This window comes from Lepisma saccharinum, chromosome 10, assembly GCF_977018435.1.
Source record: "Lepisma saccharinum chromosome 10, izLepSacc3.1, whole genome shotgun sequence".
Taxonomy (NCBI): Eukaryota; Metazoa; Arthropoda; class Insecta; order Zygentoma; family Lepismatidae; genus Lepisma; species Lepisma saccharinum.
The window spans coordinates 3,119,896-3,264,074 of NC_139238.1; the positions used below are offsets into that span (position 1 = coordinate 3,119,896).

The following is a 144,179-nucleotide window of genomic DNA, read 5'->3' on the forward strand; positions in this document are numbered from 1 at the left end:
TATAGAATTATTTTCCTGTAGTTTACGGTTATTACAAGCATAAGAAAACAGGTTTTCTTTGTGACGTTTCAGGAGAACACACGCTCCTTTCATCAGACATTTATTTTCATTTCGTTTTCTTATGCTTGTAAACTACAGGAAAATAATAGAACCTTTAATGTTACTTGTATCTTAGTTACAAGTTACTCGAAAATACAAATACTGTTTAACTTGTAAGATAGTCCTAGATTACACATTTTCCCCGTCATAATGCCTTTGCACTTGTTTTTTCAATCTTTGAAACAGAATAGTGTCCACTTCATCAAGAAATAACAAGTAATTCCTTTGATATATTCCTATACGTGCACGCGATTAGAAAAATGAATAACATACACATTGTTCAATATGGGGTGCAACCCTCCACACAATTGGTGTCCATTTACACCACACACTCAGATTGATATCTTAAGCGAGTTTGCCATCCGGAGTTGTTCGAGGAACACCAGCGGTAACGTGATCCGTCACATAAGCTGGGAATTTGCGGTCAAAATCCCTAACAACAGGAACGAAAAACGGGAGATGGAATATGGTAAATGCGGAGACAGATATCAGAGTTGCCAGCCATTAGTTCCTTTTATTCCCTAAATATGCAGATACTTTGTACAAGCCTGAAATCATCTGCACGAAAATACTCGAACGATGCTTGCAGTAGACATTTAAATCATTCACTTTAGACTACTTACAATTTTAAACTAAATCATTTGATTTGCTTGATTGATTTGCTTTATTTTACTTCGTTTTTGTAAACGATAGGGATGAGTGATGATATGATGAATTTGATGAATGGACACTCACAAACACCCATGCCCAAGCCGGTATTCGAACCCGAGACCCCTGGCGTCGTAGCGCGGAGTAAATGAGTTACAGTTAGTTACTGGTACACTTGAAATATAACTAACTTTCAGCTGGGAATATTCTTGTAAACAAGTTATACACAATTTGCAATAAACTAAACATACAAAAACTTTTAATTGTACATAATATGTAGCTTATAAAGTCTTTACATTAGTAAAACAAGAAAACCATGGAACAAGGTTCATGATCATTCATTTATTTCATTACATTTAACCCTCTCCCTAAATAGGCAATGCATATGCCATGACACTTTCTTTTATTAAACAATGGCTTTTCTCTAGTTCCACTACCATGTAGCGATCCATCCAGCTATTAGAAATTACGAAATTTAACCAAACATGAATGTTATAAATTTAGAATGCTATAAGGCCTAACGTCCTTGTCTCGGGTTATTCCAAGACAATCCATTAACCTTAGCATCCAGAGGAGACACATAATTGGAAACAGTTACAAAATTTAGCTCTCCCCTTATTTACATTTAACAATTTAAGTGTCGTAAATTAACGCTTCATAACACTACTTCTATTGAAAAAATAGGTTGCTACTCATAGTTAGATTTCCTAAATAAGTAACTTTTATTGTAACCGAGTTCGTGGTACTGTTTTCACCACTGAGATGGACATTCAGTACTCAATGATGTTAACGCCTTGTAATCATGGATGGAGGCACATTGTACAGTGGTTCTCATTGAAACTGTTGGCACAATCCTCATTAGCCTATGTGTGCATAAAGCAAAACTAACTTTAATGTGTTGTCATAGCACTAAAAAGCACCAGGGCCAACTTTACGTAGGTAAATTTCTCGTATCGGACAAACGCCTGAAATTTGCTAGTTCATTTAATTTGAACATTCGTACTTACATATTCTGCATTGAGAAACATTGCTGAAGGTGGCATTTCGCTTATTTCACAGAAATAAGCTCTATTTGCGACATATCGAGTAAGTTTTCTTCGTTTCTTTTTGCCTTCGGTAACACGCAAAATGGCGGTCACAGTTTCACTACCGTACTCGGCATGCAGTGTTTCCACCCAACTGCACCCAAAAATACTTACGTAGCCCCACAAACCATTGACTCAGAGCCCCACGAACCATTTCCGATAAGGTTAGGTTAGGAAGGGTCACGTATAGGTTACAATAGTTAAAAATTGGTTTCGAAAAAAATATGCGTAGCCGCACACACCATTCTCGCATAGCCCCACAAACCATTGACACATAGCCCCACAAACCATTGACACATAGCCCCACGAACCATTGACACATAGCCCCACAAACCATTTGCGAAAACGTACCTTCTTCAGTTACAAAAACACATGTTTGGAAACACTGACCGGGCTTACGTCATCACACACAGGCTACATCCACCTGGAAGTAAATGGATGCAAGAATCTTTCGTGCATCGGTCACACATTTTTATCGAAAAATAGATGATATACCGGCAAAATTCAATGAACGATGCGAGAAAACACTTTCCCGAACTTCCACAAGTATAAAGAAACTGCATTCGGTAAGTAATTTCTCCTGTAAATTTGAAGAAATCCGTTTGTCCGATACGAGAAATTTACCTTTTACGTGATTTGATTTTTATTTTATGTTGCTTTTCTGCCTCTTTTGGCTAATCGCGACTATGATAATGAGTGATGATTTGATGATAGGAAATTCGCAAAGAATACCCAGGCTGGGACTCGAATCCGGTATCCCTGCCGTCGTGGCCCTCTGTGCTAACCAGTCCGTCACGGAGAACGGCGCCAACTTTGCTTTCACGAATAACTTTTCATCGCAGTCTGCACCACTAACCGGACACCAAGGTTGACAGTTAGTGGTCCGGGTTGAATACACCTAACACCTATCGATCGGTAAATGGCCACGAAAAGGCTGTCAGGCCATTGCCGGGCGAATAAAGGATATTTCGACGTCTCATCAAAGTCACCCTTCCCCTCTTCCCCACCTTGGCTTCAAAGAGGAGCGATGATATCAAAACCCCGGTAGACTTTTTTTCTTCTTCTCGGCTTGGCATCCATTGTCCCTTCCAGCTTCCTGAGCCTGTCACTCAAAGGGAATCACAGGCATCAAACCCGATCCCACAAGGAAGACGCCTTTGCAATGCCGCTCGCTTCCTGAGATAAGAGATTCAATTAGCGATAATGAGATTGTACTTTTTCTTTCAAATAAAGGGCCTTATTTTTTGTCCGTCTTTTCAGTTGTGATTGACAACGTCTCTGGAAGAATATCTTCCAGAACAGTCTTTGGATGTAATGGTGTACGTTTTTCGAGTAGCGGTGACTGCAACTAGTTACTTTTTAAACTATACTCTGTCCCTGGGATCTGTGGAGCAAGGCGGAGCATTGTTAATGTCGTAAAGGCTTGCGGCAATTTATATTATCCTCAGTTATCACTGCTCTACTTCGCAGCAAATTATAAAAATAACGGTAATCCATATAGTTCTCAATCACAACACCGTTCTGTAGTAGATATTATTATTATTTGCACTAAATCAATACATTATCGTGTATCACACATTATCACATACATTGTATGTGATTCGAATTACACACAAAACGTCCTTGTTGTCTCCTTCAATGATTTTTAACAACTGGTTGCTAAGCAACAAAACATCATACTATTTATTACATTTCTTTTTCTTTCACACATAAGAAGTGATTATACATTTTACAATTTGAAATTAGTCACAGCATGACGGAAGAAAGGAGGAGAAAGAGAGTTGGCGCTGCTTCTTGTTGTTGAGTTGGTGTTTTAAGTCCACTTTATGCATAGTATGGCTAATCGGGACTGGACCTACAGTTTAAAGTGGGATCCGAACCACTTGTGCCTCCACCGGGTATCGAACCCGGGACCCCTTGATTACAAGGCAACGACGCTACCACTGCGCCATCGGTAGGCCCTAGTTGGCGCTGCTTCAAAAGGCCGTTAAATGCACTCACTTCTCTCACGTGTTCATTGATCTAGCTCTCTTGGGTCACTGCTTGCGCAGGAACTTGTTTTCGTTCGCTAGAGTATAGCTACTTTTTGAAGTAAGTAACTGCAACTAGTTATTTTTTAAAATAAATTATTGCAACTTGTTACTTTTTGAAATCGTAACTGCTGTAGTTACTTTTTGAATTAAGTGCAACTAGTTAGTTACTTTTTGAAGTGTGTAACTGCAACTATAGTTAGATTTTGAAATGAGTACTTTTTGAAATGATTAGCTGCAACTATGGTTACTTTTTGTCCAATGATGTATTTAGGGATGTCCAGGGGTCCGGGCTCCCCAAAAAAATTAGCAAGTACGAAGCACTAAAAATTAAATAATAAAAATGTACTTATTAGCATTTTTTGTATAATCGAGAGTTATTTATATCTTCCTAACTTACTGGAAGGAAAGGATTAGATTGGAATCATACGACTTTGAAGGACAGTACCAAGGAAGATTTATGCATACTACTACTTACAATAATATGTATAAAATATTAATCAGGAATATTAATCGGATAAAGTACCCACTTTAGCAACTAAAATTTGGCGTATTTATACCAGTTTTCTGTAATCTCGAACCCCTGCCAACCATGTTATGAAGACATAATCTTTCTTAGATTACAATAAAATTTGTAGTTCATACCTAAGTAAGCTTTGGCAAATCATTAAAAAAGTTCTGACATATCTTTCAGAGTTAACAAACATTTGTGCATTCAAAGGTCAACTCAACTCAACTAAGATTTATTGAACTTACAGCTTACAGGTGGCTGTTTATGCCCAGCATACATTATAAGTACATAAGATACATTTTTAATATAAATTTTACACACAAAGTTCATAAACGCTCTTAAATACAATTTTATATAACTACATTAACTCATTCAGTAACAAAAATATATTATAATTTTATATCAGCTTTTCTCAAAAAAGCAAGTATAACATATCCAATTCTAATATCTGGAGCATACAACATTGAAGTCATATTAATAGGGAATGGAACATTAATTTTTGACAATGTTTTGTATAAAGTCTTTCTTCTCTCTGAGTGAATTGGACATTCCAAAATAATATGATGAGCATCACCCCTTAAATCACCACAGTCACAATTCGGAGATTTTAAAATGTGTATTTTAAATAAATGATGATATGTTCTCGCGTGACCACTTCTTAGTCTATTTATTAAAACAATTGCATTTCTTGAACCTTTACAATTATAAAACCAAGGTTTTTTCCTAGTGTAATCAACATAAGGACGATAACTTTCACCAACGCTTTCTAATGTATTATTACACCATAAATTCCATTCTTCAAAAATTTTCTTCTTAACTCTCGGCAGAAGATCTGTGTAATGCAATGGTAACTGGATTGTTTCATTCATCTGAGCAGCTTGTTTTGCATATCTGTCTGCTTGTTCATTTCCGTAAATATTAATGTGTGATTTTACCCACACATAATGAACTACCTTTCCATTGCTAATTAAGCTATTAGTTGCACGAATACAATTGATGACATATGGTGAAATTTTAAATACATTTTTATAATTAGATTGTATTGCTTGTAAAACACTTTGCGAATCAACCAGTATTAGAAATTTCTGTTCAGGAACTGTACCAATATAAATCAAAGCTTGATATACCGCATATATTTCTGCTGTAAATATGGATGCCTCCACTGGTAACCTAAACATTTTTGATATATTTCTTTCAGTATCATAAAGAGCTGCTCCTACTCCACTTTCAGTTTTAGACCCATCTGTATATATATGATAAAAGTCTTCCCAAGATTCTCTAAACTCAGCTGAATGATTATATTTCGGGAAATATATATTTTGAATTGGTTGTGTGGGAAATTCTAACGAGTATACTGGCAATGTTCTTGCTATGAGTACTTGACTACATTCATGATGATATTTACTAAATAGTTGTACCCAAAGCGTAGCTGATTTATCATTGGTTATTCCTGAATCATGCAGCTCTAAAAGATTTAATAAAATATCATTGAAAGGATGCCATGGTGAATGTTGAATTTTAAATAACATTTTTATTGCAATTAACTTTATCCTCACAGAAACCGAACATTCTACTGACTCCATATATACCACTACATTAGGAGTACTGTTCATTAATCCCAAACATCTTTTTAGAATTTTTCGTTGCTGGACTTCTAGTGGAGAAAGTTTTGTTACTGGAAGATTACACTAGACCATTAATCCATAATCTAATACTGCTCGATAATAATTCTTATAAAACATAAGCATGCTGGTAGGATGTGCTCCCCATTTGGTATTCGCCATAGCTTTAAATAAATGAAATATTTTATCGGATCTATTTTTCATCATATTTATTTGATACTGCCATGATAATGAAGCATCAAAGTATACACCTAGATATTTTACTTGTGAAACAATTGGAATTTGTAATCTCCTAGGAATAATGTTGAAAATATTTTGAAGACCCTTATGCTTAAATACTACTATTTTGGACTTTTCTAAAGATATTGATAATTTTTTCTGCTTTAACCATTCGTTAAATTCTATTAATTTATATTCAAACATTAAAAAATCTTTTAAGTGATTGTTTGAGTCTAAATATATACATACATCATCAGCATATTGTAGAAACTGAAATGGGGAATCTATTATTGTTTTAATATCTGATAAATAAACATTAAATAATAATGGGCTAAGAGGACTTCCCTGTGGTAGTCCTTGTCCAATATATATTGGACCTACCATTTCTGAACCAAAATGAAAATAAAGTTGTCTTTTAGATAACAATTTCCATGTCATTATGAGTATACAATGTGGCACTTTTAGTAATTGTAGTTGTCTCAATAGAACAGTAATATCTACGTTGTCATATGCACTTTGAATATCAATAAAGGCTGAAAGTACTGATTGGTTTCTTTTAATAACGCTATAAATATGGGAAGATAATGTTACTAATGCATCCTGGGTTCCATAACCTTTACGAAATCCCATTTGTCTGGGAGAAAATACCTTTTGACCTTCCATAAACCACTCTAATCTTTTTAATAAAAGCTTCTCGAAAATTTTTGCCAGTACGGAACTTAGAGCTATTGGGCGATATGACTGACCCAACGAAGGGTTTTTCCCTGGTTTTAGAATTGGCATAATAATTTGAGAGGTCCATGCAACGGGAATTTTGCCCGATAGGAATATTTGATTGAAAATTTTACATAACATGCTTAGTGCATTCTGTGGAAGATTTCGTACCATAGAATACGTAATTCCATCAATGCCAGGAGCAGAATCTTTAGACCCTTGAAGAATTTCATGAATTTCATTTACAGTGATAGAGGATGTGAACCCCTTTGAGTATTTTGATGTAGATGAGAACGTGTAGAATATATTAGGAGGTTCACAGGCTGATGTAAAGGGTGTAGGAATGACTTTATTAATAAAATCGGTATTCCATTCAGTGGACAAAGGTAAAGTCCGACTTACATGTGCTTTTCTAAGTGATCTGAACTTGCGCCATATGACGTTTAATTTTGTGTTAGGGTTTATTTCTTCGCAATATTTTTGCCATGAAAATCTCTTAGCCTTTATATATACTTTTCTAGATTTTGCAGTAGCTCGTTTCAAATTTATCAAAGTTGCAGGTGAAGGAGCACTTGCAAATTGTTTCAATGCTTGTATTCGCTTCCTTTTTGCTTGGAAACATTCTTCATTCCACCAATCTATTTTAGGAAAATTTCGATCGTATTGCGGTTTTAGTCGGGGACAGACATAATCCATAACTTGAGTTATTATATCCACAAATTTTTCATATTGTACAGTATATTGGTTTTGATATTCTTTAGCTGAAAATTTTAAGTCTAAAACTGAATTATATTTCATCCAATCTGCCCTCTTTACGCTCCACTTACGAATTGTTTTTTGTTTTATTAATTTTGGAAATTTTTGAGATAATGTTAGCGTGATGAAACATGGAAAATGATCACTAGTTCGTAAATCAAAGTCTATTTCCCACACAAAATCAAAACACTGATTATCAGATATTAAAGTTAGATCAATAGAGGACATATTATTTCCATTTGGTGGAACATGTGTTGGAGATCCATCATTTATAACTGTCAAGTTATTATAATCCATCCAATCTTCAACTGTCTTTCCCAAAGTATCAATTCTATGATCACCCCACAATGTATTATGACAATTAAAATCTCCTGTTATGATAAAGGGATGTTGAAAGCCAGATATAAGAGAATTTAGATGAGAGCTCTGTATTTGTTGCGAAGTATAATGAGATGGAATATACAAGCTAATAATATTATAAAGTAAGTTGTTTAACTGAATTTGTATACCGACCACTTCTACATTATATTTGGAAAATAAATCATGTGTTGAATTAAACTGAATTTGTTGAAATGGTACACTTTCATGAACAAAGATTCCCACACCCTTATTTCGCACATTATAATCATTTAATATACTATGATAGTGAGCAATATGAATATTTTCTGATTTTAAACCCCATACCTCACTAACGCAAATAATTAACTGGTGACACTCATCTATTAATTTAATTAATTGAAGTTTCCTTGCAGAGAAGGATCTTAAATTCCATTGTATTATTAATGGCAAGAATTTTCTTTGCTGGTAACACATTGTTGTTTTAAATTAAGGGGTGTCCCCGAAATCTTGTAAGTCTTGAATTAGTTTTAAAATTTGTACAGAAATTTCATTACATTTTAAGATTATTTTCCTAATATATAATAAATCATCACTCACTGAAATTGTTGTGGTAAGTTCAGCTATTAGATGTAGCAGATTTACTAGAGATTCTTTCTGGGAAGGGCTCTCCGCTGTTGTCCGGCGTCCAATCGAATCAGATTTTCTATCCTGTTCCTTAGAGGAACACGTCGTGCTCACAGGTTCACTTGTATTAGCCACTGCTGATGATGTTGACGCAATTTGTGGATCCTTGTGTTTATTTTTGTCCTTTATCAAAACAGGTTTAATTGTTTTCCTCAATTGTGAAGCAGAATGCAGTCTAAAATTTTCCCCGTGTTGTTTTTTAAAACTTTCATAAGACCGGTCAGATTCTGGTGGCACTTTCTTCCAACAGAGGTTACTCAGACATGTGTCATTTCTTCTATTTTCCCAATCTGTAACAGAATTTAATCTGATCGTAGTAGGACTTTCTGATGTGCAAGGGCTTTCCTTGTTTATTGATTCCTTTCTTATCTCTAGCAATTTAGGAAAGTCTTTAGCAGAGGTCGCATATGTCCGCTGTTCATTTCGTGGATCAATTCCAAAAAGTACTTGTTTCCTTGCATCTTGATAGGAGATGTTGTTATAAGCAATCAGCCTTTGTATTTCTCTCTCTTGCTCCCATCTTACACATGACTTATCGGTAGATAAGTGGTTTCCTTTGCAATTAATACATTTAGGACTGGCATTGCAGATTCCATGTTCCGCTTGACCGCATCTATAACACACGGGAGAGGATTTACACTGTGTTTGTGTGTGTGAGAAACGGAAACATTTCTTGCATAAAATCACAGATCTTACTTTTGGCTTCACTTCAAATATTTGTCTCCACAACTTCACTTCTTTTGGTAACTGTTGAGATTGAAATGTTACACTAATCAGTTTAGTAGGTTCTTGCCTTACTTCCCCCTCTTCATTGAAAAAGGTTTTCTTCATCCTTATTACATCTATTATTGGAACTTCAGCTCTAATGTCTTCGATTATCTCGTCTACTGGGATGTCGGTAGGTACACCATATATTAATCCTTCTCTCACTAATAGACCTTTAGGAATTCTGGCTTCTAAATGGTATTTTTCCTTGATGAATTCATTTTTAGCAAATTTATTTGCATCATATGCTGTGCGAAATGTCAATTTTGCCTGCTTCAAACCACTTTGTTTAACGAATTCAACATCAACCTTCTCCTTACACAAATTATAACCTAATTTTACCGTATTCAGGCTCTGTGATCCAGGTAATGTACTGTCCACCAACACGATATATGGGCCTTGATGTCCCTCATAATATAAAGACATATCATATGCCTCATTTCTATATTTAGCAACAACAACCTTTGTACTTGCACTTACTTTCGGATTTTTTGGGTTTTTCTCCACTTCAGGTTCCGTGCATTCTTCATTAGATCGACCTCTTTTGAAAGAAGTCTTATCACTAACTTCCATTTCCGCTAACTGTTCAGGTACAATCACATTCATATCACTCTGGATTGCTTGCATTAAATTTTCCTCATTAATCTTCACATCCTGAGCCATCTTGGGAAATCACAAGCGTTTTTATTTCGCTTTTCTCTTTCACATATCAAATGTAAAATGTATAGAGAGATTTAATCTTGTAACTCTAGAACTATTATTCTCAAATCAAACTTCAATTAATTAGATCTCAAACTAAAAAAACAAACAATTCAACACGCTATTCACACAGAATCCAAACGATACCACCATGAAAAACCGTGAAACCTCATGATCCCATATTTTATTCTAGTAAGTTTCATCGCATTCAAAGGTATAAATTTTAAACATTCCGCCATCAATTTCATACATAAAGGTTAGTATATCAACATCTTTCTAATTTTTAATTGACGTTCATTCAATTACGTCATAATATTTAGTACATCGGAACAATTTTGGTCATGACAAATCTTTTAGTTTTCAAGCTTTAAACTTTGCACCTTATACATTTTTTTCTTTTCCTTATCTTGGTTGTTATATTAAATGTATCAAACATTGACAGGGTGTAACATCTTCCTCTGGTTTGTAGCATATCTTGAATAAAATAACGATAACTGTAAATCACTTAAGTTTAAAAGTAACTCTCCGAAGGCTGCCAGTGGCGTGTCCAAAAGGAGGGGGGAGGGGATTGTTTGTAACCTTGGACCATTGGAACACATTGTCACTGAAACATGGTGCTGTCCCCAACATCCATGGATGGATAATTGTACCCAAGCAAGAAAAAAACTCTGAAGGTAGGGGACAAGAAAATCGATGACCACTGCTCACACAATTGTTTGTGAAAGTGGCAACGGAAAAGTCGAGATGCGGGGAAAGTATATTTTCTGCTTTCTCTTCGTTTCCTCCCCTCACTCTCTCCCCCTTGGAGAGTCGTTGTGCTGCTGGGAACGGTCTAATGGCCACTTAAATGGAGTGCCATCCTCCCGTCCTGCCACGACCCTTCACAGCCGCCATTTTGTTGAGAGCTTTGGGGCACATGGCTGCCGGAAGCGCTTTGGGTGTTAAGAGGGGGTTGCTGGCTCATTGTTTAAAAGAGGAAATGACTAAAAGCTGGTCTTAGTAGGATTGGCTCGCGACTGCTATAGACATTGTCCTCAGGGTCGCTGTAGAAGGATGTCTGCAAAATGTCCACTGCCAGATTCTGCCTTTGCTCTACCTACAATCACGCCCGCAGTTGCAATCGTCCTCTAGGGGATCTACGGGTTAACACTGGATCAAATGTCTCTTTGAAATACGTTTCATTCAGTGGCATTCCCAGGGGAGGGGAAGTATTGGTTGTTGGGGGTTAACATACCAGTAGGCCATCGGAGAGGCACATGTGTCTAGAGTAGTATTATTTTTCTACAATATAATAATTTCAAATATCATGAACACACATACAAGGATTCATAAACATTTGAGTGCCCAGGATTTGCATCGGGGGAGGGGGGCGGGGTGGGGATGGGGTTTCAGGGCCGTTAAGAAGCATCTTTTCATGCGATTGGTGTTCTTCTTGTAGTAACGCTCCGCCAAATTAGGGGAAAGGGTTTTCCCCACCTATATACAGTGGGAAGAGCCACATAGCAAGTAATTATTTAATTTGAATAATACACACAGAGGGATAATTCTTATTTCAATACAAGTGAACAGGAAAACTTAACACTTCATTGTCTATTTGAAAATAAAAATAGCAATGGAAGAAGTTTTGAAATATGTAAAAGAAAATACAAGTAAGGCTAAGGAGAGCTCAACAACCTCGTGTGCCCCCTACTTAGTTACAATTACATAAATTCCTAATTTAACAGTTAACCATCGTCATCGCCTTGTAATCAAGGGGTCCCGGGTTCGATACCTGGTGGAGGTGGAGTGGTTCGGATACCACTTAAAACTGTAGGTCCAGTCCCGCTTAGCCTTACTGTGTATAAAGTGGACTTAAAACAACAGTTCAATCAATCAATCAATCAATTCAATAAAAACTTAACCCTGATTACAATAGCAAGGGGAAGACGTTGTAATGTCATTCGAATACAGCCTACCTTGCAAGCAACCAAATCAGGTTCTGCGCAATCATGGTTGCATACTTAACGGCGCATTCAACGCGAAGAACTCATGGGTGCATTGAATAGAACATCTATTCGTGATAGTGGCTATGAATTACAATTGCATCTCAGTAAGTGCTAGCAAAAATCGCTACACTTATAGACGCGGAGGTCACGGAAAAACGTCGTTGTGAGACTCCACAAATCTCTCTTGGTCCTCCTCAAAGCCATTTTTCCCCAAAGGAAGCCCCTGTATAAATAATGAGCAGGGGCTGTAGTCCTCCAAACCCGCCTCTAAATTCGGGAAGAATGTGCTCGATGAGATTCTTCGACGCTATACGGTAGTTCCCTTTCCAACAAATCAAGGTACCTTCAGTTCGATTCTCGCGAATGAACATTTCAGTGGTTCGAATCATAATCCACATTGTAGGTCTAGTCTACATATCAGTCCATATGAACACACTTTTACCAAATTTTACTTTGACTGGACCGCAGTTCGCTTCGGTGGCACGTTCGTGTCTACGTTTCTTCATTGTTTCAACGATCGGTTATTGATAACGAAATGAACTTTGAAAGCATGGTTTTCGTGCTCGATGGAATGATCAAATGAATCAGGCTTCGTTCACAGAAATTATTGAACACACGTCGCAAGCATAGTTTTATTAAGGAGAAACAATTCCGCAGGGCACCGTCACGTTCAATTATCGGGCATACAATTTGTGTCGCACCAATATCGCATCGAGTTATTGGGCATACAGTTTCTGTTGTACTTCCGCAGTTTGTTTTTTTACACAGTGTATTTGTAAAAGATACAATTCATCGTTGCGATTAACCTCAAGATTTGAAGTAGCGAAATTCAATAACCAAAATAGAACAACAAATATAATATGTAGCCTCTGACTTTAGTTTCGTGAACCCACCCAAAACAAATGCTGGATAAAACACAGCTTGGAAAGCAATATTTATACAAACTATACTTATAAATAGAAATTACAAATGGTAACTATCAAAACAGTTTGCTAAAGTTTTAAGTCCACTTTACGTAAAAATTGGCTGATCGGGAACGGATTCTCATCGTTACGATTAGCCAGACATTGCACAAAAGCGACGCAAAATATCAAAAATGAAACTAAAATCTTGTTCCATTTTTCTTCCTTGAAATTGTATGCTTATTTTCTTAGAGATAGAAATCCTGTCATTTAAGAATATATTTTAAGAATTGTTCTAATGGTCATTGTTCTAGGGTATGATATAATAACGTCCTGACCTGACCTACCCTAACCGAAATGAAACATTACACCGAACGTTCTCTTGTCAATATATGAGATGGCAACGCTGTTCACGCAAGATTCCACCTCTCCCCCCCCATTATGCCGTACGCACTCACCTGCGCCCTGGGGGGACGCACGACCATCTCCGCAACATTCAAAAGAGACTTCGAATTTCAAAAGAAACAACGGGGGGAGGAAAATACAAGAGGGGGAAAAACAAATATCGAGCGAAAAACGAGGGGACGCTAATAATGGTCCTCGCGGACAGGGAAGGGGGCGCTTTATGCCTAAACTGGGGGGAAAACAGAAAGGCCCTACTGTCTGCCTTCTGTTGCCAGCTAGTTTTGTGGTCGCTTTATCAAGATATATGGGGCGAGGAGGAAATGAAACGAAGGACGAAACTAGTTGCATGTCAGGGGCAATCATGTCCGTTTCTCGTCTGATAAGCTTGGTCTTCTCTCACAATTTTTTCGTTGAGTTTTGTTTGCTTGTTTTTTTCAGTAGACATGTTAGACTCAACAAACAGGTTGTTGCCGGGCAAACTTCATGATTTCATGTCTAAAAACTCCAGCACTGCGCTTGATATGGTAGCGGCTATCGTTCGTGTGTATCGTGTAAACAAGATAGAGCTTCATGTTGACGCGCTGTGTACATAAACTTTGTTTCAATGATCGGTTATTGATAACGAAATGGACTTTGAAAGCATGGGTTTCGTGCTCGATGCAATGATCAAATGAATCAGGCTTTGTTCACAGAAATTATTCAACACACGTCGCAAGCATAGATTTATTAAGAAGAAACAATTCTGTAGTGCACCGTCACTTCGAATTATCGGGCATACAATTTGTGTCGCATCGAATTATTGGACATACAGTTTGTGTTGTACACTCGCCTCACTTGGTACTTCCGCTTCCGCAGCTTGTTTCCTTATACAGTGTATTTGCAAGAGATACAATTCCACCTACATGATTGGATTGCGATAAAAACCATAATTTCTTTCTCTACCTTCTGTAATATAATTTGCACTCTTATTAATGAAGATTTGTGTACAAAGAGTGAAAAATAACTATATCAATATACACTGTATAAAACACATCATACTTCTGTATTACTAAATTCGTTTATTCTGAATCAATATCGCTCTCAGTTATTTGGCATACAGTTTGCGTCGCACCAACCCAACATTCGCTTTGAATTATCGGGCAGACAGTTTGTGTATCACAAACGTAGGTTTGGTTAGTAGTACATCATTGTTAAGTGGAAGATTATATGTACATTATGCACGCTTAAAACTACACAAGTATCACCAATAATAAACTAGGTTATCCAATCTTGTCCTCAAAACACAACTCTCCAATTCTTTACTCTGTTGCACACAAAAATAAGAGCCAAATATAATCCTAGATGAAATAATTTTGAACCGACTGAAATTACTAAGTCATGGTTAACCACAGTTCTTCGAGGAAACAAAGTTTACAGTAAACGAACATTATTACAGTGGCGAAAAAAACCATTGAAGACTATTTTTGCATTACTCTTCTTAAAGAGCCCAAAACAACCTTGAGGGAACAAGATACAGTTTAAGAAACATCAAAAAGATTAAAAAATCTCATAAAAGAACCTCCAAAGCCCTAAAACCTTTACCAACAGCCCCAAAAAGGTCAAAAATGCAATATTTTCTGCTGACTCTATCCCAATAGAAACGGACTACTATTATGTGGAACGCCAGGGTACCACATTTACCGACCTTCCTTGGCGGAGTGGTTAGCACAGCGCGCTACGACGCCAGGGGCCTCAGGTTCGAATCCCGATCTGGGCATGGGTGTTCATTGTGCGTGTCCTTTCATCAATATCATCACTCATCCTCATATTTGCGATTAGCCAAAAGTGGAAGAAAAGCGAAGTAAAATTAACCAAATCAATCAATGAGACCACATTTAATACTATAAGATGTACGGATTGTGCGAAATATCTCTATATCGAATATCTATTACGAGTACTTGTTATGCTAGTTTAATATGCGAAACAAACTTTCACATTTCAGCGAACAACATTCCCAAAATTAATAAAAGAGTATCGTCTTTTCAGTAATGTTTGAGTAAAAATTAATAAAGAAAAGCGCTATTCAGTGCAGAAACTTACTCTCCAATATTGGGGAGAGATTTCATCTAAGATGACTCGCGTTTCTGGAGACTGAAGAGTCGCTCGGTATATTGAACCGTATTAGATTGCCTTGTGATTCTTTGAGGAAGAAGAAGAAGAAATTCTGAATTGGAATTTGCAGCTTAGCGCCGAGATCGTTCCGTTCCCTGTTGTACCTCGCTGCCAGGGATTTTCAGAGGATTATTTTTCCCTGAAGAGAGCGAGATTCTCCAAAGCAACAGGTTGAGAGACATTCAGAGGTTCATTCAGAGATTCATGCAGTGATAGTGGGGTTAGACGAGTGTTCGGTTGTTATTTAGTGTTGTAAGCGACAGTAGCTATAGAATGTTTCCTGTTTTACTGTTTACTAAGGTAGAGTGAATTACAGGAAATGTATTCCTGGCTTTCATGAAACTCACTTTGGACTGTGCCTCGGTTGCTCTGGAGACAAATGGGAAGTTGCTTCCCTTCGATTTCTCACCGAGTCAAGTAGTTTTACATCAGTCGCTCTTTGAGTCAAGTAGTCTTGCATCAGTCTTTCTATGAGTCAAGTAGTCTTACAACAGTCGCTCTTTGAGTCAAGTGCCCTCACCTCAGTCGCTCAATAAGTCAAGTGGCTTCACCTCAGTCGCTCTATGAGTAAAGTGGTTTCACTTAGGTCGCTCTATGAGTCAAGTGGCATCACTTAGGTCGCTCTATGAGTTAAGTAGTTTCACTTCGGTCGCCCTACGAGTCAAGTGGCCTCACCTCCGTCGCTCTATGAGTAAGTGGCTTCACCTCAGTCGCTCTATGAGTCAAGTGGCTTCACCTCAGTCGCTCTAAGAGTCAAGTCGCCTCACTTAGTCGCTCTATGATTCAAGTGGCCTCACCTCAGTCGCTCTATGAGTCAAGTGGCTTCACTTAGGTCGCTCTATGAGTTAAGTAGTTTCACTTCGGTCGCCCTACGAGTCAAGTGGCCTCACCTCAGTCGCTCTATGAGTCAAGGGGCTTCACCTCAGTCGCTCTATGAGTCAAGTGGCTTCACTTAGGTCGCTCTATGAGTTAAGTAGTTTCACTTCGGTCGCCCTACGAGTCAAGTGGCCTCACCTCAGTCGCTCTATGAGTCAAGTGGCTTCACCTCAGTCGCTCTATGAGTCAAGTGGCCTCACCTCAGTCGCTTTATGAGTCAAGTGGCTTCACCTCAGTCGCTCTAAGAGTCAAGTCGCCTCACTCAGTCGCTCTATGATTCAAGTGGCCTCACATCAGTCGCTCTATGAGTCAAGTGGCTTCACTTAGGTCGCTCTATAAGTTAAGTATTTTCACTTCCGTCGCCCTACGAGTCAAGTGGCCTCACCTCAGTCGCTCTATGAGTCAAGTGGCTTCACCTCAGTCGCTCTATGAGTCAAGTGGCTTCACTTAGGTCGCTCTATGAGTTAAGTAGTTTCACTTCGGTCGCCCTACGAGTCAAGTGGCCTCACCTCAGTCGCTCTATGAGTCAAGTGGCTTCACCTCAGTTGCTCTATGAGTCAAGTGGCCTCACCTCAGTCGCTTTATGAGTCAAGTGGCCTCACCTGAATCGCTCTATGAGTCAAGTGGCTTCACCTCAGTCGCTCTATGAGTCAAGTGGCCTCACTTCAGTCGCTCTATGAGTCAAGTGGCTTAACCTCAGTCGCTCTATGAGTCAAGTGGCTTCACCTCAGTCGCTCTATGAGTCAAGTCGCCTCACTTAGTCGCTCTATGATTCAAGTGCCTGGCCTCACCTTAGTCGCTCTATGAGTCAAGTGGCCTCACCTCAGTCTCTCTGAGTCAAGTGGCTTCACCTCAGTCGCTCTATGAGTCAAGTGGCTTTACCTCAGTCGCTCTATGAGTCAAGTGGCTTTACCTCAGTTGCTCTATGAGTCAAGTGGCTTCACTCAGGTCGCTCTATGAGTCAAGTGGCTTCACCTCAGTCGCTCTATGAGTCAAGTGGCTTCACCTCAGTCGCTCTATGAGTCAAGTCGCCTCACTTAGTCGCTCTATGAGTCAAGTGGCTTCACCTCAGTCGCTCTATGAATAAAGTGGTTTCACTTAGGGCGCTCTTTAAGTCAAGTGGCTTCACCTCAGATGCTCTATGATCCAAGGAGTTTCACTTAGGTCGCTCTATGAGTCAAGTAGTTTCACTTCGGTCGCCCTACGAGTCAAGTGCCTTACCTCAGTCTATCTATGAGTCAAGTGGCTTCACCTCAGTCGCTCTATAAGTCAAGTCGCCTCACTTAGTCGCTGTATGATTCAAGTGGCCTCACCTCAGTCGCTCTATGAGTAAAGTGGCCTCACCTCAGTCGCTCTATGAGTCAAGTGGCTTCACTTAGGACGCTCTATGAGTCAAGTCGCCTCACTTAGTCGCTCTACGATTCAAGTGGCCTCACCTCAGTCGCTCTATGAGTCAATTGGCTTCACTTAGGTCGCTCTATGAGTTAAGCAGTTTCACTTCGGTCGCCCTACGAGTCAAGTGGCCTCACCTCACTCGCTCTATGAGTCAAGTGGCTTCACTTAGGTCGCTCTATGAGTTAAGTAGTTTCACTTCGGTCGCCCTACGAGTGAAGTGGCCTCACCTCAGTCGCTCTATGAGTCAAGTGGCTTCACCTCAGTCGCTCTCAGTCAAGTGGCTTCACTTAGGTCGCTCTATGAGTTAAGTAGTTTCACTTCGGTCGCCCTACGAGTCAAGTGGCCTCACCTCAAACGCTCTATGAGTCAAGTGGCCTCACCTCAGTCGCTCTATGAGTCAAGTGGCTTCACCTCAGTCGCTCTATGAGTCAAGTCGCCTCACTTAGTCGCTCTATGATTCAAGTGGCCTCACCTCAGTCGCTCTATGAGTCAAGTGGCTTCACCTCAGTCGCTCTATGAGTCAAGTGGCTTCACTTAGGTCGCTCTATGAGTTAAGTAGTTTCACTTCGGTCGCCCTACGAGTTACGTGGCCTCACCTCAGTCGCTCTATGAGTCAAGTGGCTTCACCTCAGTCGCTCTATGAGTCAAGTGGCTTCACTTAGGTCGCTCTATAAGTTAAGTAGTTTCACTTCGGTCGCCCTACGAGTCAAGTGGCCTCACCTCAGTCGCTCTATGAGTCAAGTGGCCTCACCTCAGTCGCTCAATGAGTCAAGTGGCTTCACTTAGGTCGCTCTATGAGTTAAGTAGTTTCACTTCGGTCGCCCTACGAGTCAAGTGGCCTCACCTCAGTCGCTCTATGAGTCAAGTGGCTTCACCTCAGTCGCTCTATGAGTCAAGTCGCCTCACTAAGTCGCTCTATAATTCAAGTAGCCTGGCCTCACTTCAGTCGCTCTATGAGTCAAGTGGCCTCACCTCAGTCACTCTATGAGTCAAGTGGCTTCACCTCAGTCGCTCTATGAGTCAAGTGGCCTCACTTAGTCACTCTATGAGTCAAGTGGCTTCACCTCAGTCGCTCTATGAGTAAAGTGGTTTCACTTAGGTCGCTCTTTAAGTCAGGTGGCTTCACCTCAGATGCTCTATGAGCCAAGTAGTTTCACTTAGGTCGCTCTATGAGTCAAGTAGTTTCATTTCGGTCGCCCTACGAGTCAAGTGCCTTACCTCAGTCGCTCTATGAGTCAAGTGGCTTCACCTCTGTCGCTCTATGAGTCAAGTGGCTTCACCTCAGTCGCTCTATGAGTCAAGTGGCTTCACTTCGGTCGCTCTACGAGTCAATGAGTGTACTTCAGTTGATTTATGACATATCTAGCTGAAATCCAATTGCTCTTTGAGACAGGCGACTGAACCTTAGTCGTTCTTTGAGGCATGTGACATTTCCAAGATCATTCTTTAAAAGATATAGCTACAACTCAGCTCCAATTATAATTATATAGTCAGATAACAACAAAAAGATTCCCTCTTGTGTGTTGTCGTAGTTTAAAAACTAGCTTTTGAGCTTTGTAGTAGATTCTGGAACTTCAAGTAGATAGAAGGGGGGTTCTCTCATACTGGGGGCTTCTCTGACAATGATGCTCCTTCGGGCGGCTTATTCTCCCAATCTTCCCGTCGGTAGCTAATTAGAAATAGCAGACAAAAAAAAAAAACAGAAGGAAAACGAGACTTATTCTAAAAATGAAATGTTTTGCATTTGAGACATATAGGAAACGGAAACAAATCAATATCGTGGTCCCATTTTTACATTAGCGAGTTTTACCGACGAGTTGCTGTAAATGAAAAATGCACGATTATCAATTTCGCTAATGGAGTTGATACCTGAGGAACAAACAAAAACATGTCAATTCTCCCCCTCCAGTTCCTCTGGGGCTAATTTGCGAGGTAATTAGTGCTATGTAAACAAAGTTAATGGCGTAAGAAACTCACTATCGAAGCTTTGGGTTGGCTCGTTATCTGTTTCGTCTGTATGTCGTCTCATAAATGAACTGTTCTTTGGAGTTGATGAGAACGAAATGGGACCCTGAGAACAAAATATGGGAATATTGGCAGGAAAAGCATTTTCGCACAGAGATAAATTACCTTTGCAGAAAATAAGGGTGATATGACTGAGCGTCTACGTAAAGTTTTTGAACGGGCGGGTCAGACATGAAAAATAAATAGTAGAAATATTAAAAATGTATATTAATTAATAATAACAACAAATCATGATTTATTTGCCTATTATTATTATCAATAATCTACAGTCACCATTTCGTAAGAGCCATAGCTTACAAGGTTTCCAGCATTAGACAAAATTACTTTATTTCCGTAAATACTAAGAATCGTAGTGAATTAATTAAAACACTGGTAGATAATTTGAATGATAATATGTCATAAATTGTAAATATTGGACGTAATATTGCATCTGGCCATTGATGTGCTCAACATTATTTAATTATTAGAGGTATAGTAGAATAACTTGTTTAAATAAGAATATTGAAATTTGCCGGACCCTGTGGCCGAGTGGTGTCGGCCACCGTGGCGGAGCGGTTAGCAGAGCACACTACAACGCCAGGGGTTTCGGCTTCGAGTCCCGGGTAAGGGTGATTGTGATTGTCTGTCCTGAAAAGTTCTGAAATAGAAATGTGAATAAAATTATATGAGTGAAGATGAGACAAGCTTCCACTTAGGGGCTTTCCTTTTATTAAAGAAAAAAGTGGTTAGCACATCGCGCTGCGACGCCAAGGGTCACGGGTTCGAATCCCGCTCGAGCTTGTTTGTTTGTGAATGTCCATTCATCAATTTCATCATTTCATCACTCATCCCCATCCTTGCAAATTAGCCAAGAGGCACAAAACGCGAAGTAAAATAAAATAAATCAATCAATCTTGAAATGTAATGTTACTATCAACGTATACTACATATTTTATCCCTGTAGTAATAACCTAATACAACACTGAGTCTAGTAAAAAATAAATTTACTGTATGCTTGCGAGACTTGGAAAACCACACAAGCTAACAAAAAGGATGCAAATCTTTATTAATCGCTGTCTCAGGCGTGTCCTCAATATAAAATGGCCAGAAATAATATCAAATGAAGAACTATGGAGAGAAACTAAACAACAACCAATTGCAACCCAAATAAAAAGAAGAAAATGGAGTTGGTTAGGACACACCTTACGAAAACAAAATGGAGGAATTGAGGAAGCAGCCTTAGACTGGAATCCCCAAGGAGCCCGGAAAAATAGGACGTCCGAAGAAGACATGGAAGAGAACAGCAGACGAAGCAGCAGCCGAGAAAGGAGAAATACGAAGAGAGGTCAAGGAGTGTACGTCACAGAGGCAAATGAAGGCGTTTCACTGAAGCCCTATGCTCTTGATGAAGCAAAAGGACTTAAGTCAAGTAAGTTATGTACAGATAAGGTAATAATAATAATTCCCTCTATTACATTATTACATTACATTACATATTGAATTTGCATTATCATATAATTTAGACAATTATCAACTATAAGCAACAAATATACACGTATTACAGCTATTCAATACATGTAATAAGGGGGGAACCCCCGAAGTAAGCTCGCCTCCTCCCGCCTACATTCGAGGGTATGGTCTTATTGTCCTGGTTCCTAAAAATATACCAGGACGTCAGTTGCTCCGAATTTGACGGTTCCCCCGACTTTATTTTCTCTTTTTATTACTATTTGATTTAATTTTAAAATAGGTATAATAATAAGTTGTAATGCTATACAAAGGAATACACATGATATAATTGATGTATACAATACTTTATGTGATATTATTTCCGTTCTGGGATCCACAACAGAGGACATGAACCTCCTGAGTGACATTACATTACATGTACATTTTTTTTTCTAAACCAATTGTGAATAGTGTGAATATAACATTTTCCATTATTGTACTGTTTCTAATTTCGACTCTTATGTTTACATGGTAGGACAGTATTAACAATATTAATAATATTATTTTTAACAACATCACGAAGAACATCTTCAATAACATTCTCGATAACGTTTCCCGGGCAGTGAGACAGGCATGCATAATCTCGGAGTCGCAGTGGATTCCGTTCCGGCATTCCAGAGCGGTTTGATATACAAGATTATTTTCTTCATCAAACTCACAGAACCCAACTCACAAGTAGGGTAATCAGGACTGGATCGGAACCACTATGTACCTCCACCGGGTATCGAACCACGGACCCCTTGATTACAAGACGACGACGTTAACAGTACGCCATCCGGAGGCAGGGCGGACAATGAACGTCTACTGGATATTCATTAGATGTCTTCGGGACATTTTGGGTGGTGGATACGCATCTCTTCACACTTTGTCAAGGCTGTGAAGCAGGTGAGGTCCAAGTATCTTTAACTACGTCCGGAACTACACTTGTTGATTGATCGATTTGTTGTTTAAAGTCCACTTTATGCACAGAAAGACTAATCGGGACTGGACCTACAGTTTAAAGTGGGATCCAAACCACTATGTGCCTCCACCGGGTATCGAAACCGGGACCCCTTGATTACATAACTATACTTGTTAAAAGCTCAGGAAGCTAGAATTCGTGACGGAAGAGGGATATTTTTCTTTTATTTACGCGAGCTCTTGGAAGTACAGAGTAAAGGGGAGTGAGGATAGCACTCACACATGCAAACACCGGGAACCATTAATAACACATTCGACACAATCACGTTCAACTTTTCTCTTGTTATTAAAAGGCACGAATCCAGATTCAGACTTGTAGAGATTGACGTTCGTGCACTTACTGAATGTGACGATCCGAAGAGATAAAAATGACACGCAAGATGAGTCACAACACACACAGAGTGGAAGGAGAAGCAGTTTCTAAAAACAGAACATGTAGACTACAGGCGATCCCAACGTATGAGTTCAGTATGGAGCCTTACGGGCTTTTACTTTTGACATCATCCCCCCCTCCCCAATATAGTGAATGTAATGTTATCAGTAGGGCTAGGATTTTGATGACCTTAAAATTGCCAAAAAATGACCTTTAAAAAATGCATTTATGACGTAATACATGAAAGAAAATGCCCTATAAATTTAGAAAAATTACCTAAAAATTCTGAAAGATTTGTAAAACAAATTTATAAGCTACGAAGAGAAATTCAAATTACAAATTAACGTTACAGTATCTATCACATGTTCATTGCGTATGGTAGTACAAGTAAGAAAGTTCACTTTTTGTCATCTTTTACGCTTTAAGTACTGAGTTGCAGTACACAACGAAAATTATATGCAAATTTTCAAAAGTGAATGATTGTCGGTTTTCGGACAAGATAACCTTGTACATGGAAAAACTTCTCTCGCGTTCCACCGACACAAGAGGATCGTACTTGAAATGAACAGTAGCACTTGCTGTTAAGTCACTTTCAATTCCATGGAGTGCAAATTGCTTCCCTGACAAAATGTCCGATACAGAGCACAAAACTTTGTACCCCTTGTTTTTTTTAACAATAATCCGTCTGGCAACAATGTATTTACTGATAGCGGGGAAATCACATTGTTTGAGCTGAATTGTTACACAGCAGCTTGTATCAACAATACTGTACAGAATTTCTTCGTTTCTTCAAACACAGTTGTTCTGAACTGCGCTGAAGGCAATGAGACGAGAGTCGGGAACCTCTCTCCTTCAAAGGGTTACATTTGCATGTAAAATGTCCCTTCTTTCACCAAAATGTAGAAAATGCATAAGATGACTTTTAAAAGGCCGAGAAATGACAAACAAAAATGACCTTTACTCCAAAAAGGGTCGAAAAATGCAAATAAATGCCCTAACAAAGGCATCCCAATTAATTCACTTACATGTAAAACACGTTTCTATTTACTTATGCAATGCTTCTGCCTTACCAACAAAAAGATGCATTTGCATCAAAATCCTAGCACTAGTTATCATTTTCTATCATTTCTCTTGCAATCCAGATCAACTTACAAAAAAGTATTAATTTCTTGTGTTTCATAGATTAGGAGGACTGAATATAACAGCCTGCCGGCTGTAAGAACGTGTTGTGGAGAATTAGGACGACCAACTCTCCTATATTTCCCGGAAACTTCCGTGTTTTAGCTATTTTTTTTCTCACGTCTCCCGTACTGACATTTTATTTGTCCCATATATTTCATTAACAATTCAATTCAATAATTCTTTATTAGAGGGCGTGCTTCAGCATGCGGCTGTTCTGCCACTTAACAATGAAGATAGCGAAATTTAAATTAAATCCGATATAATGCGAGTTCGGCGAGATATACAAAACTTCAAGTCGACTGCAGAATATCTCACTTTTTGCCTTCGGCATGCGAAAGTGACGTCATACTTTGCAGTACCTGATTGATGCTTGGTTTTTTTGCACAACCCGTGTAAGAATATCTATTCCATGAATATTTGCTGAAGTGTTATTTTTTATCCGTGGCAGGAATGTTTTTATCCTCCTCAAAGAAGATGGAATTGAAGGCATGTAGTACACCATTTTTTAGCTATGCAACAAACACAATTGAAAAATCATTCCGTGTCCATTAATGGTTCAGTCACCAAACATTTCCCTGCCGAAAAGTATGCAGGCTTGTGGATTGAAGGGCACCATTCTGCAACTGACAAACTTCATCGAGCCGACACAACAGCAGACCTGTTTTCCACTTACGTTTTCGTGACACACTGCTGAAAGTTTACATGTATTAAAGTGTTTTCAAGAAACTTGTAGGTAGATTATGTAGACATTAAGTGTGAACTTGGCTATAGAAATTTGTGGCTATAGAAATTTGGTCAAGTTTTTGGTGCTAGTACAGAGCATTCCCTTACATTCGCTACGAGACTCGGCGGCAAGCTGCCCGGCACCAGCGCTTGTCTTTCCCGGTGAACGGGTCCGCGACAGTGGCTACAGTCGGCTATGAAAATTACAGTTTTCATATTGTGTACTAACCTTGACTGCAGAAGGTGTTGAAAATGATGTCCCTCTGCTGCAACACATTCCTGGCATCTCCGAAGGAAATTGGCATTTACACGTGCAAGTTCGTCCACTGTAATTCTCCCGATTTCTCGTACAATACTCTCTTTTAACTCACGGATGGTGTGCGGATTGTCTTTGTATACTTCATTTCCCCATTTTTCTTTCCACTTTTATTCGGAACTGATCCTGTTACTCTAGACTTTTTTACGAGGTTTAATATAAGCGACTGTCGCGGACCAGTTCAGCGGGAAAGACAAGCGCTGATGCCGGGCCGCTTGCCGCCGAGTCTCGTAGCGAATGTCAGGGAATGCTCTGTAGTTCGATAGCTCTTTTTTGTGTATGAGTTTGGGTTTACTTAGAATTTAAATACATGTACTAAGTATTACTGAATTACGTGTAAATGTTATCATAAGATTTTATGACCTAGGTTAGAACCATTGTTCTAGGGCACTTAGAACCGAAAGGCAATATTTTAGTTTTCTGACTGGTTAATATACAAATTTGCATTCCCAAAAAACATATCTCCCGAAATGAACTCGCAAATACGCCGCTGAGTGGACGTCCCTCCCCAAAACAAGAAGCTTAATTCGCACAGTGGCCTTAAGTGATGCTCAAAATGCAGAACATTTGCGATTTCTTCTTCAAATTCCTTCCGGACACAAGAGACAGAGCACGTTCGGAAAGAAAAGGACGCCTGGTAGCCGTACTATAGTCTCTTCTAAGATAAGACTTTTCCTGTCTATCTAAAAACAATTCCCTTTGTTTCTACGAAAACCCAAAGCTTCGAGAACTTGTTTTTGTCCCGTTTCCTTCCACCTCCTTAAATTTAGTCACCTCTCCTTTCCTCCGCTCCTGTTTGTTTTTATCCTCTCGCTAATTACACTCTTCATCAGCCAGACCCTAATCAACGCCGACGGAAGAACAAAAACAGACCGGGGACCCTCGTCGCTTACTGACGTCAATGTTGACCTAAGCTTCGCGTCCTTGATGACCTTCCTGGAGCCGTCTCCCTTCCAGCACATCCTCCAGGATTCCTCTCCAGCTACAACCGCTGGAATTTCCCCATGGAGTCTCCCGCATGGGCGTCGGGGGGAACCTATCACTGGACATCGACACTCACTGGAAATTCACACCTTTCATTTCAAGTTACAAAAAAAAGCTTGTTATTTTTATTGCTAATAACGGTAATAGAGTTATAATTCGAACAGAATAACCGAGCTCGATTCCCGACCTGGACACTCTTTGTGAGTGTCCTTCATCAATATCATCCCTCATCCTCATCTTCAGGATTAGCCAAAAGTGACAGAAAAACAAAGTAAAATAAACCAAATCAATCAATCAATCAAACAAACAGGAAACTAAGTAAAAATGCGTTCAATCGAAAATGAATTGAGTGTAAACCAGTTTACGTTTTCATATTACACCATGATTGATGATTGACTTGCTTTATTTTATTCGCCTCCTGTGCCACTTTTGGCAATTTACGAAGATGGGGATGAGTGATGATGTAATGAAATTGATGAATCGACACGGGCCGGGATTCGAACCTGGGACCCCTGGCGTCGTAGCGCGATGTGCTAACCACTCCGCCACGGGGGCAGGCATATTACACCATAAACCAAAGTATGACAATCAGTTTTTGTCACCTACTTTTTTTAACCTAGGTTTTCGTTATTTTATATTTTTCTGTAACTTCGTATCCTCGTCAAGCTTCGGTAGAAAAACACCACGTTTCTGAACCTTTTGTGTTTCTCTGCTTTTGTCGACTTTTCCCCCTTTCGGTCGTAGGAGCTCGGAACCAACAATGTGCTGTGATAAATCTTTCACTGTTTTTGAGCGACTTTTGTGCATTTGGCGACGGAAAGTCAACTTGGGAGGCCAATTACTGAAGGAACATGTTACGTACCGGATGAGGGTAGAACTATTCTTTTCACCCCATTCTAACGCAACACGTGTGCTTGAAGAAGCTGGACCAGGCAAAAAATGGACGCTTGACCACCAACGTCGTAACTTCAGATTTCCGCGCCTAAAAGTCAGTCCGTTGTATTCGAAGTTTCAAGCTGTCTTTATATAGTGACAGAACGAACAAACAAGTACAGTCTACCGCCAGTTTTCGAACCGACAACACCTCTGCGACAGTCGGAGTAAAGATTCGGGACTTTGTCTTTTTCTACCGCGCCGTGTATTTTATCCTGCGTGAGTGAGTGACAGTGACTAGTTGTACGAATACGCAGTGTTAATTAGTGACTTGTGCACTGGATTCGCGTTATTCGTTTTGTGACGAGGAACATTAATACAACTATGGCGGGCTAAAATCAAGAGAAGGAGGGCTATGGGTCTTCCTAGCCTGCATGAAGCCGACAACGCAGCAGATCATCGCTCAGCGTCGCGACGCCACACCACTAAAACGCCGCCACAAGCGCTACAAAAGCCACAAACGCCACATCGCCACAAATGACGCCCACAGCCCGATTAGAAGTCATGAAATGATACCGCCGAAAGCCGCCAGTCGAAACAGCATTCCGAGAGTACTTCGACGCCGACACCGACGCCCGACGAGAATTCTACGGAGAGAGAAAGAGAGAGAGAGAGAGAAATTGGAAGATGAAGCGACACCAGCCCACACTTTGATCTACCGTCTAGAAGAGAAGATTGAGATAATGAAGCGACACCTACTGCGTCTTGAGACGACGCCGACGTCCCGCGTGAGATTAGCAGCGAGAATCCAAGAGTACCCCCGATAAAGGAACTTCGCCCATTTTTTCGCCGTCCCCCCAGAGAGAGAGAGAGAGACGATGCGAAGCAATTAATCGCTCCATTACGAGGCCGACAAGATGATCGCCGTAATGTTGAAGCGTAAAAGGAAGGTGTGTCCCAGAAGATTGCGAAGTGCCGCTACAAAGAAGTAGCGTGGGGAAGTGTTAGTGTTGCAAAGAGGACCGCGGATCGACGTCCCGGCGCCGTTTAGAGGACTACGGTAAACGTCGCTGAAACGCCTAGAACGCCGAGATGGTATAGTATACTACTGTTAATTTTCTATATGTGTGAGTGATCATCTTCCCAAGCCTCCAAAGATCGGCCGTCGGACGAAAAGATACCAGTATTTAAAAATTAAAAGTCGCGAAGGTATTGATTATAATTATTTCTCGCCAGCATCATCTAAATTTCACGACAATTGCTAATTCGGAAGATATATTCACAGCATACTGTTGTTTTTTCCACTCTCTGCGCCGAACTGTTGAGTAATAATTTTTATTTATGTCACCTTATATGCTTTACTCGGTAAAATATTTGATTAAAAACAGCATAAATCGTGTATCTCTTGCATAGATCACCTCTCAAGTTTGCTAAGTGAGGAAGTAAATTAACTTCGTGCTATTTTTAATGTATTCATACAACAGTGTCTTCATTTTTATTCTGTAAACATGTGTGCCATGCAGTTGATATCTAAGCCTAATGTTATTGAAGTTCCAAGGCGCATTAGTGATAATTCTACCACAATTATTTAAATGTCTAAATAAATTGCAAGAATAAAAAGTTTACGTGTCATGCCCGTTGGCAGAATGTAATGAGCACGCGCAGATGAAAGTTTAGTATCTTTAATTCTAAGCACATTAACGTCTTCGGGCGCAGTTTAATATTCCTATGAAGAACTAAATATTGCATGGTGTCTAAAAAGGGCCAATGTACTTATCTTAATGTAATTATTCCCCTGCGGTATGAGAGAGTGTGTGAATGCTTGAATGATAGTGAGGGGTTGTGTAATGTGTCTATTTTTTGTGTGTTATATAATATACATTATTGTTATATATGATTTGACTATGATTTGTGTTCATACAAATAGTATACTTATCCTCATAACTGGTGGTATTTATATTTTAGTTCAACGTTAAGTCAGCAAAGCATTTCTGTTGGCTAACATCAATTATTATTATTATTGATTACTATTATTATTATTCAACGTCACTTTATGCACGAGTCGGCTATTCGTCGGGGGGTAAAAACCGATCCGGTCACACGTACCCTGGAATCAAAACCGTTAGCTGGGCCCGACACCTAGGAAGGGGACCTCGGTCTCCGGACTAAGTGTCAAACAGAGGTCATGTACCTAAAGGTCCCGGTGAGAAAAGAATAAACTATTTTCAGAATTTTTACAAAAAAAATGAGTTTGAGTGTTTGTTTTAAGTCCACTTTATGCACAGATAAGCTAATCGGGACTGGACCGACAGTATAAAGTGCGATCCCAACCCATGGTGGAATGACAAACAGGTGGATGCACGCGCATGGCTCTCAGCCATAGGTCAGAGCTCTGACGTCAACATAGTGGCCACAACCAGGAGACGGGGTGCTTTTCAGAGGGTGACAAGTGGACTTTCCGGTTTTCTTCTCTTCTGTAGACCATTGAACTTTGAACAAAGTGTTTCTTCCTTTTTTCTTTTTTGTTGTTGTCTTCGTTTCACTTTTAGTGAGAAGAATCTAAGTGCATTGCGAAAGAAAATATGCCTAATTGTGCTATATACGGCTGTAGCAATCATTACAAAAAGACGAAAGGAACGAATATCAAGTATTTTGGATTTCCTGTTAAAGAAGAAGAAATTTGTTACAAATGGGTTTTGACTTGCAGGCGGAAGGGCAAAATAAACCTAAGAAATAATGTTTCTCTCTCTCTCTCTCTCTCTCTCTCTCTCTATATATATATATATATATAAAGAGATATATATAAACACTTACCATTTATTTCTGAGGTTTATTTTGTCCTTCCGCCTGCAAGCCAATATCCAATTGTGACAAATTTCTTCATCTTAAACAGGAAATCCAAAATACTATATATATATATATATATATATATATATATATATATATATATATATATATATATATATATATTATGTGCATGTATGTATTATGTGCTTTCACGTATCACATTTTACGTTGCTTTTCTGCCTACTTGGGCTAATTGGGGCGATAAGACTTGATGATCATATGAAATTTGATTAAGGGACAAACACAAATACTCTTACCCAGTTCAGGATTCGAACCCGGTAACTTCCGTGGCAATATCGCGAGTCAAGAACCCGGGCCCTGTCACCGAAGCGACTCACGCAGTCTTATGTGTGTGTATATGTATAAGTATTTATACATATCATATAAGGTTATTAATGCAGCCTGTGTTATATGCGCTTTCGTGCCTGAAATTTAGTTATAAATTCCCGTGCATACAGTACCGTACCATGAAGGCACATTTTAGAGGATGAGCAGGGTAGTGACCTAACATTGTGACCATATTTATATTATTTAAACGATGAAAGTAAACAGCTGAAGATAAATCTAACAAGAATAAAAAAATCGAGGTGATCGCAACTGAATCCCTCTCATTAAATAAATTTGCACCTTACTTCATAATATGCACGTACAATCCGGTACAGCAAGGCACATAGCATAACTGTTACAAATTACTTCTTTACTTTTTTTTGTTTTTCATTATTTCTTCTGTGTTGCCTCAACAGAAGCAACCTGCAAGCCTTCAAGGTTCGTCCTTTTCCGATATGGGAATATCAACACCCTCTCGCGGCGTGTTGACAAAACATCTGCGTAACATCACCCTGGCCAGCCTCATGGTGGAACGATTTATTACTAAACGACACTTTTTCACAACATTGTATTTGATATTTGCAAGATCCCCACATTCTTAACTATTCCCTTAATTTTTCTCAATTTTTTGGCTCGTGCATTTGGGGGCTGCAACCAGTGATGTGCTGTAGACTATAAGTTTACGTCTACATGCGTTGTCTACACGTAATATACGCGTAGATTACATTGGTTGTAGTTTACATAGACTACGTAGACAATCTAAAGTGCATTAAAATTATTTTCTCAAGGGTTTCATGAAAGGAAAATGACACTTTCAACTGTATTGGTTCCTAACGAAATGAAAAGAATTATATTTACAACAAAATTTATCTTCTCTTCTATTCAACTATGGAAGAAGATAAATAGTATAAAAAAAACAACAGATGGCAGCCGTGAGGCAAGAGTGGTCTTTTCCCCATAAAACACTAGAATATTTCCTATATTAGGTTTCTTCCTAGGTGAGAAATTGTTCAAATTTGGAAGGAAGAGCATGAAAAGTTCCTCTCACACATCAGCAACTGATACGCAGTATAATTTTATTTTAATTCCACGGCGCCCTTTGCTAAGTTATCATCTTTCGCCATGTTGTTTACATAGATTACGTCATCTACGTATAAAAAATAGTCTACGTGTAGAATGTAGACTATCGGTGTTTTCGCGTACACGCACATGACTGGCTGCAACCCCATCACGCCCTCCGCTCGGTACACTATTATATGGTTACTCCGCCTGTTTTGAAGTTATATTGAGTCTGTAGGTGAAATGTTTTGTTTCACGAAGAACTCTTTACTGTAGAGCGAGCGGCAGTGATGTGCCTACGTGTGTGTCTACGTGTAATCTACACGAAGATTACATTGGTTTATAGTTTACATAGTCTACTGTAGACAATGCAAACAACAGGGAAGAAAGAAATCCCAGTGCTTTTTGAAAGAGAAAGTACTTTTTTCTTCAAACATGTCTGTAATCTGGGCCTATAACCATCCGACATAATCAAAGTTATCGAATTTTCACTAACGAGAGGAAAATGGACTATCGGAAGAAAAACAAATGACAGCCATAGTAAAAATTGACATTATTTATTGCACTGACAAAAGGGAAGGCTAAAAATATTTTTTTGCCTTGTTATTGCATAGGAAAGTGCATGTGTCTTTAAAGCAGATTTTTCCACGTGTGAAATGTTGGAAACAAAAGTAAATCAAACCTTGTCATTCTACCAGAGATTCTACGGACATCGCATATTTTTGGGTGTGTCGCGACAAGTTTATTTTGCAGCTCAATTAATAGCGAATTGGTTGAAGGTAAATGAATACTTAAAGCACTTATTTCTGGACAGTGGAATACTCCACACTTTCTATTTCCACCTGCTGATGCTGGTTGTTGCTTCTAGAAAGATGAGCGTGCGTACGCCCCGATGATGACGCCATGCGTCGGAAGGGAGGGTTTTCAGGATAGGCTTGCATCCACCTCTATCCCAACCACAATGTGCCTCAGCCGGATACTGAACCCGGGATCTCTAGATTACAAGGTAACGACGTTATCAGCAAAATTGGAGTTTTACGTGAGATGTCCAACAGCATAAACACCATGGCTACAATTTCCTCCTAACTTTTAAAGTTAACCAGGTGAATAAAAGTTACTAACAAATTGAAATAAACTATACATTTCGTGCTTAGCGCATTGCGCCAGGACACCAGGGCATAAATGTTCTTTGCGAGTGTCTATTCATCCATTTCATCATGTCATCCTCATCGTCGCGATCAGCCAAAAGTGGCAGAAAGGCGACGATAAATAACAAAAATATAATAAAATCAAACAAAAATTTCTGGAGGTGGCCATGGTTTCCGGGAGGGGTCGCTTCGACAAACTTGTTGGTTCCTGTTTCGCCTCGACTTGTTAGAAGCTCGTTCTCTCTTCGGAATGGCGATTCCCGCACGGTTAGGCGACCAACTTCGAGGCGAGAAAACTGAGAGAGTAAATTGAGAAGAGAATGCAAATTTTCGGGCGCAGAGACAAATTTCTTCCCCTCCCCGAAGACGACGGTCTCGTATTTCAGCCGTGACTTGACAAAGTAGATATAAAGAAACTCTTGAGTGGGCAATGGGATTGTTAGAAGCCTACATAGTACGAAGAAAATGGCTTGAAAACTAAAAGCAGAGGTTGCCCTCAGCACACGCTCCAGACCAGCACTTCAAGAACTTTGTAGAGTGAGATAACTTTCGTAACATCCCTGGCTGTTCTGCGCTTGTAGCTTGAGAGGGAGTCCGAACGCCTGAAGCATCCAATCAACGAGTGAGACGATGACGTTATCTCAACGTAGCACAATTCACTAAGCCGTTTGCTCACGCTCGGCAGGCTCGCTTGCTGGAGTCCTGCACTCAACTGGAGATGTTTCGAAACTATCATGATTATACCAGGCTTAACAATAATACTTAAAAACAAAAACACACTAAGCATGTATAGTGCTGTTTTAGCCATTCAGTCCCATAAGGAAAGTTATAAGAAGTTTCAAATAGACGCTCAAAACATCGAAAAATAATAAAAAGCATACTCTAAGCGGTGGCTCAGTCGGTAACGCGTCTGACTACCATGCTAAAGGTCCCGGGTTCGATCCCCGGCCGGTTCAAATCCGGGAACTTTTATAACGATGGAAGCGGCCCCGGCGCCCACCCAGCGTCGAATATCATGGGTACCTGGGGGAAACCCTGGGGGGTAAAGGCGGTCAGGGGCGTGATGCTGATCACATCACCCCCACTCACGACCGGATCAAGAAAGTGTGGGGCGTTACCCCCACACCCCCTATACGCCTTCATGGCGTGGTGCTGAGCACAGGGGAGCACTTTACTTTTTTACTTTACTTTTTACATACTCTAAGCAATACAAAGTATTTCTTTAAGAATATTATTAAAAAATCGTCAAGAGATGGCACTGGGTGTATTGTACGTTTAGATATGGTTGTGTTTTCCAGAGATACACACAAAAGGACTAATAAACACACTCGTTATTCTTGTGAATACTCCTTTATGATATCAACTGAGATTGTAATAAACTAATGCTTCATAATTATTGATATAAATGCTAATTCCTGATAGACGCTGATATTATACTGAATTAGTGCTTGACAGTTATTGAGATCAGTTTATTCATGATCCATAAGTGCTGACAACGTGACGAATTTGATGATTTCGTCTTGGATTATTGACTTCGAAGCTTTCTATCAACTGATGAATAAGCATTTGTTGTGTTGAAATTTCGCTAATGATGTTTACAAGTTCGAGTTTCATTTTCACATCATCACTTCCTGCCCTCACATGCACATTGCAAGCCATGGAGCCACACAACAAGGATGATTGAGGCAGAGGCTCCATACATTCACGATCTCGCCTATTGCGGAAGTGATGTGATCAGCACCATGTTCCGGTTGCCTTTGACCCAAGATTCTCATTTTATTAGAGGCTGGATGAATCCCAGAGCCGCTATATTAGGAACATGGTAAATAAAATCGCACCGAGATTTGCAACCCATGCTCAATATGTTGCTTTTGTTTGTTGGTTGATTAGGTTTATTTTACTTCGCTTTTCTGCAACTTTTAGCTAATCGTGACGATGAGTGATGAAATTGAAGAAGGGACAGTCACAAAGGAAACCTATGCTCAGAATGAGAACCAGGGAGACCGAGGTAGTTATGAAAAATAATTCATCCACTTTAAGTCGATCCAAGTTTCTTCAGAATAGACACATTGGGAAAAAGAAGTATTGTACTTTTGTTTTTTATACATCCAAGAATTTGTAGGTTATAAAGTTATTTAAAAATTATAAACATTATTTTAGTAACAGGGTGGTGTGCGGGAGTGGGAGATTTTGATAATGCCGTAATGCACAGTAATAATACATATATTGTCACATAATTCTGGACATAAAAAGGTACATGTATGCCATTTGCAAAAACAAAAGCTAACTCACGTTTTGAAAATAACGTCCTCTAAATGGCGTATCGTGTCCAGGAACGGCGATTTGAACTGGCCTGCAAGATCGCCAGATCTGACAGTGTGTGATTTCTTTTTATGGGGATATTTAAATAATCGTGTGTTTACTACTCGTCCTCATACACTGGAGGAACTAAAGGCTGTGAAGAGATTCGGTCTATCCCTGCGGACGTACTGCAGAAAGTTACGAGAAACGTCCATTCCCGAACGCAAGAAGGTTACCTCAGGGAGAGACGCCATTAGAGGATGTTATTTTCAAAACGTGAGTTATGTTTTGTGTTTTGCAAATGGCATACATGTACCTTTTTCTGTCCTGAATTATGTAACAATATATATATATTATTACGGTGCATTACGGCATTACCAACATCTCCCACTCCCGCACGCCACCCTATACTACACGAACGATTCTACCCGGACAAGCACGAAGGTTAAGTCGTTTTTCATGCAATAAAGCTTTCAATGTCCCGACTTTAGGATGAACAGAACCAAGCTTTCTCACAAACATTCATCATTGTGTCCTCTACGCTTCAAGCAGCAACGCTCAGCTTGTTCCTTCATATTTTGAGATTCATCAATATGTAGAGAGAGAGAGAGAAAGAAAAAGAGAGAGATGGGGATGCGCGGGAAAAAATATGACGGAGTAGGAAGATACAAAGAAACGAAACGAGTTAATCTGACACCCTCTTTATCTGTACCAAGTGAGCGATTAGGGGACCCGTTCTTATAAGTGTAAGCAATTCGTTAAACTCAGACAGGCGAACAATACAGGACTCTTAACAGAATAGTTTGAGAAATTATGGACGATTGTCGATTGGCCAGAGGCTCAGAAGCTTGATATAGGTGAGCCACGATTCGATATATAGAGTCACAAGCAGCAACAGTATTAGACATGTATTTCGGCAGTATTCAAAATGTTACAATCATTTGACAGATTTATATGTAACTTACATACATATCTTCGCATCATGCTAAAATCAATGTTATTTTATATAATATTTGAGAATTGTGGTACGTAAGCTCGGAAAACGCTATTTTTGTTTTCCATATTTTCTCTTAATTAACTTGTAACACACATTTTAGCTATTTTTACATATAATTTCCACATTTTCCGATATACAGTCAATCCTCGTTAATCTGGACGCCGATAAGCCGGACTTCGCTTAATCCGGACAGGCAAAAGGCAAAAGGAAAAAAAAGCAGAATGAAAGGTTTTAAATGTGGCTAGAAGTCAACAAGAGAACTTCCCAAAGAAAAGTCAGCCAACCACTGATGAAATTCTGCTTCCCGCAGACATTATACTGTACTGTATAGGGTATTTAGTCCTATGACCTTTAAATACACCACAATAAAAAGAGTTTTAATGCACTTTTTACTGTTCTTTTAGGTTATTTCAGTTAATCCGAACTTTCGTTAAACAGATCAACTTATCACCCCATTAGTCCGGATTAACGAGGTTTTACTGTATATTCGTATTCATGCTATTCATACTTCTTCTGTCAAATACCAATGGTATGCTGTTCGTTTTGTACTCTATCTATTTCAAATATTAACCATAGCCAATTCATCCGTTATTCTAACATCCTTGCCAACAATAGATAATGAAAGCTCAATTGTTGGCGGTGAAATCCATTGCAATATACAACCATTATTTCATGCGATATTGAATAGTTTCAGTCAATATAAAGGAGTCTTTAGGGACAACAGGAGGATATTCAATGTTCTTTATCCATTGCTTGGGCAACGTAAAATAAAGCTCATCTCATATTTGAATTTTGCATTGCAATTAATGCTATGTAAGCCTAATGCATTTTATTTAGCTAGATGAGCAGCTTGTTTATTGAAATTTACGTTTTTCACAATTGTAGGAATCCATATTTTCATTAAAATAACAAAACATATCTAACACTTTTTTGGTGCAAGGGTATGCAAATTTTATCTTGAAAATCGAGAGCTATGGGGCCTGTTCTAAAATGGACTCTTGGGCCCTCCAAATCAAAAACGTTCAGCGTCACTAGTATGAGACAATGTACAGTGTACCTCCACCGGGAATCGAACCTGAGACCTCTTTCCTTGCTCAGAAGTCGATAGCGTCATCGCTTATCCTCAAAGCCGAGTGTCAATTAATAGTAATAATCTTCACTCGGTCCACTGCTTTAGTGAGAAAGATCATTTGAGTCTACACTGCACTTACTTTAAAAAAAAATTACAGTCGTGACTCATGCTGTTCTACTGGGAATCGTAACAGAGCGGAAACAATCGAATGAGTAACATCTTCTGCTTCCATCTAGCGGTCGCTATTAAAAGTACATAAAAAATGAACAAGATGCGAACTTGGGAGATGTGTTCGATGAAAAGGGTGGGGGAAGGGTGGATCTGGAGGGTGGAAGGGGATGATTAAATGGCTGCGGCAGTCCTCCTCACCCTGTTCTTCAATTACGAACCTTTCCATTTGTCATAGCTTTACATCCAGATATCCCAAAGGGCAGCTTGTGACGTCAGCATGAAAAGGGGAGGGCTATATGCAGATTCGAGAGGACGGGGGTGGGTTTTTATCGCCGTACCCCAAGTTCTAAGGTCCCTTGGGATTTTCGGTGGCATATTGGAAAATCAGTCTGTCTGATTACCGGAGGCTACGAATCGCAGACGGGGAAAAAATCTGATTTGCATTGCCAACTGTCTGAGGTATCACCCCAATGATTCGCCGATCCCTGGCAATGGTAGAGTTTCCTGTGGTACAGACCAAGTAAAAAGTATATGACTTTGGGCCCATTGTACAGTTTGAAGTGCGTGTGTAGCTGTCAGATGAGCTCGGGTTGGGCAAAACTTTTCCGAAAATAAGCGGATTCGTATCGTGTGAGAACTAGGTACCTGGATCAGGAACCGAACAGAACCGTTATCGAGTACCAGGAACCGGAAATGAAAAACAGTGTACCAAGATCCTGAACCCAAAAACGAGTACCAGGTTCAGGTACTCACGGGTACCACGACCAGTAACCAGTAGCTTAACACCTAGTATACAGTCCAGAAATAATTCTTTCCCTCCGTGCGTTGATAAGAGTTTCTTCTATTGATTGTAGTTTTCTTACTTTACGTCATACTTCTGTTTATTTACGCTAATCGCGATAATGAATTATGCTTAAATTAACTAACGCACGCACAAAGGTGGAACGTCGCAGTTCAATTGTTGTTGGTGACGATTATATATCCTCATTAGCCAAAATTGCAAACGATATTGTTTAAATAGAGTCGAAGTCAGTAGTAAAAATAAAGTATTGAACGGTAGAATATTAATAATTTAAGATAATTAATATCCTCACGATTTCAAACAGCAAAAATGATGCTAGAATTGACGAAATGTATCTATGCGGGTGCCCGTGGCTACTTTGCGTAGTCAGAGCCATCTATTGGCCATTTGTGCGCTTGACAGCTTTTGTGGAGTAAGAGGAGAATGACGCTCATTGGTTAATGCAGCCTGTACCTCCTCCCATTGCTACTGCGCATCCAGGATTGGTCAGGGTCCAACCGCAAAGATATAGCTCGTCAACTATAAGGATTATGTTCATATTTTTTTACTGTTCCTGTGGAAAAATAAGCACCCCCTGAAAGAATTCGTATCATCTAACGTTCTGTTAATGTTCTGTTCTGTCAATTACCTTAATCTCATTCACTTGCCTGTGCGCTGTGAATTTGCACTGAGCCCGTCATAGCAATGGCATTTGGCATTGAATTATGATTAATCTAGTATTAAATATGTATCGATGCATGGATTATAACTTTCATGTATAATGTATGACACACACTTATATTTACTCGATTTGCACTGTAAATTATGTACAGGCCAATTTGTATTGTTCAAATAATCGTAATTTACTTGGAATAATCCTGTTTGCGGAATGTTAACTGCTCAAATGCAGCCCTGTATGCAAGAATACAATTTACTTGTACGCTGTGTGTACTTTATTGTACTTCGCCTTTTGTGCCACTTTTTGGCTAATTTGCGAAGATGGGGATGAGTGATGATATGACGAAATTGATGAGTGAATGGACACTCACAAACATCCATGCCCAAGCCAGGATTCGATCTCGGGACCCCTAGAAATAGGTTGGAGTTGAGCTTACTACACCATGAGCTAACTGTGGAGCGGGCAAACGGAAACAAGTCTCTGCGCAAGTAGTGACGCGCAACGGCTCGACCAGTGAACGGCACTGTGGGGTGGGGGGAAAGCGACTTCAGTTACCAGTCTATGAGGCAGCGTGTACTGCTTTCCTGCGCACACTCGCTTTCTCCCCATTTCTGCCCTTACGCGCGGCGCTGCTCCAGAGATTCCAAAATTTGCTGATTTTGATGCTGGCTCTACTTTGTGCTGTGACTGACCTAAATATTCACATTTATTTAATTTATTATTTACTGTTTTATACGCACGATATATTTGTGTTGTTATGAATTTATATTTTGTTATGGTCGCAAGACGTCATGTATAATTAATTATGATCACATTATTGATAATGTAAAATTATGATGTATACATTTCTATATACATTTTGACCATAGCAACAATAAAGAAGAAAAACTGTAGATCAATAAGCGATAAAATATATGGAAATTTTAAATAGTGAGGTCTTAGTTTCATTGAAGTTATCAAAATTGTACCTGCTATTTGGTAAAGTGAAGTACTGGAATGTTTCGTTGAAGTTCAAATAAAAGGCTTGCTTCAGTGCACAGATTGGTTAACCGGGACTGGATCTGCAGTTTATAGTAGGATTCGAACGACTGTGGAATGTGCCCTCAAGTGTCATAATCCTTAAAGCTACCCCTTGCGATGGATATTACAATACTTTGGCATAGAAAACCACGTGACAACTTTGTTTGGACTCAAATCGTGCTAAGTTGTCTACTGTGACGTCATCACTAACATGGTCCATTGCCCTTCTCCACAGCTAGTGTTGCAAGTCGTGCTACTTTCCACCCACTTTCAACGATCGGAATAGCGATACAGGATTCTCAGTGAATGCTACACTGATCGGAGGCCAAACTGGCGGCTGACGTACATAGCTCCATCTGTCCACCAATCATCTTCGGGTGTGTGTGTGGCGCGGTGTCAACAACCTCAGTTGCGATGAAAAGCTGTAGGGGTAACATCGCTCTACCGTTCCAACGTTTGGCAACATGCTGTGTATCCGACGCTCATTTGTTTCGTCCCGCTATCAACGTTCGGGTGCCTCATGACACGAAAATATCCGATGTCAGTCGAAGATAATTCAACTGATCGCTGATTCCTTGTTTCCCAGCCGCCAGCCAGAAATGCGACCACTATAATTCTCTTGGACAGCGTCCACCTTTGTCGAAACGCCTGGAAGACATTCGCACAGATTGAAAAACTGACGAACGGGAACTCGATTTCCATATCACCCTGTGTCGCTGTAACCTGGCCCCGCCGTCTGAGGCCTCTCGACGGTGATAAATGACACTCCACCACTCCCATCCACTGATGAGATTCGAGACAAGCTTCTGGGCGAAGGGGACGTTTCGGGATTACGTTTCGGAGATGGGACGTAATGACTTTCCAGCAGACGAAAGAAAAGCGATAGTCATTGATTACGTTCCGCTCGGCAAATTGGTATCGTTTTCCCCTCCCACTTTGATGAACGAGTCAATCACGACGACTTTCGCAACATAGCAGTCTTTGCGGCAGACGATAAGCATTGATTATATATTTTTTCATTGATTGTATCTAAATGGATCTCTGGGGAAACATCCGTAGAAAAATCTTCGTATAAAGAAGCGCCTAAAACTTGTTTCCGAAGGGGATTGATTCAGAATTGTGTCAACACCTCCATATTTTTCTTATACGTCGAATGTTGTGATCTCAAGTGGGATAAAGATATTTTAAGAGAGGCAGAGGAGGAGATAGAAGAGAAATGAAAGAACAAGATAGAAAGGAACAGAAATAATGCAAGTGTGCGTGATAGAGAGAAAAAGAAGAAACTAGGAAAAGAGAAATAAATAAAAAGAGAATCGAAGGAGGGCGAGATGTAAGAAACGAGGGAGAGTAAGAAAACGAACAAGAAAGAAATTGAACGAGGGACAGAGAACGAAAGAAAACGAAGGGAGAAAGTAAGAATGGAAAGAAACGAGGGAAGAAAAAAAAGGGATACTGGTGATTGAAAGAAAAAACAAAGGGGAGAGAAAATATGAAAGATAAGAAACAAGGACAGAGGAAGTAAGAAGAAAGATGGAAGAGCGAAGTAAAAAGAAAATGATGAAGAGAGGAAGTAAGAAGGAGAAGAAAGGAGGGGGAGAGGAAGTAAGAAGGAAAAGAAACATAAGGGGAATGTGGAGATAGGGCCACACACACTCTATATCTCGGCCATCTTTGAAATTGATGTGATCAGCGCCATGCTTCGGGTAAGACATACGAGTGCAGAGATGAAGGAAAATAAGTTGAGAGAGAGAGAGAGAGAGAGAGAGAGAGAGAGAGAGAGAGAGAGACTCTTTCCCTCTCTAACGTCATTTTTTCTCTTCTTTTCCGAGAGAAATATGGAGACAGCTTCTTTCATCCATTTCTAGAGGAGAAGTTGGTGTATCTCTTATCTCTTTCTGTTTAGAATAAACACCTACAAACAAGAAAAAGCTTTGTGAATACCATTGAAGCATATTTGGTTAATAGCACGATAAAGTTAACTGATTTTATTACGTGATTACATAGGGTGTGCATGAGCCGCGGTAGAGCATTTGGCTACGACGCGGAAGGCCCCCCGTTCGAATCTCGGGGCAGGTGATCTGGACCAGGAATTTTCCCAACCGTTTCCCTGTTCTGCACGATGCTGATCACATCATCCCAACTATGGCCGACATCAAGAATTTGTGAAGGTCCACATCACCCCATTTGCGGACGACACGTTGATCGAGATGTTGAGAATGATGTATAGGATCGACGACCAACGAGTAATTTGAGAAGCACGGGATGAGAAGGTCGAGTGAATTGCCCTGTCACGTGAAGACGGGCCATGGCGATTGGCGATATCGGGAGTTTTAAAGTTGGCCATCGGCGAATGAGTCAAGCAGACGTGGGCTGCGTTTCCATGACGACGCCTTGGGCAATTTCTCTCCATTCTCTCCAGAATTTGGGTTGAGGCTTTCTCCGATTTCATTCAACCCCCCAGACCTCTCCAATCACTCGCCTGGCAGCCAATAGGAGGATCCCCAAAAGGATCAATTGTCCAAACAGATCACCGCAGGTCGAGTGAACTGTCTGCGGGGCTAATCACTTCTCCTGGATGCAACGGCGTTTGGTTGTCTATCGTCTCAATCACTGCATTCTTCGTGCTCTGTTCTGACACTGTTGTCTTGGAATCAACTGTGTTCAGAAAGGTATATTTTAGTTACAATTGCAGTTACTTCGTTCAAAAAGTAACAGAGTTTCAGTTACTCATTTTAGAAAGTAACTAAGTCGCAGTTACTGGTACCTGAAAAGTTACTGTATGTTACTTTTGCAAATACTTTATTCAAAAAGTAATTGAATTACAGTTGAAGTAACTCAAGTCACACTTACTAGTACTTGAAAAGTAACTGTAAGTCACTTTTACAGTTACTTGGTTCAAAAAGTAACCGAGTTTCAGTTGCTCATTTTAGAAAATAACGAAGTCACAGTTACTGGTACCTGAAAAGTTACTTTTACAAATACTTTGTTCAAAAGTAATTCAATTACAGTTACCATTTTAGAAAGTAACTCAAGTCACAGTTACTTGTACTTGAAAAGTACCTTACTTTTACAGTTACTTTGTTCAAAAAGTAGCTAGGTTACTGTTACCCATTTTAGAAAGTAACTCAAGTCACAGTTACTCGTACTTGAAAAGTAAGTACATGTTACTTTTATATTTACTTTCTGCATTCCTATTGCCACAAACAGTGACGCTACAGGCCCTGTTTTTATGACGTAGTAAATTTATGAATTCGAATCTTAACCGTGAAACTGTGCCTGAATTCATTACATTTCTGACAAAGCTAATGCCACAGCCTAATGATCTTTCCCGCTACATAAAGACAATCAATTTTTGCTTTCAGGAATTACAGAAAACACAAATCACATTGTAATTTTAACAAAATAGTACTTCGAAATTGAAGTCAACAAAGTTGACAAACTGATTCTTTAGTACTCTATTCATACCGCAGCTCCAATTCGCGGCTGACTTAGCAGATGGCTATTTATTCCCACCAGCCATCTTTGTAGGTGTGTTCTTTGGTAAGGGCTGCAATCTCTGACCGAGCAACATTGGCTGTCTTTGCCAAGTCTAATTCTGTGCGCTTACAGTGAGCCTGGCAATATGCATGGTGTCTTACAATCATTTGTTTCTCCCGCGAAAAGCGTTCGGCTCCTGGAGACACGAAAGCCCACGAAGTCAGCCGAACACAACTTAGCAGAGCATTGATTAGTTGCTTTCCACCAGCCAGTTGAATATGTAGCCAGTATAGTATGGTGAACTTTCTAGCAATGGATTGTTATGTTTTTCACAATACACTTTCCGTAAATAGACTGTTTCTCCCCATCTGTGGTTTCCCATGAAATTATAGGATGACATGCACGAATTAGCAGAGAATATGCTTCCTGTGTACCAGAATAAAATGTATATTTCTTCTCTCATTTCTGTAATACAAGTTTCACGCTTCCAAAGTTTTCTGAGCATGCTAAATGAGGCAAAATACTACGAGAGTTGGTAAATATGTCAAACAACATCTGGAGAGAAACAAAATTACAGAAGCTTAAAGAAACTTTTCAAGAATCCCAAAGGGAAGAACGCCAAGAGCTGCATCATTTCTTGAGCCATCTTAACGGAGAACGTACATAGCTTGCCGGAGGCGTACCCGTTGCTATGGAAACAAAGTGGAAAAGTAAACCATGATGCATTGGGCGGTAAGAAAAATATACTCCTGAATCATCAAATCTACGATATGCGTGTTGATACTACTTTCTCCCTCGTAACAAAATGGAGGGAGGCTATTATTTTCCTTCAGGCTCCGGATGTTGAACGGGAGTAACAAATGTATGTTTTCTTTACGCCTCCTAATGAGGGCTCTCGCCCAGGTCCGCGCTCTTTGTTCGTTCTCTCGCCGGTCCGCGTTCTCTGTTCGCTCTCTCTCCGGTCCGCGTTCGGCTGATTTATAGGCTCACTAAATATTCCCTTTTGCACACAGGAACGTAAGTGGGCGGGAAAAGAAGATTGAAATGCGATAGGTTAAAGAAAAGGGTAGAGAATATGTTGAGTTGAAAGTTAGGAACAGCTAGGAGGAGCCGAAATATATCGGTTAGACATGTTAATTTATAAAGTCAAGAGGCATCGCTACGTCTTATTTTATCTTATCCGCCCACTTTGTTACGATTGTGAGGGGCTGAAACATTGAACAGAGACGAAAGAAGAAGAAATAAGGTTTTGGTATGAATTTTAGGCTTGCTCCGCAGCATTATGGTTAATTTAAACCTCGTTTGGATGTTCTTTTAGAACCAATGTGGTATTGTTGCTGTCTACTGTAAACCTCAAGTCTTCTGGAAGCTACGCAACGGACAACCTTTACCAAGATGCGGAAGTGTATGCCATACTCAGAGCCCTCTGAAGCCCTTTCAAAGCATCGCATTGCGATGAAACTTCAGATCATAGGAAAGTGAATGCTGATGAAAAAATAGTTCAAATTTTCACCACCAGTTGGAAATGTGGTGCTGAAATCTGGTGCACAGTGAAAAACTTTGTACGACCATTGATCATGCTGTCTTATGTTTCCAAAGGTTGGACCGAACACGGTTAAACAGTAGGCTTCGTTACAGTAATACTTTACAGATTCAATTCAAACCGATTTATTCCTAACTTTTATTCAGATGTTTTTTCACATTTTAAAATTATTTTTCTTCATTTCTTTCACTTTCTCCAATTTTTTTAAATTTTAATTACAACGGTTGGGCCTATCTCACTGAGAGGGGGACTGCCCTCTGTGCAGCCTCCAAACTTGAATTACAAGCGTGGAGCCGTTATCAATAAGGGTGAAGCGACTTGCAGTCCCAGCTGGCAACCACTTCGAAACATGGCCTTTCGTTCTCGTTTCCACTACGATAACAGAAAATGCTTTCGTGATAGTGGTGGTGAGAAATCGAACCCGCTGAGGGAGGCTTGTCACTCTTGCAGTCTCCAAATTTGAATTACAACTGTGCCCCACCCCTCTGTCTCTATTCCGGTCGAATGCTGGGATGGTACCTTTCACGAAGGAACGGTAACCCGGTATAGTCGGAACCAAATCTTTGAGGATTCGAGTATGGAATCCTGACGGATCGAGATTCGAATACAGGATTCGGATAATTTTGGATCCGAGAAATTTAGGTTCGGATTCGAATGCCCATTCCTATTGAAAAGGAAGCAGTTTGGCCAACGGAGTTGAAAGATGAAAAAGACACCAACGCAACGTCAGAAATGGAAATGTTTACTCGAAGCAAATAGATCAAGAAGTTGAAGGAGGGTTGAATGGAAGCAGATAGCCGACACCACGGGAGGGGAAGAACGAAACAAAAGATGGGGGGCGATGGCTCCCGCGTCAGTCTTAAATAGTTAATGATCTCCTTTCTCAGAGCTTGCTTCCTTCGCCATGGCACACACTTCCAATGTACCCTGGCATTATGCGAGTTAACGACTTGGGCAGATCCTCATTGCAAGTTCTTCAATTATGCACAACTGCGACAGCTGATCCGACCATTAAGCTGTGCCAGTTTTGTATTTTATTATGTTTGCTCAGAGAAACTACGAGAGGGCGCATGATTCACGGCTTGTGCGAGACCTGGGTTATTAGCCACTCTATAAATGGGGAACGTTTCTTCTCGCACGCACAGAGTCATTTTAATTATTCAGGCGTTGGTTCTTACATGTTCTTTCATGAGTCTTGATCATAAAGGATTTGGATACAGAACTGTCTCTACTCTCATCAATTATTTGGAATGAAGATTTCTCTGTATATTGAAAAAGCACACACTGGGTGCTTTAGTATTATACGAACTACCTCACTTAACCTAACCTCATAAGAGTTTATTTTGCTTTCCCAGAAAACCGATGGTCTGAAATGAAGTAGTGGGTTATGTAGGCGGTGCAATTCTATGTATGTTTTATTAAACAAACGTACTGTACTGTCTACAGTTATTTAGACAGGATTTCTCTGCATTGTCTTTTTGTTCAAAAGGCATACTCTACAAATGGGCCTCGTCAACGAAATATATTACAGATGGCAGCACCAACGCTTTTGATGGGCAATTGTTATCTCATTTAAAAACATGGGGAATTTCATGCTCAACCAACATGCTGCTATTATATTAAAATGCAAGTTTATTTTTATAACCTCAGAAATTATGTCTGAACATTATAGATGAAAAATCAGTGCAGTAAAACTAAGATTTTTTAAAAAGATTATCTTCAACAACAGAAAAGATATTGGAACTCAAAAAGCGTTAAAATTTGCACAGCATAAGTTTGTTAATTGTAATTTTCACAATTTAAGTGCTTTATTGTTGTGAATCCGTTAATGAATAATACATAATAATTCCGCGCGACTGTACTTTTATTTTAATAGTTGTTTCTTTGTTTTTAAATGATATACTTTTCCATATGGCTAGTAAATATGGTCCTCTGTTTTAAGTATATATATTTATCTAGAGTAATAGTTATTACAAAAAATATTTTATTTTCTGTTTCATGTCTCGCAACCTCTAGGGATTTCTTATTTGCACGAATTATAATTTTGATATTGATATACCCCCCGCCCCCAAAATGACGAAAGTACTAGGGGAAAATGTCTGCTTAATACAAGGAAAACATTCGCCAATATTAGGTTATAGGGCATAGTGTACGTATCTAAATATCATGTGCTTACGCACATAATACATTTTTCTTTACAATTTGAGGAGTTTCTCCGAATTCTACTCCCGCTTTGAATTACACGTGAACTAGAAAGAAACAAAGTGTAGTTAAGAATCTAAATGTTTGTATTATCGACCCATGGCAGCTATACACACACAAGGTACGTTTAGTTCTCTTTGTACATAAACAAACATTCTTAGGTTCAGGACAATGTAATTTCCAGAAACTTATGACTTGCTACATAATCTTACAGGTTTAGTATACATATTTTTATTATTATTTTAAACGAGAAACTCTTACATTCGTTGAAAATAACGTTTGAATAGCAATCCTGTCGCGTCCAATGTAAAGCTTAGGGCAACCAAATGACGAACGAAATTCTTTAGGAAACACAACGGGGGTGGCGCCGCCACGGGAAAATTGAAAATGAACAGCCCTATTTCATTTTGTCGGTGTCGCAGGTTCGATCCCACAACCGGCAAAAATTAATTTATTCGCCAGCAGACGAGAAAAGAGGTGCTCTCTCAAATCGTAGTAGTTTAGATCCCTAGGCAATGGATAATATCCAATTAACATTGCATGCTAAAAAAGATTATTTTTTTTACTTTAAATGATTGTTTGAGTCTGATTTTAGGACTACTTTATGCACAGAATGACTAATCGGGATTGGACCTACAGTTTAAAGTGGGATCAAAACAGGCCCGCAGCCAGAATATCATCTCTTATCAGCACCGGCGTCGCCAGAAATATTAGAGGCGGTGAGGCCGTAGATGAAACTTGATTAGTACACATAATAATGACAATAATTATTATTGTTATTTTACAATAATAACTATTATAAGTTATTAAAAATATACCAATTTCAATCCAATTGTATTATTATTATTATTATTATTATTATTATTATTACACAATGATCCATCGTATCAGTGAATATCTTACGCAATTGTTATCCATTATTTTTCTTATATTTTGTACAGTTAGTGTACTGAAAATCATAGTTAACTAATTTTTTTATTAACTTTTACACAATCGTTCAAAAAAGGCTTTTAACAGTTAGTGGTAAATATTAGTTATAAAGTTTATATTCTGTGACCTCTTACAAAGAAAACTATAAGTTTTGGGAGCTGTGGATCCATTTATTCTTTGGATTAGTAAATGGTAGAATATGAAAATACAACCTGATTCCTCTATTATACACTAAACCTTTTTCGATGTAATGCAGTTTTTACTGTGGTTATAACTTTATTTCTGTTATTAACAATAAAAATAGCATTTAAATTAGATATTTGTAGGATTTGGTGGGGGGCTTCAGCCACCTTAGCCCTTCCCTTGGCTACGTGTCTGGATCAAAACCATTATGTGCCTCCACCGGGTATCGGACATGTATTTTTTTAAAAAATGACGTAGATATGTGAGAACGGTGTAAGCAAGGGGTGGCCAACTCCCGACACTTTCATTAAAATAATTGTCTTTCGCCATTTATTGGCTTGTTTCAAATATAAAATTATTTTTCACTTCCAAAACTCATTTCTGGAAACCGTGGAAAGTAGAGTTTGATTTGATTTGTTATTTGGCTTCCCTTCTCTTTCATTTTTGATTAATCGTGACGATGAGGATGAGCGATGATATCGTGAAATTAATGAAGGGTGCGCGTCGGTTACCTCATGTAAGAATTCGCACACTTTCGACGTTAGAGATGCAATTCCTCAATGGCAGGATGTAGTATTAGAGGAAGGCAAAGATGTACATAAATACGTTCGGATATTTGAAAAGTTTCGGACGTAGCGTTATGTATATACCTACTCTAATATTGTACAAATAGTGAAAATATTTTTGTCTATTTTCTTATTAATGAATTGGAAAGTACTATTTCCGTTTCAGAATAGTCATTTAGATGTTTTATAAACGAGTTCAATAGCGACATCAAATTGTAAAAGCAATACTTGCTTCTCTTGTTATTTTTACATTTTAAAAAATAATTGTGTTCAGTCATTCCCCGCACCTCTGTAATAACTTCTGCTGTTCATATTTGAAATATAAAAAATCAAGCATCACTCATTAACCTCAGTTTTTGGGGTTAACATAACCTTTCTGTAAGTTCCCTAGCAACGTTCGTTTCCATGACCAACAACAAACATTGCAAACACGACAGTGTTATATCTCTAACATTTCATTAAAACAGCTATGAATGTTTATGTAATTTCTGGACTGAATCTTCTTACGTAGATGTCACTCGCGTTTGATGCACGTTTTCTAACTTGGGATTGAATCATCTGCGTTGTTGTTGATCTCGAGGATAAGAAAAAAATATCGGATTTTTAGACCTTGGAAACGGAGGTTGCTAGGAACGCCAGAAAATGGCATTTTCACCCTTAAAAAGAGGGTAAGTGGGTGAGTTTTTAAATTTTCTCTGTCTTTGGGAACAATTTCGTGGGGGTCGTAATGGAACATTGCTTGCCTCCGGGGCTTCCTTTATGGAAAACATTTATGTCAGTGGGATTGGGGATGTAATGTTAGGTAGAAGGTATTGTTTGTGATCTTCATTAAAGATATCACCCAGCATTCGCTTGTAGTGACCGAGGGGGAAAAAGGAAGAAGTTCTCTAAGCAGATCTCATCTCGCCATCCAGTAAAGCTCTGAATTAATTCTGGTGAAACTTCGCGTCTTGGATTCCCGGAGCCAACCTGTTGATGCCCCCTCCCCCTCTCTTCCCCCGAAGCAAAAGGATCACCGCCTCCTCTTTCCGCGGACGCTATCGAACGACGCAACAAACTCGACGACAAACTTCGCTTCGATTCGGATCAGTCATCCGCCCCAACCCCTCGCCACCCCCCACCCCCACCCCCCAACGACCTCAGAGATCAATCCGGCAAAGGGATTCTATCTCCCTTATTATCGACCACCGATGGGGATTCTTCGATGGCCCGCTGTTCTTAACACTGGAAGCTGGAGGGGATGATGAGCAATCGGGGTGCACGCGAGGGTTTCCCCCTCCCCCTTCGTGAAAGGACGAAGAGAGTCTGAAACTAGGAAGCCAGCCAGAAGCAAACAATATATACAAAGGAGGCAACCTCAGATATGAAATAATGGCTATTACCTTATTTTTCGATGTCTAAAAAATTGTTTTTTCAACGTTTAAGTCTATCTTGTGCTCACACAGATTAATCAGGACTGGACCTACAGTTTAATCTTTAAAAGCGCTTTTCCCTTTACGATAGAATTGGCACTTTTAGGGGTTTCCCTTATCCATTTTGGTACAATACGTTATTGTTATATCTAAGGCTCGGAAGTTGAGGAAAAATCCTTTTTTCCCCTAGTGTCCGAAGACGAGGCCCAACATCATATATGTTCATTTTGGGTCATTGTAGGCCAGAAAAAGGTGGGTTTCATTTGTCCTTTTTTGCCTTTTTCGGCGTTTTTTTGGCTTATTCGTCCTTTTTTAGACTTTTTTAGGTCTTAACGGTTTTTTTTTTGCCTTCTTTCGACTACGTTGTTACTGCCCATTCTCAATTCAAATTATCATCAGTTCATCACCTCTTAAACATATTTTCTGTAGTAAAGAAATAAAAAAGAAAGAAAGAAATATATTTGAACCATCCCTGAAACGAGAGAAAAACATTTTTGGACGACTGAAGCAGGTATGGTACAAGGTCCTCTAACAGTAACTTGTCTGGAAGGTCGCGCTGTAAGTGGCAACTTTCTCTTGTTTTGAAGCTTTCAGCACGGTGTATACGACCAGACAGCACGCGCCTGCAAAGATCTCAAGTCAGATAAGGAGGTGCCGCGCATATTCATTAAATATGTAATTAAAATTGAAGTTATTAATTAATTTGGATCACATTTATACGTCATTTTTTCCGTTTTTAGGTCCCTCTTTTTTATATGCTTAGGTCTTTTTATAGGTCTCCTTTTTGGCAATTTATAGGTCTTCAACTTCCGAGCACTAGTTATAGCAGTTACAGTTACATCATCCCCCGATGGCGTAGTGGTAACGTCATCACCTTGTAATCAAGGGATCCCGGGTTCGATACCTGGGGGCATATTGTGGTTCGGATTCCACTTTCAACTGTAGGTCCAGTCTTGATTAGCTTATCTGTGCATAAGGTGGACTTGAGACAAAAACTCAAAAGAGTCACATCGTCGTGAACTTCCTGATATAGCTACAACTTCAGTTATGTCAAATGGTGAGTTCCAAAGTTCTAATACTTAAATTTTTAACACGTTACAAGGATTTCATGTCATTACAATTTGGAGCCCCAGTAATGTTCCAGGACTGAACCCTCCACCCAGATACCTCTAAAACCGGGTCAGTTTTTACACATAAACACTGAATTACTCGGGATTATTTTTTCGCCTTGGTGAAAGGTTGAGACTGCAATTGCAAAGGTGGATAGTGCACAGCTGTTTCTTTGGGGGGGGCATACACACTATTACGTATATTAAGAATGTTGCACTATCACAAATGCCAATCGTCGTTCATTCTAAGCATATATTTCATTTACCAGTCTGATTTTACCCGAGTTTTTCACTGCTTCTATTTGAAAATGTTGATTTTTCTCAAATTTCAGCCCCATCGGCCCCCCTGCAGTGCACGCAAATATTTTGATTTCCTCGAATTAACCAAAACGATATCCATTCCGTAAAATGCGTAGAATGATCTGGAGAAAAGAACCACTTCGGAGATAAAAACGAGCAGTTGGAAACACTGCGGTAGATTGTGACGCCGAACGGAACGAAGCGTCGCCTCCATTCGCAGCTGACGCGGGGAAACGAAAGGACGCGCACAGCAGCGCCGCGCTCGGTCACGGAAGCGGCATGACGCGCGATATCGCCTGAGCCAGCTCCAGCAAGTGGTTGTCGCCTACGATGCCAGCATGGACTGGGCCCCCCTCGCCTGTGGACTCCTGGCGTTTCTCCTCTACGCCAACACCCTCCAATCGGGATTCGTCTACGATGACAAGTAAGTTGCATTACTTCCTTACTTCACGAAACATGTTGCTCCGAATTTAACATTGCTCTGCATGGACAAAAAAAAAGTGTTTTACGCATGTACTTAGAGGATGGTACAGAGAGGAGTCTCTGGCCCTGTTTTGGAATCAAACGAGACAAACGGCCCTTTACAAATCGAGACGAGACCGAGACGGCCCTTTATAAATCGAGCGGAAACCGAGAAGGCCCTTTACAAATCGAGACGAGACCGAGACGGCCCTTTACAAATCGAGACGAGACCAAGAAGGCCCTTTACAAATCGAGACGAGACCGAGACGGCCCTTTACAAATCGAGACGAGACCAAGAAGGCCCTTTACAAATCGAGACGAGACCGAGAAGGCCCTTTACAAATCGAGACGAGACCGAGAAGGCCCTTTACAAATCGAGACGAGACCGAGACGGCCCTTTACAAATCGAGTCGAGACCGAGACGGCCCTTTACAAATCGAGACGAGACCGAGAAGGCCCTTTACAAATCGAGACGAGACCGAGACGGCCCTTTACAAATCGAAACGAGACCGAGAAGGCCCTTTACAAATCGAGACCGAGAAGGCCCTTTACAAATCGAGACGAGACCGAGAAGGCTTTTTACAAATCGAGACGAGACCGAGACGGCTCTTTACAAATCGAGACGAGACCGAGAAGGCCCTTTACAAATCGAGACGAGACCGAGACGGCCCTTTACAAATCGAGACATCAAGACGGTCTTTGGTAAACACTAATGCAAGGATCTTGAAAAGCTAACTAAAGCAAAATTACTTTATCATGCTATAATAAGTATCCTTATGCAAACATACCAAGCGCATATCTATGCGATTATTTATTAATAGGACATGTATTTGGTTTTATCTAAAATCACAATCTTAATTCAGTAGCAATTGTGAAACCGGGGAGCGTAGTTGCATACATCCAGGATAAAATTACGTTTCTCGAGGGTTCGTAGGGTCGAAAGGAGTCGCCAACATAAAGTAGCACGAAGATTAATTTGCATTAATGAATTTATCAGACCAGAACAAGGCTCTCTGTAGGAATCTCTCTCTGCTCCCTCCTCCTGGTTTGTCCTTCTTTCTCTCTTGCATATATCTTCTTCCGTCTTCCTGTTTCTATACGCTTCATCTTTCTCTTCCCTCTCTCACTTCCATATTTCTTCTCTTTCCGTCTTTTTCCTTTCAGTCCCTCTTGGTTTTTCCATCTAATATAATAATTAATCTCTCCTTGTCTCCTCTACCTCTCTCGCTTCTTTCTTTTCCTGTCTCTATAATTCTTATCCTCTATAATTTCTCTTTCACATCGCATCCTTTCTTTCTCCACCAAAATTCTCGCTTCTATCTTTTCCTTTCTCTCTGTTTCTCGTCCACATCGCATCCTTTCTGTCGTCATCAAAACGTTTCCTTCTTATAACGACACGACAGTGAGCACTCATGAAGTGATATGATTCGATTCTTGTATGAAAAAAGTCCTCCCTCGCATAGTTCACAAACGTATACCGTGTCCCAGCTAACTGAGGAGCAAGCCTGCGCATAGCGTCAGAGAAGCGAGGGAAGTCTATTGGCCAGAGCGAAGGAGTACACGCTGCTGGGAAGGCAGTCGCTTTACCCCACTCCACGCAATTCCGTTCCTCTCACGTGTTCATTGGTGAAGCCGTATCGCGTCACTACATGCGCAGAGACTCGTTCTCGTTTGCCTGCTCCACAGTTAGCTGGGACGGAGTATAGCAACCACCAATACATTTTTATTACCTGTTGGCATACATTCACGCGCTCGTGTGGGTATAACTAAACACCAGTCCAATCTCTGAGAACGAACTCTATATTCCGTTCAAATCAAAATGTGTGGACATGCTCACCACCGAAGCAGGTACTTGAGGGGATGGGTTCACTGTGAGAGTAGCTTGTCATTATTCTTATTCATGCGTAATGGAGCGCGTGCTCTAAAATCTTAGGAGATTAGTGCAGCTCATTTAAGGTCATAGCCTTTTACTTTTGACCTCTCCCCGTCTAAACCTCCTGCCTCGCTAACCCCCTCCTTTCAGCACCATTTACAACGCAACAGTACCACCGCTAGCTCTGTAGTCCACACTTACATACGAGAGCGTTCATTTACAATACGATTGGTTATCAGGCCTACTCTACTTTTATAACTCTTTTTAAATAACTTTCAGCCCCTTTTACAACGCAACAGTACTACCAGTGGCGCAGGAATAGGGGGGATTGTACCCTCCAAATTTTTGAAGGGGGTACTGCACCCCCCTTAAATCCGTAAATCCAATTGTACACCCTGTAATCCCCTAGATAATTTGACAGACGCAAGGTGCTACTGTTAAAAGAACCTATTTTCAATTCGCTCAATTAAAATATTTATATTGTTTATAACTTAAAGCATTATCATTCTTGCCACTGAAATTCGAACCATTTAAACTTATTGTATTACATTGTGCTACTATGTAGTTAGTTAATTGACCTGTGTTATTGTTTAAAATGTGTGTGGAACGATGGAATCAAGTAAAGTTTACTCTCAGAAAATCACTCTCCAAACGAATGCTCTTTTTCGTAAGGGGGTACATTTTCTAAAGAAGTTGTCGCGTCGATTCGAAGATAAGATATAAATCTTGAGTATATGAATTTTTTCAAGTGGAATTTTTCGAAACGAAATGCTTACACAATGAAACGAGACGAGACGAGACACGACTGACCAACTTGGGGGGGTACAATGTACTCCTGTACCTCACCTATGATATTCATAACTTTGTAAGATGGTGTTCGGAAAACTATACTTAAACTTATATATTAAGAGATTTCTTTTAAAATAGAGATGGTACCGAGAACAAGAAAAAGTCTGTTCCCTCTCAAATTTTGTGATGAGACTAGAAAAAAATCTGTGCAAGATCAAAGGGAGGCGATACTTGATGTCAGAGACACTTGTTCATATCTGAAGAAATTGCTCAAAATAAATTTAAATTACTATATGTCTTATCCAGACATACCAAGCGTATATCTTATTGATTTTTCAAATAAGTCGTATATTTTGCTTACTGTAATTGCAAAGTTAATCCATTAGTGACAGTTGCGAGCCTGTGATGCCAAGTTTCATCTATTCAGGATAAAATTCCGTGTTTTCATGACATATTGTACGTTGTGAAACTTTGAGTGGTGACGCAATGAACGTGTTGTTTATACTAAACATTCCGTTGGTCAGGACGACATATCTCGCTTTGTAATCAAGGGGTCTCACATGCACAGTGCTTTGGATTCCACTTTAAACTCTAGATCCAGTCTCGATTAGCCCATCTGAGCATGAAGTGAATCTAGAATAAGTTTTAATTGAGTCAAAACCGAAATAAGAATAAGCACAAACAAGAACGAGAAGGACCTCGCCACATTGTCCGACACATTTTGGGGCTGGTGGGGTGGGTTCATTGTAGGGTAGGTGACTTGCCCCCACAATACTATTGAATGGCTTATTGCAGAAAGGGACCTGAGTCACTTTTGCACAATTCTGAGAAAAACAAGAAAAATTGTATAATATTGATAGTGTAAGAAAGAAATGTGCCGTTGTTGGCTCAAATATTCAGCATAAAGGAAAGTTAATTTTGCAACCCTCAATGCGCCCCGCTGAAGTATGCTGCTAGAGACAGTGGAGATGAAAAGGTTGTGACTCCGGTACCTTTCTGCAATAAAAGTGGAAACTTTGAGAAATAAGACGAGAAATATCCTACAAACGCCCGTTTGTCGTTGCCACATAAGCTAGGTTAGGTTAGGTTATGTTATATATGCCACAAAAAATTATAGATTCATCAATGAATGACAGTGTACTGCACTTTCTCGACTTTATTGTCGGTGTTTGAAGTACAATAATGTACGAGCTCGTACATGCATGTGTTACTCTACATCTGAGTCTGTTTCATTGGCGAGTGTAGCGGGCCACTGATGAATATCTTCATAAAATCCTTTGACGTCGTCTGGTACATACGACAAGGCAGTTCGTATGTCCTACAATTTAGTAAGCTTGATGGGCATACGTGAAACTGGGAACGTACGTGGCGTAGGAATTACAATTCTTGCACCTTTGGACAGATAGAAGGTGTGAAACGTCAAACCTTTGATGACTTCGGAAACCTTGACAGTGCCCTTATGTTCAACACAGTATTCAAAGTAATGATACTTGGAAATCTGAAAATACTGCCTATTCTTGTAGGAACACATGGTAGTTTTCGCAGATGCCACATTTTTTGTAGACATGAGGCCACCACGTTGCGAAATCAATAATGTTACTGGTGTCAATAAGTTTGACAGTATTTTTACCGCCCGAGCTGTATTACAGATTAGCGTACACAGTTCGTACAACGTATAAATACGGCTTAGTTTATTGCAGAAAAGGACCCGAGTCAGTGACTCAGGTACCTTTCTGCATTAAAGTACACTTTTCACTGTGCATTTTCTTGGCTATAGCCTCGTGTGACTGACGTCCTTTCTGCACTAAAAGATGTGTCTGTAACTAGGAAAATCAAAAATACCGTTAACTCCGATACCTCAAAAATGTGACTCAGGTCCCTTTCTGCAATAAGCCATTCTATTATACTTTCATATGGAACATTTTTTCGTACGATGCATATTTCTCGCGATATTTCGATTTGTCAAGTTACATGGGACACTCGGTATTTGTATCTATATATATGTATGTATGTATGTATGTATGGGAGGTTGAATTTTGTACCCCCCAAATGAAAAACGTTCCTGCGCCACTGAGTACCACTGCTAGCTCTGTAGTCCACACTTACATACGAGAGTGTTCTTTTACAAATACGATTGGTTACGAGGAATACTCTAGTTCTATCACTCTTCTTAAATTGTGAATTTTCGTGGAAAATATATTCTCCTTGGTCACCACAATCACCGGATCTAAGTCCTCTTGACTTTTTCGTATGAGGCCACATGAAAAGTATTGTATATGTGACTCCTGTAATGTCGGAGGAAGACCTGGTTGCACAAGTTCTGGCTACAGCAGACACGATTCAGCACACACCAGGTATTCTTGAGCGTGTGTATGCGAACATCCCTCGGAGGTACACTGTTTGCAACGAACTTCAGGTTCCCCACATCGAGAAGCTCTTGTAGTGACGTGAAATTATGTGATCTTGTCATCTGTGTAGTACCAAAAGGGCATGTTTCCGGACATGGGTTCCTTATCAAAACTTGATCTACTAAGTCCCCTCTACAACCGCTAGAAGTGTGTAATAGGAATTCTGAATCACCCTGTATAACACACTATAAGCACATTGTGCAGTCTTTTGTGCAGTTTGTCCTGTTTTTATGCTTATCTACCGGCAAAATACATAAAAATGTTCCAAAATTGCACGAAAACATTATGGACTTGTGAACCTGCAAAGTGAAACATTTTTAGAGTAAATTTGAGAACAAAATCTGAACACACACGCGTTCATATTTGATTAAAAGTAGTTTCAGGATATTGTTCTTAATTGTTTGATGGAGAAGAGGTCCTGGAAACGTTAAAAAAAAAACCGATATTGTTTCAGGCTTCACGAAGGCGTGGCATTGGGTCTTCAATATCAAATTAACAGTGCAATGAAGAAGATAAAATAATCATGAATGTTTTCCCAAAGCAAGCAAGAAAGAAACAAAAAATTAGGAAAATATCGCGGGGTCTGTATTCGTTAGTCATTACCTCAAGGGTGCCCCCTCCCCATTTTCTCCTCGGTTGCGCTCTGTATCTTTCGTAATTAAGAGCAGCTCCTCTCTTGAGCTCATTAGAAACAAAACAAAATCGATCAGTAATTATCATCATAGGGTAATACCCTGTTTCCAAGGAAACTGCGGTCAGGATTGGGGGAAGGAGGGTAATAACATGATTTCAATAGCCTATACTCTACGATGCCATCCCTTTTTCGTCTTAGTTGACCTCAACGACACTCGCATAATACATAATATGCTCCCTCTGGGGATCGAACCTGGGATCCTTGGATTACAAGGCGATGGCGTTACCAATTAGCCATCGGGAAGAAGCTACAGTTCACTGACATTTGCCCTTGTTGATACCCGTTGGTGGAGTGGTTAACGCTCCTAAGCTTGGAACTATACTCTGTCTCGGTTATGTATGGAGCAGGGGCGCGAGTAGAGGCAGAGAAGAGGGGACCGAGCGGGCAAAGCGAAGCAAAATACGCTGCTGCGAAGGTTGGTAACTGTAGTCGTTTCCCCCTCCACGCAATCCCATTTCCTCTCGCATGTTCATTGGTGAAGCGCTCTCTAGTTACAACTTGCGCAGAGTACAAGGGAACACAGATATGCTTTTCGACTTTGCGTTAACTCTTTGCATTGATACACACTGTCCTGGGAATCTCTGGAGCAAGTGAACAAAAACAAGTCCTCTGCGCATGTTGTAACAAGAGAGCGCTCGACCAATGAACACGTGAGAGGGGAAATGGGGAAAATTCGGCTGCAGCTACCAGTCGTTTGCAGCAGCATGCACAGCTTCGCTCCACCCACTCGCTTTCTCTTCTCTACCGTTATGAGCGGAGCTGCTCCACAGATTCCAGAGAGAGTATAGTGTCAGAGCACTTTCTCTAATGAGCGTTGCAACTTGCCACCCACCCTATCCCCCTGCAAGGTTCTTGGAACAGGAACACTTAATAAGCTCGAACTTACTTAAAGTTCACTTCACGCACAGAGGAAATCGGACACTAATGCATCAGATTAAGTTACAATGGGCTCTCTGCCTAATTGCGTCAGTAGCTCTATTCACGACCAAAAGATGGCAACCCTTGCTTCAAATAATAGCTTCGCGTGCATGTTATTATTTCTGTTGATTTTTCTAAAGAAAGAGGAACGAGAAAAAATAATATTTTGACAGGTGATTGAATGAAAGTGAGAAAACCATAATTGACATAGTTTCGGGAGAATATTGCGAAATTACAGCAAATTTTCCATTGTACTTTTCATGTTCTAATTATCCTAATAAGCATAGTAAATGGTATGTCAAAATAGTGGTTCATATGCGCCATCCTTAAAACTCAATATTTCTGTGAAGAACTTATATTGTCATCTTCAGACTCGTATTCAACAATAAGGTAATAACAAATCAATAACAATTGCCTGGAAAACACTGTCTAGTACTTCCAAGCACTAGCGTATTTACAATTTCGTTTCGGAGACTTTTTCTCTCTAACGGTGAAAATTTGTACGAGGGAGAGTCAAATGTCAAACAACCTTAAAAATCCTACACAATTACAGAGCAGTCTGTATACAGCTCAAATTTACATTTACCCGTTATTTACAAAACGACTTCAAGGCTGCAACACTGATCAACTGAGCAAATGGGTGAAAAGAACTTCGCAGTGATTCATGAGTAGGCTGAGAATCGACAAGCACAAAACGTCAAAAAATAAGCAAGGAAAACAACACAAAAATACGCTCTAAAATTGACGGAAATCAACAGATTTTCATCATTTCCCTCAAAAAGTAGTTATCTTCAAAATAGATCCTTATTAATGAAATAGACAGCAAAATAATTATATATTATTTTCAGAAATGACTCAACTTGCCCGTTAATTTTTCTCTTGCATCTTACGTGTTATTAAGGAATGGATTTTTACATATGTCGGTGCAAAGGTCAAACGAGGCTTAAGATAAAATTTTCACCCGGGCGAGGTGGATATCGTGTTATTGAAATATCTTTTTCGCAACAACCCCTCTTGAAATAGCCAAACTTACATAATCAAAATTAATGTTTTGGCGCTACTCAAGAACGGCCCCTCGGCCTCTAAGCAGACGTAGTCAACAGCTTGAATGGCATTTTCCTTCAATTCTTGAAGCTCTCATTGGTTAAACAAAGATGGTGCTGGACAATTTGGTTGTTAATACTTATACATCCCACTCTACAATCGGCGTGGTTGCAATTCATTAAAGTAAAAGGGCCATCTTTAATGTGCAAACACATCACAACCATTGTATATTAATTAAAGAATAGTATGCGGAATTTTCTGTAGCAACACCTTAGGATGTACAATCATCCAGATATAGTGATTGATTAACCTACTGACACATGTGCATGCTGAACCTAATATTTTCCTCCAATTATGCATATCTGACCCAAAAAACGTATCCCATCCTTCATGAATTTACATGAAGCGGAAGTTTTACGCGAAGCTGATCTGCAATTTCTACGTAACATCATGGCAGATGTAGATCTCTAAGAGTGTGGATGATTGACTATTCTTTCGCCTGCACATAGACAGGTGCAATCTCATAGTTTCCAAGCGCTACCGTTAGATGGCTCTGGCTAATTTTACTTGAAGAAGAAACAAGAAAAGGTCAGAAAAAATCAAATTGCTGCGTAATTGAAAGGTATAAATTTGGAGAAAGATTCATTGTTTTGGAGAATATCCTCAAGATAAACCGCTGATGGAAAATGAATTATAAAAGGTTACATACATACGACATACACAACACAAAAATATAGGATATGTAATTTTCTGTAGCAACACCTTAGGATGTACAATCATCCAGATGTAGTGATTGATTAACCTACTAACACATTTGCTTAAACAAGTAACAAGATGTGCCAAATATAGTTTTCAGACAGGTTTAAGAAAGACGTAGGGAGGAGAAGTTACTTAACTTCCAGCCTGAGTATTCTAATCCGAGGTACATAAGTAAAAGCTCATGAGATGGTAGAATGTTTCCTGAACTGCATTGTTACCGCAGGATCATAATTCAATTGACACCATGACAAAGAGCATGTGACTATCTTTGTTTTTATAAGCAGTATACTTTATGTTGTATTCTTTCTATCTCATCTTTTATACCTTATTTGTAAACAAATGTAAGCAGATGGTTAAGTGAAGAAAAGGCATTAATTAAAGCCTTAACTTCGCCACGTATACAAAACCGATATAAATAATTAAATAAAGAGAACAATTGAATCTGTCCTCTCGGAAAACTTTAGAATGCGTTCAAAATGCCGAATGAGGCCCAATTCTCTTTCGGAATTTTAAAATAAAATAAAAAGACAACGAAATTCAAAATTATGTTTTATTGCAATTTGCAATTTTTACATTAAATGTTGGATACTGTGTGGCCTGTTTTACAACAAAACACGGACACAAACACATGTAGGATGAAGTTGTATCCAACCCCCAAATCAAAAAAGTTCATCTGCCACTGAACACAACAAGTAAATAGTTGTCCGAGACAGCTCTACAGCCTTTGTTCTAAGCTGAATACCAACGCCTGTTTGTTATTGTCCTACTGCGGTACCAAGAATAAGATGGATTCGAGATATCTCCATTCCCACAATGCTCTCTCGTTTTGCAACTATTGTTGGGATTCCTGTCCGACAAACCCACCCTCCTCCTTGTTTCGAGGAAGGGGTTGATGAAAGCACTTAATGAAAGAAGCGAGTATCCCAGCAGGTGGCTTTTGTGAGTTATCCAAAAGGGGGACATTCCCTCCTCTTGGCTGCCGTTGCCACGACAGCGCCGCGGGGCGGGGGGAAGGGGGTTTGAGTCCTGCTGGCTGACTTCAATGTGCAATCGGTGACCCCGCAAGCCAATGATAAAGAACCGCAACTACATGGAAAGGAACTTATGAAAGCTTTGATGTTGTCATGGAGAATGGTGGAATATGTTTCAGTAACTAAATACGAGTTATAAATTGCTTTACGCGGTTGATTGAAAAGTTAATGCGAGGACTAAGTTTGTCCGTGGCCATAACTCTAATTTACATTAACTAACCTTCCACATTTCACAAAATTTGCGTTTACTAATAAAATTCGGCAACTTTAGTTTTGTCTGGAAAGTTCATATTTATGCATTTATGCTCTTTTCTTAGAAATATGTGTTTTTATGTGTTAAATGTAAAATTATGCATTTTTATGTGATATAAGACTTCGCAGATTACATTGCATGCATTGCATTGCACCCCTACCGATTATAGCCGACTTACGAAGCAAGGAATGCAAAAATGTTTTTACCTAAAAAAAATCCGCTTCCTAAACGCACGACCATGAAAATAGACAGCTAGGCAGAATTGTGCTGGTGCCACATTCGGGAAAAGGAAAGCGAGAGCGGGAAAAAAGTCGCTGGTTCCCGCGCACTGTGTGGCAACGTCAACCGGGCTGCGTTGCCAGTTCGAGCGTCAGACCGACCTCTCTCCGGGGCACTTTTGGGTCATCCGAAATACTGTCAGTTTGCATCACATGGATTACAAAGACCGACTCTACAACGAGATATTTCATTCTCTTAAACCTCGCGACGTGACAACAGCGCGAACTTCTGCCACCCGCCTAATTTCATGGCCGCCCGTTTAGTAATAAGTCTCTTCCAGCGATGCGCCGGCCCCAGTGGTGGGGTGGTTAGCATATCGCAGTAAAACGTCAGGGGTCCTGGGTTCGAATCCCGGCCTTAGCATGGATGTTTGTGAGTGCACATTCATCAATTTTATCATATCAGCACTCATCCTCATCTTTGTAAATTAGCCAGTGGCACAAAAAGCGAAGTAAAACAAGGGAAATCAATCAATCTCCCAGCGATGCTAAAGAGGGAATGTTATAGAAATGAATTTCAAGTATTGATAGATTAATTTGTGTTTCTGTTTCAAGTTGATAAGCTATTCATTCCGTTAATCCCTCTTCTTCACGGTCTTTCCCTGTCAATTAATGGCGTTGACGGACAGTTCGAAAGCTCTGTTGTGTGATTTTAAACAGTAAGAGCGACAGACTTGAAACTTTCGTTTGGTAGTACAAGCAATTCCCGCTAGGTGTACTGGTGGGTATGTTCATGATCTTCATTAAAGAAGACACCACCGAAAAAAAAACCAAGTTGCTAAGGAATTTAACGTTGGAACACCCAGTATTTTGTCGATTCAGTAGTCAATGGTAGACGAATTGTTTTGTTTAATTCTTGCTAAACGTACTAGCCAGCGTTGTTTTTCACAGTCTGATTTTGATCTGCATTGATTTTAATATCAAACATAGCAGGAAAGGCTATTCTTTATCACGCTGGATATTGTTGTAGGAATGTCCCGTGTGTAAAACGCTTGTCGATTTCAATCGCTCAGCGACGGTTGGGACTGACAGGACGAAACGATCTGTCACACAAACAAACATGTCCTCTTCCTTCCTCCATAATGATCTCTAATTGAACGTAATCTGTCCTCAATTATCTGCGGGCTAAATTTGTGTTTTCCGTGATTATATTTAGTCGAATCTATTGTACCAGTTTCTTCATGAAGATCCACTTTCCGTTCCAATATCACAATCATTATTGTAATACTAAGTAATGGTGAGGCTGTTAAGGGGATGGGAAATGTAATTTTGAAAGACAATTTTCACTTGTTTTGTTTTAATTAATATGAGTTTCCATACTTGATAAAAACGGCAAGGAAGCAGAGAGATACGTATGTGCGATTGATTGATTTGGTTTATTTAACGTCGTTTTTCTGCCAGTTTTGGCAAATCGCGAAGATGAGGATGAGTGATGATGTGAGGAAATTGATGAAGGGACAGTCATAAATCGCAGCACTACGGTCTGAACCAAATGAAGCGACCCTACAAACGAAATCTGCCCTGCAGTTAGAATTCAATACATTGAAAAGTGACCAACTGGGAATCGAACCTGGAGTAGCTAGATTGTGAAACATCTATGATGTTATTATATCTTTGAATATAGATGTTCAATTGTTTTGTTTTGGATTGTCAAGCATGGAGTTAGCAATGTTGTAATATTCTTAGTTATGGATTAAATTATTATTTTGTATAAAACGAACCCATATGATTTATTGTATTACCCTGGTTGGTAACGCAGCAATTTGGCGACCATGTATGGGATTCAAGGACAGATTCTGGAACCTTTCGATGTGGATAAAGGTAACATTGATTCGTATTTGAAGCGGTTTGAACAGATTTGTGTTGCTAATAGCATTCCAAAGGAAAAGCAAATTAGTTATTTAATTGCAACGATGCGAGAAAACACTTCTCCGAACTTCCAGAAGTATAATGAAACTCCATTTGGTAAGTAATTTCTCCTGTAAATTTGATGAAATCCGTCTGTCCCTTACGAGAAATTTACCGAAATGTATATGATGTTTTAAAAGATTTAGTTACTCCAGATTCTGTTGCTAGTAAAACATATGAAGTAATAAAAGATGTATTGTTGAATCATTTTCAACCGAAGCATAATGTAGTCGCAGAAAGATACCGTTTTAATCTTCTGAAGCAAGAGTTAGGTCAACCTGTGTCTGAATATATAGTTGCTACTAAGTGTAACTTTGGAGCATTCTTAAATTATATGCTAAGAGATCAGCTGGTGTTTGGAGTTAGCAGTGAAGTTACAAGAAAGAAATTTTTATCAGAAGGCGACGTTTCCCTTCCTAAAGCTTGCGACATTGCCGTGAATATGGAAATGGTTGAGAAAGATGTACGGCTATTCCATCAGAAAGAAGGTTTTGCTACTGATTATAATGTACATAAGCTTCATGAAAGCAAGTCTAAACCTTTCCAAGCTTTCTCCAATAGGAAAACTAACTTTAATAATCAGACTGAAAAGAGCAGAGTTAATGAGAAACCTGGAACTTCAAGACAATGGATTTGTTATAAATGTGGAAAGACGCATGAAAAAAAGTAAATGTTATTTAAAGCAAGTTAGATGTAATTGTTGTGGATTCCTTGGACATATTCAGAAATTGTGTAGGTTCCGTAATAAACCGACAGATAAAAACTTATCAAGTTTACAATTTAAATCCGCTGAATCTAACAGTTGCTTAAGTAATGTGTATCTTGATGTAATATCGAAAGAATGTAAAGATTCTATTGAGTCTAATTCAAAAAAGGAACATCACGCAGCAGAACCTGGGATCTCACGATTGAAAGTCAATACGATTAAACTGCCAGGCTTTCGTTGAGGTTCAACGCTATACTATACGGTTGAGGCTGATTTGAACGTAACCTAGTTCTGCGTAATTCTGTATTATACGCAAATTACTCTAGGTCCTGGCAAAATATAATTTAAAAACGTGTTAATTAAACCTTATTTGTACGTAATGCATTTATACGTAATTCATAAAGTACAGTTGATTTGTACGTAACCGAGCTACAACAATGTCACAGAAGGGACAATTTTCAGTTGCTACTGGTTGGCCATGGAGAACAGAAAGAGGAATAGTTACACGCTTGACCAGAAAGTAAAATTTATGCGGAAAATTGACGCTAATTCACATAAAACTAAAAATGAATAGCTGCAGATTTAGGCATCGCTTATACCACACTTTGCATAGTCATTATATTTTAGACTATTTTTTAAAAAATTGGTTAGTAAAACTATAGTGTTTAGTCTACTGTAGTATTTCAGTATCAAAGTGTTCACTAATAAAGTAGCAAATCTAATGTATTTAAGAATAAAAGTTTTAGATTCGATCATTTACCGTTTTGTGACAGAAATAACCTGTACTACGAGGGGAGAGTGAAAGGTTTTGAGCCTCGCATGGAAGGAGTGATGCCAGGTAGTTAAAATTTTGGAGCATGTAAGGTTTGTTTTAGGACACTCTGTACGAATGTTTATGAAATTCACATGTTTTCTTCTATTTTTTTGTCAGCTTGAAAATGAATGAAATGTCAGAGCAGAGAATGGCCGACAGGGTCGCGATTCGGTACCTCTGTCGGCAAGGCCTCACTCCACAGGCTGCTTTGGTCGAGTGTGGCTTCACCGCACTTCCCGATCCACCTTATTCCCCCGACCTGCCCCGTCAGATTTTCATCTTTTCCCTGCTATGAAGAATTCACTTCGACGACGTCACTTCCACACGGACGAAGGCGGTCATTCAGTGGTGTGAGACTCAGGACAAATCATTCTACCAGATGAATTTGAATTTGAATTTGAATTTAAAATTTTGGGAGCGTCAGCACTAAGGCTAATTTGCTCCCGTCACATTATACGGGGTCCAGCCCCTTACCATTACAAATTGCAACTCAAACGTTGCATAACTAAAAACTTTAAAACCTTAAAATGTTCTGACTTGTTAAAAGCTGAGGCTGTAAACGCGCACTCAGCACACACAAGGACATAAAACAGGACAACACACAAAATTATACTGGCAATAGCGCCAGTCGCCAGAGCCTCGTTAGTCTCTTGTCCAGGGTGCACTACGTGGAAGTGAGGTTGACTTTTGGGTGCACTACGTGGAAGCAGCACCCCTTACACCCCATTCTACCAGATGACTGTAAGCAAATTGCAGCACAGAATGTATAAGTGCATTGATCTGGGAAAGGGGGGGGGATTATAAAGATTATGTGATTATGTAGAGAAATCATAATGAGAAACTGTAGCTCAAACGCCCCTTCCCTGTGAGGCTCAAAACGTTTCACTCTCCCCCTCGTACATATATCATGTTCCTCAAAATACATATAATTATAGTGTTTTAATAATGATATGGCATGGTATCTAAATCTGATTTGTAACTAATTCTCAGCTCTACGTACTATTTTCTCTTCACTTTAACATACGTATAACTCAGGTTCAACTGTACAACTATACATGGAAAACCCAACGGGTTATGAGAACAAAGTAAGATCGGAAACACATTTTCAAGTCTTCGAAGAAGAATAAAAGCAGCAAGTCGACTCTAGAAGTTCCCTCTTTACGACATTCCACTTTTTCGGAGAAGATTTTCCGCCTCGCAAAGCAATTTATGAGGGGAATATGCAAAGGAGACTCTTCCTTGCATTCCCTTCTGCCCTCTCGCCCTGGAAGCATAAATTTCAGTCCCTGAGAGCAGCCGAGGCGAAAGGGGCTGGCACTGATTGCTCCACAAACACCGATTCCCGACTCTTGAGGACCGTGGAGTAAAAAAATTCAGCGAGGAAGGTTGAATCTGCTTGCGAAACCTTCACCCCATTATATGTATCCATTACGAAATTCTCAGAAGCATTAAACCCAGCACAGCGGTGATAGTTTGCAAGCAACATGCTGTAAAGTTATTACTAGGACCGGATTATTATGGAACTACAAGTTTTTTTTTTCTGTTAACATTTTCAGATGAAATCACTGAACTATTGGCCTTTAATGCCAGACTACGTCTAAAAACGTGCTTTTTATACTTATATACGGTACATATTATTCCAGACGTGTATATTTACTACCTAGGTACATATTTTGTGACATTTCATCTTCTTGGAAATTTAGTACTCACCAAATTGAATAATTTGGTTTATTTTACTTCGCTATTCTGACACTTTTGGCTAATCGAGAAGATGAGGATGAGTGATGATTATATGAAATTATGAAGATGTAACGGGGTTTGACCACTCGTCCGGAAGACCGAAGTCCCCAGTTCGAGGTGCCAAACAACTCTACCGCTAGTCCGCAGGTTCAGGGTTCCGCGGCCGCCCGATTGGACGGTCGTCGGTCCTTGGTTCGCGTCTCCGGTTAAGGAAACACGATTCCTACCACCAGCTAACGGTTTAATTCCAGGTTCATGTCACCGGGTCGGTTATTTACACCTCCGGCGGTAAGCCACGTCGTGCATAAAGTGGTGCTGTTATTCATTTATACCAATAATAATAATAATAATTGTAATAATAGAAAACTATAACCCTTCTGGTCAATGGAGACAAGCTATGCAGCTTCAAACTCAGGACTAAAACCAAAAATATCGACCATACGAGGATATACATGTATACATACATATAAATGAATCAAGAACACCTGTAGGATAACGAATATATACGTGTATTCGGCAAATATAAACACAACAATGATAATGTAACCATTACATATCCCCTCACTCTCATTCTATCATGCACTCACACACACACGCTGCAGGGGTGAACACAATATACCATTACATGATAAAATATCTAACCGCCTCTTTGGTTTATTTTCCGTGTACCTTCGAATTTGAGATTTCTATTAGCTCCTTAGGCTTGCTTTCAATGTAAATAAGCGCGGCCAGCACTCTGTCACGAATGTGACGCGATTAGCTAGGCGTCATAGTTACAAAAGTAAATAATAATTGACATTACACATTGTTGAGGCACTACAATGCAAATAAGCATACACTAAATGAATGACAAGAGGAAATTAAGTTGATTACAAGTACACGAGTGCTGATAATACAAACGACTGTAATATAAACTAGGATATATTAAAAATGATTAAGTTGGCTATATTATTTAGTACCTAGTTTTCTAATACCTATATATATCAAAGAGCACGGTAAAAGTCAAATAATTAATTATATAAATACTCGGCGCGAGAATAGGAAAACAATAACAAATCGTAGGTCTTTACGTTTATAGAATTTCGAAGGGTGAGCGAAATAGGTTCTTAATTTATGAAGATTTATAGTACTTTTGATTTGATTGGCCTAAATAATTAGTAGTTGCAGGCAACATTGTTCGATTTCATCTCGCTTTGTGTTATGACGAACCAGTAGCGACGTAGGTGGACAAATGTTCACTCTCACACATAAAGAGAAAACTGGAGGATACTATACCGACTCAATGGCGGCGTGGTCCTCGCTGATGTCAACTGTCCTCGTTGCGGCGTCCCGACGATACTCGTGGCTATGACAGTCTGTCCTCCTGGCGGGCAAAAACTGTCTCTTCGACTTAGACGTAACATTCATTTTTCTTCCTATTTTCCATCGCGGCGACGAAGATGGGCGGAAAAAGCACCTCGCTTCCATCTGTCTGCTCGGGGCGTTGCATCCGATCGTGGCTTCAATGGCCGTTCGGGGATACGCAGGGCGTCGGGTCGTCTAAGGGCGGACGTCGTTTCATCTCTCTCTTTTCTCTATCTCTTCTTCTTTTCTCGGCGTAACATCCGTCTCACCGTTGTGGTACTTTCGTCTCTCATCTGGGTTGGCAATGCGAGTTGTCGCTGCGGCGTGGCTTTCATCTCAGACGCCGTTATGCAAGCGTCGTGGTGTGGTTCTCTTGACTTAAGGCGTCGTATAGTTAAGCAAGGGTCCTGGCTTCTTCTCTTGGCTTCATGGCAGCAGTAATCGGAAACCCGAAGGTCCCGTCCCTCTCGTAGTTTTCAACCGCCCATGGTTATTCAATGTCCCTCCTTACAAAAAGGGAAAAACACAACTGGAGCACGTGAAACACGTAATTAACACGGCCTCAATTCCTGGCACTGTCACTGGGATCACACACTCACGGCAATTAACACGACGCGGTCGAAAAGTTAAAACAAAGCAAAGTTCCGTATCTCGCGCAAAGTGACGCGGAGATGGTGTTCGGTCTGAATAAGGCGCTAAACTGTGTCGGTCCTCTGGAGTCCAGGGGTATTTAAGGAAAACTTGAAACTTCAAAAATCAACCGCCTCGCAGTTCGTTAGCTTAGAAAAAAATGCTGGACGGTGGTCTTTCTTCCAGGCTCGTTGTCCACTTGGGAGGTTTGGGGGTGAAGAAAAAAACAGAGCAGTCCTCACACGTGTTGCGAAAGAACTCCCCCTCGGTCAGCAGCTCGGACGTTCTTCCATTCGTTGAGCATGTAAAAGTCACCCTTAGTGTCAAAAATTCCACAACTCGCTATTGTTTTCCTACCCTCGCCGTCTAGAACCGAAAATCCAAGAAAAGCCAAAAAGCACAACTGGCTACAGAAAGTTGTTAAGAGTATTTACGAAATTCTAAAATACACTTACATAAACTACAAAAAAGACTGGTGACAAAAGTAATTGTCACAAAGAGACTATCACAAAGAACATCCATGCCCAGCCCGGGATTGCAACCTCCATCCAGGACCCCTGACATCGTAGGGCGCTGTGCTAACCACTCCGCCACTGAGGTTGTCAGTACTCACCTGAAGATTTGTCCAAGTTTAAGCGTGCGAAGTGGAAATATCATTTGGTCAATACAAAGGCATGTTACCGATAACTGAAGTTTTATATTTGAATATATGAAACACGTTCTCATTCCCTACTCTTACGGGAATCGAATGTTAGAAATGTTAATAGTAATATGTAAACTATTGTGTTAAATATTGTACTTGAGATATTCTTCCGTTGGTTTGTCTGACTTGAGCAAATATTTCCAAGAAAACAGGACGAAAATGCTGGTAATATATGTAGAGACCTTATGTACAATTTCAGTTGTAACTTCTAGGCCAAGTCATGTCAGGGTTGTTGGTTACATCATTTATATTTTTACCACATTTGATATATTTCATTATTTCGTTTCGTGGTCCTCTAAAAAGCAATTTCTTTGCAGGCGCGGGGCTGCAGCACCCAAAACCCCTCCTAAATCCCAGCCTGCGTAATAAGGCATACGTGGCTCAACCAACCTATCAGCTTCGGTTACTCATTCCTGGCGAGATATCTAATTGGATCTTCCCTTGACGCGCTTTCTAATGGCGCGAGATTTTTGGCGGGAAAGATCGTAAAAAATAAGCATCTAGGGTTAACGGTGGAGCCGTTCAACCAACATCAAGGATTTTTGGCTATATCGCCTGTAAACAGTTCATTAAAGTAGTTCTGAAAGGGTGTCACTAATGGCCACCAACAGGCCCTCAACTCCCACGCCACGAGGACGAATATATTACCAAGTTTCCATCAGATACGTTGAGCCTCATTTCACGAGCTACTGACCCTAACAGCCAAGCGGGAGGGGGTGGCGAGTGCGTGGCCGAGATAAGGGTAGGTTCGACGTGCGAAGAGACGGATCGCTGTTCCCCCTCCACCTCCTCCCCGGCCACTTGTTCCTTGACGATTGGGCTTCATCTTCTTCGACGGAAAATGCCATCTCCTCCTGACAAGCGACGAGATGTCCGGAGAATCCTGTCCACCAAGTTCGCTCTCCGAGACGACGAGGGGGAAAGAGTTTTCTCCCGAGACGATCTTTCTTTATGCAAGAGACCTGTTAGCTTTTGAGGTTTTTGGAAAAATCACGTGTACATTCACCAGAAACCCAAATCTGAAAAACTGCCAACTTAGGTCCAGAACGTCAATCACAGAAAGTGAATAGCACTGGCTGACGATAAATGATATCTAGTGTACAATGGCGCAGTGATTTATTCACCCCCCCAAAAATCCTCAACACTCCCTAAAATTTTTCACAAAGGTTCGATTTGTGGCCATTTTGACTAAATTTACCCTCACACACCCAAAATTGAAAATTCTGGATAAACTAGTGCAGTGGAATAACAAAATCGTCAAGAATGGCTTGTTGGGACTACATTTGCATTAATGTTTAGTCAAAAATGAACTCTCCTTGTCAAGAAACTGCATGGAATTCCTACTCATGTTATTTTCCTAAAAATCTTTGAGATGTAGGGCAACATATATTAAATTGACTTCGTCGCATGAAAGAGTTTTGATTTTATTTGTAATTAAAAACCGTCAGGTTTAGTTGCTGTACCCTGTATAAGTTGAACCCGTATCTATGAATTGTCTAGACACACAGACGGCGTTGCTGTGATTGAGAAAAATGGAAGCTAGTGTAGAATTGTCAACGAGAAGAAACTTTGTCAAACCACTCAAACCTCGGGCAAGCTGTTGAGGTGAAGTTGTTGAGGTACAACCGTTTCTGTCTAAAATAGGTTAGCTTATTGCAGCCGGGCAATTAAGCCCTGTTCTGACCCCCAGAATCGGGAAGGTAACGTTTTCACGTACATAATAGTGAACTTTAGTGAATTGTACCTTTTACTAAGAAATGGAAAAGTACTATACCAAATCTGTTCTAGTTTGCCACAATAGACAATTTACGGAAACCAAATCATTAGATTTATTATTATTATTATTATAAACAAACAATGTTAAATATAACGCACATTTCAAAGTATGTGCAATACATTACAATTCACGCATAACTAAATTCACGAATCAAAAATAAAAGAATATAAAGGCATATATAAATAAAGCATTTTTACTAATTGTTCACTTACTAACATTTAATTAATTATATAACACTAATTACAATAACTCTATTAATCAACTTCTAATTTATTATCTATCTATCTATATATATAAAAATGGCTGTGTGTGTGTGTGTGTGTGGGTGTCTATATTTGTTTGTTCCGGCATAACTCTCCAACGCCTGGAGCAATTTCAACCATACTTGGTACACGTATCACTTGCAATCTGGAAATAAATACTGTGGGGGTAAGACACCCCTGGCACCCTAGGGGTGGGGGTGGAAAAGGTGTGACATGTAAAAATAATCGAGAACCACCGATATTAAATTCCGCACTAACTGACATCCGTGACTCTATGCAATCCGCACGACGATAGTGTTTCTCGGGTTGTCTAACATTCAGGCTGTGTTGCGAATGGAATCCATAGTTTTCGGAGTCGCTAAGCTAATTAGTGACTTTCACGATCACATTTAAAATTTGTTACATTTTACAATATAGTTAGAATTCATTATTTTCCTGTCTAATACAAGATTGGGATAAATAAATAAATATTAACAATATTATTTACCGTTGTGGTTCCCAGAATGGGTAAACATAAATCCAAATGTGTAAAATCTCACAAACAATATTGTACTACCATGTTTTTATTATTATTATTGTATTATATATTGTATATTTTGAATTATAAACAGAAAATAAAAGAGAAAAGGCAGGGGCACAGTTTAAATTCAGAGCAACTGACGTCCTGGTTTGTTTAAAGGCACCAGGACTTAAGCGCATACCCTCGAATGTATGTGGGTGGAGGCCTCCACCTTTTTATGTTGAGGTGGTTTTATATTTAATCGAATTGCTGAAACTTAGGACTTGATCAGGAAATTCGTAAGTTAAATCATCTTCGTACTCGTTACGGAGGATAATCGCTGCATCTCAAACTGTAGAAAGTTCGGAGCAAAGACTGTCAAGAAACGAATATTACGCATACCTTCCATGAGTTGATAAGAACGCAACAATTTAAATGTATTATACTTGCTTCGGGATGAATATGTGCCTCCTTGTTAACAGATTAAAACCGATGGTACAAGGCCAAGAGGAAAAAGTGATTTTTATTCAAGACAAGCTTAAGTTGGTAAACTAAACATATCCTAGCAAGTTAATGTGAAAATTTGCATAAATGATGTACATAAGAAATACAAAAATCGCATTGCGTGCCTGTATGTTAAACTAGAGGCGGGGCAACTGCCCCCCTCACGCCCCACTAATCGCCGCCATTGCTCCTGCCAAGTGTAGGATGTTGCGTACAACCACGTCTCTACTACGAACTAACCATTCGCTCCTAAGAGGTTGACATCTACAGGTCAGTCTACAGACTTGTCCTTCTGATACTGGTTGTCTATGACAAACTAAACATTTGACGAAAAAAAAATGAACGAACTCAAAATTCAAAAGATAAGCACTAGTAACATACAACTGCAATGTACAAGACCTGCACATAATTACAAGTTCTTCTGGTAGTGAAAATAGAATGGCAACCATCAACTGGATTCGGTTCGATGTCGCTTAATAGCAAAAGAAGCAAGAAATGTATCGATAATGGAAGTGATAAATCAATAACCTACAATGAGAAGCAAACTAAGGGACCGAGATTCAAACTAGAAACATTCGTTGGGGAGATCGTGAACTGATGACTCAACGCGCTCACTAAACTAATCGGCTAAATGGCAAACTCTGTTGAAATGGAAAAGTAATATTCACAGAGTTGTAAAGGGTCTACCAATTTGAACGTTAGTGGCAATGGAATGACGAAGTGGAACTATAACATCTGTGTGCAGTAGTCTGTGGCAAGTTGTCATGGAGAGATAAACAATGCAACAACGCATAGAAATTATTCGAATTTATTATCAAAATTTGTGTTCAGTTCGACAGACATTTCGTGCATTGAGAGGAATTTATGGTCAACATAATCGACCGACAGAACAAACAAAACTCTAAGATTTGGGCAGATGAAAATCCGCAAGTGATTCTGGACGTATCCCTTCATCCTAAGAAAGGGACTGTGTGGTGTGCTTTTTGGGCCAATGGCGTGATCGGGCCTTATTTTTTTGAGGACCAACATGGAAATCAAATGACTTGTCAATGGAGAGCGATACAGGAATATGGTGGTGCAGTTTTTGTGGCCTAAACTGGCAAATCTTGACATAAACAATGTGTTTTTTCCAACAGGACGGTGCAACTTGTCACACAGCTCGCCAAACAATGTAATTATTGCAGGAAAAGTTCCCCGGACGAGTTCTGTCCAGAAAGGGTGATGGGAACTTGTCACCAAGATCATGTGACCTAACCCCCTAGATCATATTCTATGGGGTTATGTCAAATCTAAGGTCTATGAGACTAAGCCACGCACAGTTCGTGACCTGAAACGGAACATCGAACGAACCATAGAAGCTATACCGCTCAATATGTGTGCAGACGTGCTGGAAAATTGGACATTCAGAATCCATTCTACCCACCGGAGCAGAGGAGGATATTTGAACGACATGTTGTTAAAAACATAATGCCATTGTTTGCTCTTCAAAATATAAAAAAATATATGTTATTATCAATTGTGGTTTTCATTCTATCCAATTTTAAAGATCTGACGTTCAAATTGGTAGATCCTATACGTATTATTTCGATTCAAATATTTTTAGCTCCCAAATATATTTTCTGAATCTACTCATGTTTTTCGTGCTATTCTTGTGGGAAGAAAAGTTCAACAATTTCGTATGAGACAATATCTTTTGTTTTATTTTTATTTTTTACAAGGAAATATAGAAAAAAATATGAGCATATTTGTGCGGTGTTCTTGCTATTTATTTTTTGCAACAACGATATTATGCTATACCGCAAACACACAAGTAGTGGAAGTACAGAAGAAAGAATACTGCACTGCGGATATGTGCCTTTAATCCCACTACTGGTATTTTCTTCAGCAGTTTATCGCTAAAGTTGTTCCAGTGGGTTCCAGTAGTGGCGGCGATTAGAAGGCGCTTGTGGGGCACTTTCTCCTCCACTTGCTACTTTTGCCCCCGCACTATGCTAAACCTTACATTCGAAGGGAAGGTAAATTGTCTTTGCCCTCCCCCCACCAGTTTTGGAAGCCAATCGCCTTCACTGTCGAGTTCATTATTGGCAATTCTACATTTTAAGGATTCATATCGGCCGATCGCAAGTACTTGTCTTCAGCTTGTCAATTGCCATATCTATACTCTGTCCCGGTAATCTGTGGAGCAAAGGCTGCGCATAACGGTAGAGAGTGGAAGGTAGTGAGTGGGCGGAGCGAAGCAGTACGCCTGCTTCTAACAGCTGGTAGCTGCAGCAACGTTTTTTCCTCTCCATACACTCCCTTTCTCTCCCATTGGTCGAGCCCTCTCGAGACTACCTAAGCAGAGACTTGTTTTCGTTCGCTTGTTCCATAGATTTCCGGGATAGAGTATAAAAAGCTGTACATGTACAGTCACACGCAATAAAAACTGAAAAACTAGATCCTGAAAGGGGATCGTCCCGAAATCGCTAAAGAAGGCAGAGTCTATATTTGTTCGTTTGCATAGCAGTAACAAAATATTTACCAACCTACATTTTGTAATCTTTCAGTCGATACATTAAATGGAGCTCCCATGTCAAATATTTAGATTGTAGTGATACCACACACGAAATATATTTTTCAGTAGCATTTTCTTTCACACAATGTAATCAAAAAGATTAATAGGGATTTAAGAATAGCAGAGTAAAGACATCTGGAAGAGTCGTTGGTAAACAAATTTGCACGCGATGCAAAATTCTCTTAGCAACTGTTTGTTTCCTAGTTTTAGCTCCATGGTAACCTGTCCACGGTCTCTCTCTCTCACTTGTGTACATTTAAAGGTCTGCGATAGGCGATATTTTAGGAACGGTGATCTGCACAATCTAATTTTAGATCTGGAGAAGTGAATGCTGATGAAAAAAAATCACCACCAGGTGAAAATCAGGTGCTGAAATAACAAGCAGAAGTCGGACATGCAAAAGTTTATTCTGAGTTTATGTCAGTACAGCAGTGTTAAATTTGAGAGTCGTCAACGCAAAACATAAGACAGCGTGATCATTTTCCGAGCACCAGATTTCGGCGGCACATTTCCACCTGGTGGTGAAAATTTGAACTAATTATCTTTTCGTCAGCATTCGCTTTCCCGTGATCTCCATAAGCCTCTACACCAAGTTTCACCGCAATTCGTTGCTTCGAACTGTCTCCAGAGGGCACTGGTGTGTGTGTGTGGGGTGTGTGTGTGTGTGTGTGTGTGTGTGTGTGAGAGAGAGAGAGAGAGAGACGTAGCAAACTAATTCCTATACAAATTGGTTCAAGGTTACAGAATAGTTGGAATGGTTTTATCATGTATAAGTTTTGGCTCTTTTAATATAATAAATAAATACATTAGATTTTATAGTAATATTTGTATTGTATTCTTGTTTTACTTCTAGTGTGTGAATATTGTTATTGGTGTAGATCTCCTAAGGATCCCTTGGAAAAGTGAGAGCATGCAACACTTCCAAACACACTACTGCAGTGTGTGTTTTCGATATTATCCTCAGTCAAGTATATTTGAAATCAAAACAAATTGGTTATATTTTGTTCTTGCAAAAAATTTGATTGGGGGGATTTTTGAGGACGAGATTGTTGATGGGGAGAGAATCTCCCTTGTATCCCCCAGGATTTTGCACCCTGTCTGTTCCTCATACATGCTTTTCTTCTTTCCAGCCGAGCCATTTTGTCAAACGAAGATGTCCGCCCCGACACGCCCGTGATTAACCTTCTCTTCGACGACTTCTGGGGGACACCCCTCACCCACAGCGGCTCCCACAAGTCCTACCGCCCGCTGACCGTCCTCTCGTTCCGTCTGAACTACGGCATCAGCGGCCTCCACCCCGGAACCTACCACCTGTTGAACGTCCTGCTCCACGCCTTCACGACAGCCATCTACACGGCCTGCGTCCGCCTCATCTTCAGGGAGACTCTCCAAGCGTGGCTAGCGGGTCTCTTGTTCGCATCCCACCCCATCCACACCGAGGCAGTGGCGGGTCTCGTCGGGAGGGCAGACGTCGGGGCGACAATGTTCTTCCTTCTGACGCTCCTCTGCTATCATGGACACGTCAAGTATAGGGATAAGACGCAGATCAACGAAAGGACTGCGACACGTGACATGTTCAAATGTCGCTGCTTCCTGGTCGCGTCTATAATCTTGGGAGCATGTGCAATGTTGACCAAGGAACAAGGCATATCGGTGTTTCCTGTTTGTGTCCTTTATGATCTGTTCGTGTGCAACAGGTACAAGCCTCATGAACTTTTACAGTGGTTTAGGAACTGTTTCAAGTTGAAAGGCGTGCGGAGTAACGTATGCGTAAGTAAACAGCAGTCTATGCCTCTTGTCTTCGCTTAGAATTGGAATTCAGTCCACGAACCAGCCATCAGTATTTTCTCAACCATAACTTCCGACCAGTGATGTGCCGTAGACTATAAGTTTACGTCTACATGCGTTGTCTACACGTAATCTACGCGTAGATTACATTGGGTTGTAGTTTACATAGACTACGTAGACAATTTAAAGTGCATTAAAATTAATTTTCAAGGATTTCATGAAAGGAAAGTGACATTTTCAACTATATTGGTTCCTAACGAAATGAAAAGAATCCTATTTACAACAAAATTTCTCTTCTCTTCTATTATCAACTCTGGAAGAAGATAAATAGTATGCAAAAAACAACAACAGATGGCAGTCGTGAGGCAAGAGTGGTAGAATTTTTCCTATCTTAGGTTTCTTCCTAGGTGAGAAATTGTTCGAATTTGGAGGAAAGAGTATGAAAAGTTCTCTTCACACATCAGCAACTGATACGTAGTATAATTTTATTTTAATTCCACGGCGCCCTTTGCTAAGCTATCACCTTTCGCCACGTTGTTTACATAGATTACGTAAGCTACGTGTATTAAATAGTCTACGTGTAGAATGTAGACTACCGTTGGTTACGCGTAGACGCACATCACTGCTTGCGACTAGAAATAAAGTAAGCCTATAGCCCAGTCCAGTTCGCAGCACCTTTTGACTCTCTCTGCACTCACGCGTCTAGTTGATTACAAAGCACAACACCTACTCGTCCACTTTGTTCATTTTGTGTCAAGGAGTGCACCTGCTGTTTCCACCTTTTCATTACGGTCTCGAGCGGCGTACGGCCACGTGGTACGTACTAACCATTCAAATAAATGTTGATAGCAGCAGACAGGCACTTGTTCAATCTTTTAAGCTTGAACACCGCTTCTCGTCTACTTGGTTGAACGTCATTTCCTTGCACCAGTCTGACACTGGAATGTACCTGCACTACACCTAGTGTCAAAACGTGTAGCGAACTAGACGGGGTATGTATGTATTTACCGAAATCCAAATTGGCGTCATTAAAACCATATAAACTATCTGATCCGCGTGTAATTAACATTAGGTCCTGTGATGTCTTTCCATGCTACTAATGAAATAAAATAATTGATTTGATTTAGTTTATTTAGCGTCGTAGTTCTTCCCCCTTCGCTAATCGCGACAATGAGAATGAATGGCGATAAAATCAAATAAATGAAAGGAGAACCAGAACCGCAAAATTATAGTGACTTTGGGTCAAGGCGGCAGAGCCTTATTAGTCTGCAAAATGGAGTCCAGGCTATACTACGTGGAATAGATGTTAACTTTTGGGAAGTTAAGGGAAGAAGCACCTTGTATTTAGGTCGTAAAGGATGATGTGAAAAAAATCATCTAAAAATATCTTCGAACCCATCAATGAATAGCAGCTAAGTGGTGTCTTTGAGGGGGGGAGGACAAACAATTTTTTTGAAAAAAATACTAACAAAAGCAGTAACTTAGTTACTATAACTCTACCCATCTGTAAGTTAGAGCAACAATAAAACAACAACAAGAAAAGACAGCTCTGAAATAAACATTCGATAAGTAATAACCAAATTACCTAAACGAAAATTCTTCATTCCATAGAATAAATGTAAGAAATAGATGGCATTACGCAAACTAATACCGAAATATTGGAAAAGTTTTGGAAAAGATTGGTACACAAACTTCATCTGTGAAACAAATCTTTTACGTTCATTTCCAGTGTAAAAAACTAAGTTTCTTGATTATTCTTTCAAGTGTTTAGCATCACGAAACTTATATTCATATTCAGTTTCTCATAGCGGCAAACTAGTTCATATTCAATTAGTTTTCTAATCAAATGAATGCATATATAATGGTTAGAACTCACATTATTTTCTATCATTACAGGGAAAACGAAATATAAACGTCCATACAAGTGTGACAAGCATTATATTGTCATGCAGTTTCCTGATAGCACTGCGTGCCTATGTCATGGGAGGTCGCCTGCCTTCCTTTGCAGCAGCCGACAACCCGGCGTCCCACAGCAGCTCCCTCCTGACTCGAACTCTGACCTTTCTCTACCTTCCAGTGTTCAACTTCGGCCTACTCTTGTGTCCGTCCACCCTCAGCTTCGACTGGTCCATGAGTTCGATCCCTCTCGTCGAGAGCGTTCTGGACCCACGCAATCTTCTCAGCGTATCGTTCTACAGTGCCTTCGCGGTGACCCTTTACAAGACAGTGTCTTCAATGAATAGCGACAATAGCGGCGACGTGTTCGTGGACGCCAACGACAACAAGTGTTGCACCAAGAGTGGTGCGTCTCCGAAACGGTGCAGGGTGGTGCTGGGGAAGAACCAAGGTGGGTGTGGTGCAAGTGATGACGCTGGTGGATGCAGTTGTCAGACGGAAGGCCTTAAGAGCGTGATCACGGCTGACCAAAGAAGAGACCTCGATGCTCTCAAAATGTCCACGGCCTTCTTGATATTTCCCTACTTGCCAGCTTCCAATCTAGTGGCTTATGTTGGATTCGTGGTCGCTGAACGAATCCTCTACTTGCCGTCACTTGGCTACTGCCTCCTGGTGGCCACAGGTATCAACGGCCTCTTCAAGTGCTGCAGAGGACACGAAAGGAAGCTTGTGATATTCGCCACAGCGGTTCTTCTCGTGAGCTTTAGTACAAAGACATATTACCGAAACCAGGATTGGTACGATGAGGAAAGCCTATACCGTTCTGGAATCGAAGTCAACCCTCCAAAAGGTACGTTCGATATCCATTAGATGCATAATAATATTATCCTTTTGTGTGTGGAGTAAAAACTCGTGTAATACTCGTGTAATATAATTGGGCCCGTCCAGTTCGCTGCACTTTTCGACTCTCTCTGCACTCACGCGTCTTGGTGGTTACTTCGTTGATTTTGTGTCAAGTAGTGTATTTGGAGTCTGCACTTGTTGCACTACTTTCTGGAGTGGTGTAGCGTGTGGTGCATGATCACGTGGTGCGTGCTAACTAATCAAATGGACGTTTAAAGCAGCAGACAGGCATTTGTTGAATCCTCTGAACATGAACACCGCTATTCGTCTACTTGATTGGACGTCATTTCATTGCACCAACCTGACACCGGGATACACCTGCACTACACCAAAATGTGCAGCGAACTAGACGGGGCTATTGCATTGCATTTATGTCTTTCTGATTTTACATACTGCCATATAATTGAGATAACGTGCATAAGTGATCATAAGATAAAATTGATGAAGCATACGCGGCGCCAAGAAGTTGCAATGGGTAGCTTGAGCACCCCTTATGTGCAGGTCAGCACTCACAATATTCTTCTTAATACTAATTACAAAAATTAATAAATGCATACACATAAAACAGTTTTCTATAGTTTATATTGTAATACGTTTTCAGTTCCTCTGCTTTCGGTGACGATACAAATGTCCAAAGTGTAATCTAGTCTCAATTAGCATGTGTAACATTACTATTGATCTTTAACTATCATTCAAATACAACATTTTTTTTCATTCTCTCAATTTAATGAATTGGATTAATACTTTTGTTGTTATTACAGTGTGTCGCATATGTTTATGGAACGTACATGTACCGGACTGTTCTAAGCTATAAAACTACTATTTAGTTCGGTAGCTGATGGATACAAACAACCCTCGTGAAAGAACTCAACTGGTTGTTACTCTTGACTAATCGATTTAATGAAAGTTATTGATTTTTATTCAGTTTTGACGAAATCATTTTAACAGTGTGTCAAGAACATTTTCCTTTTCTGCACACAAAGATATATGTGTTGCTTGCACCAGTTTGGCTAGGCACCAAAGTATACGAGACCAAAATTACATAGCGCCAAAAAGGCCTGGCACCAAAATGTCCGATTCCTGTCATGAAACATGGAGTTCCATGCAGCAGATTATTTTCATATAACAAAGTTGATTGGTGCGTCTTATGAGACAACACAATTCATGATATCAATCGTCAATTCCTGAGGCGTTCTATTCTCTTTCAGCTTACGGAAACCTGGGTAATATTTTGAATCTGAAAGGAAATTATGAAGAGGCTGAAAAATCCTACCTAAGAGCTTTAAACCATCGCCCAAACATGGCAGACGTTCATTACAATCTGTAAGTATACATACAATACCATTCAGTTTAAAAAATACGTATCTACATTTTTAAAACTGATTTACAAAATATTTTTTAATGTAGCATAAATAAAAATGAAGTAATTAAATATTATCTAATGCTTATTTATAAATAGCAAACACATTTGTTGTTGGATATTTGTTTGTAATTTGAATTTAGCACATATTTTAATATATTGTGATTTCTCTACATATTTGGCAGTTTTTGACAACATAAAAACTCAGACCTTGGCAATAAATAAGATCATAGGTAGTTCGTAAGCGCATACGACCATTATCTCTAATTGTACAGTAATTTTTATCCAAGTTTGAAAAAATACGTATCTATGATTTAATGATCCTATATGCACAAATATATAATTTCAGAATTTAGTACACAGAGCACAACAGCGGTGACTCATGACCAGTGATGTGCCGTAGACTATAAGTTTACGTCTACATGCGTTGTCTACACGTAATCTACGCGTAGATTACATTGGGTTGTAGTTTACATAGACTACGTAGACATTCTAAAGTGCATTAAAATTAATTTTCAAGGGTTTCATGAAAGGATAGTGACATTTTCAACTGTATTGGTTCGTAACGAAATGAAAAGAATTCTATTTACAAAAAAAAATTCTCTTCTCTTCTATTATCAACTATGGAGGAATATAAATAGTATGCAAAAAACAACAACAGATGGCAGTCGTGAGGCAAGAGTGGTCTTTTCCCCATAAAGCACTAGAATATTTCCTATGTTAGGTATCTTCCTAGGTGAGAAATTGTTTGAATTTTAAAGAAAGAGTATGGAAAGTTCTCCTCACACATCAGCAACCGATACGCAGTATAATTTTCTTCTAATTCCACGGCGCCCTATGCTAAGTTATCACCTTTCGCCATGTTGTTTACATAGATTACGTAATCTACGTGTATAAAATAGTCTACGTGTAGAATGTAGACTATCGTTGTTTACGCGTAGACGCACATCACTGCTCATGACTATCTTGTTTGTATAACGAAACATATTCAATCTTTCTTTTTTAGTGGAGTTCTGCTTCAAAATCAGCAACGTTATGAAGAAGCTGTACAGAGATACCGCGTAGCCATACAGTGCAGACCTCGGTTAGCAGGTGAGATATAGCTAATCTACAGATAACATTTTTAAAATTTACACAAATGAAAAGTCATATCCTTCTTATAAAAAAATATAGCACCACGTGACATTAGCTGTTATAAGATGGAATTTTGTACCCCGCCTAATCTGTCTTGAATCCTTCCCATTGTTGTATCTTCTACAAGGGCGAGTCGAATGTTTCTTATCTAGTAGATTTCTGTATGTAGGATTGCACAACTTGCTGCATTTTAGCACAGACCTATTGCTGATCTGCATATTTTCAAGTTTGTGTAACTGCCTGTATACCTCAAGAAGAATAAATCTTTGGGATCCACGTGCAGTCACTTACGACCCACTGAGAAGGCCTTTGTGCCCATCTGCCTGCAAACTGAGGCCATTTTCAAACTTTCTCCTCCATTAGTAAACTTGCTGGTGTGGTAAGCATGCACAGAGATAATGTATTTTCATTTGCCGAGAAGTTTATGTAAGTTTTAAGCTGACAGAGGGCAAGAAACAGCTCCTCTGCACTGGTATAAGTGCATATAGATGACGCTAACTTTAAAATCACAAAAATTACATTTTGAAGCTCACTTGATTAGTGTTGCAGCCTTGAGATCGTTTTGTAAAAAACAGCTGATACCTCATGTACATTTGAGCTATGTACAGTTTGTTCTAAAACTTTTTATTGGAGTTTTAAGGTTTTTATTTGACTCTACCTCGTATATAAAATATATAGATTAGACTTGACCATGTCACTTGTTCCTGTGTGCGGTTGAAACCAGAATATTAACATTTCATTCTTCTTTGACGAAGCTATTTTTTGAAACGAATAAACACAAATTCTTGGGTCTTACTCTGAGAGCAAATAGAAAAAATACAATGCGCTCAAAAAAGTTGACGCTTTTTCTTGGTTAACTTGTAATATCTGAAGCGAGATGCCGCCATGAACGTGGGTGGGGATAAACAGCGGGCGAGTTGTTTTCGTCCGATCACACTCAACCTTCAGCCAATGGGCGCAGCTGTCATTCTGCTCGTCTACTCCACGTGGAGTCCTTGGATCCAATGGACGCAGCTGTCATTCTGCTCGTATACTCCACGTGGAGTCCTTGAGCCAATGAGCGGAGCTGTCATTCTGCTCGTCTACTCCACGTGGAGTCCTTGAGTCTATGAGCTCAGCTGTCATTCTGATCGTCTACTCCACGTGGAGTCTCGGTCACATGACTGCGGATGCGCTGTTGCCGTACTTTGCAACTTCAATGTGGAGACCGAGGGAAGGTTTGTGCGCGGAGGGACAAGGTGGCGTAGATTAGATGTGGAGAGTAGATGTGTGGCAACATTTTCCAGCCGGTCGTTAACGTAGCTAGCGCGTCGACTATAATTAAATACAGTGAGGTTATTTCAGTCGTTCACCGCCAGCGTGACGGCCGTTCGGCGGACTCTTCATGCAACAGGTCCCGGCAAATTGCGTTCAGGAAGTCCGTAACAGAAACCGCTTGTTTTGTAATGTTTCCACTTTTCACAATTACAGTTACAATTACAATTGAAATAAGCACGTACCTTGTCGCAAGGATGCTGTGTGTGTGTGTGTGGAAAAGGTGTCCTCCCAAATCCAAATATTTCTGGCACCTTATTTCTGACAGAAAATCTTAGATTAGACATCGTTACTTTATCGTCAGTTGTCAGAAAGGGAAGACAGCATCCCGGCGCATAAAGCAAACCGAAAGCGTAAAATGATATTTAAAAGTAATAATAATGATGATCACTAACCTCCTGTGTTATAAGAGATGTTGAAAATGACCTCCTTTAACAGCAATACAACACGTTTCTTAGGTTCAAGAGATCCTGTCTATCGTAATTCCCTGACCACTTTTCTGCAAGAATTCGTTTTCACGTAATTATCGTACATAAAAACTCTCTGTTTATTTGTTTAACGACATAACTAATGAATGAATAACAATTAACACACAATAAAGCACTAGCACTAGCAATAACACAGTATAAAAAAAACACGCGTAACTGATAAACGCAAACAGAAGTGAACATGAGGGTACGGTACACTCACTACGTCTGGTAGACGACAGTGTTGCTAACCATTTTTCGGCAATGTCCCTACAACTGACCAAATGTCCCTACGCCAAGTAAAGCTACTAAAAAAATTATCACCTCATGAGCATGCAAAACAGAAGATAAAATATACACATTTACTTACCAAATCTTTCTGCTCGGTGCTTCCACAATTAATGAAGGAGCGAATTTACATTTGCCTATCCTAACTTAACCTAACCGTACCTGGAAGCGGCCCCGGCGCCTACCCAGCGTCGAATAACATGGGTACCTGGGGGAAACCCTGGGGGGTAAAGGCGGTCAGGGGCGTGATGCTGATCACATCACCCCCACTCACGACCGGATCAAGAAAGTGTGGGGCGTTACCCTCACACCCCCTATACGCCTTCATGGCGTGGTGCTATGCACAGGGGAACACTTTACCTTTTTTGTACCTGAATGGTTCGTGGGGCTATCCGTCAATGGTTTGTTGGGCTACCCGTTTTTCGAGCCCAAATTTTAACTATGTTTGCCTTGCCTAACCTAACTTAACCTAACCTTACCGAGAATGCTCAGTGGGGCTATTCCTGAATGGTTTTGCGGTAATTGTGATTACGAACCGATAAAAAATATTTTTTTCGTAGCACTTTAACATCATCGAAGACGCCATTTTCGTATCCTGCAATTTTATGATTGATGTAATGTTGCCAAATTTACCTGTAATCAAATCAGTTCTTCTACATCGTGATTGTCGCTGTCACATGTAAGCATGTTCTTTGGGCAATATACTGAAATGAATAAGTTTATTAATTAGCCCTCCTGCACACTCCACCTAACAATCTGTATAACATTAACAACTTTTTTACTGTTCTCTTCCGCTATTCTTACACAATCCATGCTCTCCAAGTATGAAATCAACAGTGTGGCAACGCTGTAGACAGCGTAACTAATTGTAATTTGTTCATATCAACAAATATGGCTACCATACTTGTATACGGAGAATCATTGCGAGAATTGAAATGCTTATTTTACAACTTTTACACGTTAATTAACATTTTTTCCCCTCACCCCAACATGTTAACTTGAGATAAATTATCACGACTAATTATTTCGTGAGTATAAGACGTAGCATAGAAATTACAGAAGGGTCCGGTATTGTAAATTCTTGCCTTATTGAATAATAGGGGTGTGCGGGACAGAATGTTTTGGGTGGGGACGGGATCGGGACGGTAATTTTTTTAAATCCCGACATTCGGGACTGAAAAATTTGCAATTTCCCGACCAAGTCGGAAAATTTTCGGGACGGGAAATGTTCGAAATTTCCCGAAGCACTGGAAATCTCGAATTTTACAAGTCATTTTCACTTTAAGTGATTGTTTTTGCATTTCTAGAATAAAAACTTACAATTTTCGATAAGTTCCAGAAACTTACAAGACAGAAAACGTCGAGAATTAACGACTTTTTAAAGTAAAGGATCCCGCACACCCCTAATGAATAACGTTGAGTCGTTTACTGTTGATTATGTTATTTGAAGTCATACATGCTGCTGCTGTGCAGAGATAGATGTTGGTTGGTGATGCTGTATTTCCTGCAGTCTTTAACAATTCTGGTCCCATTTTATTTCCCTTTTTTGTTTTTGTATCACTTAACATTGAAAATATTCTTTCCGTTTCCGCTTTAGAATGTGGCAATGTTAGCACTATTTTCGCGAGAGTGGAAATGTTTTCAAAAAGGAACTTGCCTTGAAAGTTTTTGGTAACCGATAACATGTTCCAAAATTCTCATGGAGATTTGTTAGTTAGTTCTTTTTTCTCCTCTTCGCTAAAGTATCCAGATAAACTAATTCATAAAATGTCATTTACCAAGATTGAAAAAAGTACCTACGTTTTCCCTCATTTGGCAAAATCTGTCCCTGCGTTCCTACGCGGGCGAAATTTAGTGAAAAGTCCCTATGCTTAGGGACATGTCCCTACGGTTGGCATCACTGCCGACACGTGCAGTATGAAGCGCCCTCTCGCGGCTGACAGACAACTCACCCAACCCCCGATAAGCTGCCGGCGCTGTCGCGACAACTGAGGATAAAGTAGCGATGACTAATCTAAGATTTTCTGTCAGAAATAAGGTGCCAGAAATATTTGGATTTGGGAGGACACCTTTTCCACACACACACACACAGCATCCTTGCGACAAGGTACGTGCTTATTTCAATTGTAATTGTAACTGTAATTGTGAAAAGTGGAAACATTACAAAACAAGCGGTTTCTGTTACGGACTTCCTGAACGCAATTTGCCGGGACCTGTTGCATGAAGAGTCCGCCGAACGGCCGTCACGCTGGCGGTGAACGACTGAAATAACCTCCCTGTAGTAGCAAGGTTATCTAAACCCAACCTTCTAGAGATTGGCCGCACATTTCACAAGTGTTCTGGGAATCGTACACAACTGCAAAACAAACCGTGAAAGTAGACAAAAAAGCACTAAATAATACTTATCTCGAATTTCTTTTAATGCAATTTTGCTTCTGTCGTTATATCTCATCTCGGTACCAGACAAAGCTGTTTTTGGTTCGTGTAGTTTGTATCAGGCGACTCTAAGGATACGTACCCAATAAAGTTCCGTCCACAATAGAGGTGCTTCCAGAACATTCAAACTTTTGTTTTAGGTTTTGCTATCTTTCGAAACTTCATTACAAGTTAAGACGCTACAGCGGGAAATATTTCCAGAATGGACTGTAATTCTATCCATGCTTTAATGTTTAATTTCGCTTTTATCTCTCTCAAAGTTAGTCAAGTCAAGGATGGATGCAAATTGATATAATGAATGAAAAAGACACAAAGGAAATATGTTTGGTAGGGATTCTAACACAGAACTCATCATTTTGAAGTAGAGAGATGCTAAGCATTAGCATATAGGGTGCTTCCTCGATGGTGTAGTAGTCACGTCATCGCCTGGGAATCAACGGGTACCGAGCTCGATACTCGGTGGAGGCACAGAACGGTCCGGATCCCACTTTAAACTGTATATCTAGTTCAGATTTCCTTATGTGGGATGTGTAGGTTGCTCCCCACGTTCATGATCACGGCCATTTGTGGAAGTGACGTAATCAGCGCCACGCTTCGGGCGCCGTCGCCCTCCTACACACACACACAGGGAGGGAGAGAGAGACGCCGGATATCTGGGTTAGAGAGAGAGAAAGGGAGAGACATAAGGGGGAGATAGAGGCGGGGGTTCTGGGTTCGATTCCCAGGAGAGGTGATTTCAGATAGGAATTTTTCCAGCAATATCCCCTGCGGCTCTAGAGACTCTAATAAATTAATAAATGGGTAATTGCGGACAACTCCAGTTGGAGGGCTAAAGGCGGTCGGAGCGTTTTGCTGATTACATCATCTCCATAAATGGGCGAGAGCTTGAAAGTTGACTGATTGAGACGGGTTTTAAGTGCACTTCTTGCACAGATAGGCTACGATTTTTAAGGTTGGATCCGAACCACCGTGCAATGTGCCTCCTCCGGGGTATCGAACCTGACACCCCTTAATTACAAGGCGACAACGTTACCACTACGCCATTGGGGAGGCCAGAAAGCTTGAAAGGGTCGGGGCCCCATATGTTTGCACGATATGTTACAAAGCGTAGGAGGTAAGTTTACCTTTTTCCTATGTGTGTTTGAGTGTGAAATATTCTGAATTGGCCCTTCCATTACATTGCTTTAGCCAACATTCCAAAGTAATGGATACATATTTACTGCATTACTCGTCTTGCCCCCGCGTGTGCACGAGTGTCCCAGTGGTGTCATATTTTTAGCATCCCTTCCTCCCTTCATTGTCAAAATATGTACTGAAGAACGTCGCACGTTTGGGAAACTCATGGGCAGGATTACATGGCAAGCAGCTGATTGCATCCCTCACGCTTCCTTCGCTTGATTAGGATTGAAAACTAGCACTAGAGTTTATTTAGTTAAATACGATGGAAGAAACAAGACACCTCGACTATTGAATACCCTATGTATAGAATCGCATCACATGTGCTGTGCTGCCATATCTGGTCAAGCGTGAAACTACTTCCAAGCAGTACGCGGGTGGCTGCTTATGATTGGCTCTAACCTTTTAAATATGATTGGCGCCTACGGGAGCGTCCGGTCACGATCACCGCAACTACGCTTATGTCTTATATTAACAGGCACGACAGATTGGCAATTTGCGTTTTACATTTATGTTTATGATTAAAACCTGTTTCAAAACCGCAGGAGCGAGTTCATTCATTCGTTCTTCCCAAAGGCTGTTAGCAATGTACTTGAACGATGACAGAAAAACGCCTAAGACCGAGACATCTGTCGGGCTGCTACTAAACTACTACAGTAGAACGTTATGATGGTTCTCGAGACCGGTTGAGGCGTCTTATTCTCTACTGTCTTTCGTTTCAGCTGTAAATTAGTCTTGGTCTCAGTGTCTCTGAACTTCATTTGTCAACCTCTTCTTTCCAGTAGCTTATTTGAACCTGGGAATCGTGTTGGCACGGCTGGGTAGGACAGAAGAGGCTCTCCAAGTGCTGCGTTCCGGTTCGCGTCTCGACGGAACCGGTTTGAAGGATCCTCGCACCCACGAGACAGCAAAGGTGGCAGCACTGTTCCACTTGGGGCGACTCCTCATGGATCAGGGGCGGCTGGAAGATGCCTTGGCAGTGTTCCAGGAAGCAGTGGACAGCATGCCCAACCACTATCAACCTCAGGTAAGAGCTACTTAATCCACGGGGGTCCAATTAACTTGTAATTCTTGCATAAGGTGAAGTTATCAAAGTAATTCTGTGACGTAATTGATGCATAAGCAGGAGTATATACTCTGTATCTGTGGAGCAAGGACAAGGATAACGGAAGGGAAGGGGTGTTGGTGGAGCAAAGCAGTGCATGCTGCTGCAAACGGCTGGTAGCTGCAATCAAGCTCTCTTGAGTCACTATTTGCGCAGACACTTGTCTCGTTTGGTCGCTCCAGAGATTTCAGGGACAGAGTATAGGTGTGTTTCAACAACGTCACAAACTGTTGCATTGTGGGATCGAGCAGCCATGATTGTGGCGGGTTCTTGTAAACATTCTGAATTCAAGCGGGTGGGAGGGATATTTGAACCTTGTTTACGATGGTATACTATGTGCAATATTAGGATGTTTAGGTCTAACAGGCACTCACGTTTATACTAGAATTTTCCGAGAAAGAACAGAAGGGGTAATTCACGGCACAGAATTTTCCGATTGTTGATTAGAATAAGCCGCCATGGCGAGAATAAATCGTGTCAACATTAATGAACAATACAAACCGTACAGAGCGGTGGGGTGAACATTTCTTTCAGGTAAGTTCATATATCGCATTTCCTGTGACTTTTAGTACAAAAAATGGTTTGAACTGGTGTTTTTTGTTATCATACTTGCATGTAGCGTTTCCTTGTTATTGGTTTATTTGGTAGAAAGGTGTTAAGTTTGACGATAAAAATGATAATATTTAAAGTTAAATTTACCTTGATAATTGCACGCTTGTACTTGATTATTTCATTCATTAACATAAACTGTTATTAATTGTGTTATCCTATTCATGAGAAGAGTAGGTTTTGCGTACTGTCAGAAAAACCACTGCTTGGTTAAAATATGTTAATGATATATCAAAGTATCTCAAATTGATTGATTTGTTTTGTTTATTTTACTTCGTTTTTCTGCTATATTTGGCTAGTCGTTAAGATCAGTCATGCCCAGGCAGAGATTCGAATCAGGAACCCCTAGCATCGTATTGCGTTGTGCTAACCACTCCGTCACTGAGGCCTGCATATCCCAAATTGTTAAAGCAAGGATTGAAATTACTGTTGTTGAACAACTCAACATTTGAAATTACTGCGCTTGAACAAACGTTAAAAGGAAACATAAAAGATAATGGACCACTTTCTCCCACCCCGAGCGGGACACAGGTTACTTACTGGATGTAAATATTTCAAGCAGAATCCGAACCACTGATTCCATGTAGCTGGTTCAAGTAAATAAACACAGATGAACTAGAGTTTTCCTTTTCGTTGCATTTTTATGCAATGTTGCCGACATTTTACACAGTACTAACAACAAACGCACATTCCTTGCAGACGACAAGCAGCTTTGCCGCAAACATGGTGGCGGTGTGAATCCTGACGTCACATGAAGCCCACCTATAGTTTTGTGTTACGCACATTCGGTTGGGCCGAGAAAAAACACGAACTTGGAATGCTCGTTCCATTACGCTGAAGTTTATTGTTTCATTTTATTCATATTTTGAGTTGATTTTGAATCTGTTTTTTCATTAATGGAGTCACAGACAGACTTTTTAAGAAGCAAGATTCATTGGTTAATCTATTTCTGACTTAGTTTTCAAATTGTGTCATAATTCCTCATCGATGACGTCACACTTATTACTCGATAAACCAAGTGGATGGACCGACCTGGACATATCAACCCAACGATGTGAACTACACAATAATAAGCTCAGAATCTCTGTATGGAGCTGTTATATCGCGTCTGATATGTAGGCATTTATAACTTTGATTAAATAAAAATATGTGGCATTTTTGTCTTCTCTTTCTCTGAGCGTCAGAATTGTAAATTGTTTCTGCCTCTAACCCGCGATCGGTCGAGCTCACTCAAGTCACGCCCACCCTTGCTTTTAAGGCATATTTCACCGTATTTTATTTTTTTAAAATTTATTTTTTGTACTTGTAATGCTCTGTTTATTATAATCCTTCTTATTCATTACATTTTTGTTTCAAAATGCTTATTTGTTTTCAAACAGCGTAGTATACACCGTCAAAGCCAACAAGTCTCAACGTTAGCAAAAAGCGCATGTTCCTTTGAGGTAGTTCCATCTGATCTCCAGAAATCTGATAAGACATAAAATCAGTGCGACACTTCGAATTTTCTATTCACAACAAGAACATATAGGTGCGAAAACTCACTAGAAACAGGATAGACCTATTGACTAAATAATGCACAAATGTAAATAAAAATATATGTAATGTAATCGGTTGCGTTAGAGCTTTGCGCTCACTCTGACAACACTATTTCCACAACAATGGTCTCTCTAATAATGCCGTTTACGTCATCTCATAAAAATGTGATCAGGTCGCTCGTGAAACTCTAAAAGTCAGCTAGAGAGCACCACAGGCCAATATTTTAAATACTGTTAAAATGGCACCGCATTAAAATTTAAAGTGAGCGCAGTGTTCACCCGCGACCGATCGCGGGTTAAATTGCACGCTTGTAAATAGCTTGAATCACATTGGAACGCTTTTTGTGTCTATTTTCCAGAGCGTCGCTGTTCTTTGCAAAGGTAAAGGTAAAGTGTTCCCCTGTGCATAGCACCACGCCATGAAGGCGTATAGGGGGTGTGGGGGTAACGCCCCACACTTTCTTGATCCGGTCGTGAGTGGGGGTGATGTGATCAGCATCACGCCCCTGACCGCCTTTACCCCCCAGGGTTTCCCCCAGGTACCCATGTTATTCGACGCTGGGTAGGCGCCGGGGCCGCTTCCACCGTTAGAAAAGTTCCCGGATTTGAACCGGCCGGGGATCGAACCCGGGACCTTGAGCATGGTAGTCAGACGCGTTACCGACTGAGCCACCGCGGCTGTTCTTTGCTGTGTAACTAATTGTATTTACCATGTCACCGATGGCACAAAGGAATTTTACGCGATACAAAAGAGGAAGAGCACGAATCTGATGATCTGACAGCAAGCGCCAACAAGAGTATGAGGAGTGGAATGCTATTTTTGTCTTTGAAGATTTGTCCACAATATACAAAAAGAGCGACCAGTGAATTATTGCTATTTTGAAAAATTGCGAGTGTGGTTTGAACAACAGCCTTGCTCAGAGGTGTAATCAACTTTATCCGTGAACACTTCTGGCACATTTTACGATTGTCTATATTCATTGTATTACGCCTTTACCAGTGATACTGTACTGGAACTAAATGACTTTCTAGATTAACTGGTGTGATTGTGTGTATTTCTCGATCAACCAAGACCCGCTTGTAGTTGCAGTTTCTTTCCCGTCACTACTTGCACAGCTACAGAGATTTCCCGGGACAGGGTGTAGTATCTTGCATAGCCTAACCTATCATGCCATATGTGCAGATGTAATGGCGGCGAGAGAAAAATGTTTGTTTGGATTAACCAAAAAAATGGTAGTGGTGAACAAATCGTTTGTTTAAATAGGCATCAACCAAACAATTGTTCACCAGTACCAAAAGATTTGGTCAAGTTCTATTTGTTTGTCGTAAACATTTTTTTGGTTACCAAAACCAAATATTATTTGGGTAAATCTGACAAAATGTAGGCCATTTGTGTAGGAAATCCAAATAATTTAGTCAAAATTACCAAACGATTTGTTAAATAATTTATTCATAATTACTTATGTTATAATGTGGCTAATTTTAACTAGGGCGGATAGTTTCAAGAAACTAACTGATCTCAAAATACACATTCAAAATTGAAAGTTCCCTTTTCGGAGCATATTCATTTCATCTGCACCACACTTAGCCTATATATATGTCCAGAATCAAAAAGGTTGCTCATGGGAGATTCACTTTTATTCACTGCAATACATTTTCTTCTTTAATTTGTAGCTTTGATGTTCACATATCTTTCGAAGAGTGTTAAAGCACAATTTTTCATTATGATTACAATCAAATGTACCATTATTTGTTGTCCAAAGATGTATGTTCCTTCTACACATTCTCACAGAACCATCTAGCGGCCGGTGTAGGAAACTTAGTATAAAGTAAGTATATTCTGAGTTTCTTTTCAGAAAATTAGGTTACACAACAACAACATAAAGCCTCGCTTCGAGTAATTATCTATCTACATGAGTTTCAGTTTTCGACAATGGATTTTCATACTACACTCGACGAAACTGGACAATCGTTATTTCAAATTCGAAAGAACGCTCAAGCACATATAGTAAATTTAACCAAACGTTTTGTTTCTCTTTACTTACATATGTATCATTTTGTTTACGAGTACCATATTTTGTCTGACCAATTTTTTTGGTATTCTTAAACAAAATTATTTAGTAATTACAAGCAACATTTGGTTATCGGAAACAAAAAGCATAACCAAACAGCTCAACCAAACTTTTTTGGTAATTCCAAAAAAAAACAGTTTTTTCTGTGTAAATAATGTATCACTTCAAACTTTTAAAACCCGATAACTATTCAACCGAGAGGAAACCCATTTCCTACGAAATGGGTAAATTGGTATTGTTGACATTTTTGCAATCGACTGTACTGTCACATACACTTATGGGTTGTAATGATCCCATTTACTTTCAATGGAATTGTTACAACCCACATGTGTCCATGACTGTAGCCTACATATATAGCCTATTTTGATGACCAATTTCATTCTGACACTTGAAAATTTCTGAATTGTTTTGATTGTTTGTTCTAGTTATATTTTTATACTTTATAATTCAACAGTTTGTGCATTTCACATCTATTTTATCGGTTTCGTATGTTTCAGAGTGTCTTCAATATGCTGGGTGAGGTGTATAGCAGACTTGGACAAGACGAGAAGGCCGAACCGTGGTTCAAGGCAGCGTTGGCCACGAAGCCAGATCACATACCCGCGCATCTCACATATGGAAAGTTGCTCGCAAGGAACGTGAGTACATTTTGTTGTATCTGACGCCAGTAGATAGGCAGTACTTGTAATGGACCCTCCCTTGGCAAGTAGTTGCATCGTAGTTCCAGTAGAAATAGCGGATAGAGAGAAGTAAATGAAATACAAAGTATAAATGTGAATGTTGTAGAGTTTGCCAACTCTAGTAACAAGTCGCTAAAATTTATAGATTTGTACAGTTTACTTATCTACATATTTTTGACATTATCTAGAAAAAAGATCATGAACATTAAATGGTTTATATCCGGAATTATATTATATATGCTGTCCATTTATTAGACTCACAAATCATGAATCGTTTGAGTAGAAGAGGAATTAGGGCAGATTTAAATTTCTAAGAGATCTCACCTTTCAGAACCGGATTTTCGAAGTAGCTTGCCTGGCTTGCGTTAATTATCAAAAGGCAAGAGCAGAAACAACTTTCCAATCGGTTCCCTTGATAACATGCCTTGCAAAATATTCCTAAGCTTACAAAATGTGCTCTATATATAAGAAATCTGTTTTCAAATCTCCTTGATGACCCCAAAGCCATATACAATTAATTATCCATGAAAATGAAGAGCTGCTTATCTTTTCACATGGTTACAATATTTATGCAATATTTTTAGTCTTAAAGCATTCTTAAAAGGTTAGTATGCTTTCTATCTAATTTTAAATCAAGGATACAACAGAAAAGTATTTTAGAAACGAGAGAACAAAGATTATGTAACTGCATTTGCGAGAACACAGATCAACATACAGATGTATCACTTTCAACAAAAAATGTGCACACTAGTGAAGTCGACTAAGGCGACATCTTGCCAGAAAAGGCAGCAAGCGACTTAAAGATAGAATAACGCCAATGCAAAGAAGTGTGGCAACGATTTAAGAACATTGAAGCAGGCACGTATCTAGAAATATGTTTCGGGGGGGGGGGGGGTCCGAACCGAGTGTCTCAGGAATAATAATAATAATAATAAATTAAAGTAATTATATTAAATCAAATTAATACAAATTACAATACATGAAATAATATTATATCACTCGAATAGGTAAAGAGATAACAGCGCATATTCATTACGTAGCTTATCTGTAGTTAAAATCAGAATAATTTACATAAAACAAGTGCCCTAGCAATGAAATTAATGTCAAATAGATGAATAATTGAATATTTATCGAATAACAAAAATGATGTTACATGTAGTTGGAGAAAAGTAAGTTTCTGATTAATATTTTAGGCATATTATTTTGAGTGGTAGTGTACATAAATCTTTTTGTAATGTCATTCAACGCGGTATGATTCCAATGTAATCCTTGTCTTCCAATAAGTTCAGAGGAAATTATAGAACAGAGGCTAAACGAACATATTTTCATTATATAATTTTTAGTACTTGATAAATCTTTCGGGGGGTTCGGACCCCCTGGACCTCCCCCCGTAAATACGTCCTTGCAAGGTTCCTTCTGCCACGTAGCAACAGATATATCCGCTGAAAGGTAATAACTAATAATACAAACTGCACAATGTGTTAGACTCTGGGGAGTAAAAAACGACGTCGCGATATGGAGGAATTGCACTTACTTATTGGTTATGACGCGTCAATGCAAAGGCTGGGCGGCTTCGTCCATCAATCTTCTTACATGTCCCGATGCAGCAGCCAAAACCCAATGACGTCCGGTGACAAATAGCGTTGGCGGATGGAATCACCCGTCGGCATGGAAACGACCCGGGAAATCGTGATAAATCGGAAAACAGACAACCACTATGACCGCATTGGTTGATGATTGCGACCGAGTCTAAATGAAGAAAGAAAAGGAAAAATCAAATTACATTCCTCATTTTATTGTCAGGATGCGGGTGGTGCTCGAGGGGTTGTTTGGGGAGGCAGGGGGTGAAAGGTATGGTGAAATATCGTAGATGCTCTCGTTGTTATTTCGACATGGATCATTTTTCAAGCGCAGTTGCGGAAATTTGTACTGGGAAGATACATTGGAATCAGGGTTTACAAATCTACTCTCTAAAAGTTACCAAGTTGTGATTTTTCCTGCGATTTTATGGTCAATACTTGGGCGAGTGTTGTCTGCGCCTACTGACCAAATACTGGACTTCGTGAAATCATTCAGAATCCGTTTGACGACTTACAAAGTGAACATGCGAGAGAGAGAGAGAGAGAGAGAGAGAGAGAGAGAGAGAGAGAGAGAGAGAGAGAGAGAGAGAGAGAGAGAGAGAGAGAGAGAGAGAGAGAGAGAGATAGAAAGAAAGAGGGAGAATGAGAGAGAGAAATAGTGGGGGAGATGAGGGAGAGAGGTAAAAGGTGAGAGAAGGACAGAGGTAAAGAGAGAGAGAGAGAGAGAGAGAGAAACGGAAAGAATGAGAAAAGGAAGGAGAAAGAGTAGGGAGGGAGAGATAGGGGGATAAAGGGCGGAAAAGAGAAAAGAGAGATAGAGAGAGACAGAGGAAGAAGGTGAAAGATAAATAAAGAGAGGAAGAAGGAGAAACCGAGAGGTCAAGTGAGAGATCTATTGTTTCACCACCTTTGGAGAGGAGATAAAGTTCACCGGGACTCCACAAAGAGAAGGCGAGAGAGAGAGAGGGGGAGAAAGAGAAGACGGCGAAGGAGAGGAAGGGAGTGAGAAATGGATAAGGAGAGAACAAGAAGAGCAATCAAATTATATCAGAGAATAAAATACTTCAAAGTAAAGTATGTGGTCGTCTTTGATTCTTTCCGCGTTACCATGCAATACACTTGAATTTCACATTTAACATAAGCTGAGTCTATCGGAATTCTCACTGTAGATATGCAAAACATTGATCGATCTTCCAACCGCAGAGAAACAAGTAAACCAAAAGAGGACTCTTCCATCTTTAATTGAAACACAACACTGAAAACCCATCGCATTCACATTTTAAAGAAGATGAAACAGTTTCTCGAAATTTATCGGATGTTTAATTGAAATTGCAGCACTTACTTAGCTATAAATTCATTATTTAATGATAGATGTCACTTCAATCATTACATCATCACTATTAATTTATTGTTTGAAATTTACTTGTTTGTTTACAATGTAACCGTGTTTTTTAATAAATGTCCATGATATCAGTACGTTCCTGATTCCTTGTATTCTGTTAAAAATATTAGCGACTATTTTTTGCAATTATTATTTGTGTCATTTCTCCCGTAAACACTTATCGGGAATCTATCTTTACCATGAATTCTGAAACGAGCATATGCATTCTTTCTTTCTTTGCCTTTTTTCTTTTTGATTACTGTTGTGTCTCTTCGCGTTGTAGTTGCCGATATATGAAACCTTGAAATGCAAATCCCAAGATGTAATCGTTAAAATATGAAATATAATTAAATAATAAAAAACATTAATTTTTATTTTTTTATATTTCAGAAAACACGAATTCGAGAAGCTGAACTTTGGTATCAAAAAGCCCTTAGGATGGCCCCGAATGATCCCAGCGTACTGAGGCACTACGGTAAGTTCACTGAGCAATAACGTAACGCAGATGTAACTTTTATGTGGTTTTCAGATCACTGGGTCAGTACGTTTGCAGCTCATTTTTTGTGTAAAGATCCCCTGGAATAGATAAGAGATGAGAATCACTAAAATACTTCATCTACTATTGCACTGCTGCTACTACTTCTCTCTGAAAGACAAGACGCTATCAGACGCGAGGGCAGACCAATAGGCGCTTCACAATGAGTGCTGCCATCTTTGGCCATGTCCGAAACTGTAAACTTGCAGTTACGTTGTTTCTCTCGAAATTGTCCGAATCGAAAGGTTCCGGAGAAGTACAGTTGCCACTTTTCCCGCCAGGTATCAGTGTGAACGCTGTTGTTGCGCATGCGCGGAAGCAGAGCCCGGACCCTAACCAAACATCGTAATGCTTTCAACCTATTTAGTTCTCAAATTGAAACTGTGATTTCTTGTAAAATTTTGTAAAATACAGTGTTATCCATAAAATATCAAGCTAGTACGTACTGAGTTTTAGATTGTATATTCAGTCAACGTTGCCTCCACGAAGTGAAAGTTCCAACATGGGTGCCGAGCATATCGCTACAGCGAGTTCAGTTCACAACTCGCGCGTTCTACCTCTTCCCTCCAACTCCACGTATGCCGTGGATTCGGCCTATAACGGAGAAGGTTCTGGGTTCGCCTCTTATTGGGTGGAAACACTCACGTGATGACTGACAAGGTATTCCAGCAGACGACAGCCTATATTCTGTCCCGGAATCTCTGGAGCTAGCGAAAAGAAAGCAGACCTCTGCGGAAGTAACGACTCGAGAGGGTTCGACAGATGAACACTTGAGAGAGAATGGGATTGCGAGGAGGAATGAAGCGACTGCAGCTACCAGCGTGTACTGCCTCGCTTCACCCATTCGCTTTCTCTTATTCTCTACCATTATGCACGGCCTTGCTCCAAAGATTCCTGGGATAGAGTATACCTTGAGGTGCAGCGACAGTAGGTTGTAGGGAAGGTCCACAATGCCAGACAAAACTAAACAAATTCAATAGGAATGGTGTACTGTTTCTCGACTTAAGTCATACATAATGTATTTGGCACAGGGAAGACTTACAGCAGACAACTTTTGTAATTTGACCGTCGGTTTGTTAAATTCAGCACCGAATCACATCCCGTTGAACAATCAACGTGACGGATGTGCTAATATGCCGACGAGGGGAACACAACGTCGTCAATTATGATGCACAAGCCGAGGTGCATTACATCGGTGCAAGATTACAAAAGCACACACAAGAGGGCGACACTCCCTCGGTGCATTCCACGCGCTACTCCCTCCCCCACCCGTAACATTGCAGCAAGATTAATGCTTGCAGTAATTGCGTGGAAAAAGGAGCGATTTGTTCTCACCAGTGACCAGACCATCTTTCTCCGTGCAAGTCCGGAAAGGGGCGATGAAAAACAGTGCTCGTGAATGGAAGGGGGAGAAGCTTGAATCAGGTTATCGTCTGTTTGCGGAAAGTGCTGTATGCTTCATATGCATGCGGGATATTTGCAGCTCGGGAAATTGATGACGCATGGTTGTCGTAATGAACACGTCATCGCTGCTGCACTGCAGATTGTAGAGGGCGTCGTTAATTTTGTCCCGTTCGTAATTGACTCGTGATCAAACATTCTCGCTTTTATTTCGTCATCAGGGCTGTCGTTACGAAGCGGAACTTCAAGACATTACGCCTCTCTGTCGTGGTGCTTGCTGACACAATTATTCAGCGAAACTGGTGTTTCAAGTATATGGGTACATCAACTCTGAAACTATCTGCATCTGTTACGTCATACAAGGACAATTCTTTGCATGCAACACAATTACCTGGTTATAACAAGCTACTTTATTGTACCGTAATCCAGAATCTTGCATTTATACACACGCGTGAACATATACGTGCGGTTAGCGACAGTTTTAGAAACTTGGAGCTGGCTACAGTGCGCAAGTGATGACGTCACGTATTCAATGGCTGATGAGCAAGCTAAGCTAATGTGAATGTAAATAAGTTACAATTGTTGGGTGCGTCGGCACGTATGGCCATTTTACACCCATCTAACCAGTGGCGGTGATTAGAGGGGACGTGGGGGTCAGTTGCTCCCCACTTTTTGACACTTCTTGCCCCCCTTGTCTAGTGAGCTGTTCTCGTCCACCCAGTTTTGGCACGCAATATCGGTCACTGCTTCTAACTATACGAGGAACAATCCTCTTGTCTAAAATCGTTACCTTAAATTTAAAAACAGGTTGCAAAAATGCCTTGAGAAAGATTAAAAGTGCAAAGGTTGCAAAAGGACCTGCACATTAAAAATGTCGAGACACACTAAAGAAAGTTTCCTTACAGACAGTGGATGAGACCTGCTCTTCTCAAAAAGCTAAAAACATTTGCTAAAACACTGTCGTCATGTCCCAACATGGATGACAAATCTTTGGGAAGGTTAAAAACTCTGTCAGATGAAAGAAAAGTCTGCACATTCGAGAAGAATATGCCGAACACTTAAAACAACATTACATACACGACACACTGGAAAATCCAGCCCCTGCAGCAAATGAACATGGGTGAGACGGCTGTGTCCAATTCTAAGACTGGTTAACCTATTCACATGCTCATTTCTGCTATTAGATGCATTCGTGAGTAGATTAGGCATATTTATCCAAGTCTCTAGCCACTGGTCCACAAAAACAGAAACAGTCCAGAGATTTTCACGATAGATGACATAAGAATTTCAAATATAGGAGTGTGGATTCGACATCATTAGTATCGATGTGGACCAGCACCTTCTTATACACAAGGCCTATGCAGAATCTGTTTATATGCGTCATCAGCCGTAGGTAATGGATCACACATTATCACCTTTACAGTGAAAAAGCCATAGCACTTACACTTTCTACGCACACGCTAGAAGTAATACGGCCACGCTGGTTCGATTCTGCCCCCAAAGTTAAGTCTGAAGTTTGATTCTGCCTTCAAACTTAAGTCTGAAGTTTGATTCTGCCCCCAAACTTAAGTCTGAACTTTGATTTTGCCCCCAAACTTAATTCTGAAGTTTGATTGTGCTCCTAACTTAAGCCGAAGTTCGATTCTGGTCTCTAAAGTTAAACCCCAGTTTCGACCCCCCTCCAAAGTTAGGTTCCAAGTTATGTCCATGAATTAACCCGAAAGAAGAGTTCTCAAGCACATAAACAAAATTAAGCATGTGCTTTAAATAAAGAAGTACAATGAACCACCACGGGAACTCCGGCAACAATAAACAAGAAAGGGAGGGAAATTAGGGGAGATAATTCTGCAACAATGGAGGGCATCCCAGATGTTCCCCACGTACACAAACGAAACAAAGAAAGATTGTACCCCGCTATAATCATTCTCCCTGTGAAATGGGAGATGGGGAAGGGCTGAGAAGTGAGGGGGAGGGCAGGAGAGCTACATCAATTAGGCCAGTGGCCAGAGACGCCATTCGTATGTATGAGGCAGACATATGGAAGACGGTGCCAGGGAAAAAGCTCTAATGAAACAGTATGGGTGACGGTCGCTGCAGTGTTGCTAGCTGCATTGTTATTATCGTAACTAGCCAATTTTGTTGACTTTGTAACGTTCGTATAATGCTATTTGGAAATGCCCTACACTTGCTTCAGGGAGACCTGGGTGATTTCAGGGAATTTTTCAAGCAATATTCCTGCATGGAGCAGCTCTGGGATTCACCCAGCCTCTTGGGAATGATACCCGGGGGCAACTCTTGGGTTGAAGTCTGCCGACGCGTGGTGCTGATTCCACAAACGTCCGAGATCGTGTATGTGCCAGTACCTCTTTCCACACCTCACATATGCCTCCGTAGCTTGTTGCAATGCACAGGTGATATCTCTAGCTACACCTACTTTGGATATAGTATCTCTTCCTTGTATCATACACTTATTGGTAAAGGACTCACGAGAAAGTATGTTCACCTTGACAAACGTTAAGAACAGGAATTCATATTTTGTAACACTATACTGTAGCACGTTCTGTCAGCATTTAGGAAAGTTTCATGCAACATACTTCTATGCTGGAATCAGTGTGGATATACTCTTTACAATTCTACAAATACTCATTTGGGCCTATAATTATAGATTGCCGATAGTACCGCACTCGTCTCAGTATATCATATAATCAGAGTATGAGAATAAGGAAACACTATTCCCCTCTGTTGAAGAATAAAGTTTTCTTAAAAAATAATTTCGCTACCAAAACTGCGATAAAATATTATTTAACAGGTGGCAACACTGGAATATTACCAATGAGAGAATAGTAATAAGAATGCGGCTTGTGAGGGCTGAGTTCCAAAAAGGGCCACAGAATTCATTCCAAGAAAGGAAGATGAAGAAAACGGGGGGGGGGGAGGGAGGTTTTGCAACCCAAAGCATGTTAACTTCCGGTAGGAAGAAAATTATTTGGAATATTTAAAAATCCTTACCAGTCTTAGGCTGTAAAAGAATGAGTTGCAAATAATTAACATGTATTCTTGCATTTTAGGTGGGTACGTTCAAATTCCAGTGGCGTAATCATGATTTCATTTCAGAAGCGGGACGCACACACTATGATTGCATTGAGTTTGTGTTTTAAGTCAACTTTATGCACAACAAGGCTAATTGGGACTGGATCTACAGTTTAAAGTGGGATCCGAACCACTGTGCAATGTGCTTCCACCGGGTATCGAACCCGGTACCCCTTGATAACAAAGTGACGACTCTACCACTACGCCATCTATGATTGCGTTATAGTTGTACCGTGCACCATTCATAACATCCGGGAAGTAGTTTACCAAGTGATGATAACCATTGTATTTCTTATTCAATAATATTTTCGTGGGCTCATGCCCGATAGCCCCCTTTCAATAAGCCGCTATTACTTCCTCAACAAGAATATAACACCACTGAAGATGTGTGAAGTATTTCAACACTTAGTTTTTGTTTTTTGATATTTAGTTTTACATGCATGTCGAAAGTATTAATTTGCTCCAGGTACACATTGAGGCTGGGTGAACCCCCCAGCCGCTTTATACATGAACGTGTTCGAATATTCCCACCAGCGATCACTTATCTTTGGAATCGAACGCGGGTCCCCCACGTGGGAGTCCAGCGCCCTACCTGCTAGACTACCATGAATCCATGTGTGTGGAAATGTATATGCCTACACACATACATATATGTTGTTCTCTTGTTAGTATGTGTTATGATTAATACCATCTCTTTACAAATGTATCTACGAGGATGCTGAGGAATGGGTATACAAGGTAATCAATCAACCTGGAATGATTTGTTCGTCTAAAATGTATGAATGTACCTTCTCCACTTGGAGAGCCAAGTCAAATTAGTTTTCTCATACTGCGTACAAGAAGTACTTGACTTTTTTAGTTATATTCTCATTAAACCGCGTTTGTTTCAAGATTTTACTCTTCCTGTGTTTGCCATACATTGTCTTTTCTAGCAAGAGAGTGCGGTTTTGTTACTTTTTCTTGTCAGCACCATCTAGCGACGAGTAGAGTAAACACATACACGCACAACATGCTAGCTTCACGTAAATTGTGCAAAACCTGCTTCTTTAAAAAGATAAAGTCGGGATTAAATCAACCCTTTTTTTGCTTCCCATTCGCTCTTCAGTCCAGCAGACGTCATTTTCCTCGTTTCTTATTGGCACAGGAACAGTCGAGCGATCGTTAACGCGGGATTGACAACAGGTTGAACCAAATGTGGATATTTATATGCAGATTTATAGTTCAGGAAAGCTTTCATTACAACACAATTACATAACAACATATTTACTCTATCTGTACGAGTATGCTTTGCGACTTAAATATTGTGATGTGTAAGAAACATACATACTTCTTCACGCATTATTAATTCAAAGACATTTCCTAAGGTGAAACCTCACATCCCCTCTTTGTATGTACTCTGCATTGTAAATTGTATTGTATGTACAGGGTGTCCGGCTTAGACCTTTAACATTACAAAACAGTATAACTTGAGTTACATTCAACTTCAAATGAAACTTATTCTTTGGGACTGGCAACTGTGGCCATTTGCGAGAATCACCAGCACTTCGAGTTGACGTGACGCGCATGCGCGTGTAACGCATAAATTCCAAGATGGCGGAGTGGACACCCTGTATAACAGAATGAATAATTACAATTAAAAGTATTTTTACACTGTAAGCTAGTATTAAATCTGTTATAAATAATTTGTGATGTAGGTAATTGAAAGGAGTTCTAATTTTTTGGAAACATAATTCTTCATTGTAAATCCTTATTATCTTATTTAAAAATTTAGTCTAGATAAAATGTTACAAAAAATAGAATAGAATATTACACCATTCCATACGTTCACATGGATACGTATGTTAAAGTTGGTTTGCAGCATCAAAAATTGTACAGCACTTGAATTGTAAGTAAGTAAGCAACTACAGCGATAATTTATTTTTAATTGCAGGCCAGTTCTTAAGCTCTCAAGAGAGACATCTTCAGGCAGCAGAGAAATTCAAGCAAGCAGCCAACATGGTGTCCAAGGAGTACGAAGACGTTGTGAGCGCCGCCACCAGTCTGCGGCTGGCTGGAAAACTAAAGGAAGCAGAAGTGTACTATAAAATGGCCGTTAGGTTAAGACCACAGGTAGGAGAAAGAGTGTGTTTCTAAAGTAATATTCCTACCAGTGGCGTATACTGAGACCAAGATCTGGGCTAGCTCACTGTCACGTGGTCCTGGGCTATTAATTGAAATAAGTTTGCCAACTCATAGGAAACCAGGTTGCCAACTCATAGGAAATCAGGTTGCCAACTCATAGGAAATCAGGTTGCCAACTCATAGGAAATCAGGTTGCCAACTCATAAGAAATCAGGATGCCAACTCATAAGAAATCAGGATGCCAACTCATAGGAAATCAAGTTGCCAACTCAACAAATAAAGTTGCCAACTCATAGCAAATCAGGTTGCCACCTCATGAGAAATAAAGTTGCCAACTCATAGGAAATCAGGTTGCCAACTCATAGGAAATCAGGTTGCCAACTCCAGAATCACCATCTATCTCCCTGATATGAATAATTTTGTTTACAATTTCTGATCAATTTTTCTCCTGTATTTTATTCTCTAGACTCTAGGCTTCGCAAATAGCCTAGCTAGCCTAGAATATACGCTCCTGATTCCTACATAATCAAATGTCTTTCGGAGACGTTTCGCTATTCAATACTCATAGTTCGCGTGAAGATATTTAAGCTGCACTTATTACATTAGGTATAGTAGATCAGAAAGTAAGCGACGGTTCATAAACTGCCAGTTGCAGGTGTTCAGTGCTTTTTTTATTCATGAAAATCTATGGAACTTTATTAATTCCAGTGATTATCGAAATTCTATTATTCGGGATGGTGATGGCCGTTCCCTTTATAGAATATTTCATACCTATATGCTATCATACAATGCGGGCGATTAGGGGGGGGCAATGCACCCCCACTTTTTTAACACTTTTGCCCCCCCCCCACACACACTATGTTAAACCAAGGGGAAAATACCTTTCCTTACCCCCGCAGTTTTGGCAACTTTCCCTCTCCTCCCCAGTTTTGGAACCAAATCGCAGTCACTGGATCATATTGGGCCGCAAATAAAATTCTATTTAATGTTGTTTTTTTGTTTAATAGGTGAACTTTATTATTTGTGCCATGCTGATCACGAATATGAAATTCGTTTTTCTCTATCACGCAAGGTTTTCTTACAAATCAAATTTCAATATTTGGGCTTTGTCCAATATTGCATACTGTTTTATTATAATTTTTCTTTTCTTCAATCAGAATAAGTAGCTTATCACACTAAACGCATCAACATGCTTATTTTAAAATGAATATAGACAGACACAAAGGACCCATATAATATAGAAAACGACATATAGCAGTATATAATAGCCTCCAATCAGTTGAAAGACAAGGAAAATTTTACTTAGTCAGCAAACCGGACACATCACATCAAAAGACGAGAGAATCTTGTTTTGAGAAATAAGGCACAAACTCTTTTCTCGGTGTCTGTACCAGGAAAATGTTGTTCCACAAGCCAGCAAGCTCTTTTCGTTAAGTCTGGAACCAAGAAGCTCAGCTGATTCTTTAGATAAATTTAGGCCTCTAACTAAATCATTGAGTTCGCTTTGAGTGAACGGTATAGGGTCACGAGATCCGTGAGGGGGGGTCATAAATGTCCATTTCACTTCCTTCCACTGAATCACTTAGTGAACCAGGATCACTTACACACTCAAGACTTGATGGAGATGTCGGTACAGGCAAGTCTGGACCGTGCAACACAGGTCTCATTGCAGAGGGAATATTGGGATACACTATCCTCTTCTTGTTTCTAATATTTCGACCTACAATTTCACAGGAACAGAAGTAACAATCATTGCTGTGATCCTGAGGCTCCCTCCACTCCATGGGTATTGCAAATGGCATAGATGGCCGCTTTCCCGTGCTCCAGTTTCGTAAAGATTCCACTCATGATCTACATACTTTGTGTGGGGTCCACAATTTATATTGATCTCCTAGTTTCATTTTAAAATATGCGTAATATGCTCTTCTTACAAAATCTGTAGTTTCTTGTCTCTGTACCCGGGGAACAAATTCACCGCAGATGTAGCAAAACACATCTGGGCTATTCAGACAACCACGAGATGTCATGGCCACACCACAGTAATGTACCACACTGAACAACCAAATGTTAATGTAGGAGATCAACGTGGAAGCAAATTAGGACTTTTGACAGTTACATATAAAATTAATTTCAAATGATATATCAATGTTTTACATAGTATTATTTTCAGCATTTAGGCAAGAAACATATTAATTAATTTAAATAAAAGAGAACTTCTCTGTATTTAAAGCTTATTACTTGTTGAATAATTTTGAAACGTACCAGTGACATCTAGCGACAATCACTTCAATTGCACTGAAACGTGCATACCACAACCCACATATATAAATCGTGAATTGTAAAAAAATTTTGCGTGATATGAGAAAACTAATGCCAGTTTCAGCATCAGCAAGTTGAAATACATGTAAAACACCCAAAATTATAAAAAACAACAGAACCCATGCGGCCCTGTGATTATTAGTGGGGTCGAATGTCCGAAAAATATTTCACTTCTGGCAAACATTCCCTTTGGGGTGCGGATACTACATTCATTCCTGAATATAAAATGCCCAAGACCCCCCACGTTTTTTAATCTCCCATTCGTCTGTAATGACGTCATCAAAATGGCGGACACGACGAAATTTCTATTCCTGAACCCTAGTAATTCACTACAAGACAACTTCTTTTCAGGCAAGTTGCAGTTTAAAACTATATGAAGATAATCGCGCCGATGAGAATGAGTGATGATATGATGAAGTTGATTAAGGTACACTCACAAAGAACACCAATGGCCAGGCCGGGATTCGAACACAGACTCCTGGCGTCGTAGCGCTCTGTACCACCCCGCAACAGAGGGCGCCAGGATTCCACTTTAATTCAACTGAAATCTTCCCTTCATAACTTTCATAGACATGTTGACTGTTTTCAGTATTACAGAGGAAACAAATGTAGTGCGTAAATCTCGTCTACCTGTCGGTAATTGGGAAACCGAAAGCGAGCTAATTTTGTTTTTCCAGTGAACATTCACGAACGAAACATAAAGAGAAAAACTTGTACTGGCTATTCAAACCATGTACCCAAAGCCCTATAAATCCGATGTAAAAATAGCTTATGTTACGCACATGCATCTACATAGAAGCGAGTTGTTAACGTACTTCAGCCGGACCCTGTGGCCGAGTGGTTAGCACATCGCGCTGCGACCCCAAGGGTCGAATCCCGCTGCGCTTCGTTGTTTGTGAATGTCCATTCATCAATTTCATTACTCATCCCCATCTTCGCAAATTAGCCAAGAGGCACAAAACGCGAAGTAAAATAAACTCAATCAATTAACGTACTTCAACTTCTCCTTACATTTTCGTGGATGTTGAACGACGTTCTATATCTAGAATGGTTGTGTGTGTGTGTGTGAACAGTGAACGACAAGAAATTAAATAGAATATCAACCGATAAAGGGAGGAAAAGATGAAATAACTCCATGTCGTGGTCTTATAATGAAGGTGTCCCGTGTTCGAGACCCGGTGGAGGTGCATAGTGCTTCGGTAAACAGTAGGTGAGTTACAGAGTAGCTGCGTAACTGAACAACAAACTTCACTCACTCAATCAAGAAAGAAAGTCTATGCAAACATAGAAAATATGAAAGAGAAGAGAAAAAAGGAGAAATTAATATAAACCGAATAACTGGGAAAGATGAAGGGAGAGAGATAGAGAATAGGAAAATACTATGGAGAGAGAGAAAGATGGAGAAAGAATACAGAACGACAAGAAGGAAAATAATAACAACCGATAAAGCAAAAGAAAGAGAAGAACTAGAAAATTAAAGAAAGTATGAAAGTTAACAGAAGGAGGAGATTAAACAAAATAAATTAGAAAGGTGAATAATAGATAATAAGAAAAGACAGGGGAGAGGGGGTGGGGGAGAATTATAACGCAGAGTGAAGAAATATTCAACTTTTAACACCACATTTCTTACTCTTTTAGGCTAAACATGACGATGAGATAAGTGACGATTAGAATAATCTGATGAAGGAATATTCATAGCCAGGCTACAACACTAGAATCGTGACTCAATCACGGAACACATTCGGCCACCGAGGTGGCTGGGAATGAAAAGAGAAAAACGTAATGATAAGTATGTAAGAGAGGGAAATATTGACACAATAGGAGAACTGAGGACTATAAGTGGTAAACGTTGTAAGTGCCAAAAGCGAAAGTGTTGGGAAATCGCATCGTTCCGCACATCAGCCCGTAAGAACGTGCACACTAGTGACCTCTTTACACGCCCTTTGAACTACTTAGAGGGCTACCAGCCACTTTTCACGTTTACCACATTATAAAGCATGGCACATTTCACAGTTTAACGTGGAAAACGGTGTTTGAATTATTGTGGCACTTACAGCGTTTACCAATTTTAGTCTTCAAATAAAACAGAATAAAATATATTGCAAAAGAGAGAGAAATGGAATATACGCGAGGAAGAAAAATGAAACTACAGTCGAAAGTCGCCACATTCATTCAACGCCGTAGAAAGAAAGTTGAAAACAAGAACCCATTTTGTCTTCGACAGTCTCTTCAGAAATTGAATTCCAAACCACTCTGAAACCAGCCAGGTAGAAACCTCATTTTTACAGTGAAAATTACGAGTTCATATGTCGAATACGAAAAATCTTTCATGTGTGACGTCACTTCATTTTCTGAATCTGAAGATTTCCTCTATGTTACAGCGACTTCCACCGAATTTGTAGGTAAACGCAAGACAACTATGATAAAACATGTTTTGTTTACGAATGTTTCGTTTCAATAGTTTAGAACTGAGTCTCAGTGTAGCCAAGTTTCTAATTTGGTGGAGAAAATTAACGCGAAATTCATATATAAATGCATCCCCATAACTCACAAATGGTAAATGAATCCTAACGTCTGGGAAACAACTTTACTGCCTTGTGATACACAAGAAATTAATACATTTTAAGGCCAAGTCATCCTCGTAGGCACGTGGGTGAACATTCCATAAAATTAATAATTTCTCATGTATTTACTTTCCATAATAATTCAATAGGGAGACCATACGTGAAGCATTCTTAATATTTAATCCGTTATAAAGTGGCACAATTACTTACCGACTGCATTTCACCCAAAGAGTATTGTTACGATTGTTGCACTCACCTGCAAAGAGAAGAATAGCATTTAACCTTTACGAACAGCAAATACACTTTCTTAACATTACAAGAAAACTTTGTAACCGGATACAGGTACAAACGAATGTAATATTCAACCAAATCGTACCGGATTATCTCACCTCGGAACAGCGAGTAGCAGGTGAATGTCGAAAGTACACTAGCACACTCATGGACAGGCAAAACACTAATGTCACAAGGAATAACAGTCTGTGTTGCAGAAGATTAATGTAATAATGCACTGATCACATATAGATGTAACAGCTATTTTACACAGAAGATAACACATGAAGAAATAACTATTTATGAAGAAAGTCCGCGACACGAATAATTTCACACAACCGTCTCTTATCCGTCCTCCATTGCCACTCTCGAGTGTTGCCAGGTCCTATTCGAAATTCTTCTCTGCTTTACATCTACAATATTACAAACGCTAAGAAGTAGTATAACTTATCTGGTTATAACTTATCAATGTAAGAATCAATATAATATTGTAAAGTATCATGAAATACATTTTGAAACAGAGGGGGACACAAAAAAGATGCAGAGAGAGGGAAAGAGTGAGAGACAGACAGTCAAACAGAGACGCAAAGAGGGACAGACAGATGAGAGAGAGAGAGAGAGACAAAGAAAGAGAGAGATGCAGAGATACAGCGAGAGAACCAGAACCAAGGAGGGAGAGATGACCAGGGAGAGGGAGACAGAGCTAGGGAGAGGGGAAAACCGAAAAGAGAGACACAGTAATAAAAAACAATTTCAGAACTTCGAAACACTGATGTAGTAAATGTCTGCCCATAGAAGGATCATACCTTTCAACTATGTGTTGTGTGTGAGAGAGAACAGAAAACGAAAAGAAACAAAACAAAATAAGATCCGACAAAGGGAGGAAACATGAAGGAACTCTAGGCAGAGAATATTTAAAAGAAAACAGAAAGAAGAAAAATAGATATAAAAAGAATAACTGAGAAAGATGAGGAGAGAGAATGTGTGTGTGTGTGAGAGAGAGAGAGAGAGAGAGAGAGAATATAGAATAGGGAAAGGCTATGGAGAGAAAAAAGAGAGGGGAAACAGAGAGAGAGAGAGAGAGAGAGAGAGAGAATAGAGAAAGATAGAGAATAGGGAAAGTTATGGAAAAAGAGAGACAATAGAGAAAGACTATGGAGAGAGACAGGGACAGAAAGATGGAAAATAGGGATAGGCTATGGAGAGAGAGGGAATAGAGAAAGGATATGTAGAGAGAGACGGACAGAGAGATAGAGAATAGGAAATGGCTACGGAGAGAGAGAGCGGGAGAGGGAGAACATAGAACTAGAAGAGAAAAAGAGAGTAATAACAGATAGGGGAAGAAAAGTAGAAATTAGAGACAATATGAAAGCGAACAGAAGGAATTCAATCTAGGACAAAATATTGCGGATTTGTTTTCCAAAGCCGTTTTGTTAGACAACCCGACGTACTTTGGAGTACGGAAGGTTTCATAGATGTCAGGAAAATATTAAAAAAAAAAGGTTCCGAATTCATGAACTCCTAGCACTAGCATTGGTGTAGCTAGTGCAATTATGATACAGCTTAACCAATGTTCCCGGCAGCGTATTTACAAACCCCAGAGTGCTGTAGAACCAGAGGCATATCAATCTTTCTTATTGCTTGTGCGTACCGGAAGAGTTTATGATCCGTGTTCACCGTTCCTTTGCAGGAAAGTGATGGAAAATCATCTATATTGGTTGAGTTAAGCATAATATTGTTTAACAATATCAATAATCTGTGAAAATGTCATAAATTATATACAGTAAAACCTGTCTATCCCGGAACATGATGGTTCCGAGCAAAATTTTCCGTCTTAACAGTTTTCCTTCTTATACAGGGTTGACTTTAAATACAGTATAGAACGCTGCAGGAAATAATGGAAAGATAGATTTACATTTCGCATTACTTATAATGTAGAGTACTAATACATGTACGTACATGAATAAAAATGCGATACATTCATCAATTTCATCATATCATCACTCATCCCTATCCTCGCAAATTATCCAAAGGATGCCCGCTGGATATCCAAAGGATGCCCGCTGGATATCCAAAGGATGCCCGCTAGATATCCAAAGGATGCCCGCTGGATATCCAAAGGATGCCCGCTGGATATCCAATGGATGCCCACTGGATATCCAAATGATGCCCGCTGGATATCCAAATGATGCCCGCTGGATATCCAATGGATGCCCACTGAGTATTTCTGGATTTCCTTAAGATATTTGTTAGATGTCTCCAGAATATTTGTGTGCTATATGGGATAAGGATAAGTGTCATTTCACTTTATGTGGAGCTAACATATATTCTTTCTCACCCTAGGACCCTTCCAGCTACGTCAACCTGGGAGCCCTGTTCCACCTCACGGGAAGGCTCAGGGACGCCGAGGAGTGCTACCAGAGAGCAATCAAACTTAGGCCAGACGACCACGTGACGCAGGTCAATCTCCAGCGCTTGCACAATCTCATGACGTCAAAGGCAGAGAAGCAGAGGGCGAAGTAAAGAAGGAAGAAGAGAAATTGGAGGGCACTGCCATTGTCGAGGCTTCACATTGTTGGGAACTACTACAATGGAAGGGAAATTGGAAAACATCCCTTTCGTGGAGTCAGCAGATCCTTTGTAAGATTTTGTGTAAAATTCTGTACGAGAAGAATCGAAGCACATCGCCGTTTCCTATACGTTGCGAGGTCATGTACGGTCGCTGGCAATAATAATTGGACACGCAAATCCTGAAATCCTCGATTATCTATAAGCCGTTGTGTGTGTTGCCTAACCCTACGGCGAGATGCAAACCTCAATATTACGTTCCACCATCCCCGTAGAGTTATGCAACACCCATTGCTGGGAAGCAAGTATTTCAGTATATATAAGTGTTCACTTTTATTGCTGGTCACTGTACCTATAATGAAAACTGTGAAGATATTCATAAATAGGCGAATATTTCTTTTGGAACGATAATTACTAGAATGAGAACGTAATAGTATATTATATTGTAACGTTTCTGTTTACGTAAGATCGTTTTTCAAGCTTAAAAAGTTAACCACGACGATGAAGCGTATAAGAGACTTTGGACTTCCTTGGGACTTAAACCTAGAACCGGTTCAATTACCATGAACTACTGAATTACTTTTTAAAATTAGTAACTATTACTGTAAGTCAATTACTCTTAAAAAGTAAGTTTTCGAACACTGAATATCGCCATCATGGCTCCACCATTTTTTTAAAACTTCGTGCTACTGATTCAAACCCATTACAGCGAAAACTGCATTTTAGTAAACAAATTCAGAACCACTGAGAAACATGAAGCAACCGTATGGCTGAACAATGTCGTTTATTCTTGCTATAGCTCTTTTCCAGCCTTACGGCGGACGCTCTATATGCTCAAGGGAAGCGGGGAGCGGGGAATCAACCAATCCAGCGCGATATGAAACGCAGGAGCCTATAGAACGAGGTGCATGTAGTAGTTCCTCCCCTCGACGTCGTAACTCTCTGCGCCACTGCTGTTGTCTGGTTGGTCTGCTGCGTATTCCCCGCTCCCCACTTCTCTTGCCAGCATATGGAGCGCCCGCCGTAAGAGTAGAAAGGACCTATAACTACTAACTAACTCTCTAGCCTTCTTAAACCCGAAGGTTTATGTCAGCAGCAACACAAGCCTTCCATCTGTCCCTACCCTGAGCAACATCAATCCAATCTTTTCCATCATTACTGATTTCCTTTAGGTCCATCTCAACGTTATCCCTCCATCTACGTCTTGACCTTCCTACAGGTCTCTTACCATCAGGTTTCCCCACAAGAATCATATATACTCTTCTTTCCTCTTCCATTCGTGCCACATGGCCTAACCACATAAGTCTTCTTGGCTTAATTATTCTAAAAATATCTGGACATGAATACAAAGTGTGTAGTTCTACATTCTGTACCCTTCTCCCCTCACCTGTCTTCTCATTTATTTACTCTTGCAAAAAACGTAATACAGTGGACCCTTGATACCGTATCTCGAACCTCAACATCTCGAATTCCTTGATAAGTCGAATTTCTTGTAATCCCCTGAATTGTCCATAACACTCAATACTAATTTTACCACAACAACTTGAATAAAACATTGATAAGACGAATTTTTGTACAGTCTTTGGAATGCCGTTCGAGCTCAATAACTCGAAGGTAGAGTACGAAAAACCTCTATGAGTAGAAGTTAAATTCTAATCACCTCTATAACTCGGAAGTTTTAGTCGCCCGGACCTCAATAAGTCGAAGTGTAGTGTGCATACGTACAATGTCAGGTGATTCAACAATTGTGTCTGGACTTGAACTAGTCCCGACGTTTAGAAGGGTCAGTAAATTTTTTACCTCTATAACTCGAAGTCGGCGATTTTGGCCCTCAATAACTCGAACCTTGATAAGTCGAAATCCTCGATACCTCGTTTTTTTCTTCTCCCCCTCAACTTCGAGTTATCAAGGTTTCATTGTATAAAATTTCATTCGTTCATTCCATTAGAACTTACGAAGCTCCTATATTACATAAACTACATTGGCTACAGACAGTGGTGGCTATTAGGGGGGCGAGGGGGGCACTTCCCCCAACTTTTTTCCACCTTTGCTCCCGCACTATGCTAAATATTATGTATCAAGGGAAAATAAACTGTCTTTGCCCCCCAGTTTTGGACCCCAATCGCCGCCACTGGCTACAGATTTATGTATAAAATACGAAAGCTACACGTGTTGGTAAGTTATGATAAATTCACTAGCAGCTTGATTGCAAATTTCAAATCACATATATCCTACACATCTTGGTAAGGTTAAAGTCCACGTTATGCTCAAATAGGCGAATTTGGGTTGGACCTACAGTACAAAGTGCCTCCACCCTTTTGATCACGTTACCACTACGCTATCGCAAAAGCCATGCCCACATATCTTCAAAGCACTAGTCATACGAACATTATTCTATATTTCGATAGTAACGGTGGACTTCCACTTGATTGGCCAGTGTTAAAATGAACATGATTGCTGGATATTTTCTCTGGAGGCCACTCGTTCTACTATCTGAGAAAACCTATTGAAACGTAGCCAGAGCCTCAGTCATTTCATGCTAATGACTAGATGCTACGTTCATGGAGAACAACAACGTTACCAAGATTTTGTTCAACCTGTTTCCAATACACAAACACTAAAAACCTACTAAACCAACCGTTTGATAAAGAATTATAGTCAAGTCAGTCACTAATCCTGGTATTAAGAGTCTCTACATTTTCCACTCAGCACGTGATGTGCAAGATTTATTCTATATATCAATACTTCACTTAAAGCACGTCCATCTAAAATATCACTTCTTATAATTTTGCCTTATTTTTGACTCACGTATTCACTTTTACACGAAATCCTTAAATAGCATTTAAGAGTCCAAATAATACCTGTACACTGTTATAGCAAAATGTACAACATTCTAACGTTAAAATTTAAGCCTGCCTGTTAAATTTTGAAAAGCGCACGCAACCGTTTTTCTCGTGAGCGCATGCGCATTCATGTCCTATGCTTTGGCTAATGAAAAGTAAACACGGCGTGTGTAACACCTTTTTACAGCATTGTAACCTTGGAATATGAAAAACAGATGCACATTCATGTATGTTACATAAACACACAAGCCTACAGTACATCATTCAGACATATAGGAAAACACTTTCAAATTGAACTTTGAATGTTTCATCTTGCATAAAGATAGATAATGGTTATCAACTACAGTTTGTGCATTATCAATATATTTTAAAAACAAATTACAATTATTAAGGCCGTTAATACTTTAAAACGGTGAAGTAACGTTAGTAATTTTCACGGGATCATTTACCCAGAAACTTTCTTGCAGTGTATATTTGGACACGATTGTCCATAATAAAAGTTCAAAATCTGAAAAACTTGAGGTCTAGAGATTACCATCAACATACTCTAAGTGACTATGTATTTAAATAAGTTACCATGTGTGTATAATATCACCAGATAAAATAAAGAGTGATCAAAAATCAAAGTATTTTCTGATAAAGAGTGCAATTGTATCTAGTCAGCGTTTGTGTGACGTTTCTGAACACCTGTAACTAGTCTATTATCTAAGTAGGATATAATCAGATATTACAAACATCTAGCTTTTATATGACGATGGAATTATTTGTGGAATAAAATTTCTAAATATTAATAAAACAGTTTTATTTCTGTCTACCTGTCCCTTAATAGCAGTGAAGAATTTGCACAATTTGAACAGAAGAAAATCTAAATTCAGTTGTTTAAAAGACTATAACGCATCACACAAGTGTAGCGTTTGGTTCGTATAATGAAATTTCTCAGTCAATATTACATTGTTTTTGTAGTATCATTTCTAATGACAGTGCCAGTCAACATAAAGTATTTTTAGAATTACCTAGTTAACAACCAATCCGTATACTTTAACTTTTAAAAACATAAATGAGATGGATTATTATGTCAATTGTAATGAGTTGGAAGTAACAGAAATATAAGTTGATGTTAATTGCACTTCCTGTATTTCAACAGTCGAAACTACTGCCATCTGTTGAGCTTACGGAAACTACTGAAGAAAAAGCATAGCCCTCTACGATCCTTCGGGCTATAGTAGTGTAATTGATGATATTATAAACTCAAAAATTGTACAAAAGAAGAGGTTATTTGATTAAACAGCCCGATTTGCTTACACTTAAAACTATCCCAAGATGGCCCTATTCCCCAATTGTTCAAGTGTGATATGCTCTTAATTTTAAGAATTCTGAATTCTAGTGTAGAAAAGAAGAACTCCCCTCAGACAGATTTGCCCACACTTAAAACTATGTCAAGAGGGGGCATATAGCCCAATTGGCCATGTGTGTACATATTTAAATCTAAAGAATTCTGAATCCTAGTGTAGAAAAGAAGAACCCTCAACAGCCCGATTTGCCCACACTTAAAACTATGTCAAGAGGGGGCATATAGCCCAATTGGCCATGTGTGTACATATTTAAATCTAAAGAATTTTTAATTCTAGTGTAGAAAAGAAGAACTCCCCTCAGACAGATTTGCCCATGAGTGTAAAAGCTGAATTTCTCAGTTTGTTGTCCATAAACTTGTCAAAAAAAAGCCCCCCCCCCTTGATTTTGTTTTGACTATACTTAAAACTAGGGCAAAAATGCTCATAAGAGCTTTTGCTTACACAATAATATAATGTAATATATGCTTAAATACTTATTACCTGGAATATGCCCAATATTTTAATTGGACACCAGCCTCAACTCATATATCTAGTACTAAAACAATGTAATATGCAGAGACTTTCTAGAATTGCTCTGTGACTCTCTCATTTCTTACATCATAAACATATGATTTTTCACCTATGAGAATAACACTACATATGGTGTCATCAGGGAGTGTTTCGTGGAATTCACAGATAATTTTAATGTTTGTCCTGTCATTAACCACAACTTGTTTCCTTTTTGAAGTGTTGATGACAAACATGGGTCTCTGTGCTTTGAATTCATCTGGTGTGTAATACATGTCAGTATTGCCAGTAGTGACCCTTTTGTATGCTGTAAATGCTTCATATAATTTAAGAAAATCATCCTTGGACATGTTTAAATTATAATTTTCTCTAGGGAATACCTCATTTCTGCCATTTTTAAGATATATGTTCTTGATGTTGCAGTTATCAAATTTACTTGAATTTTTTTCCTGATTATTGTGTCTTCCAGTCTGAAACAGTACCACCACAAAATCCGGCATGTCATATTGTATACTGGAGAATGAATTTGTAGCATCAAACTCATAATAGGTACCAGATGCAGGCTTCTGTACACATTGATATGTATAAAATTGTAGAGGAATCTGTGGATTTTTTAGAATATCTGCTTTGTATTTAAGAGCATAACTGGCTTCATATTCAACAACCGGGATTCTTAGCTCCATAGTCTGAATAAGGCACTTGCCTTCATCAGGTAGGGTATTAGGCAGAGCTTCCCCTGTAGAGTTTAATGTACTGTACCTCATCAAAGCATTATTATCATTGGCAGCTCTTCTAAATGTAATTCTTAAACCACCCTTCCACATAATATCTTTGTAATCTGAGAAGAATCCTGGCAACAGGCGCATAGGGAATAGCACTGTGTGGCTCTTAGATATAATTTTATCACCAGCCTCAAATCCACCTATTTTGTAGTAAGAAGCCTCGGTTTTGGATAATTTTAGTGTGGCCAAAGCTGTGGAGGTAATGCCGGGATAATCTACTCTGTTTATAACAACACCATGTTTTCTGATCTCAATTTCAGAGAATAGATGTGGCACAAAATTGTCTACCAATCTTATATTTGAATTTGCCGGATAATCTGTACCATCGAGCTTTAAAACATCAAATTTGATGTATAGATCTGCTCTGTGGGGGTGTATAAAACCATCCCCTACATCAAGATCAACCTCAATCTCTGTGTTGGGTTGATTTAAATTTGCAAATGTCCTCCTGTTTGGGGGGAATGATTGTAGCTCATAACTCTCAATATTTTCCATTTTTTTTGTATGTATTTTTATTTAAATATTAATTTCTATGATTGCAGTTGTTGTGGCTCCAGCAAAATCAACTAATTCTTCTTTTTCATTAGTGACCATCAATTCAATGTAATCTATTCTATTATGGCACACAGGAAAATATAATGTTGGGGATGGAGTGTAGATGATTGGCTCCATAAATTCAGAGTTAGGTTTGAATGTTGCAATAATGCCAGTTTGTTTGTGAGTGCCTATGCCATTTGATTTGGTGATCATACCCTCAGCCACATTACAGTGAATATTTAGAGTCTCTATGGCTAAGAATTTAGGTATATTAATAGCAGTGTGTTTGATGGCTGGTTCAAGTTTTGTGTTGTTCTCAAATCCTAACAGCTCTCCTATAGTACCCAGATCCACTGTTTCTGTAGCAGATACAATTTCTACTCTGTGAGTGACAGAATTTTGAGTTAATACTATACCTCTGGGTAATTGAGCATTTAGAGTGGACAGATTATACTGCCCTGGAGTGATGACAATTTTTTGATCCCCTACTGCAATTGTGTTGTTGTGGTGTGTAATATTAGGGATTAAGTACATGCCATAAAATGCTCTGAGAGCTATTGTTTTGGGATACACTATGTCATCATGTAATCTAAGTTTCAATATTGAATTTTGGCTGGTGAGATGGAATACCCCCATGATGTTTCAGATACCACAGGGCTTTTTGAAAATTTTCAATTGATGGTTTATTTATTTGAGACATATATCTAAGAACAGATAAACACAGATGTCCACAATTAACATCTTTGAAGTTTTGAACACGGGCATTATTGTAATAAAGATTAGCTGATTTTAGATATTTTACTAAATTTTCAGGTGGAATACCTCCAAATGAATCAAACACAAATGCCTCATCTTTTAAATATTTAAGATAACAGATCCAGTGAGTGCCCTGATTTTTGTACTTATCCAAATTAACAATGCCACACTCTTTGTTGAGTGGTTGTTCTGGCAAAGAATCAGACATGTACACACCTCTAAACTGTTTGATGCCCAGTGGCTTGATTAAAGCTTCAATATCTTGGTTTGTAAGCGGCTCTTGTTTTTTTTAAACTTATTCATGGCTCTCTTAACACCTTTGCCTTGTTTCTCCATGGCCAGGTTATGGCGCTTCAATTCATCTAATTCTGCCCTATTCTTCTTGGCATCTATTACTGTTTTTGCTATGGCAGCTGATCCCCCAGCCAAGCTCCCCACAGCCCCAAGTGCTGCTAAGATGGCCGGGATAGTAAATATGAAACCACCCACATGTGATTTTTTTCTAGATTGTTGTAATTTTTTTAATTGAGGGGTACTAAGTAATAATTTCATACCATGGCCCTTGGCAATACAAGAATTTTTTTTCTTGCGCTGCTTTTTGGTTAAAAGGCTATCAATAGTTTTAAGAGATTTAAGACCTGCATAAGGTACCTGATACATAACACCCTTGGCCTTCATTGTAGGTTTATTATATATACATATTCACAAACCCCACCCCAGTTTTTGTTTGGTGCTCATAGCTATGGTGGTCCCCAATGCTGCTATTCTCTCACTTAAAGAAGCATCTTTGCTTACAAATCTACCAAATGCAGCCTCTTCTAATTTCTTGTCTGCAACATGTCTCTTGTCAAGATCAGAATGTGTGTTGTATGCTATGTCATGGTCTCTACAAGCAGCATCTAGGGGATTAACACCAGGATCACCTCTGTTTAATCTATGGTCTAGTTTTGTGCCTGGACCACAATACTGATAGCCTTTAATGTGTAGTTCAAATGGCAGCTTGTTTATAATGTCATTAACCAGCCCCCGACCCTCAGAAATATTCCAAAATTTAGGTGGTAGAGTATTAATAATTTTTATAAGATATCCAATCCCCTTAGTGTCATTCACTATAAAATTAGACAATTTGGTGCTTATCATGTCCATAATTCCAACCTTTTCATTGTAAAAATTGTGGTTGCCAGCATTTTCCTCCCCAGCTATCACCAATAACCTATCTACAAGTTTCCTGACATCATCAACCCACACAAATTCTTTGGGCAGGGTGTTGTAATGTTTGATTCCACTGCCAGTCTTGATCTGTGACCATATGGGCTTGATTAAGTTGTTATATTTTGCTCCACTGCTAGACTTGACTCTTTTTTGTGTGGGATCATTGATCTGGTATAGAGCATCTGATTTTATTAATATTTCTTTGTAATGCTCATAATCTTGATCTGTATAGCTGCCAGGCCTTTTCCTAGTCATCAGTTCCCACAATCCAGGTGTTCCAGGATACTTAACAAAAGCACCTTTTTCTCCAAGACGAGATTCTGAATATACAATCAGATCATCTCCCATAAATGTTACTCTGAAATTGCCAATTCTATGTATGATGCTACCATCACGCTCTGTGTCAGCATATAAGCCAAATACCTCATCTTTGTTGTCTTTAGGTGTGCTTAAATATTTTTGAGCAAGAAGACCCAATTCAATAGGATCCTGAGTAGCTTCAATTCTTCGAGGAGCAATAGGACTAGGTGTATGAATACTAGAAAGTGGGGTGATTGGATAATCTAATATGTTCCTAGCAGCTACAGGTACAAGCTCTGTGATCAAATTTTGATTTTGCTCTGTAACAGTTTTGATACTTTTACCTAATTCACTAATAGCATCAATAATAGGCTGTTCTGTTTGTTTGTGTTTTTCATAGATTCCTCGGTTCTCTGATTTCCATCCCTTAAATCTTTTTACAAGATAATCTCTTAATTTAAGATCATCAATGATTGGCCTTTTCATGGTTATTTATATATGTTTCAATGTCTAGAAAATTGTTAATTTTATTTCTATATTTACCAGTATTAGGTGTTCTTGTCATATCAATTGTGACAAACCCATAACTATCCTGATTCCAGCATCTACTGCAAAACTTGGAAAAATCATTGTAGCTCAAGTCCCCACCTACATATTCATCATGTATGTGTTTGAGGTTGGAATGATCTTGATGAAACACACATATAAAATTGCTCTTGTCTCGGATCAGCTGCTTGGGTATTTTAGAAAAAGTCTGTGCAAGGTAGAAGCAATCAATGTTTTTGTGTCGGCCCTGTGTAAAGAAATTCCTAACCTTGTTTTGATTATCCAGTATAATGTCATCAAACACAACAACAGAATTATCGAGACATTCATGGAGTGGCTTAACATCTGATTCAAAAGTGGCAATATCCAGTCCATCATATAGCTTTATCAGCTGCTGATATTTTAATTGTTCCAAGCTCTTAGAAAAGACATACAAGTGCCTGTTTTTCCAGTCTAACCAGTTGGGTGCCAATAAAAAATTATCAATCATTAGTGTAGTTTTACCACAAGCCGATGGCCCAACAATAAGACATCTAATATTATCAGGTAGCAACTTGCCATTTCTCTTATTCTGCTGTTCAGGTTCTGGCAGCCTCTTTATAACATCCCAGGTGTTCATATTATCACTTTGTTTGCCTCGATCCAGCTGTGTTCTGGAAGTCCTAGCCATTTGACAAATAACTTGTTGCCTTTTTTGCGGATGATTTTTTCTATGAGATATGCGTCAGGCTGTTTAGTTTTGTTGAGTTCTTCTTCATAGAACCGGCCTTTGAGAATTTCTCCTCGGTGGTCTTTTATTATATATGTGTTAAGGGTCCCAGGTTTAACTTGAACCACTGTAAATAATTCAGTGCTCCAGTTTCTTGTAAAGCCTCTTTTGAATAAGTGCTTATATTTGCTGATTCTTACTTGATCACCCACCTTGTATTTGGCTTTTCTTGTTGTTGGCTGGTATTTAGGATAATAAACAGTACTGATCAATTTTTGCTCATCAGATGAAGTTACTTCAGAGGGTTTCATGTTGATTGTGGAATGGACCGAGTTGTTATATTTTTGTAGAAGTTCTGAAGAATATTAATCCATTTATAATTACCTTGAAGTGTAAATTGTTTATACATATGATTTTTTAGGGTTTTGTTGAATCTCTCTACAATTGAGGCCTTGAGATCACTGTAACTCGAATAATGTTGTATTGATTGGCTTTTAATAAATTGTTGAAACACAGAATTATAAAATTCTTTGCCATTATCTGTTTGCAAATAGCGCGGTGATCTTCCACTCTGATTGATGATTGTCCTGAAGGCTTCTGTAACACATTTTCCAGTCTTGGATTTGAGTGGCACAGCCCAGGCAAATTTTGAAAATGTATCTATTACAGTGAGTAGATACTTGTAGCCCTTGTTGATTTTGTCTAAGTTTTTCAGCTGTCCACTTGCCATCTCAATCAAGTCGCACTGCCATAAATCATCTATGCCCTTTGTGACTACTGGCAGTCTCTTAAAATTATGTCTGGCTTGTCTGTGTAATTCATCAACAATAATTTGTCTAGACATAATATGAAAACAAGAATATTGCAACTATGGGGTGTTCAGCAGCTGATACTACAGGATTTTCTAAATATAATTTGTCTCCTATTTGTATATGAAATTCCAGAGAGCCATCATCTTCAACATAAGATGTTTCTAATGTATTGGGATCTGTAAAATCCTCTAACTCTACACTGGTGATTTTTGGTTTATTATCAGCATTTGTTATTGATAAGATAGGGTAGTGGTCTGCCTGTGGTTGTAGCCAATATTTGATTTTGATTGGTCTAAGTGTGCCCCCAACAAAAAACTGGTAATAAAATTGTGCAGGGGACAACATATATATTTTGCCTCCTGGTGTAAATGGTGAATCATATTCTTTGTTGGGGATACTGTACAATTCAAGAATTACTGTTTGTTTAGGATTCTCGATTATGCCTGTTATTTCTTTTTCTGCTGTAAGCAATCTACTTGTTACAGCAGAAAAAGAAATAACAGGCATAATCGAGAATCCTATTGGTGATAGCTGGGGAGGAAAATGCTGGCAACCACAATTTTTACAATGAAAAGGTTGGAATTATGGACATGATAAGCACAAAATTGTCTAATTTTATAGTGAATGACACTAAGGGGATTGGATATCTTATAAAAATTATTAATACTCTACCACCTAAATTTTGGAATATTTCTGAGGGTCGGGGGCTGGTTAATGACATTATAAACAAGCTGCCATTTGAACTACACATTCCAGGCTATCAGTATTGTGGTCCAGGCACAAAACTAGACCATAGATTAAACAGAGGTGATCCTGGTGTTAATCCCCTAGATGCTGCTTGTAGAGACCATGACATAGCATACAACACACATTCTGATCTTGACAAGAGACATGTTGCAGACAAGAAATTAGAAGAGGCTGCATTTGGTAGATTTGTAAGCAAAGATGCTTCTTTAAGTGAGAGAATAGCAGCATTGGGGACCACCATAGCTATGAGCACCAAACAAAAACTGGGGTGGGGTTTGTGAATATGTATATATAATAAACCTACAATGAAGGCCAAGGGTGTTATGTATCAGGTACCTTATGCAGGTCTTAAATCTCTTAAAACTATTGATAGCCTTTTAACCAAAAAGCAGCGCAAGAAAAAAAATTCTTGTATTGCCAAGGGCCATGGTATGAAATTATTACTTTGTCACGGTATCTAGTGACATGTAAAACGCAGTTCGATAAAAATTATTTTTTGTTTATTGATTCATTTTATGCACCAACTTGAAAGTGTGAGGTTGTTTATTTTGTGAATAAACTTGTATCCGAGCCACACGTCGGGAGTTGGGAGAAGGGTTTTTCTTGAGTGACAGCCGAACTGTCGTTTCGGCTTAGGACATGACATATTTGCACCAACACGGAGATAAGGAAAGATTGTTTTCGCCGCTACCGAGCTTGAGTCGCAGCAGGCGTTCGAACCCATGTTCACGGATGACCAGGAATGTCACCTGCAGCCCAAGCCTGCAAGGATCGACGACGCGCACTTGACCGCGTTTCAAGACAATGGAGAGAGGTCGTTTCCACCCCCTCAGAAAGAGAAGCGAAGCCACCTTAGCGTCATTCCCAACGGACGAATTTGAATCTCTCTTAAATACGCGGTGCTACCATCCCAGAGACAGTTTTTACCCGGATTTCATAGAGAGAGCATCTCCGCGCTACACCCTCGCGTGATCATTTTTTTGTGTCCGTGAACTTTGTTTCCTTACGTACCGTGAGCGAATTGCAGATAGGGAGTTACCAGTGTGCGCCTTATTTTGGTGAAGATTACGCGGTGATTTGTTTTTGCCAAGCGTGGACTACATAATGATGGAGGGCTAGAGAAGATAGAGAAGGGAGCCGTCGCTCCCCCTGACGCCTGCAACGACGCCGAAGCCAGTCAGCCAACGCCAAAGACGACACCAAAGCCAAACACTGCCCAGAGTTCGAAGGACGTCTTCAGAACGACGCCGATCGAACCCAGAGGGAGAGATTGAAGGACGAATCCAGAACGACGCTTCCAGAACGACGCCGAAATCGAAGCCCGGCACCAGAGAGATTCCGAACCGGCGCGTGACCACGTACACCCGACGCTAGTGACAAGAGGAAAGCCCGAAGTACTAAGGAGGTGCAAGTACAACAGATCGTCGCAATTATTCTTCGTCGCGATCGACCTCGGAGGACAATTTCGCCACAAAGGAACCGTGTGCAAGTCCCGCGTCCAGGAGAGATGAATGACCGCGCCATGTAGCAGAGTCTGGTACAGTATACTTCAGAGGGTCTCATGTCAATGTAAACGTGCGTCGTTAGTATCAACACCGTACTGTTAACGCCGAAGTCTCATTTATTTGCAAAGTTACTCAGGAAAACCCGAACCTAACCCCCGCGTCTGATAATTTTTGGTATTGTTATAAAAAGAGTCATTTCATGTTCAGATGTGCTAATTTAATTGTCTGCATTCAGCGTTAGAAGCTCCATTTCATTTCTTTAATATTTAGTGTAAATTGTCAAAGTGTGCTCCATTTTTTGTGTAACCGACCGCCCCGGCGCGCCATTTAATTTGTCGAGAGTTGACTGATGAGTCCTTTTTAATTGTGGAAAGCGTAGTTGTTTTTATTGCAAGGTCGTGTGCGTGAAATAGTATTATTTGTTGCATAGTGGTTTTTAAGGTAATTTTTGCTCGCGCCGACGATTGATTAGTGTATTCCGGCAGCTGGAGCCAATTAAGTTTTTGCATCATTATGTAATTGAGTAGTTGTTCTCATGGGACGAGAGAGGCTTGTGTGTAATGCCCCCGTCCGGGAAACTTGTATAATGTCGAGCTTGCGACTCGATGCATACGTTCATTCGAACGAAAGATTTAACCACGCCGACCCAATTGTCTTAGTTAACCGCTTTCCGAGGGCTGGCACTTAAGTAATTTAAAAGAGCACAGGAGCTGGCAGACAAATGCCCTAAATTCACATAAAGGTTTAAAAATTAAAAGGAATGATACGCTAATGAGATCCGTCATTTGTATTTATACTTCATATGTAAAAATACCTCATGTGTGTGAAAGAGAGATAGAGTGAATGTTGGGAGAGTTTGAGGAGGCTTTGTAAACAGTTGTTGATTGCAATATTTTTTCGTTGTTACAATATATATTCACTTTTTTACCGTTCGTCAGTGTCGTTATTTGGCGTTTTTCAGGTACCAGATATTATGCTATTAGTGTTTATATGATTGTTCGAATCTACATATCAAAGGTAAACAAAACAGTGTAACATTTCAAGGTATTAATCTCCGCCTCGCAATAGTATGACAATAAACGACCGTCTCAGTACCGAACTTGATAACTGGACCGTGAGTCACGACCGGTTTCCCGTGCACATAACGACGTTTGGCCCCGTGCCGGGGTATGATTGACACGTCATTTCGGGGACCGGGAGTGCACTCGTTACAACTTAGTACCCCTCAATTAAAAAAATTACAACAATCTAGAAAAAAATCACATGTGGGTGGTTTCATATTTACTATCCCGGCCATCTTAGCAGCACTTGGGGCTGTGGGGAGCTTGGCTGGGGGATCAGCTGCCATAGCAAAAACAGTAATAGATGCCAAGAAGAATAGGGCAGAATTAGATGAATTGAAGCGCCATAACCTGGCCATGGAGAAACAAGGCAAAGGTGTTAAGAGAGCCATGAATAAGTTTAAAAAAAACAAGAGCCGCTTACAAACCAAGATATTGAAGCTTTAATCAAGCCACTGGGCATCAAACAGTTTAGAGGTGTGTACATGTCTGATTCTTTGCCAGAACAACCACTCAACAAAGAGTGTGGCATTGTTAATTTGGATAAGTACAAAAATCAGGGCACTCACTGGATCTGTTATCTTAAATATTTAAAAGATGAGGCATTTGTGTTTGATTCATTTGGAGGTATTCCACCTGAAAATTTAGTAAAATATCTAAAATCAGCTAATCTTTATTACAATAATGCCCGTGTTCAAAACTTCAAAGATGTTAATTGTGGACATCTGTGTTTATCTGTTCTTAGATATATGTCTCAAATAAATAAACCATCAATTGAAAATTTTCAAAAAGCCCTGTGGTATCTGAAACATCATGGGGGTATTCCATCTCACCAGCCAAAATTCAATATTGAAACTTAGATTACATGATGACATAGTGTATCCCAAAACAATAGCTCTCAGAGCATTTTATGGCATGTACTTAATCCCTAATATTACACACCACAACAACACAATTGCAGTAGGGGATCAAAAAATTGTCATCACTCCAGGGCAGTATAATCTGTCCACTCTAAATGCTCAATTACCCAGAGGTATAGTATTAACTCAAAATTCTGTCACTCACAGAGTAGAAATTGTATCTGCTACAGAAACAGTGGATCTGGGTACTATAGGAGAGCTGTTAGGATTTGAGAACAACACAAAACTTGAACCAGCCATCAAACACACTGCTATTAATATACCTAAATTCTTAGCCATAGAGACTCTAAATATTCACTGTAATGTGGCTGAGGGTATGATCACCAAATCAAATGGCATAGGCACTCACAAACAAACTGGCATTATTGCAACATTCAAACCTAACTCTGAATTTATGGAGCCAATCATCTACACTCCATCCCCAACATTATATTTTCCTGTGTGCCATAATAGAATAGATTACATTGAATTGATGGTCACTAATGAAAAAGAAGAATTAGTTGATTTTGCTGGAGCCACAACAACTGCAATCATAGAAATTAATATTTAAATAAAAATACATACAAAAAAAATGGAAAATATTGAGAGTTATGAGCTACAATCATTCCCCCCAAACAGGAGGACATTTGCAAATTTAAATCAACCCAACACAGAGATTGAGGTTGATCTTGATGTAGGGGATGGTTTTATACACCCCCACAGAGCAGATCTATACATCAAATTTGATGTTTTAAAGCTCGATGGTACAGATTATCCGGCAAATTCAAATATAAGATTGGTAGACAATTTTGTGCCACATCTATTCTCTGAAATTGAGATCAGAAAACATGGTGTTGTTATAAACAGAGTAGATTATCCCGGCATTACCTCCACAGCTTTGGCCACACTAAAATTATCCAAAACCGAGGCTTCTTACTACAAAATAGGTGGATTTGAGGCTGGTGATAAAATTATATCTAAGAGCCACACAGTGCTATTCCCTATGCGCCTGTTGCCAGGATTCTTCTCAGATTACAAAGATATTATGTGGAAGGGTGGTTTAAGAATTACATTTAGAAGAGCTGCCAATGATAATAATGCTTTGATGAGGTACAGTACATTAAACTCTACAGGGGAAGCTCTGCCTAATACCCTACCTGATGAAGGCAAGTGCCTTATTCAGACTATGGAGCTAAGAATCCCGGTTGTTGAATATGAAGCCAGTTATGCTCTTAAATACAAAGCAGATATTCTAAAAAATCCACAGATTCCTCTACAATTTTATACATATCAATGTGTACAGAAGCCTGCATCTGGTACCTATTATGAGTTTGATGCTACAAATTCATTCTCCAGTATACAATATGACATGCCGGATTTTGTGGTGGTACTGTTTCAGACTGGAAGACACAATAATCAGGAAAAAAATTCAAGTAAATTTGATAACTGCAACATCAAGAACATATATCTTAAAAATGGCAGAAATGAGGTATTCCCTAGAGAAAATTATAATTTAAACATGTCCAAGGATGATTTTCTTAAATTATATGAAGCATTTACAGCATACAAAAGGGTCACTACTGGCAATACTGACATGTATTACACACCAGATGAATTCAAAGCACAGAGACCCATGTTTGTCATCAACACTTCAAAAAGGAAACAAGTTGTGGTTAATGACAGGACAAACATTAAAATTATCTGTGAATTCCACGAAACACTCCCTGATGACACCATATGTAGTGTTATTCTCATAGGTGAAAAATCATATGTTTATGATGTAAGAAATGAGAGAGTCACAGAGCAATTCTAGAAAGTCTCTGCATATTACATTGTTTTAGTACTAGATATATGAGTTGAGGCTGGTGTCCAATTAAAATATTGGGCATATTCCAGGTAATAAGTATTTAAGCATATATTACATTATATTATTGTGTAAGCAAAAGCTCTTATGAGCATTTTTGCCCTAGTTTTAAGTATAGTCAAAACAAAATCAAGGGGGGGGGGCATATTTTTGACAAGTTTATGGACAACAAACTGAGAAATTCAGCTTTTACACTCATGGGCAAATCTGTCTGAGGGGAGTTCTTCTTTTCTACACTAGAATTAAAAATTCTTTAGATTTAAATATGTACACACATGGCCAATTGGGCTATATGCCCCCTCTTGACATAGTTTTAAGTGTGGGCAAATCTGTCTGAGGGGAGTTCTTCTTTTCTACACTAGAATTCAGAATTCTTAAAATTAAGAGCATATCACACTTGAACAATTGGGGAATAGGGCCATCTTGGCATGGTTTTAAGTGTAAGCAAATCGGGCTGTTTAATCAAATAACCTCTTCTTTTGTACAATTTTTGAGTTTATAATATCATCAATTACACTACTGGCTATGGAAAAAGACAATAATGAATATTAGAGAAACCTGTGCCAATATAAATTAAAATTTGAAATGTATTTCATAAGTCAAATGGAGATACGATAATAATTACGAAAGAATGTTAATTGTTTGAGTTTGAATTTTGTTTTAAGTCCACTTAATCCAGGCTAAGTGATATTTAAAGTGGGATCCCAACTACTATTTGCTCTATCGGGTATCGAACGCGGCACCAGAAAGTTAATAGTCTCGATTCGGCTGTTTAGAAAACAATCTACCATACCTACAAAGATAAAATTTCATGTAATGAAATCCGATTCTAATACTTATTTTGATACGCCTTGTCTATTTTGGCGATATGTAATATGTTATTTGTTTTCTGTTAATTTCACAGAAATCTGTTTGATTTATTTGTTAGTTTCAATACTGTTGTTTGTGTTGATTTAAATTTGTAATTTTTGCTGTATATTTGTTACACGCAATATCGGAAGCGGAAGTCATTTCCGGTTTATAATTTGTAGAACTGTCCAATCTTTTATTGATTTCATTGCCGGGACAACAGTGCGTGAAAAGGAAAAAGTAAGTTTAGTTGCGTGAGATGATGTTTATTTTGTGAAAAACACTGTTTTAAAGGAAAAGCCGCAACTTAATTGAAATGTGATTGTGTTTGTGAATATTGTTGTTATTTTGCAGTGATTGTTTAAAGGTAAAATGGGTTATTAAATTTGTAAAATAGCAAGAAGCTATTTCTTTTTTCAAATCCTTACGTCCTGAGAATGCTCATTGTAGCATAACATTAAGGAGAGTCTCATAACTCCGCCGCACAGGGAGATTGGGTAGCTACCGTGACGTAGTGAACCGTGATCCAGTGGCGAACACCAGAAAGGAACGTCACAATTTACTGATTAAACGGTTCACTAAAGATAGATAACTATTGAACTGTAAATACAGTATCCATGGGAAAAAAGGAACTGTTACTTAGTAAATGCGGCTTCAAATGATTTTAAGTGGTATGTGAGTGCGCATTGAATATGACTAAACCCAGGAAGTGAAGCTGACACTACAAGAGAATTGATAGTCATGAGAGGGATCAAACCAGAAAGTCGCTTTATGAAGCAGGATTGGATGTATGTGTGTGAGAGAGATAGAAGGAAAGAAAGAGGGAGAGAGAAGGATGCAGAGAGAGAAAGAAGATATAAGGAAAAGGAGAGAGTAGGAGATAGGGAGAGAGAGAGAGAGAAGGGGAAAGACAATAAGAAAAGTAGAAGAGAGAGGGAGACAGAGAAAGAAGGAAAAAATGAGGAAAACAGAGAGAGAGAGAGAGATGGAAAAGTGAGGTAAACACAGAGAGAGAGAGATGGAAAAAGAAAGGGAGACAGAAGAGAAGGAAAGAAAGAAGAAGAAAGAGAATGCATGAGGAAGGGAGAGAGAGAGAGAAGGAAGGAGAGACGGGAACAAAGAAGAGAGGGAAAGAAAGGACAAGGAAAGAGGCAGGGCAGAGAGACTCGAAGGAGAAGGCGAAAAAGAATTAGAAAATACTCGAGAGACAAAATAAAAGATGCTCGATAAAGAATCAAAGAAGGAGATCGGAAGAAAGATGACATTGAACGAAACGAGAGAGGGAAGTTGGTGAGAGGTAAACAAAATAAGGAATATGAAGCTGGAAACGGAAGATTTGAAATTTGATTTTTTGTTGCCCCCACCAGGGAACAAACCAAAGATCTCTAGATTACAAGCCGACAACGTAATCATTATGCCATCGGGAAGGCCTAGAAGCGAAACGGAGAACAAAGTAAAATAAATTACGAACACGAGTAAAGGAGGGAAAATATATTCTATAGCAAAGGAAGAAAGGCTAAATCTAGGGAAAGGAAGTACAGAAAATAGAGCCAAAATAATAAAGTTGTTTCCGCGTAGTCCTAACGTCGTCTCCTTGCAATCAAGGGTCCCGGTTTCGATACCCGATTGAAGAACCAGTGTTGCCACAATCTGAGGGCACAATTTCCCTTTCCAAGGGGAAAAATTCCCGTTTGGCACTCAGTTTTTCCCTTCACTAAAATCGCATAATAATAATAATAGTAACAATAAATAGTACATAATCTGTACTAATATTGAGTTTGATGTATTAAAATTTCCATGGAATTCTGGGGTTTTCATTCCATTACGCTTAAAATTTGGTTCGAATTTCCCTTCATAAAGGGAAATTTCACTTCATGTGGCAACACTGGTTCGGACCCCACTTTAAACTGCATGTCCAGCCCCGATTAGCCAATCGTTGCATAAATTGAACTTACAAATATATTTTGAAGAATTCAGAATAAGCTCTGACAACTGCATTTGAGTTGTTTATTTTAAACAATAATTTTCCCCACTGCGGAAATCCAAACACGTGATACATGAAACATCCTGTAGCACTAAATCATGCAGACAGTGGGCAGCAGAACGTAATGCGTTAATCACGTGACTTGGGAGCATATGCGAATGGTAGCTTTCGCACTGCATTAGACCACCACCAAAGCCCCCGTAGCTCTGACAATTGAGCGTCCATGTTGATGACTGTCAGCGGCTGACAATAAGGCCATCATCTACTCTGATAACGGCGCAGAGGACCATTTCGTGTGTCCCAAAATCCCATGAAGCGTCGTTAAATGATTTTTCCCGACATGCAACAGCGTCCTCTGTGAGCGGCCAAATTAGCTTCGAAACTGTTTAATGAAAAATACGTCGCGCTTGAATCCGCTTTTTCAGGTTTCATTTCATCATTGAGGTTACAATCCGTCAGTCGAATATCTCTCCACATGAGTTTTTAATTTAAAATTAAAGATGTACCCTTACACCAGTTATAAAGGTGGACATTATAGAGGTGTGACCGTCTCGGTAACTAAATGAACAACATTCCATATCGTTACTTTAAAAATGTATAATATTATTACAGTTCTAATATTTTTATGTATTTAATTCTCTATGTATATACACAGACTCATGTACATTTTAGGAATGTAGCTACCCACTGGCGTGCCAAGATTTTTCGAAGGTAGAGGGGGTACGTATACGTTTTTTTGTAGTCAGTCAACCCTAATTTTGCCATCTTTTCCTACTTTTGAATTTCATTTTTTAGGAATACTGGCCCAAAAGAAAGGGGTTATGACCCCCACCTTCCACCACAAGGAGCTACCACATTGCACATTTCGATATATCGTGAAGGCACATGAGAAGTATGTAGAGGTGGGACCCTCACATAATCACAGCCGCTGTAATCTGTAGAGGTGACTTAATCAGCACCACGCTCCGGCCGCTTTAACCTGTCCCCGGGCTTGCCTCCAGATACTCATTTATTGGAGGCTAGGCGAACACCAGAGCTGTTGGGAAAAGTCCCGCCTGAAAAACACCCACACCGGGAAATGAACCCGGGTCTCTTCGTGTCAGACAGCCTACAACTGGACTACCGCAGCTGTCAATAAACAAAATGTTGAACATTTTTGGAAAGGTAAAATTGTGCGACAGATCCAAATCTTAGCTTATATGATTTGATTTTATTTTATTGGTGTTTTAAGTCCAATGTATGCACAATAAGGCTAATTGGGACTGGACCTACAGTTTAAGTGGGATCCGAACCACTATGTGCCTCCAACGGGTATCGAACCCGGAAGTAGCTTATATGAATGACAACAGATGGCACGAACTTTAAGACAACCGCGTGCTCTAATTGGCACATACATGTAAGAGCGACTCCTTCATTCAATTCAAAGCAATACGTTTCCTTTACATTTTATGAAAAATTCATGATTATGTAACACAATTCTTAAGGTGTATAAAAATACTTTAGTTTGGAAAAGTATGTTTCATGGTAACATTGTATGGAAATATCTTCATCCTAACTTTTTTCTATTACATATTGTTGTGCACAGCTAACTTAAAGATCCTACCTACGCTATTGTACTTATGATCTGTTAATAAAGGATTTACAAATTCATTGTTGTTGAGCTCCGCTGTAAATAGTGGCAACAGTTATAAATGTTTCATTGTTTGTATTATTCATAGGAACGCACAGGTAGAACTGTCGTCATGAAGTCTTTTCGACTTCCTCTTTGTTTTCATTATATTAGCGTAAGGGAGAGTATGAAGAAATCATGGTTGACAGAAAGTATGCTGAGGGGAACTGAAATAAGGTGGAAGAATGCGAGGAGGGCAAAACAAAATGAAGTAACTTAAGAACCAGCTAGAAAGAGAAACTGTTAAGGTAAAAGAAATGAATGAAGCAGAAATGTAAAGTAATTGAGCTTGGGAAAGAAGCAAAAAAAGAGAGGAAAACACAGGGAACGAAATAAAGAGAAACAAACAAACAAGGGAAGATAAAAGTATACAGGGAGAAACAAGGAGGAACACAGAAATTGGGAGAAAAACAGGACAGAAATAGAGAGAGAGAGAGAGAGAAATATATAGAAGGGAGCAAAGAGAAAGAGAAACACACAGAGAGAGAGAGAGAGACAGACAGAAACAAAGAACATAACATAGAAACAAAGAGAGAGCGAGAGAATGGAAAAGAGAAATGAACAAAGAAATTCATACAAAGAGAAGGAAAGAAAGAGAGAAACCCATAAAAACATGTACTGTATATATAGAGAGAGAGACAGAGAGAGGGAAAACATACAGATTAAAGGAAGAAGCACGCAGAAACAAAGTTAAAAGCATATGGAGAGATGGAAAGATACAGTGCTTTCGTTTCGGCTCTGGGCCGAGATAGCGCCTGAACAACTTTGAACAACTCTTACAATGCAGGTTAGTACTCGATATGCAATACAAATATCGGGTTGAAAATGTCGGCATCTGAGCCATGTCACGCGCTATCTCGGCCCAGAGCCAAAACGAACGCACTGTAGAAACACATACAGAAACCGAGAGAAAACAAGCGAGAAACAGAAAGAGAGAGAAGTGATAGAGATAGATATGAGTGATAGAGAGAGAGAAGTGATAGAGAGAGAAGTGATAGAGAGAGAGAAGTGATAGAGAGAGAAGTGATAGAGAGAGAGAAGTGATAGAGAGAGAAGTGAGTGTGTGTGTGTGTGAGTGAGAGAGAGAGAGAGAGAGAGAGAGAGATAAGAGTGTGTGAGAGAGAGAGAGAAGAGAGAGAGAGAAGTGTGAGAGAAAGGTGTGCAGAGAATTGTGTGAGAGAAGAGAGAAGAGAGAGAGGGAGAGAGAGAGAGATAGAGAAGTGTAAGAGAGAGGTGTGTAGAGAATTGTGTGTGAGAGAGAGAAAGAAGTGTGAGAGAGAGTTGTGTAGAGAATTGTGTGATAGAAGAGAGAAGAGAGAGAGAGAGAGAGAGAGAGAGAGAAGAGAGAGAGGTGTGCAGAGAATTGTGTGAGAGAGAGAATTGTGTGAGAGAGAAGAGAGAGAGAGAGAAGAGTGTCTGTGTGTGTGAGAGAGAAAGAGAGAGAGAAAGAGAGAGAGAGAGAGAGAAAGAGAGAGAGAGAGAGAGAAAAGAGAAAATATCTGTAAACGAGACAAGTGAAATTTTGCAACAAACAAGAGAAATATGAATAGTAACATAATAATCGAATGATAAAAAAGGACCATGTTTTCGTAGCCTTCAACGCCACTTCTCTGGTTGGATTTTCTGCTGGGCAAGTTACCTGACAATTACAGGAGCTTTACCTAACTTAGCATACAACACAGCAACAGTCCCTGGGTAGGATCTTCAATTTTCATTGGCCAAGTGCTTCCAAGGGGCTCGTGACTGACTCATGGCTTTATGTGGGAGAAATCCCAAATGTCGAGCGCCCAAACAAAGAGCCCTGTTTACTCCAGCGGTTCGCAATGCAGCTAAGGAAGCGTAAAATGACAAGTGGAACGCTGAAGGCCGTCATAAGAGCAGCCAGGAGGGTGACGTCACCAATAACTTCGGGGGTTTCTGAGGTGGGGATATCAAATGCGATGGAGCCACCGTGCTCTGGCAGTGTAGCCAACTGGGAAGTTTAATCCCCACATGGTTGTTTTATGGTTAGGCTCGAGCTAAGGTATCTACGACTTTAGAACCATGGTAATATATAAATGATAGAAGAATGGCGTGTCCAAAGGAGAGTGGTGGGAGTCACAAGCCCCCTTTAGCTCAACAAATCGAAAAATAGAACTTCCAATGCTAGAAAATATGGCAAATATGCACGCCTGACTGCTAAAACAAGAGGGCTTGTTTTTAGAGGAAAAGGTCTAAATATGGACCCTCCCTTTTTATTTTGTTATTTTCGGAGGGAAAAAATTAATATATGAACACCTGCCTTTAAAATGCATATCTATGAAATAAATATATACTTAAATGTAGTAATAGCATGCTAAAGTATAGTAGATCTCCCTTTTTTTAAAAAAAAAAAGAAGAAAGCAATTTCCAAAAAGTGGTAAAATGATGTATTTCAAAATTGTGGTCTAAATATGGGCTACTAGTGGCAATATCACAAAAATAAATTAAAATTTAAAAAAACAGTCATTTATCGCTAAAAGATTATAAAATTCATATTTATGAATAATCTGTTGTTTTGAAAATCACGCGGAATGGGAAAAATCGAAATTAAGAAAAACATTCAAATATCTGTTGAAAATGTGATCTCAACATAGCCCATATTTAGACCATCATGCTATTTTTCTTCATCAATTTATTTTTGCTCTCTGTGGTACAGATTTGACAAACAAATCATGGCATTATAAAAGCCCACATTTGTTTTATGTACCGTTAATATCATAACCTATACAAAGCAGTTGAGAATTCAGAAAACGTTGAGTTAAAACATACTTGCAAAAAGTTTTCGGAGGTCGCAATTCTATAACAGCGTCCAAGGCCGAAACTAACCACAACTTTCTCTTGCGATTTGGCGCCGCAGACAGATAACCCGTTCCAATATCTTCTGCTAGGCTGCAGCACCCGGAAGCGCTGATTACTCCAAAACCCATATTTAAACCTTCGCCCATATTTAGACCGTCTCCTCTATAACTCAGGCAAATCCTAGTGTAAATAACTTCACTTGTCAGTGGTGGCGCCAGAGTGGGGAAGCGACATTCCCTCCCCCCCCCCCAGGTGAGCCAGTCTGGCCCCCTAACAACAGCTAGCTACATATGCTTCTTATGTATGGCATTTACGGTTATATTAAATAGGACTGCCCCACAAAATATTTCCGCCCCTTCGGTCTCTCTACTTATTTTCTTTCTGTCTCCGTCACTAATTTTTGTTCACATATTTGTAATAGAAAATAAGGTTACTCTACCATAGAACTATTACAGATAGCTAGACAAGAGTGAATGCAACAAATCGGTGATTCGCGTGGAATGCAGAGGAAGCAGCGGTGCTGTAGCGTTGTAAGAAGGGCGGAAAGGGAAGTGAGAGAGGCAGGAGGCTTCGTCGGTCACGTTCGTGCAGTGGAAGCCTCTCGTCATTGGATTCGCGAGTAAGAGTGCTGGCCAGGATTCGAACCCGGGACCCCTGGCATCGTAGCGCACCAGTAGCGTACGCAGAATTCTTTCAAAGGCGGTTATTTCTAAAACTTTCTCCAAATTCACATTACCATTGTTTTATGATACTTTAAAAAATAAAAATACCCCTAATTAATTAATAATGCTCATAATTAATTAGTTGAATTACTAATAATACTACTACTAATACCACTACTACTATTAAGTAGTAGAGATCTACATAAATATATTTATAAAAGTAATAGAACGAAATTACTTTCTAGTCATTCGATTGTTAACAAATCCTGGGAGCATTTTTTTTGTTTCCTTTTTGCGAATTGTCTAGTCAACGAGGTGAGATATTTTAAGTGTGAAGAAAATCCATAAAAACAAGAAAATATATTAAAATAAGTTGAAATAATCAAAGTATGGTACTCATCAAAGGAGCTGCGGTGGTCTGGTTGGTAGAGCGTCTGACAACCACACGGGAGATCCGGGTTCGATTCCCGAAATTGGTTGGAATTTTTCCGGCTTCTTCCCCGCATAAATGCCCCCCAATAATTCACATCTCGATTGTCTCGCTGTTCTTTCCAACAAAACATTTTACAATAGTTAAGCTTTTTGTCGTTTGAATAATTGTCTAGTCAACAAGATGAGACATTTTAAAGACACATTCAAACGTGCCGCGTTAAACAATGTATTCTTGTCCACCTAGCCTTTGTCTATACATTAGCCGCTTACAACGAACCAATAACTTTTTTTTAGTTAATCTCATTGTTCACACAAAAAATACATGTTCATTGAACACTGGCGTACGTAGAGGGGTGGTCGATGGGGTTACAGCCCCTACCAAAATTTTGAGAAAATCAGAATTTTCAAATAAAAATCCGTTAAGAACTTTAAAAAATCAAAATGTGTAAATGCGAAACCTCTTTCAAAGTGAGTCCCGATTACCATTTTTGTCTTTGAATACAATTTTAATAGACTGAAAAGCTCCAAAAATACGAAATATTTTATTATGCATCCTGCCCTCCAAAACGAAGGCATGTGCTATCCACATTTACTATTCCAGCCCATCCCGAAAAAAAATCCTGCGTACGCCAGTGTATTGAACATTGTTGCAACTGAGATACAAAACAACTTTTCTCTCTTTTAAATCATAGTTGTTCTCATATTTTATTTTCAAGAATACGTGTTAATTTTCAAGGCTTTCTCTCTGAAAGACGCGTGTGTTTGGAATGCTGTGCTTTTCTCCGTGCTTCATGGAAATAATAATTCAAATAATTATTATTAGTAGTAGTAGTAGTGGTAGTAATAGTAATAGTATTGTCCCAGATCTTTGAAAATGATAAATTGGCCATTTAATTTTTTTTCCACAGCATTTTTCATAACATTTCGCAAGCCCAGGGGGGGGGGGGGTTTAAACCCCGTAACCCCCCTTGGCGCACTAAACTAACCACTCAGCCACGGAGGTTCGGCGTTTACAAAACTCTAGTCTACACAGAATTGTGAAACTGTAAAGAACTGGATCTACCTTGAGCTCCACGGAATTACGTTCTGTATTTTTCCAGAGGAAACGCAAAAAACTCCAAAGAATATTGTGCCGGGTAGCCAAACAGAGAAATACAAGGAAGACAGATGGAAACACTGCTAACGCAAGCTCAAACTGCAGCCGCGTGTTTCGGTGGGCGAACAGGGGCACCAAACAGGAAGTAATATGCGGAACTGGGAGGGGAGTCTTGTATGTCCGATAACGGCGCACACAGTGGGGAGCAGGCGGTTGACACATCGTTAGAAAACCTCACAGGATATCGGCTACAGCTGGCACGTGACCTCCCCCGATAATCCCACCTCCGCAGCTTGTACAGCGAGACAGATCTTTCGCCTCCTGCAACGAGTGGTAATGGTGAAACTTCAAACGACTAAATGGGTAACTCGCATAGGTGGAGTTCTGGAGGGGCCAGAGGGGGCCTGGCCCCATCCTTAAAAAAATACTAAAAAAATAACACATCATTAAGTTCAGTTACTACATTTTTGTTATGAAGCCATACCGCAAATCTTGACATTTGGCATGATGGCATGTGCGGTAATTGCACCACAATAGCGGGTCTTAGACGATTTGATTGATATGTACAGTTTGAAGAAAGAAAAACGTAAAATAACTGTGTTGAGTCAACAGTTACTGCTGGGACATTAAAAGAACTTTTCAATTTAATTTTTCTAAAATTTCTGAAGCTTACTATTGTACCGTAACTTTTTCAAAGTAATACGAGTATTGAATCAAAAAAAAAAATGCAAAATGCAATAGTCGTACGGTTTTGCTTCTTTTAAAACTGACAACCAATATATTAATTAATATTTGTTTACTTAAGCGAGGAAATTTAACATTTTCAAATCTAAAAGGCCTAAAACTCAGTGTTTTTAAGATGTTTTTTTTTTTAATTTCCGGGGGAAGGCCTCCGGACCCCTTATAAACTAGGGAATATTCAAAAACCCTCAGGTACATCATATACTTCTCCCAGAGTCTGCCCCCCCAGAGCAAAAGCTCAAACTCCGCCCATGGTAACTCGCAGTTGTTTTCCATGTATTTTCTCCTTCTATGGTGATTAGATTATTTTTTTAGTATGGGTACATCAGCACATAGACTATTTGTGCCCGTCACACAATGCTAAAACTAAAACAAAATTGAGAACAGGCTTCTAATAAGAAAGATATAGGTGTGTTTCACCTACGTCACAAACTGTTGCATTGTGGGATAGAGCAGCCATGATTGTGGCGGGTTCTTGTAAACATTCGGAATTCAAGCGGACGGGGGGAGGTATTTGAACCTTGTTTACGATTGTATACTTTGTGCAATATTAGGTTGTTTAGGTCTAACAGGCACTCACGTTTATCCTAGACTTTTCCGAGAAAGAACAGAAGGTGCAATTCATGGCACAGAATTTTCCGAATGTTGATTAGAATACGCCGTCATGGCGAGAATAAATCGTGGCAACATTAATGAACAAAACAAACAGTAGAGAGAGGTGGTGTGAACATTTCTTTTCATATATCGCATTCCCTGTGACTTTTAGTACAAAAAATGGTTTGAACTGGTGTTTTTGATCATACTTGCATGTAGCGTTTCCTTGTTATTGGCTTATTTGGTAGAAAGGTGTTGATAAGTTTGACGATAAAAATGATAATATTTAAAGTTAAATTTACCTTGATAATTGCACGCTTGTACTTGATTATTTATATTTCATTCATTAACATAAACTGTTATTAATTCTTATCCTACTCATGAGAAGAGTACTGCTTGGTTAAAATATGTTAATGATATATCAAAGTATCTGAAATTGAGTGATTTGTTTGGTTTATTTTACTTCGTTTTTCTGCTATATTTGGCCAGTCGTTAAGATCAGTCATGCCCAGGCAGAGATTCGAATCCGGGACCCCTAGGATCGTAGTGCGTTGTGCTAACCACTCCGTCACTGAGGCCTGCATATCCCAAATCGTTAAAGCAAGGATTGAATTTACTGTTGTTGAACAACTCAACATTTCAAATTACTGCGCTTGAACAAACGTTAAAAGGAAACATAGAAGATAATGGTTGAGACTTGGAATTTTCAGATAATTTCTACTCAAGGTCGTCGATGGCCACTTTCTCCCACCCCGAGCGGGAAACATAGGTTACTTATAATAATAATAATAATAGTATAATAATCCTTTGCGCAACATCCCTGACGGGCCTTGGCTTACCTACCGACTGCCAGACTCCCTCCCACGCTTTCCTTCGTCACCTCTAAGCGTGGAGATCTGCAACCAGTATTGGAATAGTCGGGGCGTCAGCCCAACGTATCCCCAGCCGTTCCGGGACCGGATTACGCTTACTCATTCGAAGCTCCACAATTTCCTCACGATGGTGGATGTAAATATTTCAAGCTGAATCCGAACCACTAATAAATACGAAAACAAACTGATTTTATGTAGCTGGTTCAAGTAAATAAGCACAGATGAACTAGAGTTGGCCTTTTCCTTGCATTTTTATGCACTGTTACCGACATTTTACACAATTTTCAATGTCAACTTCTACCACCGCCGTAAAGCTAGGCAGCACGCACATCGCTTTGCAGGGAAGCGAGCATTTCAGGAGCTAGGTGTCGCATTTTTATTGCCGGTGAGTGTACATACGAATCTTACACTCGAACCCGTGTGTCTGACACCGTGACAGCCCAAGCAAAAAATCAGGCAAAGAGTTGCATGTGCACAAACAGTACCAGAGATGTCTCATGTGATAGAGCGTTTCCATATATTCTGCAGTACAGTGCAGTGCCGTTAATGAGAATATCCCTTATTAACAATTAAATTCCCCAATTTCGCATGTATTTATGTCGGACAAAACAGACAGGTCCGTTAGAAAAAAACTACTAAATTCACATATTGCACTACGGGCGTGGTTTAAAATTTCAAAGCTTCCTCACACATTTTATGAGGTTATGTATTTATTCACAGATTTAAAAAAAATAACGGTAAAAAGAGTAATTGAAGACTAAATTAGAAAATAAACTAATTTAACTTAAAATTACTCAAATGTCTTTCAAACACTTTTTTTTGCGCTTCTGGCATGCAAAAGTTTCCTTCCCTTATCTAGTAGCGCCTGCCATCTGTGAACGAAACATGGAACCAGAAGAGTACTTCAGTTACCAATGCAGCTAATAGATGGCAGTCATATCATCTGTTCCGAAAATATGACAGTACTATGGTATCACTTTCTTTACGTAAAATTTACCATGAATTAGACGTAGCGGCATTAGTTATAATCCACATGAAATATTTTAGCATTGACATTTGGCACAAAAAAGCAACCTGTGCATGTAAATTTGCTATTTCCGAAATCTCCCCTGTGCATAGCACCACGCCATGAAGGCGTATAGGGGGTGTGGGGGTAACGCACCACACTTTCTTGATCCGGTCGTGAGTGGGGGTGATGTGATCAGCATCACGCCCCTGACCGCCTTTACCCCCCAGGTACCCATGTTATTCGACGCTGGGTGGGCGCCGGGGCCGCTTTCACCGTTAGAAAAGTTCCCGGATTTGAACCGGCCGGGGATCGAACCCGGGACCTTGAGCATGGTAGTCAGACGCGTTACCGACTGAGCCACCGCGGCCACTTGACCAATAATAATAATAATAATAATAATAATAATAATAATAATAATAATAATAATAATAATAATAATAATAATAATAATAATAATAATAATAACAACAACAACAACAACAACAACAACAACAACCCATGGCTAGAAATTGGATATATACAAGGGACTCACATAATTGATTTCCGTCATTCCCCGGAAATTTCTACTTTGCTTCTGTAATTAATTCTGACGCTCATATTAATAACCATTCTTTAAGTTCCCTAGCAACTTCCGTTTCCATGGTCAACAACAAAAATGGCAAACTCGAAATAATTGTTGTACCTCTAAATATTTTATTAGAACAGCCACGTTTAGGTAGATATTTTCGTATTGGGTACCAATATCTATATCTGGACTGAATCTTCTTATGTAGATGTCACGTTATTTGAAGAAGGAATCGATTCATCTGTGTGTTATTGATCTGAGAGAAACAATGTAGTATTTTTTTTTGCTCCTGAAATCGAACGTCAAAAAAGGGATTTTTAACCTTTGAAAAGGGATAAGTGAACGATTGTTTAATATTCTCAGCGTTTTCAGACTATTCTTTGGTGAGTTGTAAGGGCGAATTTTTGGCCCCCGAAGCTTCTATCATAGAGAACATTTATATTAGAGAGTGAGTGTCCTTGATGTGGTGACCAGCTATTAAGATCCTCTCCCTGAGCTCTTTTTGCGAGTTTACCGGTGTCTTATAAACTAATTCTTTCATGTGGTTCCAAATGTAGAAATCGCAAGTCGTCAAATCGGGGGATCGAGCCTGCCAGGGAATCGGGCTGCCTCGGCCAATCCATTTCTTTGGGTAATTTCATCCAGCCACTATCGCATGCCCAGGCAGAAGTATGGATGGGCGTCATCAACAATCATTTGATCGAGCCATTTTTCCTGCCCCAAATCTTAAATGGCATCACTTATGAACATTTTTTGAGGAACGGGATGGCAATGTTGTTGGAGGATGTGCCTCTAGCTACAAGACGTGACATGATTTATCAGCTTGATGACTGCCCAGCTCGATCCCCCGATCGATTTGACGCCTTGCGACTTTTACATTTGGAGCCACATGACAAGACACCGGTAAACTCGCAAGAAGAGCTCAGGGAGAGAATCTTAGCAGCTGGTCAACACATCAAGGACACCATCACATCACGAGTTAAGAGACCAAATGTCCGTAAAAACCTGCGTGCCTGCATTCGCAACGGAGGTGCCCACTTTGAGCAAGACGTGTAATGTTCTTTAATTGTATTGTTCATTGATTCCATTCACATGAAGATGAATGAAGTATTATTTCTTGTACACAAATGTGAATGTTAGCAACATTTGTACCTTGTTGGATAGCAGATGACACAAGGAAGTAATTAAAGTAATTTGTACGCTTCGTGTCATACCATTTTTGTTATTAATACGTTGCCAAGTAAACTAAGAGTGCATTTTTTATCATCACTTGTAAGTTTAGACCCACCCGGTACTTACATGTGATCGTTATATGGGAAAAGCTTTTTTTTTCAACGAACCACTTATTTGTTAGCTATCAGAAAACGCTGAAATAAGTTCCATACAATGAGCAGTTTTTTCTCAATTCATCTTTTTATGTGGAAAAGGTGTTGCAAATGATGTCCCTCTGCTGCAACACATTCCTGGCATCTCCCAAAGGAAATTGGAATTTACACGTGCAAGTTCGTCTACTGTAATTATCCCGATTTCTCGTACAATACTCTCTTTTAACTCACGGATGGTGTGCGGATTGTCTTTGTATACTTTATTTTTTATTCAGAACTGACCCTGTTACTCTAAACTTTTTTACGAGGTTTAATATAGTGGTCCTATGTGGAACGGGAACACCAGGAAATTTCGTTGCAAAACGTCGTCGCACTTCTCCACAATTCCTCTTTCCGAAGTAACACTCGACAAGGTAAATACTTTGTTGTAATGTAAACTTTTGTGGTGCCACATTAAGCCACAATCTTCAGCACACGGACACGACACAACACAACTTCCGAGGGAGGATTATACTGGCGTCAGTCTGCAACGTCAACAGAAAGGGAAAGAGAGCGAAGGCAGGGAGAGCGAGAAAAACAGATTGTAGCGTGCGACTGTCGCGGACCCTGTTCACCGGGAAGGACCATCGCTGACGCCGGGTCGCTTGCTGCCGAGTCTCGCAGCGAAGGTCAGAGAATGCTCGATATATGTGCGTGTATGTACCGTGTGATTTTCCACTTGTTAAATTTTTCATAGGCAACCAATAATCAAAAGGAACTCACCACTTACTATTACTGCCTTCTTGTGTAGATCCACTAGAAAATTTTCAGAACTGCTCCTTCTGATGAACATAGTCTAAACCGCCACTACCTTTATCAAATTTTGTTCATTTTGAAGGCATATTCTCGCTATTGCAGAGTCTGGAACTCGTAATGCTCGCATTTTTCATTAACATTCTAGTTTCACAAAGAAATCTAGCTCATTGTTCTAAAAAAAACAACTAAAAAAACATACTGTTCTTTCTAAAAATTACTTCGCTAGCGTCAAAAATTCCATGTAGGCGCTCTTCGTGTAGTACTATTGTTCCACTCATACAATTACAGACGTTCTGCGACAAGTTTTAGTCACATGACAACTCATTTGTAACTTTCACATTCATTGGGGTGGCATTTTCCTGCCAAAGGAGCTGATCTTCAACTCTGGTTACTTGTTTGACAGTTCCACAAATGTAGCAGCGCTTGAGGTGACATCTACGTTCGCCAAATGAAGCTTCCAGTTATCTGACAGAAAAGTGTTGCAATGGAATGGCGACTTGGGAAAAAGTAACTAAATTGCCAAAAAATTGTTGTTTTCCCCAAATATCATTCCCCCAGGGATAAAAGGTATCAAGCAGAGAGGGTACGAGTATCCAGAGGGGGTGCATTCCCTCTCATCCACCCTACAAATACCACCATGTATGTATAAAATAAATATTTTTTTTACGTGCACTGGGAGGATACGGTAGAGCCTCTGTCTGCCACACGTAAGGCCCGATAACGATTCCCGAAGTTGATGATCTCATGTGAGAATTTATCCAGCGGCTCTAGGGCTCACCCATGACGGCGCATGGGGTGGGTTCGGTTCGGCAGCCGCTCACCCAAAAATAACTATACCCACCCAATTGCCCACATGAA

General features: G+C 39.6%; 1 protein-coding gene across 2 annotated transcripts; it reads left to right on the forward strand.

Moving 5' to 3' along the window:
- Positions 1-51,171: 51,171 nt before the first annotated feature.
- LOC145993734 (protein O-mannosyl-transferase TMTC2-like) lies at positions 51,172-113,406 on the forward strand. Of its 2 annotated transcripts, none has more exons than XM_083129479.1 (10): positions 51,172-51,357; positions 76,015-76,654; positions 78,569-79,418; positions 80,680-80,794; positions 81,838-81,923; positions 88,429-88,673; positions 93,465-93,605; positions 96,999-97,083; positions 103,565-103,743; positions 111,252-113,406. In XM_083129479.1, the coding sequence occupies exons 1-10, from the start codon at positions 51,272-51,274 to the stop codon at positions 111,429-111,431; spliced, it is 2,607 nt and encodes an 868-aa protein (XP_082985605.1). In that variant the 5' UTR covers positions 51,172-51,271; the 3' UTR covers positions 111,432-113,406. The 2 variants fall into 2 exon arrangements, with proteins under 2 accessions (XP_082985605.1, XP_082985606.1); XM_083129480.1 differs by having other exon boundaries at positions 88,432-88,673.
- The last annotated feature ends 30,773 nt before the right edge of the window (positions 113,407-144,179 follow it).

Bases quoted from the DNA above. Each gene is read 5' to 3' on its own strand.
- LOC145993734 (XM_083129479.1), top strand. From the start codon at position 51,272: ATGGACTGGGCCCCCCTCGCCTGTGGACTCCTGGCGTTTCTCCTCTAC. The intron at 51,358-76,014 runs GTAAGTTGCATT...TCTTCTTTCCAG, and splicing joins GGATTCGTCTACGATGACAA to CCGAGCCATTTTGTCAAACG. The intron at 88,674-93,464 runs GTAAGAGCTACT...CGTATGTTTCAG, and splicing joins CCAACCACTATCAACCTCAG to AGTGTCTTCAATATGCTGGG.